The sequence below is a fragment of the Cibotium barometz genome, chromosome 56 (assembly GCF_041138505.1).
Source record: "Cibotium barometz isolate CiBa-2024 chromosome 56, ASM4113850v1, whole genome shotgun sequence".
Classification (NCBI taxonomy): domain Eukaryota; kingdom Viridiplantae; phylum Streptophyta; class Polypodiopsida; order Cyatheales; family Cibotiaceae; genus Cibotium; species Cibotium barometz.
Genome location: NC_141101.1, coordinates 25669049 through 25813227, shown reverse-complemented (window position 1 = coordinate 25813227; position 144179 = coordinate 25669049). Strand labels below are relative to the sequence as shown.

Genomic DNA, 144179 nt, shown 5'->3' with positions numbered 1-144179 from the left:
CAAGTGAGGCTCAAACTCAAGTTTGAGCATAAGCTCCAAATGATTGAAAACCCATAGATGCATGATTCCTCCTAATATTTTGTGATATCTATAGTAAGGGCGCTAACTTCTTACTTTGCAACTTTGCAGGCCTTTGTGGAGACCACGGAGCACACACTACATAAGAATTTTATAAAAAATGATTTACACTTGCTTCTATATGATGATGATGCATGGTAGAATCGGGAGGCTATATGCAAAAGGCTTGCTACCAAATACAAAGGGCAAAACTCAAACTAAAGGTCTTGATCAAAATCCTAAACTTCTAAGAGTGGGCAAATTCAACAGGCACCAAGAACAGTCACGCTAGGCCCAACATTGTTTAGGTTCATTTTAGACCTTCAAAAGAGTGAAGTTTTGGACATTCAAACAGCACGTCTTGACAATAGAATATTACTTAAGAAGGGAAAGCAAACCCATCAAAGAATGGATATGGAGGAGATGGCTTGGAAGCTAAAAATAGATCAAGTGCTCAAAGATGCAATAACCGCCTTCTATTTTGATATGACAAGGGAAAAGATGACTTGGGAATAGGTGTGTGAGATATATAAGCTAGGAGATTATGAGTATAATCAATTGAGGAACTACAACCAGTCCTTTGTTGGGGATGCTCTCAATTGTTCAAAAAAAAAATCCTTCACTTCCAAAAAGTGTAGTAACTTTACTGAATCACCTATATAGAGCATCTATGGGTATTGTATCTCAACAAGAGTCTATTCCTTAGATAATTAGGGGGGTGGGTTTTGATATGACAAAGATTATAGCCTTTCGTAGTGAAGAGCATGTACCATTTCAAATGGCAATCATGGACCTACATGGTACAAAGGAGCAGCTCTCGTCAGAATTTTTCTCCAAGTTGGCACTTGCTTTGAACACACTAAACTCACAATATGAATATATTCTTGTGTGTTTTGTTGATTTCATCACCATTGGAATGCTTATCGAAGGGATTTCTAGCCAGTCAACAAAGGTGCACTATGAATTTGGCGTGATCCACACAAAAAGATGATGCCTGGACATCTGGAATAGTTGAGATTGTAACTATTATTCTTTTCATCAGCAAGGTTGACAAGTTTGAGGCCATTGATAAGGTTCTCACAAAAAATGTATTCATCTCAGGCTCTAGTGGCCAAAATAGAGAATTCATCGACAAAGGCTTTATTGACGGTCTCATCACAGGGTTTTGTCCTGAACACAGCTATGTTGTAGAGATATATTGTGGTGGGGTTGTGCTAGAGGAGAGCTTGCTAAAGAAGAGACGATGTATTGCTTTATGCAAAGATGATTTGGAAGCGATGGCATTAGAGTCAAAGTGCTCTGCTCTTTTAGACAGTCACGCATCCTTTGCAAGAGTGGTGTGCTGCAAGTGGCGGCACAAAAAAGCAAACACTAGATGATGCAGAAAAAGAGAACCTTCAAAATCTTCATATTGACGACCCGCCAAGTACAGAGGAGGAAGACGAAGGTGATGATATTGACAACAAAAATGACACAGATGATGACAAAGAAGTTGGGGACGCTATAGACTTTGAAGATGCAGGGCAAAGGAATGAAGAGGACCAAGGGAATGATGCTCTATTCAATGAGGATGCCGAAGACAATTTTGAATATATTGGAAGGCATGAAAATGATGATGAAGGTGGGAATGGTGATGATATATTGGATACTGCAAAAGCCATGGAATCTTCAAATGTTGGGGTCACTATGGCCGTTGAGAAGATTGGGGATATAGATGTCAATAAGGCTTTCCATGCTCATAGCCCATCAAGCTCTCAACCAAAGAAAGGTAGAAAAGTGCATTGATAGTGCTTATGACTGTACAACGAATGGTGATCATTGAAAGGAGCTTATCAACAACTAATATTAACATAGGTCTTGTTCAAAGTGTGGATTTGTTGAAATAATTATTAGTCTTTTGATTAATACATTGGCTTTTTTGGATTCACTTTTAACATTTTTCTATTAAAGTGAATATTTCTATTCTAACTATCCTTTATTTCATGCCAACATCTGGTACAAATGATGATGCACACTTACTATTAAGAAATTACTCCATATCCTAGTGTAGCAGTGAGGCTCAAAATTAAGTTTGAGCCTAATACAAATGATGACGCACAATTACTATTAAGAAATTACACTTATTCCATATCCTAGTGTAGCGGTGAGGCTCAAACTTAAGTTTGAGCCATACCTCCACTTATGTCCAACCTTGGGGATGTCTTCTAACACAAGGCACAATCTCAAGTTGAGCGATCTTTACTTTGCCCTTGTAAGTGAGGCTCAAACTCAAGTTTGACCCTTATGTGAAAGTCTTGGCATGTAATATGGTTCCTAATTCATTATGGTACATCACTCAATGTTGAGTAATCTAAGTTTGGATACAAAGTATATGTGTAGATATAAAAATGACTAGTATTATCCTTGGTGTATTATTTGAATCCTAAAAGTAATAGCATTTTATTTTAATCTTACAGATATATACAAAGAAGGGAAAGACGAAGATAACATTGCTCAACTAGAACATCATCATGAAAGCCCTACTAGAGAGATCAACTCTCATGATTCAAATGCTAGAAATAATGAAGACAACATGGTGGAGGTAGATCACATCGATGATTCAGCTTTGCAAACATCTTCAAGGCCTTCAAGTGATAGGACTAAAGAGACTAAGGACATTCCTGATTTGCAAGTTAATATTGAGGTTAGTGAGAATAAAGATAAAGTTAATGAAGAGCTTCAAGAGACTTTTGCAACCAAGGAGAGACAAGAAGAGATTGTCGAACAAATTGATGAGGCTACATATGCTATGAATAAAGGGAAAATATTTGAAATCAAGGCCTCTGTGGCGGCAAAGGGTGTTGAAGAAATTAACGAGGCTACATATGCTACGAATAAAGAGACAATAGTTGAAATCAAGGACTCTGTGGGCAGAGGGTGCCAAGAAAACTAAAGGTAGATCTTTTTCAATAGGATGTTATTTAAGATGATTTATTCAGCAATTTTGTGTGTTAAAAAGTATGTTTCTCAGCAAGAGTTGTTTTTGCAGGTACAGCTGCTTCTAACAATCACAAGTTAAGTGCGCAAGAAATAGAGCAACGTGTTGAGGAGCTACCTTCCGATACACAAAAGAGTAGGCCTCTAGGAAGTTTATATTCTTTTGAGAGAGATGGAGATAGATTAGTATTTCAATCTTCACCAATCAATAGGGAAATGCAATCAAGTCTAGGATCCATCATCATAGATGAGTATGGGAGCATGAAACAAAAGTAAACTTGTGGATGTTTTGTTGTAATTAGCTCTCATTGATAATATAGGATCACTTGTTTTAACATTGTTAAGTATGTAAACACATTAAAGTGCTATCATTCTTTTGTATCGTATGCAGAAAATATTCCTCGTGCAATCACCATAAAGAAACATGCACTTATACTTGATCTTAATGGAGTTTTACTCAACAAGGAAGAGAAGAGGCATCCACAAACAAATTGTATTCGAATTGATATTGGTCGCACCACAGTTGTTATTCGCCCTAGGTGTTTTGAATTTTTGGATGAGATTTGCCAGTACTTTCATGTTGGTATTTGGTTCACCATGCTACACAAGAATGTTTGTGCCTATGTAAACACTCTTGAACAGTATGCACATAAGAAATATCATTTCTTTATGCTATGGGGACAAGAAGAATGTCATATCCATAATCTTCAAAAAGTGTATAGGCCAGATAAGCCTACTGTTGAGGCTATGTTTAAACCTTTACTCAAGGTTTGGAATCAGTGCCAAGATATTTGCAATAAGAAGAATACATTGCTTATTGATGATAGCCCTTTCAAGGGATGTGTTAATCCAAAAGACAACTGTCTCTTCCTTGAAAGTTTTCAAGGAGGGCACGACTACGTACTGTGCAATGACCTTCTACCCTACCTTTTAAATCTAAATAATACAAATGACATTAGGTCTATTATTTTGCTTAATCAGCTAGGTCAATCTCCTATCACACATGGTCATAATTTATTTATCGATTTTCAAGATGTACTGGAAGAATGGCTCCAATTCACCTCCCAATTTTTGCGAGAAGAGCTCAACGAATATTCAGATGAAGTGGAAAACTCATCTTCAAACTTACCATTGTATGGTGAGATAAGCTAAAGTATGTCCAATCAAGAGGGAAAAAAAGAGAAGTAGAATCCATAAGCAAGGATCTAGCAATGTTGGCATCCAAAGCTGGAGTACCATTACTATCCAAAGACCAGCTAAGCTTGTTAAAAGTGTGTTACAAAAGAAGGATTTTGAGTGATCAACACGCTATTTCTTATGCTACTCGCTTGGGATATGATCGTGGTCATCTCATAAGTGGAGTTGCAACAGCAAAAGCATACATATCAAGGCTACAAAAGGCTTACTTGAGCTTATGGATAGGCTAATGTCTGGTTTCATTAAACATTGAATGACAGTATAATCAGATTCCAACCTAACCCATACTAGTTGTTGCTGCAGGTCAAAGGAAACCATTTCTGAGGTCTAAACGTGCAATTTGAAGTATGGGATCTGTACAAATATCAAGACTTGGGTGGTGCAGAATGTTTGGAGCCATTTTGTACTAAAAGCCCATAAGATAGACTTAGTCTTTGGGCAAAACAATGTGCTTAGATGGGTATACTTTTTGGATTGTACGAGCCAAATCTTTACACTATTGTATCAAGCAATCAAATGCCTCCAAACTTACTGTCATTTGATTATCTCTTTTGTCAATATTTGCAATGAAGATGTGTTTGTTTTTTATTGAAGATATTGCCTTGTCAAGGTGTAAGGCTATGAATACTATAATTTAATTTGGATAGACTCAATTATCTCAACAGTGAAAATCTTTTATACATCATATTCAATAAATTTGATGAAATTTAGCATTGACAATATACTCGCTCTTTTATTTTTTTGGTTGAACTTCTGAGGTATTGGAGCGTTTATCTATGAAGGTTTAAGACCATCCATATCATGGATGAATTTATGTTGTTGTTGGCACATAATATATTTATTTAAAATTTTGAATGTCCATTAACCATACATTTTGTTTTCAACAGGATATGTTGAAGCATATAGCTTTGATTTCAAGTGTACAGAAAACTTACTATTGAGGTGGCACCAATCATTGGTGACTCATGTACCTAGAAGCACAATTTTGGACTCTCCATAGGCCTTGATTGTTATAATCCTTATCATCGATGTAAGTGGATTGATCTCATTATTATTCAATTTTTTATTTTTTGAGATTAGCTTATTAATCTTGTTACTGATAGTCATGCCACAACTAGCAAGGTTAGTTCATTTATCCCACAATTAAGGCTTTTGCGATACAAATGAAGTTAAGATTCTACCTCAATTAGGGATATCTTAGCCGTCAGAGTCCAGACTTTATGTAAGGTTATAGGTTTGACTCTCTATGTCATGGATTGTGCCACCTCTACCTTGATTGTTTGCAATAATGTATCCTATGTGAGTCGATGTAATGCATCCAAGGGATAAAGATAGTAGGTTTACCAACAAGTTGAAAGGGACTGGAGAACCACAAAAGGGAGTGTACTTGTTGATGTTGCTTAATGTTTCCTTCTTCTCCCCCGCTTGCCTAGTTGATGTTGCTTAATGTTTCCTTCTTCTCCCCTGCTTGCCTAGCCAAGTTGGTAGAGATGCAATCAAAAATATACCAGAGTTTGAGCACAAAGTCAATGCACTGCATCGACTTTGTGTGTAAAGATGACATAATCATTTTAAAGTATTAAAAAAAAAGTAATGCAACTTTACTTTACAAAAATTGTGTACCGCCGCTACATGGGTTTTGTGATGAAGAAGGAAAATCATATGTTGATATAGAAAAACTTCATAGGCTCAAGAAGTAGCCCATGGTGACTTCCTTCCCAAGACGTGCACACCATCTTATGTTGCCCTCATACGTAAAGTTCCTCTAGCAGTCCTACTCTGCAAACCTTCCCATGCACCTCAACCCCTCTTTCTTTCTATCTCTCTCTTATACACACATATCCACCTATTTTTCTTTCATGTTACTCTCTCTCTCTCTCTCTCTCTCTCTCTCTCTCTCTCTCTCTCTCTCTCTCTCTCTCTCTCTCTCTCTCTCTCTCTCATAAGCACACACACATAATCAGCAAATAGGATACTAGAAAATAGTATAGTAATAAAGAGAAAAATATAAATATTTAAAATAATTAAAAATTTAAAATAATTTAATAAGTAGGTACAATAAAAATTCTAAATTAATTAAGAAAGTCTTGAGAGACAAAATAAGGAAAAGATTGTGAGTAACAAATTTAATATTAAGAAATGTGTAATGCATGTAAATTACATTGGAAGAAAAAAATGTGTGTATGTATTTGAGTGTTTAAAGAGTGCATCAATAAATGCATGGAGTCAAAAAAATTCTTACCTCAAAGTAGAGTTTAATCAAATGAAATTGTGAAGAGGAGGCTTTTTCTATCTCATTAAGGGCACTCAATCCAAGTAATCATGGTGCTCGGTGAGATAATGACAATTATCAATTACTATAATTTTTTCCCCCTATGTTTGTTACATAGAATTTTTGGACTTTTAAAGCTTTGTGTTTTGAATTCCAAATAATGATTAAAATTTTGATTAACTGATATGGTTTTCTTCCCATGTTGTCTAGTCTTGCATCTCTAGCTCACCAATTTTTTATGGTGCCTCTTTTACTTCACAATGATGTTGGTTAAGTTAGTCAAGCAGGTGTTGGATTTATTCTCATTTCCCTTCAAGTAAAGTGCAGTCACCCTTCATCTTTTTGTTGAATTTTCCTTAAGAAATAGTGTTAAAGCTCTTGAAAACAATGTAAAGAAGAAGACCTGGATAAAAATTTGGATCACCCTTCATCTTTTAATTGAACTTCCCTTAAGAAATAGTGTTAAACCTGCTGAAAAGAAAAAGACCATAAAAATTTAGATCACCAAGTCATTCACACCATTCTAAAGAAAAAAAACATAAAATACTTTTCTTAATTTGATGCAAGAAAGTGAGATTATCGAATCTTGGTGAAAGTAGTGTAAGATTATTGCAATAGTTTGATACATATTGGGATTATGAGCTACAAACAGAGAATTCATTTAGGTCTAGTACCCTAACAACAACATTTGCATCTATCAACCCACTTGGCATTCAAATCCAACCTCTCTATGCAAGCAGCAGTGTACAATTTAAGAGAAATTGTAAAAACTTCAAGAAGATCGTGAAATATTGTAAATTTTAATGCAAGTTAAGCACAAATGTTGTATTCTTTCTTAATTTGATGCAAGAAAGTGAGATTATTAAATCTTGGTGGAAGTTGTGCAAGATTATTGCAATATTTTGATGCATACTGGGATCACAAACTACAAATAGAGAGTTCATTTCAGTTCTAGTACCCTAACAACAACATTTGCATTTGTCAATCCTGTTAGGATTCAAATCCAACCCCTTTGGTTCAAGCACGAGTTTAAACTCTGGTGCTACTCAAGGTTCCTAACCTACCACAAGTGTCATTATCAGTTTGAAGAAGAAAATAAAATCAAAGCAAGAAAGGAAAGATGATCTACTTACCTTACAACATATACCATTAGGTAGTACTAAGAAAAAATATTGCAATACTAGCAACACTGAGTGTTATAAGTTAGTGCTAAGCATTACTTAAAAAGTGCAACATAGTAGTGTGTCATCAGAACAAGGTGGTACATCAACAGAGGATTCAGACTCTTGGTTAATGCAATTAGATAGGCATTCATTAGTCTAACTATAGACATGCATCACTAATAATAAGAAAGACATAGAGCTAAAGAGATTCTTATCCCAAAGAAAGAAGTGATGGACCTCTCCTTAAATCAACTGCACAAATAGATATTATAGGCTGGGAAATTACAATAAATAATATAGATTGTGGATTGCTAGACCTCTCTTTATTATCATCTCAAGCACACATAATGCCTGTATTTTATGACAACACATGAGAAAGGAAATGTCTACTAAACTTTGAAGACGGGTACAGTAAATTATGTTGAATCAATTGCACTTGTGAGGACAGTGTCCAGACAATTGCAGCATTCACAAGAGGTGTAGAGCTACTAAAAACATAGAACACCAACACACTCAAAGTAGATAGAGTAAGACTAGTAGTAGCCAAACTATTTGTAAGTCGATGGAAAATCTTCTTTAGCTAGGGAAAGACTTAGTCAATTGTCTTGCTCCGAAGACTAGCAAGAGCCTCCTATAGCGGAGGGCTCAATAGAGTCTTAGACATTACTGGCTCCGAACATGGAGGATTACAATAACAATGTAGCGAGGGCCATAACTTCAGTTTTAGCGCAAGTCTTAAGGGAAATCTAAAGAAGAGTTTGTGTAGCTAGCCCATTTGATAGACCAAGTCAAAGCCTCCATACCAAGATGCATAGTCATGAGAATAGGGAATCGAATTCTCATTGGGAAAATCTTCAAAACCAAGTTTATCTAGTTCACCAAATGTGAGCATCTAGTTTATATAGTTTATCTTCAAACCCATGGACAATACCTCCAACCATGTTACCACACATGGCTGCTTTTGGTGGTCAAGGCATTGACGGCAAGCCAGCCAACTCACATATCTTCAAGCTTCTAACCTCACAAACAAGCACACATCACATGAGATTAGGTGATCAGTGACACTAGAGAGAGGGCATCATCACCTTTATTTAAGGCTCACCGACACAGACTTGATCATTTTAGGGTGCTTAAGTACCCGCTCAAAAGTAAATCACATCTCATCCCTTAGCACTTAGTAGTGCAATTGAGCTCTCAGCCCCTTAGCATAATGTGGCTAGCCATGCTAGCTAGAGAGAAGAAAAAGAAGGGAATAAATGTGAGAAAATGAAGAAAACATTTTTTTTTAATCACATTAGGCCTTAGGGTTTGAGCTTTAACCTTTTCACACCCCCTCCCTTGCCCTAAAGGTTTTTGACCTTTTCATACCCCACCCAACACTTCTTGTCCACGTGCTTTCGTATTTTTCTCATTCATACCTTGTCCCTTCAACCTAGAGCTTGGATGAAATTTTTTGGCGAGCTTCTTTCCAAAATGATGAGCTTTTTTCCAAATGACAAGTTTTTTTCAAAATGACATGACTTGCAAGGACACCAAGGTAATTACTACATATTTTTTAAGTGCCCAAATTTTTTTACATGTAGTAACCTTACTTTTGATTTTGTTTCTAGTCTAAAGAGGATGGTTCTACAAGCCAAAAAGGATACCTTGCATGGAGAAGGTGGCCTTGATAGTATATTGGAGCTGAAAAGGAAATGCATGTATGACGTTTTCCACACCAGCCAGTTCTAGGGCCAAGGATTTGAAGACGATCGATGTTTCATTTTTAAAATGTCAACAAAGGGTCTAGCCTCTAGGGTTGCCCTAGGGAACTGAATGAACCATGAGGGGAAGGGAAATTTAAGCACAAGTTGGGTGATGTTTGACCACACCAAGAGGGTTTTGGGGTGGACAACATTTGCATGCCATGTCTATGATCCAAGGCAGAGCTTTCATATGGTTTTTAGAGCTTTCATTTAGAGAATGAATTGTAAGCATGTATGTTTTTAATGTGGCCAATTTTTCTCTTAATTCCAGTCTACGTGAGATACTCATAATAGACACATGTGATATGAAAGAAAGAGGAAGATACACGGGCCCAAATATTTTTTTTGGAACACTTTAAATGAGGTAACAGTCCAACAGAAGTGACAACACCAGAAGAAGGAAGTAGCCATAGACTAGAGTATGACCATGTCAAGCAACCATGAAGAGGGAGAGGTCGCCCAAGGAAAATACTAATTGATGATGAAACATGACACCCCCCACCACTTGTGTATGTTGATGTTAATCCATCTAACACAACTCAAAGCAAATCACCTATGGAGGGAGGTCAATTTATGGTTGAAAGGAAGATTAATGAGGCATTGTGGGAAATTTGTAGGACAAATGCAAGGAGCCGTGTCAAATGTCTAAGATGGACATTGGATAGAAAGAAGTGAAACACTCCCCTCTCAAAAAATGGAACTCCAACCCTTGCTCCATTTTTCTTTGCCACAAGAAGACACCCTTATGGACAGCCTACTACACAAATGATGTGGTTTTGCAGCACCACACTTGGAATGTGGATGATAGTATCACCCCTATTCCTGAGAATGTACCTAAGGTATTTCTCTTATGCAAGAACAGGTTGACATGTTGACAAGTGCAGGGTTCAAGCTCGAGACAAGTACAACCATAACACCTAGAGGAGGGAGTTCTAGCCAGGACAATGTACACACACATGAAGAGGCAAATCAAAACTCCTCTTGGAAGCCATATTATAGGTCAAAGATATCTTGTGTTACTATGCAAGGGATCCAATGAGCTTTATCATTGAAGGCACATGTTATTGAGGGAAGGGTGGTGAAGGCAGGTGAGCATGAGACATTTATTTTGTGCAATGTGGGAGAAAGAGTTGAAGAAAATACTAGATATGAAGTGACAATCAAGGACACCCCTTGTTGCACTTGTCCAGACTTTCAACAAAGGGAACTCAACTCACAACCATACCTAGCTCGCAAGCACATATACTTTGTTTTTCTACGGGTTTTGAAGTTGGATGGTGACTTAAATATGCTTATGCACTAGCCTCTTCTAAAAAAATCAGAGTTGGAATTTGCCTTGGGTTGTACCAAAAGATCCTATTATTAGAAGAAAGGGGCCTCCTTTTAGCACATGGCTTGTAATTAGTGCCATGCCTACTAAACCTTTTTTCATTGTCCATCTAGATGGTGTCCATGATCCTTAACCATTTCAATAACCTCTTTTGTAACTTCCTTTAACTTCTTTGCTTTGATGAAACCATTCACTTATTTTGTAGTATTTTTTAACCTTTTGGTATTTTCTAGTGTGCTAGAATTTTATTTTGGCATCTTCTCTATAGTAGCTAGGTTTCCAAAACCTATCTCTATTTGAAAGTTGTTTTGTTGTTTACAAGTATCTTTTCATAAAAGTTTACCATCTTTAATGAATTGATAGTACATATTTCAACATATCTCTCTGTAAAATTCCTAGAAAAATCTTGCAAATTCTACTTCCTTTGTGATGTAAGAGGATCTTCTTGACTCATTACATTGTTAAAATACTCGCCTTAATGGACCTACAACAAATTAACTCTCTAACAAAAACCTACTTGGGGATAACTTGGCCATATACTTTGATGTATTTCGAGTTGGATTATAGAATCAAAGTGGAAGCCTTGACATTAAAATTGATGGCTGTCGAAAAGTTGCATTGGCGTTAGGTGTCACAGGGATTGTCGGGACTAGCTTGGCAAGGATACTTCCCAGATTCGATGGGCCTAGTGGAAACACTAGTTTTTCCTGAAGGCCTCAGCCAATGTGGTTTGTGGATGCTGAAGTGCTGGAATTGGGGGATGGACTAAGTGATGTCCATAGAAGAAGGGGAGGTTTTTGGTGCAGTAGACTCTGTCCTTGGCCTTTTCTATTTGGGAGTGGTAGTTTTCATTACCCAAAAATTAAAAATTTCTTTTATCTTGTTTTGGGGTAGCCATTGGCACGAGAGATGGGGTTGAAACTAATGGGAGATAACCAGGGAAATCAGATTTAGTGTGCATGCTTATTTGATTTGGTTGTGGCATGAAGTCCATTTTTGTTGCCATGACTTATTGATTTGGTGTATGATTTTTTCATAAGAGAGACGAAGGTAGAATCCATTTGTTGATTTTGCTAGCTTCAAACCATCCAATGTTATGTTCCAAAGTTCTAATACCATTGAAATGAAAATGGTTTAAAATTTCTTTGAAATGGCGTATGATCCCTAGTATGCGTGATGGAAGGCTTGACATGGTCTATGCATTGGCCAAAAATTGCAATACAAATGGGTGGTGGATTCCAAAGGTTTGATCATTATTGTTCCCAAATCCATAGTATTGGCCATTCTTACCTGCATGTGATTACAAGTATATTGACACCACTATCTCTTTCCAAACTAGCACTACAACACATTTCACTTTCATGAGTTAATGCCTTTCACCTCTGTACCACTTGGACATGTAGTAGTACTTCCTGTATTTCTTCAACACTTTTATGAAAAGCTCAACCTTTTTTGAAAGACATCCTAAAAGGCTCCAATTCATCTATCATGTTTAGTAACTCCACATCTCCAAGATTCTCACCACATTTCTTGGAGGAGTTCATCCCCATCTCAGCTACCAATTTGCATGAAACCTCCATTTGGGCTTGTTTTGGGCCAATTTTTTGGTTGTGATGAACAACGTCCTCCACTAGCTGCTTCACCTTCTCTAAGTTTTTCTTTGACGTGCCTTGTTGTACACTATGCATATGGTGTCCAAGGTGCACCATCAACCTACTATACTTATTGAGACAGGCTGGCATTACAAAGTAAGTAGAGCAGTCTTGTTGTACACTATGCATATGGTGTCCAAGGTGCACCATCAACCTACTATACTTATTGAGACAGGCTAGCATTACAAAGTAAGTAGAGAAGTCACATTGTGCAACACATAACCTCAACTTTACAGAAATGACACCTAACTCCTCTTGCAAGAGAGCCTGGCTAACAGTGCTTTATTAAGGAGCCTTTGAAAAGAGCAATATTTTTTATATTATTGTTCAGTAGATGTGGACAAGAAGGATTTTTACATTCAAATACTCCTGCACAATATGAAATTTGCACAATGCCTTCAAATGTTATTCTACTTGTAGTTGGTTTAGTCCAAATGTGTCCATCGTACTTTTGCTCCATCCCATGTGTAGTTTGTGATGGTGGCAGCTCAAAGATAGGATCTCCATTTTATTCTTGAGGTAGTTCATCCACTTTCCTAACCTTTCCCACTCATAACAAAAGCTATGCAAAAAAACTAGTGGGGTACCTTGTCTTATGATGGGAATAACTTCTGCATATGATTTCATCAACCTTGGAGTTTGACTTTATTGGACTTTGATCCATGGGGTACCTTGTCTTATGATGCGATAACTTCTACATATGATTTCATCAACCTTGGAGTTTGACTTTATTGGACTTTGATCTTCAATCTCAATAGGTGTCTTCTGAGATGACCCGGTGGTGTGAGAGATGGATGGAGTTGATTTACACCCATCCATAGGAACTCTTTAGCTCTTAAAATTCTTTTTTGGAGTGTCTTCTTTACTAGCAACACATAACACCTCATCACTACTGGTCATACTTAGCTAAGCACTATCTTCTGATGTTGATGACACGACTTGCCTTCATGAGGTAGAGGGCTACTCAATATTTATGCTACTTCTTTGTGATGGCCCTCCAATCCTTGACCCTACATGCATCTCATCAACTGGAATGCTAATTGGTTATTTTGAACAGTGTTGAGAAAGGCTTTCCATGTTGTTGCTACTATGAATATCACTCACTATAACAAGGTATGATCTTGACAAACCAATATCAAGGTTATAGTGACAAATATCCTCCACATCAAAACGCTCTTGCAATGAATTTCTACATCCTTTGCCAGAGGTGTCTTGAACAATTGCACTTAAACTGACCACTATTTTAGAGGGTGGAAGTTTGGAGGCCAAATCTATGTTGCTTACCAAACATTCTCCACCATGAAGAGGAACCTCCAGTGGGTCAAGTTGAATATCCTGAAACCGAAGTGTAACAAAGGCAGCCATAGTGAGTGTAGCTCTCTCTATTATTGTTGAAGAAAGCAAAGTAGATGGGTAGGAAGCTGTTTGAGGCAAAAATGAAATCCACGTTTTCACAGTTGTGGCATGAAATTCAAAATGGTCACACCACAGCCATGAAGATGTAGCTGTCATTCTGTAGCCATCATTCTTAAAGGTGCACATTTGTAAGTTTTAAAAGAAAAGTGGCCATTAACACACTAAGTCCATATGTGGACCAATAATGGTGCCCATCATTTTGTAATGGTGCTCTCGTTCTTAAAGGTGCACAGTTGTAAGTTTTAAAGAAAAGTGGCCATTAACACACTAAGTCCATATGTGGACCAATAATGGTGCCGATCATTTTTTGGGACTACCCCTTCTTTAAACCTTTACTATCTTCTCTTTTCCTCTTTCTTTCTCTTCCATTACAGCATTCTCCACCCTATTGTGAAGGTCGAGAAAATTTGTGGAGGTAAGCTCATCTTTCTTTCTCATTTCCATTGCAGCGTTCTCAACCTTGTCATTAAGATCGAGTGAAATTGTACCTCTTTGCTCTAATTTTCTAGTGCATAGAGAAATACAGGCCATGTCTTCGCTTTTTGCCCTAATTTCTTACGTATGGAGATAGATAGGCCAGGTCTTCATGGAACGAAGACTTGCCTTGTCTAGGCAGGTAAAAACTTGTGTGAGAGTACTCACCCTTCCGGTCCTTCGACGGTTCTCTAAACTCCGACACCCATAGACAGGCTAGGTCTTGGTAGCATAAAGACCTGCCTTGTCTACACTTTGTTTACTTTTGTGGGGCTGTTGTCCGTCTCAAGAAGATAGAGATGGTGCCTGATCATTGACAGAGATAGAACCATCACCATAGAGAAAATCGGGTCTATGGCTTCTGGTGTAGGCCTAGGGTTTATGGTCCCGAGACAACTAAGGGTAGGATTTCTTATACATAAAAAACCAGGCCTAGGGTTTCTGAGCTATGGCTAATGGCTATAGTTTGCTACATTTGTGAGGACTATGGTGGTGAGATTACAGCTATGGCGTGATCTCTATCACTTCCTTTCATATGTGAGTCTAAGCATTCAGGTCGGGTCTTCGTAGCACGAAGACTTGCCTTGTCTGTGCTTTGTTTACCTTTATGTGGCTGTTGTCCATCTCGAGAAGAGGATAGAGATGGTGCCTAATCTCACTAACAGAGATGGAACCGTCACCATAGAGAAAACCGAGTCTATGGCTTCTAGTGCAGATCTAGGGTTTCTGGTGCTGCCAAAACAACCAAGTGTAGGGTTTTTGATACAGTAAGATTTCTCCCTCCAGCTTTTGAGGTGTATAGGTGTAAGAACCTCCCCTTCTGATCTTGTAATTATTCCCCTCTTTGAAATAAAAGAAAGATTCTCTTTTACCCTGTTTTGACCTAGAGAGATAATATGTCTAGAGAGAGGTAATCCAAAATTGAGATATTTTTGGATATAAAAATCCTCCTAGTGTCTAAAACGGTTTTCCCTAAAACAAAAATTCAAAAAGAACTTTCCAATGTGCATTTGGAATTATTTGAAAATAAGTATAAAGACCTTAGCCTAAGGGTCTAGATTTTCAGAAATTTTTAGATTATGATCTAATTAAGGTTCCTATGGGCCAATAGGATCAATCCAAGTGTGGGGAGGAGATAAATCCAATTCATAAAAAAAAATACCCAAAAATGAGTAAATGCCCACTTAAGATGAAGAGTTGACTAAGTACAAGGTTTATTAGTAAAAAAACTATGAATATTACTTAAAAAAATGAGATATTTTGGGTATAATGATTCAATTTTGACACCTTCAAGGCACCTATCTCACATGTGTGGTGGAGTTTTAAACTCAAAAATATTATGATATTTTTATCTCTCCTCTCTCCTGGATCAAACCAAATCAAAAGGGAGCCAAACTAGGTCCAAACTAGGTCCAAATCTTGTCCAAATTCAGCCAGACTGAACCTAGAAAATTCTAGAAACTAGTTGGACTTGGTTAGAGGCCTCCCTCACCTATAAATAGATCCTTAGCCTTTTGTAAAATAATATGAGAACTATACCATGCCAGTATTATACTGAAATAATGATATTTTATATTATCCTCTAAAAAATCCTCTACAAATTGGAGAGATTAGAGTTTCTCTCTCTCTTCAATCTTCCTTGGAGTCTTCATCAACATACCAAACCAATTGATTGGTTGGGGGCCTCTACTTTGATTAAAGAATCAAGCAATCAAGGAGGTAAAGTGTGGTTTATGGTCCTTTTTTTTTAATCTCCAAATGTTTCTCTCTTCTCAACCCCTTAAGCTTGAGAAGCATTCAATTGAATGGCTTTTTAATACAATTGAAGTTCTTTAATGAATTGTAGTGATAAAACACATAAATTTTCATTTATGCTTAAATTAAATGTTTTTTTAAAGCATGTCTCTCTCTTCCCCAAAGAATGGTCATTCCTATAACCTATTCTATATTCAAATGATGCTTCTTATGAAGCAATTCTCTAATCTAAAAGTAATTTCTATGTTTGACAAATTAGAGGCCAAAGAAGTGGCTTTTTAATGCTTTTATGCTATTTAATTTATGGAAAAATTAGGAATCAAGTCCATAATTGGATAGTGATCCAATTAATGGTTATTCAAAATTATTGATAGCAGCGAAGCTATGGTAAAATTTTTGAAACATTAACACATAAATTATTTTCATTCATAATAAAAGAGGACTTCCTACCATATTCTAGGATTAATCATCCTAGTCTAATTGAATGATTCTCATTAATCATGGAAAATTTTATTTTATGTTTATGTATAAATAGTTAATTAGGAAAAAGAGAAATTTCTAGTAATTCATTTTTATGTTAAAAGAGTAATCCCCGCCGGTGACAATGGAAATCTATGTATTCCAATGAAGTAAGAGAAAAATTGGGATGCTAAAATGATGTATATTTTATTTCAAAATTAAAGAAGAATTTTAGTTAAATTTATCTTTTTGCATAGGTAAATTTAAATGATGAAAGAGGAATTCCCACCACATTGGAATTCAAATATTTAAATGAGAAAAGTGTAATTCCTAGCATATTGAAATTAATGGGTATTTTATTTAAATTCAAAGATAAATTTTAGATAAATTTATTTTATCTATGAGAAATATTTAAATGGTGAAAGAATAATTCCTATGACATTTGGAATTCCATCATTTAGCATATTGAAATTGATGGGTATTTTATTTGAATTCAAAGATGAATTTTAGATAAATTTATTTTACCTATGAGAAATATTTAAATGATAAAAGAGAAATTCCTATGACATTTGGAATTCTATCATTTAGATGGAAAAAGAGAAATTCCTGGCATATTGAATTAATGGGTATTTTATTATGAGAAATATTGATGATAAAAGAGAAATTCCCATTACATTGGAATGCAAATAATTAAATGCAAAAAAAGAAGAATTCCCATGGTATTTGAGATCCAAAAAATTAAATGGAAAGAAGAGAAATTTTTAGTATAATTCAATTTATGATTATTTGTCAAAAGTGGAAATATGGTTTCTGTAAATCCCATAAAGTCTTTTATTCCAAAGAGGAATATTGAATATAATTCAATTGAGGAATTGAGAAGGAATATAGAAATAAACATTCGAGAAAGGGAACCTTTAATTAGGCCAAGCAATTGGTAGAAATTTAGAAAAAGTCCCATTATCGGAATCAAACTAGAAAAAGCTACTAAATGGGAATAGCATGTGAAATGGATGTGATAAGATGTAAATAGGATGCGATAAGATGTAAATGGATGTGATAAGATGTAAATAGGATGCAATAAGATGTGAGTGGATGTAATAAGATGAAAATAGAATGTGATAAGATGTAAATGGGATGCGATAAGATGTGATAAGATGTGATGTAATGGAAATGGATGTGGATGTGTATGTGAAAGAATGGATGTGTATGAAAATGGATGTGGATGTGTATGAGATGTGATAGGATGTGAATGGATGTGATAAGATAAAAATAAGATGTGATAAGATGTGATGTAATGAAAATGGATGTGATGTAATGGAAATGGATGTGTATGAGATGTGATAGGATGTGAATGGATGTGATAAGATGAAAATAAGATGTGATAAGATGTGATGTAATGGAAATGGATGTGGATGTGTATGTGAAAGAATGGATGTGGATGTGTATGTGGAAGAATGGATGTGGATGTGGATGTGTATGTGGAAGAATGGATGTGGATGTGTATGTGAAAGAATGGATGTGGATGTGTATGTGAAAGGATGTGATGTCTATGTGAGTGAATGGATGAGATGTAATGTGATGTGAATCAGGATATGAATGAATGAGATGTGATGTCATGTGAATCGGATGTAAATGAATGATATGGGATGTGAATGGATGAGATGTGATTTGATGTGAATCGGAATAAGAATGAATGAGATGAGATGTGAAATGAATGTGATAAGATGTGATGTAAATTGAGATAGATGTGAATGAATGATATGTGATGTAAATGAATAAGGTGTGATGGGATGTGAATATGGATAGATGGGAGTGGATGAGATGTGATGAGGTTAAATGAGGAAAGATGTGATGAGATGAAAATGAATGATATGGGATGTGAATGGATGAGATGTGATGTGATGTGAATCGAGATAAGAATGAATGAGATGAGATGTGAAATGAATGTGATGAGATGTGATGTAAATTGAGATAGATGTGAATGAATGATATGTGATGTAAATGAATGAGGTGTGATGGGATGTGAATATGGGTAGATGGGAGTGGATGAGATGTGATGAGGTTAAATGAGAAAAGATGTGATGAGATGAAAAATGATGTGATTGGATGAGAATAGGAATGCATATGAATTGGATATGGATTAAGTAATGTGGACAGATGTGATGAGGTTAAATGAGGAAAGATGTCATGAGATGAAAAATGATGTGATTGAATGAGAATAGGGATACATATGAATTGTATATGGATTAAGTAATGTGGATAGATGTGGAACAATGTGAAAGACGAGAGTTCATTATAGAAACTATATTTATGACCTGTTTTTAAATGACTGTTTTATGTCAATAATACTGGGGAAGCATTTTGACCGTCTTGAGAATGAGGTCGTGGAGACCTAACTGATAAAGTTGCAAAATAGCTGACGGAGAGTCAATGGAGGACATCTCGCGTAGCAAGGTTGGCCGAGGTCTTGACCAGCCTCGGTTCAATTTAAATGGTGAGCTTTCGGTACGGTGGATGAGGGACCAAGGAAGCGGCCTATGAGTGAAGCACTAGGTGACCTGCGAAGGATCCTAGAGGGTGCTGACCATACGGTGCTTGGGCTCTAGGTTGCCAAAGATACCCACACGTGTGTCAGGGAAGATATTGGAACAAGGAGTAAGAGTTGTTTTCTGAAACCAGGCATGGATCTAGTTGATTGACCTTGCTGGTCCTCAATGGATGAGTCCATGGCTCTTTTGTATGGATCTATTGGTTGATCTTGCTGATCTTCAACGGAGATTCTATCTTGATTTTTATAAGTGAATATATTGTCGGGTACTATGAGCTAGGAACTATCGAAAAGGCTTGGACTAGATGGGGTTAGGCTGGACTGATGGATCCGTAAAATGAGACTCAATTCTGTTATAGTACGATAGATGAAGCAAATCTCGGATAGAAACTGTTCACCCCGGAATCCGTTGCGCGGTGGGGGCAGGGATCTTTCAAGTCCCAAATGATAGATCTTGCTTATTCAACTTGATGTGGATGTTGATGCAAGGGAAGTACAAATTCTAGGTGATGCAGTTAAGTACTTTAGGTCTCGACAGTTGCATTTCAATGAGGCATTTGTAAAACTTATGTGAGATGAAGAGCTCTGCTGCTCCGGAGAAGCAACCACAAATTCAAATGTCAGTATGTCGTCTTGTGTATAGGTAATCTCAAAGTATTGATGCTTTTTTGGTATGTCTCCATGTATTTGAAGCATGTTCTTACTTGGCATTACCATTTTTAAATGGTTGCATAAAATGCATGTTGAGGGAAACCTTCATGCACTACCACTTAAATGTAGCGACGACAAGACTGGCAACAAGAGGAGAAGGGTCCACATACCATGTTTCCAGACGCATGGTGGGAAGGAGGCCTCACACAATGGGAGGTCATGGTTACACTATGGTTGCTTGAGTATCCTTCTAGAAAGGTTCATCAAAGTGAAGAAGTCTTACATAAAGGTAGCTACTTAATTATACTTTTGTAACAAATGTAAGAACATCATTCAGTACTGAGAGTTATTTTTTTTATTTACATAAGACTTTCAAAGCTATACTTAAAAGCAAAAAGGAAAGCTAGAAGACCAGTCTACAACAAAGAAGATGAAATGAAGAGGAGCGATTGAGAAAGTCTTGGACAACCCAGCCACAAAAAGGGGCTTGAACCTTGAGAAAGACATTGAGACCTCACCAAGAGATGAACATATTGAAGATGAGGAGAACTTGGATTATGATCAAGGTGACATGTCCTACACAAAAGTAGTATTCATTTCATTTTATGTAATGTACACTGATGTGTCTTGTTAAGCAAGTCATGGGGGTGATAGTGGGGAGGAAGAAGAGAACTCACCCCAAGTTTATCATATTGCTATAAAAGCAAACATTTTAACAAAATCTGAGTTCATTTCTTCCCTTTCACCACATCAGTGAGTGTAGAAAAGAAAGAGGCTAAATATGTTAAAGAAACTATGATAAACCTATGGGATCTAATTTGATGTCCATGTGTGAGTTGTGCAGGGTGTTAAAGAAGCTAAAGAGGCTCTTTAAAAATGTGGAACACCCCTATGTGTACAAAGGACACAATACTATCTTTGCTACAAGCTTATTGTGGGCTGACTTTCCCACATCTACGGGAGTAGTCAAATGTGGGAGTTCTCATGTGATTCCCAAATGGAATGTCTTTACCCTTGAGCTTTCCATAGCAATAAAAACTTTTGCCGATTATGTAGTTACAGATGGGGGTAGGTTCATTTTTATACTTGCTTGCCACAACAAATGCATGGTGTGAAAAAGGTAGCAATGGAGAAAAAAATTTTCTTCTTTGCATTATGATGATGTATGTGGAGACTAGATACTTACAAAGTCGTCCATCAGAGGAGGTGAGGGAATTGGCTATATTGAGGTTGTTCATGGTAAAAGTAGACATGATCACACTATGTACTAACCTCCACTTTGAATGGGCAGGTGAATTGGTGTGCTCGGTATGTTTATACGTGATAGTTGTCAGCCATCTTGTTAAAAGAAATCAAGAGCATAGAGAGCCTTCAATTTTTGCGAAAGGGTCAAACTGGATTAGGGAGTGTGATTTTGGTGGCGGTCATCATTCAACTCATGAAGGAAAGCATGTACATGGTGGGTATGAACGTCAAATAGAACTAAGCAGGTTTGTTACACAAGTACTTTTTTTATAAAGATGGTTATAATCATACATCAAAAAAAAATATAACTGATTTTTGTTTTTGGGTTCTAGGTTCATGTTGCAAGCTTTTACACCGAAGAAGGAGATGTTGTTATCGATGTCTTTGCAGGGACAAGAAACATGACTCATGCATGCATAGAATTAGGAAGACATTGTGTGTCTATGGAACTTGACACAACATGCTTTTGGCATTATCTAAAGCCACTAGCATGTACTCCATTGGAATACCATCACAAAGAAGGGGATGTGTGAGACTGAGGCATTTTGCTGCTTTAGTTTTCTTGAAAGAAACTCTAGATTTTGTAAAACATGCTTGTCATGCTAACAATCATGTTTTTTGGAGAGTTTTATGCTCAAACTATTTACATGTTTTTTGGATAGTTTTATGCTCAAACTATTTAAATGATTCATGTTTTTTTATTATTTTATGTGTATATCTAATGCTTTGTGATTTCTTTGGCCATACTTTGTATGTATGTATGTGTCATATGTATGGAAAGGTGTAGCTGCTTTGAGAAGAAAATTTTAGTAGGTTATATTTAAATATAAGTGGGACTCATTTCTCACTTGGGGGAGCGCAATAAAACCAAGGCCCAAAGTCAACTTTACCCTTTCCCAGTAGTGGATTTGAGAGGACTAATTTCAATCAACTTACATATAATAGTAGCATACATGCATGACTTGTGCTTTGTGTATAGGATGCTCATTGTTGAAGGAGGGTTCTCGGTGCTAGAGTAGGAGCATGGGGTCTTCAAGATGAATTCTTCTTCTACACCTTTTGGCCTTTACCCATGCTTCATTTCTGGCATACTTATTCTAGCCAGCATTGATGGGTTCCTTTGTGATGGAGTCATGAAATCCTTTTTTAAGTGTGTTTTAGAGTTCCCACTTACAAGGGGATGGTAGTTAACATTATTGTTAAAAACCTAAAGATCTCTCTGGATAATAACCATGCATAAACATGCATGAACCATGCACATACTCATCCACCCAACCACCCCCCAGCCCAAGGGTGCACACATAAATACAATGAAATATCACATATCTTACCTTAGTGTCCCATACCGCCACAAGAGATATGAATTCACTCCAGCAGCACTTAGCTCTAGCTTGAAATGGCAAAAGAGTAGACACAATGCTCTACACTAGAGAACATCCATGTCCCCATTATATAGGAGGGCCCTCAAGGGACTCTTGACTTTCCATTTCCATGTGTGACCCTTGGTTGCCTGACCCTAACCTCAACCCAAGGTTATACCTAACCCTTGCCCCAATAGAGCACTCCCATGTTCATATGCTTAGGGTGGGTTAGCCTCCTAGTATATACACATAAAATCTGCACATAACATACTTCCCCTCTCTCAAAACATTGCACTCTTGCAATGAAAAGAAGGAAAACTGCGCTAAATGTTCTCAACTGACTTCCAAGTTGAATCCTCAATTTCCTTGTCTTTCCACTTAATTTTAACCTCAAGGATTAGGCAACTACAAATTTTTCTTTCCCTAAATTCAAGTACCTTTTTAGGTTCATGTGGAACATAAGACAAATCTTCAACTTCAACAAGTTCTTGAGGAGTAATTGTGTTATCCTCACCTCCCAACTTCTCTTTCAGTCTACTGACATGAAAGACTAGACAAACTCTAACATATGGAGGTATTTTTAATTCATACGCAACTGTGCCAATCTGACGTATAACTCGGAATGAACCACAATATCTAGGAGATAATTTTCAGCATTTTCATGTTGACAAAGTCTAAGAATCTTTAGGAACTTTCAAATAAACCAACACTCTTAGCTCAAAAGACCGAGGTGAGTGTCCCCTATCAGCATAAAACCGTACTCTATCCTGAGCACTCTTGATAGAATCATGAGCTTGGGTCAGCATTTCCTGCATATCTCACAAGGAATCCCTCGATGCATAAAGCTCAATGTCCTTAAGACCGACATCAAGAGGTGCCCTGGTTAATACCCATACATAAGCATGAACAGACTATAACTAGTAGCCGAATGCTTGAACTGTTATAGATAAATTCCATCATTGGAATATATTTTTCCCAGCTCGATGGTTTTTCAGAGACATGTACACGAAGCATATCCTCTACAATCTGATTCACGTGCTCTATTTGCCCATCAGACTGCGGGTGATCACAGGAACTTATACTCAAAGTAATTTCCAATTTCTTGAAAACTTCTTGCCAAAAATGAGTCGTGAACTTAGAGTCCCAATCGCTCACAATGTCATAAGGTAGACCATACAATTTAAATAGTTGCTCGACAAATTGGTAAGCTAATTCTGAAGTTTTAACTATTATCTTTGTGGGTAAAAACCTAAACATCTATGTCAATCTATCCATGACGACCCAAATGGCATCGTGACCCCTACTGGTACGTGGAAGTCTCGTAATCCATGGAAATACTTTCCCACTTTCAAGATGGAATATCTAAAGGATGTAATAACCCAGCAGATTTACGGTGCTCTACCTTATTAATCTGACATTGATGACATTTGACCACATAATTTTGAACAAAATCCTTCATTTTTGGCCAATAAAAAGTACTTCTAACCAAAGCCAAGGTACGTTGTATGCCTGGATGTCCTGTCGTCGATGGTGCATAATGACACTCAAATAGGATCCTCATTTTAATTTCTGGAACATTCGGCATGCAAACCTTATCATTTCGGAATAAAAGACCATTTCGAATAAAAAATTGGTTGGCTTTTCCTTGATTCACCACATTTTGATCTACCTCAGAGTTGGACCCTCATTTTGCCAAATTCTGATATTTTCCAAAGAAAATATATGTACTGCATTTTTCCCTGAGTGAATCGTATAAGTTAGAAGGAATTTCTGTGAAGTTAAGTTCATTGAGCCAAGTATTGCTCCATGTATGCAATCTGCGTCTCATAATGTTGGGACACAAGGGCGAGTGACTTTTCAAAGTCGACTTCACGACGAGAGAATATGACAAAGAGCTCGCTCTTGCTAGCCCACGGGGTGGTGGAGAGGAACTCACAGAAGTTGTCAAAGTGGATAGCCATGTGAATGCAAAGAGATCGTGTGAGTTCCTGCTTGGTTTCTATCGCGTGAAAATGAGAAAGAAAGCACCTTTGGCTATTTATAGTTAAAATTTAAAGTTTCGTCTTTTCACACTAGACCGCTAGACATAAAAAATACAATTTGCAAAAATATTAAGGTTTGAATTAAATAAAGATTGGTTAAAAAAGAGCCTGCTACAAAATTACAAGCATGTCATCTAATCTAAAATTGTTATAATGTCTTCCACCAATTCGGCTCACGCATCAACAAAGTTATTCAAGCTACCTTTTTTATATTTAATCATAAAATCAAGGTCCTGCATCAATTCAGCCTATCTGGCCTTTCTACCTTTCAAGTCTAGTTGATCACAAATGAACTGCAAAGACTGATGTTCTGTCAAGACCATAAATTGAGACTTGTAGAGATATTGTCTCCATGCCTTTAAAGCATAAATAATTGCGTACAACTCTTTCTCTTGAACTGGGTACCTAGTCTATGCATCGTTGAGTTTCTTACTCTCAAAGGCCACGAGCTTCCCATCCTGGAACAAAGCTGTGCCTACCACAAAATCAGCATCAGTCTCTACAATGTAAGGCCTACTAGGATCTGGTAAGGCTAACACAGGAGCATCTCGAACTTTATATTTCAAAGTATCGAAAGTTTCCTGTAGCTTCTCATTCCACTCAATCAAAGAATTAGACTTCTTATTTTTACCCTTAAGAAGGTTGGTAAAAGGCACTGTCAACTTCAAATAATCCTTGATAGATTTTCGAAGAAATACTACGAAACCTAAGAAAGATCTTAACTACTTGACCATATGCAGAACTGGCCATTCCAAAACCTTTTGGATGTGATCCAAATATGTACTTAAGCCATCTCTCGAGAGATCTTATGACCCAAGTATAACAATTCCTTTTTAAAAAAATCATACTTAGATAATTTACAATACAGTTTCTCCTTCCTGAGCCTTCCTCGAACCTCTTTAAGATGATTCTCATGCTCAGCCAAAGTTTTACTGTATATCAAAATATCATCTAGAAAACCACCACGCATTTTCCTAACGGATCCCGAAATATATCAATCATCATCTGTTGGAAAGTTGTTGGTGCATTAGTGAGACCAAAGGGTAACACTAAAAATTCATAATGGCCATAACGTGTCATCCTAAAAGCAATTTTAGGAACATCTTTCTCTGCAATACGGATCTAATGATAACCGATTCGTAAATCAAGCTTTGTGAAATACTTAGCTCCTTGTAACCTATCAATAAGATCATCTGATCTAGGCAATGGGTATTTGTTCTTAATTATAGCCTTGTTAAGACTTTTGTAATCAATACACATCCACCAAGTATCTTCATCTTTTTTCTTAACCAAGAGAAATGGTGCACCCCAAGGAGACTTACTTGGTCTAATTTGACCTATCCTCAAGTATTCAGCTAGTTACATTAAAAATTTTGAAAGGTCCAAAAAAAATTGGACCCCAAAGGCCAAAGGTCATAAGAGAATTTTTTTTAATCTTGGAAAAGAATTTTTTTAATTCTCTTTTTTTATATTTTAAAGCTTATAAAGCTTTTTTTTTAATTATGTAACGTGGGAGGGCTTTGCACCGGCGGCCTAGACAGTGCATACATGCATCAAAGAAAATTAATTCTTTGATTTCCAGTAGGAAATTATATTTTCTAGCCCGCATGCTTACGGAAAAAACCCGTATAAAAACGCATTAAAAATGCCTAAAATTACCATTTTATGCCCAAACAATATCCTAAAAATTAGGAAAAATTTCCTAAATTTATTTAAGATGTAGGGGAATCCTTTTTTAGCAAAATATCCACATTATCATGTGCGGTATTTTGGTTTAAAAATTTCTTAAATGCTTATTTTAACCATAAAAATAAAGAAAATAGCATTTCCACTCACAAAATTTCCCCGCAACATCGATACGTCCATCCAAGTCGAGAAGCATCGCGTTCCAACCACCATATTGACGTTCCCAATGCATAGACCACCAAAACAAACCAAAAAATAATATTTTTTACTTAGTAAATGTTTAAAATTTACTTAAAAATGCTTTAAAAATTTTGGAATAATGAGAGAAAAATAAGAGGAGAAAAACATCAAAAATTAACTAGAGACCACTCTGATACCATTGTTAAAACCCTAAAGATCTCTTTAGCTAATAACCATGTATAAACATGCATGAACCAGGCATATACCCATCCACCCAACCACCCATACACCCCAAGGGTGCACACATAAATACAATGAAGTATCACATACCTTAGTGTCCCATACCACCAAGAGATATGACTTCACTCCAGTAGCACTTAGCTCTAGCTGGAAATGGCAAGAGAGTAGACATAATGCTCTACACCAAAGAACATCCCTTAAGTGTGTCCCATGCCCCTATTATATAGGAGGGCCCTCAAGTGACTCCTGACTCTCCATTTCCATGGAACCCTTGGTTGCCTGACCCTAACCTCAACCCAAGGTTAGACCAAATCCTTGCCCCACTAGAGCATGTTCCAATGCTCCCATGTTCACATGCCTGGGGTGGGTTAGCCTCCTAGTATGTGGACATATAATGTGCACATAACAATTATGATCACATGGACAAATGTGAGATTTGCACCCAAGTACTAGTAGTTAGCTAGGATAATAAGTTTTAATTTTGTATAGATCACGGGAATGCACGGAATAGTACGGACAAAACAAGGGCTATGCAAGTGCATAACAATGGGCACGTGGCCAAGTATGGTAAGCATCCTCTTATGGATAGGTTGTAGTAGACCTCAATTAGTTGGCCATTAACATGAAGCTGTGGGTGCAGGCTCCTCCCCTCAGGGATGTTGAGGCAGGCTTAAGATCATCTATATGCAAAAAGTCTTCTATGGATTTAGTATGAGGAGCTATTTATACTATGAAAATGTTATTTGGTTTGAAATTGTTAAGAGGATTTGTATATGAGTGAGGATCTATGGTCTGTTGAACCAAGTTTGTGTCAGAAAGCTTAGTTTTTTGAGCCAGCAGGGTCTAACAGTCAGCTGGTGTCAGTAGCTAAGTGCTTGGTAGTGTTAGCTGGTGTTGGGAAAGGGTTTGTTTTGTCTTGTTCTAGATCTAGGTGGTCTGGGCTAACAATCAGGGGTCTGGAGTCATTCTAACAATCAGATAAGTTTGGGGTTGATTGTGGTCTGAGTCAACAGAGAGCTTTGCTAAATCAGCTACGTGTCAGCTAGTGTCAGGTCAGTTGAAGGTTTTGAGGACTAGATATGGTTGTTTTGGGTTGGAGAGGAACGATTTTGGTTTTTGGTCAGTCTGTCAGAACTTCAGCGAGTTAGCAGGTGTCAGATATTTCAAATTGAAGGTGGAAGGGTTCCAAAGTCAGCAAGTTATTAGCCGCTGTCAACCTAGGGCTTGGGAAGTTGAGTCTTGGTGTGATCTGTGTTTCTTGAAGGATTAGAAGTGCTAGAGGACTCTGGGCAGTCGGGTCGGACTCAAAACTGAGTCACCTGGATAGTCTAGTCAGAATCCAATCAGTAGAAGGTAAGCAACAAGGAGTCAGCTAAGGGGTGCCGATTGGTTCTTTGGGATTGTGAGGGAATATTTCTTAAGGTACTTGGTGCTACAGGACTTTCTGGACACCTGGAGGATAATTTTTTAACTGGAGTTAGCACGAAGCTTCCTGCTGTTAACTAGAGTCACAGACGGCAGGAGATCAGAATTGATCTGCTGGAGGTGTTTTTGGTCAGCTGGTTGTTAGCTGTGGTCAGAAAAGGGTTTAGAGAAGAGGCTTAAAGATTTTGGAACTTTGGGCTGACATGAGAGGACAACTTTGCCCAAGTTTACAATTCTGTCCTAGTTTACAAATTTTCCCTAGTTTACAAAAGTTAGCTGGAGCCATCTGAGGGGTTTTAAGTGTCAGCAAGTTAGAAGAGCTGAGGTCAGCTGAAGACCTAGGAGTGAAGATTCAAGCTGTGGAAGGTTAGAGCTGACCTTAGAGGACACTTAAGGTTATCATAATCAGGGTTGGTTTGAAGAGTTTGGAGAGTGCCCCAAGATCATATTGTGTCAGCTGGAGGTCAGGGGATGTCAGCTGAGTGGACAAGTGCAATGATTTAGTGTTTTGGGCTAGTGGTGTGGTGCTGGTGCTGCATAGTTTCCTCCTCACATTGGTGTGTTCGAATGAGCTATAGAGGCAGGTTCCCTCGACACATCGACGCTAAGCTGACCCACATGTTTGAGGAGATAGGGCCTCTTGTGCAAACAAAAAAGGTATGTTTTTATGTCCATTATTTTGAAAATATTCCAATAAGATAATTTTGGTTTTTAAAATAACTAAATTGAGTAGCATTATGTGATATTGTCTCTATAGTTTCCAATGGATGGTTGCAAAGGCTAAGAGGGAGAGCTTGTCAGGAAATGGTGGGTTAGACAATATATTGGAACTAAAGTGAAAATCAAGTTGTTGAATGAGATTTGGTGTTTAACATTCGAGTAGGATGCTCACTAAAACACAATTAGTGTTGCCATGTACTTGCAAAAAACAAATGTGGAATAGCCATCAAGCTCACTAAAACAGGCTTAGCATAGCCAAGAAGCTCGCTAAAATTGCCCAAGCTCGCCAAAAACACTTTCCCCTTCCACACTATTATAATTGTCCTACCCATTTACATTAAGGCCATTTAAGCTTCGGATATTTTGATGCATGTGACTTTTTGAGGTGCATATGTGAGCATTGTTGGGTTTGGTCGCACACATTGGTGCATCGCTTGGGCTTGTTCACACGTGGTGTGATTTTTTTTTTTCACACATGCTTGACGTATTGTGGGCTTGATTTGCACACTTTGGGTATTTTATAGAAATTTTTCACACGCAGGTTTGGTTATTCTACTATTTCTATCCTTCATTTGATCGCTATGGTACGAACTCACATCGTCATCGACATCACTTTGATACCATCTCAAACATTGATCTTAGGAGATCCACTTATGCATTATCAACGCTCGCTACATCGACTTGCCATTTCATGTCATGGTTCACATATCTTTTACCGAGTTTACACATACCTTTGGCACTTCAAGGCTCAGACATCTAGATCTTCATTCGTCAACTTCTTGCTATGAACGAGGCAGCATATGTATGCTATCGTTCGATGTTCGAGCTTACGGGTTTGATGGCTAGTCACTTGAGGCATTCTTTCGATAAGGTGGATATGTGTCAGATGATCTGCCACATGGCAACTTCATTGATACATTGCTTGGCTACCTCGACACGAATGGTTTGGCATTGTTCACATGGGATGAGGTGACTTGATTGAGTGTCCTATACTCATCATGATTATGTTCCTGAGGATGTACATCCCATCGACATAGATTCAGATAATATGATGGTGTATGTGATAGTGATGTGCGTTGTTGGATCATATGAGCATACAATGGACCATAAGGAGCATAGACTTGACTTTCTTGTGCTAGATGTGTTAGGCTACTCAAGAGTTTCCACATATGGAGGCATTCTTGATTTGACCACTACTCTATGGCTAACTCATGGCTTTCCATGTCTAGGTGCTACTCCCTATATGATGAGTGGATCTATGGTGGTACTTCCACCCTTGGCTTTCGAGTTGGCTCATGATCCCTTGTGTGTGAGTTATCACATGGCTTTTCGTGGATATGGCTTAGATCCATTCCCAAATCTCAGTTTGGTTACGTCCCTTCCTTACAGGTAATCGTTGTCTTTAGTTGCTTTGTACCGAAATATGGTTTATATAAATGATTGGCAGTTCGCTACTTTTGAGTGGATGATATCTTCCAAGGTGGTTTAGACACATGTTAAAAATAATGGAATTTCTAATTGCTAGAATAAATCCTTAGATTTGAGTAACATCTCATGAGAATCTCTTGTTAATTAAGGCCCATAAGGTTGTGAGAGTAAGTTTGGATCCTTTACCCTACATCAATGTAAATGAGATATAGTTATTTTTTATAAATGACTTAAATTACATTTGCTTTTTATCTTTTCACGAAAACAAGAGGTGACAAGAATTTCATTATTTGGAAGAATCACAAGTGGCTTAACAAGGATTCAAATGCTATTCTTTGCTTCCCTCAAGATGTTGGAACCATGAGTAAATGCCAAAATGCTAATTCTCGTCAATTGAATGTAATCCTCCTAAAAATAGTGGTTTCTAAGTTTCTAGTGGTTTTAAAAACATTTAGCAAATTTTCTCAAAACATTAGTCCAAAGCAAATTTAGTATTGTTTTTTTAATGTTTAAGGAAAGTATATTGTTTCAACTTCTACAGAACACAAGATATTGGTTGGAAAAAATTATCAAGTTTTAAAAACATAGTCTTCCATGGTCATTAATTATGCATTGTTTGCCAAAAGAAAAGTTTTGTTTTTTATTTCTACTTTGGAACAATTTCTAAGAAGATTACAATTGCAATACAAAAACTCTTCTATATGTACAACAATGGCATATATCTTAATACACATTTCCTAGCATTTTAACATTAATTTTAGTATTTTGTTTGATTATATATTTACTAGGAACATGATTTTGTCGAGAAAAATCACCATAAGTTGTTTCATGAAATTTCAAGTTTATTTGCCTTCCATTTACATAAATAAAGTTTTGTTGTTGAAGCCACTTTTGAAGCTGATTTACAAGACTAGTTAGTTTTGTCACATATGGTTATAAATACGGCACCAAAATGTTTTTTGCATTTCCATTAAATATATTATGTGAGATTTTCAAGAATAAGAGTGTTTTTCTAAGGTTTCATTTCAATATATATTGATTAATGCTTGAAAAAGTCAATGAAATGAAGACCCTCCATATCCTCTCTATCTAAGGCAATAAAATGATGAACCCCCATAACCTTTCTATTTGCATGCATTTACCCATATGCTTTCTATTTGCATATGCATTAACTCTTATCTTTTCTATTTAAGCCTTTAAGGTCTCACAATTCTCTATCAAAAGCCTCCAAGAGAGGAGAGAGGGGGTGGGGAAACTCATGTTTATGAGTTAAATGCCATGTCAGTGGCATTTAATTAATACACCAACGAAATGTGAATATGCACCCAAAATCTTTATGTGCATTTAATTAAATAAAAATGGAGCAGAAGTCTAAGGTTTATGAATACTTAGATTAATTATTTTAAACTTGTAAATTGTAAGGTTCAAAAATAGTATGTTCAAAAATGTAAATAGTATGTTTTAATTATAGTATATTTTCAAAACAGAAAAGATACCACAGTTAAACACATACTATAATTAGCTAGCATTAAAATATACACCATCAAAAAAAGAGTGAAATATATCCAAATGTTTTTAATAATTAACAAAAGCATGAGAGAACGAGTTCCAAAGGCCATTTTAAGGTGTAGTCTGAAAATAGTGTAAGCCTTAAATAGTATTTTCATATCTTTACGACCATTTAAAATCTAAAAATAGCATTGTTTGTTTTTTATCTTCCTCATTCACAGCGACCCTTCTCTCTCTCTCTCTCTCTCTCTCTCTCTCTCTGTCTCTCTCTACAGTCTGCACTCGCAGCTCTCTCTTCTCGCTCGCTCGCTCGCTCGCTCGCTCGCGGTCCCTCTCCATTTCTCACTGAGACGCTCTCTGTGCCTTTATCTGCAGTCCCTCTCCATTTCTCTCTGAGACGCTCTCTCTGCCTTTGTCTGGGCGCAGGGGTGGGAGACACTGGCATACTTACGACGCCCGGGTTCCTGGGTGTAGGCTTAAAGTCAAGGCTTCGTTTTGATGCAGGCGCATTGGGCGGGAAATACAGGCTTAGGGAGGACGTAGCTGCTGGAGTCCCTTGTTAATCATCGTCTATTGGAGATCCCACCTGGACATCAACAGATCAACATAGGACACGATCTTAATGGGAGAATATTGAAGCATGTACAGTATGTGTAGTGAAGTTTTTCTTGGCTAAAAAATTCACCTGATGTCTCAACAAAGCATGCAGTTCCTCTATAAAAGATAGTTTGGCTCATTAATTTCAGCCACAATTGGTTCCAAAATTATGACAAATGCTAGAAGAATTGCTTTACCGTCCAGGGAATTATCCCAAGAACCCTGGAGGGGTTAAGCCGAGGATTCAATGAGAAAAGATGCCACAAACTAGCTGACTCTAGTAGCAAGAATTTAAAAAAACTGCTGGAGCCTCCAAAAATCTCAATCAACACCACCAGCATTCTCTTGCTACTAGACACCCAAACCATACTCACGGAAGCTCTCTCTCACACACCGATTTCTATGATATGGAGATTTCCATAGTAACTGGCTAAGCTTCCATCTCTAGGTTGGAAAGCACATGACTGGACACTAGCATCACATGAAGCTAGGGCATAATGAATGCCATGGCTAACCGACGAATCTCATTGTTCAGACGGCCTTTGCTCTGCTGGCTTAAACCTTCTCTTCCGCTTCTAGAGCTTTGCATGGAACACGTTTGCAGTACACTGCTCATTCGGCGGTTGTTGCAACTTCTACAGGAGAGGCAACGGAGAGAGAGCCACAGGCTTGTTTAACAAGACTTACTTCATAGCTATCATGCAATTCGTTTTTATGAACATAGACCAAAGTTGATAAAAAGCAGATATAAAACAGCTGCACGGATCAAAGCAGAAAAACATTGAGAGCCATTAATGGACTGTCAAGCTGTTGGCACCCACAAGAAAATCTAGCACCAGAGATACAGCATCAAGTTTGGCTATAGTCCGGCTTCCAACAGGGGAAACTGAAAGTTAACTAGTAAACAAAGGTCAGCCAGTGAACTGACCTGATGATCAAATAGCCTTCTAGCACGAAGGCACCACTTCATACTCAAGGTGAAAACACTAAACCCACTGCTAAATAGTTCACAGGAGCACCTAGCTTTACCCAGTTACTCATGCCAAAGATCCTTCTTCGAGATAAAAACGCGGTTCATAGCAGCACTTGGCCCACCTGATAATAAAGACACTACATCCTCCTTTGCAATAGCACTTGGCAAACCTGATACTAAAACACCGAATCCTCCTTTGCAATAGCAACATAGTTCACAGGAGCACTTGGCCTTGCCTTCTCCTTCTTCCCATCCTTCCCCGAGCGTACAGGGGTGACCCCATTCTTCCTTGGCACATCTGTCTGTAGCAATGCCCCACCAAGGGAAAGACGCCTGTTGGGAGTGGCGGTTGCAGGCGCATTGCCATTGGCACGAAGGCTCAAGCCCTTCTTTGCACTCAGAGGCTTGTGAGGACTTGGCCTCGACCCGAACAAGGTCTCTTGCTCGGTCACCATCTGCTCTTGTAGCTTTTTCTGATCCTGGAAAGAAAACAGAAACACACCAATCCATGTCAGCAAAGCAAAATGGCCGTCCATACAAAGTACAACTCTGAACCGAACTCTGAACCGATACCCTTATTCTTCTTTTCTCCTGTTCTTTCTCTTTCCTCAGTAAGTTATGCTCTACTAGAACATCCAAGAGGCGCATCTGCACGACTTCACGTGTCAACTAAAGGAACATCAAAATTATTGTAAGACTTATGAATATGGCTAACCAAGTAGTGAACGTAAAATTCAAGCCACATACTGCAGAGTGTGGATTGATTAATTTGCAATTGCAACAAATTTTATTTTATTTTTGACAGACCCCATCATAGAAGAAAGTCGTGCCATGCTCCTCTTCCCATGCCTTCGTTTTCTGTATCAAACTCTCAACCATAGCTGTGACAAAACCTAGAACATTATTATCTGCAATCAGATCACATGGACAACAAAGGTCACTTGTTTTAACAGCCAAGTCTACCTGGCAACTTCTGTATAGTAATGCGAGCTTTTTCAGCACGCTTCAAGTTGACATGTGCTCCCCTGCTGGCATTGTACCTATTTTCATCCTGAAAAGTCCAGCTTTCTGTTCAGTTAACAGTTAGGCCAGTAAAGACTACAAAAGAAATTGCTGTGAGAGAATCCAACCAGATGTTATCCATAGGACATTACTAACTCAACAAATTATAACTTAATCCATGCTATGTATATGATCCTAAAATGATCACTATTTGAAGCATGCACCTGAACACCTTGCCAACTTTGGCAAAAAAACAGTAAACCATATGTGATCACGCGGGATAAAAGGCATCACAGGTACTCTACCCTATTATAATCTTCCAGCCAGCTTTCTTCCTCACAGGCTGATATCCATTTCTCCATTTTCTCCATTATATCTTTCCTACTCAGTGCCTCCTCTTTGGCAGCAGCAATCTGCTGATCCATACTTTCCAAAAGCTCCGAAGCATCAAACAAACCTTGAGATTTAGCAAGTACAGACAAGTTAGTTGGAACCCTACCGAACTTTAACTTGTTACCTAAGCGAAAAAAGGTAGCCAGATACAGACACTAACCGGAGTCAATGATAGCCATAATCTTTTCTTGCGAAGTATCTGGGTTTGGCTCCATGTGGGCTTCCGTGTGAATCTTGTTCAGTTCTGTTTGTTTTTTCATAACCAGCTCCTTCATCTTACTGGCTTTGAGCTTATCTAACCTCTGTACTTCTGCTTCTGCCTGCATAACGAGCTGGGATATACATATAGCCCAAGACAAACGATTATAATAGAAAAAACTGGAGAATTTATGGTGTACCTGATGCACGTTTTCAAGAGAAAGAACCCCACTGGCAGAAACCTCGTTTTCCTTGGCCCCTATAACACTTGTGATGTGTTGATAATCGCTCTGCTCTTCTTGAGGGGAATCCATTAGATTCCATAGTTCAATTAGGGAAGCACTCAGATCTTGGAGCTGCCAACAGAATAGCTTAATGAAGCCAATTAATATTGGACTTGCGTCAATTATTAACTTTCATATTGATCGTCTAAGACAGTAAAATCACAGAATAGATGATCAAATTCAACCTTATTTTAGACTAGACTCTTGACAATTTTATACTTATCTTCCTGGGTTGCTGCTTCAATGCTGCAGAAGTCACATTATTACTGAAAGCTGGGTTTTACCTTATGCAGTCGCTTCTTCTTCTCAAGCTGCAGAGATTGTATGGTCAACTTCAATCCCTCCAGGGTATTGTCACTGATGCAAGTAGAATTTCCTAAGGCAGCTTTAGCTAGGCTTGAATTCACTTCAGTCACAATCTTCATAGAGTCCATGGCCAAAACAGTGCACAGGTCATGTATCACACCAACATAATCCGTTACTTTCTGAAGTCGGTCTGCCTGACATACAGCAACATAAGTAGTTAACTCTTGTGCACATTCAATGTAATACATCAATTCGATTTCGTTACAGTGAATATTGATGCATGATGATGCAGAATACCTTCTCCCTCTCAAGGGCTTGCAAGTGAGCATGGTATTCTTCAAGCCTTCCCGGAGATAAGTCTTCCTCAGCTGCAGTTGCAAATACAGCAGCATCGCCAAGCTGAGCAGAACCTGCAATTTCAACCAGTATCTTCTGAATCTGCCCTTTCAGCTCTGCAAACTGCTTTAGGCGCTCTTCTTTCTTCTTCCGCAGCTCTTCCAGTTGAGGATGCACTGCCAGAAGCTGCTCTTTCAGAGTGGCACCTTGTTTCTCACTCTGGAGGTCACAAAAACACAACCTAGTTCACTAATTATAGCATGCAGGGAGATGTAGACCCAGCAAAACCCTAGGTGCTGAACATCACATGAAAAGCATTGTCAGGTTTACAAATTCTTAACTGAAATAAAAAGAGCCTCAATAGCTAACAAACCCACAGCTAAGTAGACAAAAAAATCCATAATGAACAGAAAAATCACGCGACCAAAACCAGAGCTCAATAAACAGTTAAAACTATAACCCTTGAGGCCACCACAGCCATGGCTGAATAAACAACAAAACCACAAGCCTTGAAATCCCAAATGGCCCTGAGGCCTCCAAAACCACATCTCTGAAACAACAAATGCAGAGCTCTGGAGGTACCGTAACCCTTGCTCACTATCACACAGAAGTTAGAAAAACCTGGCATGCCCACTGAAGATTTAAGTGTACAGATGTCGCAAAACCCTAGCTGGCTCAGTACAGAGGATCATAGCCTACACCTAAAAAATTACAGATGAAACGAGAACAATTGCTCACCCTTGCCACAAGGCTTCGGTCTCCCAGAGCTGAAATAAGGGAGGTAATCTCTGCTTCCCCATCAGCAATGGCTTGATGGAGACGAGCCCTGGCATGGCTGGCTTGGTCAACTTTCCGCCGGTAGACTTCCAGGCATTCCTGCTCAAGCTGCAGCAGCATCTTGTCCCTCTCTGCATCACTCTCCCCAACTTCGTCCCAGATGTGCTGTGATGAAAATAACCAAAAAACGCATGGTGAACCACGGCAACTGAAAGAGAACCTTGCCAAAAACGCATGGGTAAGCCCTGGCGACTTGAACGATAACCATGCCAAAAAGGTCATGGAGTAATCCATGGCAAAACATTGAAATTCACACCTGCAACTCACGCAGCAGAGAGCCACAGGTAGTATCGACTGGAATCTCCATCGAAGCCAGGCTTTCTTTAATTGTCGTGGCAGAGAAGCAACCGCTTATGTAAAGATATCCAGTACTTTCTGCAGGAATGAAGCCGAATCGCCGTTACTTCAAACTTTGACAGGAAGTGTAAAGACTCTTAAGCGAGCACTGCCATACCTTTGTCTGTAAACTCAAAGGAGACTTTCGAGAAGTAGAGGGGGGGTGGGAAACGCACCTAATGTGCCATAGCCGAACTCTGCACAGAGGAGTCAAAGACCTGAAAATTCCTTTACCTGTGATCTTGATCTGAAACTCTAGGATCTTATTTCCTGAAACCCTAGGATCTTATTATCTGAAATCCTAGGTTCTTCTTTGTCAAAACCTTTCGCCGTTCATTTTTTGCTTCTGTATATGAACTGAAAGGCTAGCTGACCTTCTGGCGCTGTTTCCTCAAGAAAGTTCCTGGTTTCAGCCTTAGCCTCTGTCTTTCGATTGCGAGCTGGAACGCTAGGGTTTCGATTTGACTCGGTTCTTGGCGTGCAGGAAGCTTTGAAACGGCAGGCGTTACGGTTAGTTTCTGCGGCTTCGAAACCCTAGGTTTTATCCTGTGTATGGTCGTGCTGTTGCGATGCTTGCAAAGAGGAAGCTGTGAAACCCTAGGTCTTGAACAAAGAGAGCTTCTTTCTCTGTATAACCTTCGCCCACAACACTCAAAATTCAAAACGAGACGCGGGACCGCAACTCGAGAGGAATTGACTATTTTTGGTTTTCAAATACCTAACGATCTAATGCCAACAAAGAAACAATGATGACCTGGCATCCACGCTGGCACGGTCTTTTTTTGAACCTATGGTTCCCGCCTTAGTTAAACTCCTTACTTGGCATTCCTTGTTTGGAGACTTATCGGTGGAAACTTATCGATGCACCCAAGGCTCCAGCGGTCAGTAAGGCTCCCCTCTTTACACATCTTAAACTTGGTGGAACTACTACAGCATCAAAAGATGTGACTCACTGAAAGTGTCGATTTTGATTGTTTATGGAAGTGTCGATTCTGATTGTCTATGGACAATTTCTGGTTCGGTCCATGGATGCCACAGAAATTTGGTTGCATGACATTATGTGCAGAGAATCTTAGATTTGCAAGTCGTTGGCGGATGTATGTTTATGTGGCTGTTTCTTCACATACAGTTTGTTTACAGTACCATTAGAGGTGATTGTGTTGGAGATTATTGGTTTGCTCTAAGTGCAAAAGTTTCTACAAGTATCGTTTGGTAAGTTGCTGTAAGTAATCATGCCTGACAGTTTATCCCAGATTTGAGCTAGAAGTTAGACAAGAACAACTTCCAAGCATGGAAGTTCAAGATGAGAAACTTCCTCATGGAAAAAGGATATTGGAAGTTTGTTTCAGGTGACAAGAAGGAGCTAGAGCTTCCAAAAGAAAATGTCACTCCTCAACAAGTGTAGGCCTTTATGAGAAAGCCAGCAAAGTGATATACTGGCTGTTGTTAGCATGTCGAATGATGCTACCTTGGTTAAGCTGTATAGCACAAGTACCAAGGTAATAAAGATGCAGTTAAAGCAAGAGCTACATAATGTGTAGAGGAATAAGATGAGTATCTGATTGCTCATTGAAACTGAAAGATCTTGTAGATGCCCTCGCCTCTATCGGAGCATTGAATGGGCTTGGCAAAGAGTATGATCAGTTTTGGACATCTATCAGAACTCATGAAAACTTCCCAAACTTTGAGGACCTTATAGCCCCTCTGACTGAGAGGATGAATGTTGGAAGTAAATCATCTTCCACCAGGCCCTCTACACAAACATAGGTAGAGGTAGAGGCAGATTTTCGTCTGGAGGCCGAGGTTCAAGTAGTTTTGGAAACAAAAATCATGGTCATGGTCAGCACAACAACATGAATCTAATACATGAACAAGTGGAAGAGGCCACTCTCTAAGGGGAGCCATAGAGGCTGAGGTGGATGGCAAAGAAATCATAGTAGAAATAGCATAGTGGAAATAGCATGGAGTATGGCAAACTAGGATGTTTAATGTCATTCTACTATAAAACACAAAATGACATTAAATGTGGGAAGTTGCCAAAATGAGGGAACTATTCATCTTCAAGCAAGCAAGCCGAAGATACACACCATGGACACCTTTCGGTCATGGTTGCATGCCCCCAATTCCTCCATTCCATTTGGCAACACCCTGGCTCCAAGTACGCATTCACATGTGGTCGTCACGCCACACATAATCGAGGGCGAAACGATTTTTGAGGAGCCCTCATCTAGTGGGGCCCCTCCATACCTGAACCCCAACGTGGATAAACGCCCCAAGCACACTCGCGTACCTTCTTCTCTATCCACGGATCTATTCCCATCCCTCACCCTTGCACCACCTCCCCTTGCGCCACAACTTGACGTTCCGAGCTTAGCATAAGCTCTAGGAAGGAGACTGTTCACAACACTTGCACCCACAAGCATCACATACAAAACCTATGTGGGAAAAAAATTTCAAACTTCTGCCGAAATTCCACGGAGTTGGAGACCCCGTCAGGCATTTGAAATTTTTGATGATGTAACCAAAGTCCATCTCCTTGGACTCAGCCTTGAAGGCAAGGTAGTGTAATAGTTCCAATCCTTGGAACCTCGGCACAAAGGCACTTTCAAAGCAGTGAGAGAGGCCTTCATACTTGGCTTTGCACCCTATGGGCCCAAATGGAGTACCATCATCCACCTGTTCCAATTGGAACAAAAACCTGAGGAAACATTGCCTTACTACATTGCACACATTAAGTACCTTAATTCGCGTTGCGAAGAGAGGGAAAAATTGAGTGACAAGCACTTAATGGATCGTTTCCTCTTGGGCTTTCACAATCCAATGTTACACGACCACATGTTGGTCAAGGACCCCTCCACATTTGATTAGGCCTGCAAATGGGCGATCTGTCTTGATGACAACCTGCGAGAAAGCTATTCCATGCAATTGGCCACCACGCCAATGACAACCCAAAGCTCATTTGTAACATTACCTTCCTCTCCTCCTGGGCCCCAAGGCTTACTGGTGGCACCACCCCAAACTAGCTACTCACACAAAGCGCCATCGCGACCTTCTTCAGTGCCAATCTTTCCATTCCAACCATTTCCTCTCCAGGAAAACCCTATTGCTAATGGAAAGATTTAAACCAGGTCCATTGCTAAACCAGCGGAGCCCATGCGCTCCGAGGCACCCCTACCACATCATCTCCCTTTCCCAGTGCCTCCCATGGACCCTATACCAATTGTGCACACTATAGGTGCACCCAGGGAAACCGCCTCTTCTGTGTTTCCTCTGCCAGAGACCCCATAGAGTGGTTGAATGCCCTCAAAAGAAACGCCTACCAGTGACACCACAATGTCATGGCTGTGGAATCGACCATTACTTCAAAGATTGCCCTTTGTAGTCAATCTCTCACTCCACAGTCAAAGGCATGCCATCCCTCAATGTGTTGAGTGTTCAACTATCCACTGTCCCATTGAATGTCGTCACATGGTTGCAGGCCAAGCTAAAGAAGGCCACATCCCAAAAGGAACAACGCTCTAAGCACATTGGCCATGGATAAGATCAGGTTAGCATCTGCATTTGACTCAACAAAGACCACATCCCCCTCCTTTGATAGTGAACGATCGGGCCGAACTACCACTCCCCCATGGAGCCCCTTAAAAACTCACCAAAAGGCAAAAACGACTGGTCGCATATCCTAATGCCATCCTTGAGAAGCAACGTCTTCAGGAGGCCCAAGCGCACTGGTTGAGCAATACCAGGCTCAACTTGAACCACCACCCAGTTTTGTAACCACTGCTTGAGTGCGCGCTGTCCCCCATTGAACTTGAACTTCCGCACCAGGTAAGGCAGGAGCCCCTGCTTACGCTCAAGGTCAAGGAAGAATTGTTTCCCAACATGATGTTGACAAACGAAGATTTTGCCCCACATGCACCTCCTAATCCTCTAGTGCCTATTCCACAAATGGCCAAACCCAAATCCCACATTCACATCGAGCAACTCGATGAGAATAGTGACACAGAGTCTCATAGAGACTCACATGGTGCCCACACAAGATTTACCGAGGTCTTTTACCCTCCTACGGCACCCAAATCTCGACCTCCACCCCTTGTCAAATAAGGACCACATTGAACTTCCATATACTCTTGCCGGTCCACCTTATGATCAAGGCCGTGCACCTGAGAAAGCTCCTCATCAACGCGACCTGGCCGGCCTCTCATCCTTCCTTTCCTGCCAAATAAGGACCACATTGAACTTCCATATACTCTTGCCGGTCCACCTTATGATCAAGGCCGTGCACCTAAGAAAGCTCCTCATCAACGCGACCTGGCCGGCCTCATCCTTCCTTTCCTACCAAATCCAAATGTCCATTGGAACCTTGTTAAAATGTAGTTCAAATTTATGGAATGACCTTCGGGATTGGATGAAACGCAAACTACAGGCTTCTGTGGAGGAGGAGGCTAACTCAAATTCCTAGGATGAATCTGAGCCCCATCATCCAGACTTTCTCCATCACCACAACCCACAGCCCAAAGGTGCACCAACAATTCGCATAAATGCGTTGGGCCACTACTTTGAAGGTGATGACACCAACACAGCCTTGCCCATTTCCCATGATAGACATGTGGTCAAAGGCATCCTTGGATGGAGGTGCCACCATGCCTTGATCCCACCACATTGGTGATCAAGCTTGCGAACGGGAAATCTGCAAAACCCCTAGGCCTAGTGCATGACCTCAAGGTAAAAGTCTATGACATGACATTCCACCTCACATTTGTAGTCATGGACTTTCATAATGCCGCATATGATAGCATCTTGGGTAGACCCTTCATGCGACAAACACAACTGATCCATGAATGGGACACACATCCTGTCTAACTCTGCAAAGGGTCTCAAACGCTCAAAGTTAATTTATATACCTGGCACTCACATCCCATGGCCAAAGCTCCCTTTTCCAAAGACTTTGTGACCACCACCATGAGCAATGATCTCTTTGTTTGCGATGCTTGTCATCAAGCCCTTGATGATACGCGGGTGCCATTCACGGTCGCTTTTGTCACAATAGTGACAAAGTCGACCATGACTGGCTGAAAATTCTTGCTACACTTGACACCCTCCCAGATCACAAACTCAACACACAATTTGTGCTTCCCAATAGCTAGACCCTTCATGAATCCTACAAAGCCATTGCCTCGCTTAACACCCTAAGTGTAAGTGTAGCTCCACAACTTGAATCAACCACCCTTAGGGTATGGATAGATTTTCTCTTTGGCAGAAATATGCAAAGAAAACGTGCCTTGTTATCTACCACAGCTAGCCACAATCTTTTCCCATGGAAAACGTGGGTCTTCCTAGGCAAACCATCTCTTAAAACTGCCCATGCCAAAAATTTAATTGCCTAGTGGAATTTGTATACAAAGTCTTGGGTCTTTTGTATAAATTGTACATACTGTCTCTAACCCATTGGCTTGTAAGTTTTACGTGGTTCCCATAGGTGAAACGAAAGAAGCAGTCATCCTTGGTGGAAGCTGGGTCCAAAACGCTACAAGTACAATCAACTCCATTAACAACACAGCTACAAGTACAATCAACTCCATTAACAACACAGCTACCCTCAAGCTTTCCAGGGCAAGGTAAAGATGATCCTTTGGGACAGGGAATGCATCGAATCCGAATCTCTACCCCCACCAAAACGCTACAAGTACAATCAACTCCATTAACAACACAGCTACCCTCAAGCTTTCCCCAGGGCAAGGTAAAGATGATCCTTTGGGACAAGGAATGCATCGAATCCGAATCTCTACCCCCACCAACTGCTTCCACAAAGGGAACTCTCTCACCCCCAACAATAACTAATAAGTCTTCCACTGCCCCCAAACTACCACCAAGAATATCGATTGGACTCCCGAATGAGAATAGTCTACAAAGGTGGCGAGCCCACATCTACCCCATGGTCCACACCAATCTCACATTCTTAGAGACATGGAAAACTCTTGGAAAAACCGCACTAACAAAAGAAAACACTTACATTCAAATATCACACAAAATGCATCTAATGAGTGTTGGGTATTTCCTTCCTAAAATTTCTATCCAAAATAACCAGTTGGAGTGCAAATTTCATGTCATAGATGCAGGAGCACTCTAAGGCCATATTATCATTGGAAAAGAGTGAATTGATGCAGGAGCACTCTAAGGTCATGACACTTAACAACAAAACAAGCCACCGTCCTTTTGTGCCCCCAAGAGGACATCATCCACACACCCTTACCCTCGACTGATGTTAGGACAAGGTTAGGACTAGGCGGGTCGAGCGGTTCAGGGGAGTCCGGACGGCCAGGGCTATAGTTAGCTGGCTAGGGTATATATCCAATTGCCCTATTATTTTCTAGGAGTCTTCATGGAGGGCTCATGGTGGCCTCTCATTGGTATCAGAGCTATGAGATCCACACGCTAGCAAACTGCGGCACCAACACCCCTCGCAACAACCCCTCAACATAGTCTGCACATCAACACATGGGAGAAAGACGGCGCATAGCCATTTGTGGTGTGAGACAATAGCCCAGCCATAGTGTACGGCTGTTCTTAGGCGCACAATAGCCATCGTATACGATTGTTCTCAACCATTGCATAGCCGGCTGCAAGCGCAACCACCACAGCCACATCCGGCCACAAGAGAGCCACCGACGCATATGATAAGCAAGAGAACCATCGGCGCATAACACAAGCCCCACACAATAGTTGGAACGACGCCATCAATAGTAGTCATCGCCAGGCATGAAAAAAAAGCACAAACCACAACACCACCATGATAGAGCATAGCTGTGAGGGAGCACATGCTCTCTCTCTCTCTCTCTCTCTCTCTCTCTCTCAACAGTGCAGAGAGTATCAAGGCCAAGGCAACAACAGCCACCAGCTTTTTGCCAACAGCAACACAGCCACCAGCTTTTTATCTCTCTCTCCAACAGCGTCAACATAACATAGAGGAGAACATACAACCGCCAGCTTTTTCTCTCTCGCTTTCAAGGAGGATTATTCTCTCTATTTCTCTACAACCTGCACACAACAAGGGATGAGAGTGGCCAAGCCCCACATAACACACAGTGGCACTGTAAACGGCAACAACAACAAGGCTGCTCTAGACAACAATAAGGAGCGTGTGCCGAGATGAGCCGCCTCACTTCAGAGAAAGCAGCAAAAGTCTGATTTTCGGTGAGCCGATTTTGGTCAGGTATTAGTCTTCATCTTGCACTTGAATTTGATTTGTTACTATTAAAACCTTAATATCTCTCTAGATAATTATCACGCATAAACATGCATAAACTAGGCATAAACTCATCCACCCAACCACCCCCAAGCCCAAGGGATGCACACATGAATACAATGAAGTACCTCATACCTTAACCTTGATGTCCGAGGTATGACTCCAATCCAGCAGCAGGTAGCTGTAGTGTGAAATGGCATGAGAGTAGATGTAATCCTCTATACAAGAGAACATAACATAACCCAGCCTAGCCTTGAGTGTACCCCATGCCCTATTATATAGGAGGGCCCTCAAGTGACTCTTGACTCTCCATTTCCCATGTGTGACCCTTGGATGCCTGACCCTAACCTCAACCCTTAAGGTTAGTCCTAACCCATGCTCCGCTCTAGAGCATGCTCCCATGCTCACAAGCCTAATGTGGGTTAGCCTCCTAGTATATGCACTTATAATGTGCATATAACATACTTCCCCTCTCTCAAAACATTGCACTCTTGCAATGGAAAAGAAAGAAATCTGTGCATTTTTAGTTCATACGCAACCGTGGCAATCCGACGTATAACTCGAAATGGACCACAATATCTAAGAGATAATTTCGAGCATTTTCCTGTTAAAAAAGTCTAAGAGTATTTAGAAACTTTTAAATAAAACAACGCTCTTGGCTCAAAAGACCAAAGTGAGTGTCCTCTATCAACATAAAACCGTGCCCTATCCTGAGCACTCCTGATAGAATCTCGAGCTTCGATCAGCATTTCCTACATATCACGCAAGAAATCCCTCGATGCATCAAGCTCAATGTCCTTAAGACCAACATCAATAGGTGCCCTGGGTTGATACCCATACACAAGCATGAATGGACTAAAACCATTAGCCGTATGTTTATAACTGTTATGGAAAAATTCCATCATTGGAAGATACTTTTTCCAATTTGATGATTTTCTAGAGACATATGCACGAAGCATATCCTCTATAATCTGATTCACATGCTCTGTTTGCCCATCAGACTGCGGATGATCAGAGGAACTCATACTCAAAGTAGTTTCCTCATTGTAAACCATTCAGTATAAAGTAGGAAGACATGCCATTATAACGGCAAGAACTAGGGATCCATTAACGGCCCGACGTACCCACATCTGCATAGGGAATTATCAGCATCTGGAGTTACCCATATCAACATAGGGAATTATCAGCGGCCCGACGTACCCACATCTGCATAGGGAATTATCAGCATCTGGAGTTACCCATATCAACATAGAGAGTCATCAACGTCTCGATGAGTCATATATGTACATCCATAAACCATCAGGTGGACTGTATAAATCACCTAAAGGATGGAACTAGAGAAAGAAATGCCAACAAAGGAAGAATCCAAAATTCCTTAATCTAAACACAAAAAGATAAACTCGTTGAACTCTAAAGAAAGAGATTTCAACAAGTGAAAATGTCGACGAGATTACACTCATCAAAACATGCAGGCTATAGATAAAAGAAGTTTATCTAGAGAATGTCTACACTACAACTTCAAGTGAATTCAAAAAATGAGATTGTCTTTGAATGTTGGGTTCAACATGCCAAGTTATGTAAGCAAGGCAACAATCCTGAGCCCAAATTATCCAATAAGATAATACATGCGAGGAATCGCTGGTGTCCCATACCACCATGATACCACCCATACATTCCTTACCAATTTAGAACTCCCTAGTATGCCGTCTAGGAAATATGAATAAAATCCTCCATAAAAGGAATGAGATGACCTTATTCTAGACTTTCACATACTAAAACATGTCTCTATATACCTGAGACCACATCAAGGAATAACTCTTTCCGAGTACATCATTAGAAAACAATTTGAATTATTGGCGCCTTTCTAATGATAACTACCCGATAAACACAATAAAGTTGGGGTAGAAAAATAATAATTCTCCTAGATATATAAGAAATTAGGTATCTAAGTTGGAATATGTACAAGAGTACAAGGAACATACTCTAAAATTATGTGCAAAAAACAAAGACAAATGCTACCTTCAAAGCACATGATATTATCCAAAAGATCAAAAGATCCTTATAAAACCATGGATAGAAGCATAGAAGCACCTTGAATCCATTGAAACCATAGTTGATCATAAAAATCAATGCATGCCATCTAATGGTCATTAATCATGCTAAAAGAAACATTAAAATTGGTGGCCAACTCATCAATCCCGAGTATATGAATGTGGTGTTGTTCAAGAAAAACTCCAAAGTAAGTAAGTGAAACACGTGTGTAGCACTCATTAAAAACCCCTAGATACAAGTGATCTAGGCAGAACCTAATGAGTCCATATAAAACTTAGAAAACATCCAATAAAATCCACCAAAACAAACAGATCAACTAACCCATAATAGAATTTGTCTTAGGCTTAAGAAATTAAGCATAGACCACACTTAAACAAGTGCAAAATAAATTATCATGGACAAGTGTCAAAAAGGCGAGACACACTTTGAATGCAAATTCTAGCAATCATTGAAGAAAGTAAGGAATATGTCCAAAAAGAATGGCTAAATAATGGTAAAAAATCATGAAAACATCGTTTAGAATTAATCCAAACAAAAATAACTACTAATAGGATGCATAATCACATTAATAATATGCGAATAACCTGCATTTATCTAATGTCAGCATGTGAAAATGTACTTTAATACTAAATAACCTTTGAAAATATTAAATTCTAGAGAAAAAAGAATTATCATGATTTTTTTATTTTTTTTCTAATTTTCTAGGGCCTCAAAATACGCTAATTTTGAATTCCATCAAACCTATCTTATGGCATTCCAACCTATATTTTTCCAAAAAAAAATTAGCTATTAGATTTGCCAAATACCATTAATATTTTAAAAAAGATCAATTTTTAGGATCTCAAAAAATAATATCTATAATATTCCTAATTTCTCATGAGAATCCCATTGTTCATGAAATTTTCAATTCCGCCTGACAATTCTCAAATCCAATGCAAATTTACAATTTTAATGGATTTTCTAAATTTTTGGCAAAAATAGATTTTTAAAGGAATTTAAATGGTCACGAGCGCCCGAATGGACACACCACATGCCAATCACCAATCCCACATTTTTCAAAAATTTAAAATAACCTTTGTCTAATTTTTCACTAATTTTCAAGAATTTTTTAAAAATTTTAATTTATCCCAAATGCATTAGAATATGAACGGTCAAAAATTTCAAAATCCCAATGGTCTTCCCGGAATACGCAAAGTCAACAGTTTCGGGAAATTGAAAAGACAAAAAAAAAATCGGAATGTGAAAGGTCAAAAGTTTCTGGAATCCAAAAGGTCAAAAGATTTCCCAGAATTCGGAAAGTCAATCGGTTTCGGGAAAGCGGAAAGCCAAAAGGCTCCAAGAAAAAAATTTCAGATTTTTCTTCCAAATCTCTTATTTTCTCTTTTTTCCCCAAGCTTTTTTGAAAAGCTTTAAAATAGCTCTTTTTTAAAGAAAAAAAATCAAAAGTTTTAAATAAAAGCTTTTTAAAGCTTACAAATTTTTTTTAATGGGGGGTGGCGATTTTCGCCCTGCAGGCTGCAGCGCAGCCCCACCCCCCGCTCGTTTTCGATTCAAATGAGAGAGGAGGAGTCCTCTCTCCTCTCCTTCTTCTCCATTCCTTCTCTTTCTCCATCCCCTCCTTCTCTCTGTTAATAGAGAGGAGAATTAAGTTTTAATTAAGTTTCAATCATAATTAATACTTAATTATGATTAACATTAATCAAAATATGCCTAATAAGAGGTGTTCACACACGCAGGAGAGGAAAATAGAAGAAAAATTCAGTTTTGAGAGGAGAAAAGAATCCCATGCACACAGGAGAGCATTCAATGCATCAATTGGCTTCCCCATATTGCATTTCAGTAGAAAATTGGTAGAAAATCGATAGCATCTTCGCGGAAAACCCACCAAAATGCATAAAAATATATATATTTTTTCATAAAAATGCTCTAAAAATTTCTTAAAAATTAGGAAAAATTTCCAAAAATTATAGAAATTCATGGAATTCACTTTACCGTAAATATGTGCAATAAAATGTGTGGTATTTTGGTAAAAATTCCATAAATGCTTATTTTAAACCAAAAAATAGAAAAAATAGCATTGAACTCACGGAATTCCCCTGCAACGTCGATTCGTCTATAGAAGAAACATGCGTTCCAATCGCCATATCAATGATCCACGTGATAATCATAAAAACAAATCAACAAAATAACATTTTTATTTAGTAAACATTAAAATTTACTTTAAAAATGCTAAAATTTAGAATAAGAAAGAAAAAACAACAACAATTAACTAGAGATTGCTCTGATACCATTTCTAAAACCCTAAGATCTCTCTGGTTTATGCATAAACATGCATAAACCAAGCATAAACTCATCTACCCAACCACCCCCGAGCCCAAGAGATGCACACATGAATACAATGAAGTACCTCATATCTTAACCTTGATGTCCCATACCACCAAGAGGTATGACTCCAATCCAGCAGCATGTAGCTGTAGTGTGAAATGGCATGAGAGTAGATGTAATCCTCTATACAAGAGAACATAACATAACCTAGCCTAGCCTTGAGTGTGCCCCATGCCCCTATTATATATAGGAGGGCCCTCAAGTGACTCTTGACTCTCCATTTCCCATGTGTGACCCTTGGATGCCTGACCCTAACCTCAACCCTTAAGGTTAGTCCTAACCCATGCTCCACTAGAGCTTGTTCCCATGCTCCCAAGCCTACTAATGTGGGTTAGCCTCTTATTATATGCACATATAATGTGCACATAACAGTTACCATTCCCATGCTCCACTAGAGCTTGTTCCCATGCTCCCAAGCCTAATGTGGGTTAGCCTCTTATTATATGCACATATAATGTGCACATAACAGTTACCATTACCTCTAAAGTTTTTGAGCATCCCGAGGGTCAGCAGCATGGCGGTCATCCATCTCTGGATACTAATATGGCTGATTTGGATGCAGGTGATCACGGATTTGTGGATTTACATGCACATACTTTATTAGAATCACGCACACAACGTATTGAACAAACTTTACTTAAATTTTATAGACCATGCAAGCGACTCTCTAGCAGTTGGTCATTAATTCAAGGTTTCAGAGTGTCCTCGTTGATACTCCAGGGGAATCTACTCTTGGGGGGTCAACTTAAGACACCGAAACGCCCAAGAATCAGGAAGGGGCAGCTATGCTCAAGAGCATGAAGCCTCCAGGGAAGAGAAGGAGCGTAATAAAGATGCAATTTTTTACAAAAGTGGACGAACTTGCACCTTTTGAAGCGTTCTCTTAATGCTGTTCACGCTCTCGAGGCCATTCTCACGCTTGAGGGCAAGGCCTACAAGTGGTGGATGAGCCTAGGTGAGAATGATCAACCTACAACATGGGCTACTTTTGATGTACTTTTTCGGAAAGAATTCTTACCTGAGAACGAGAAGGATCGCAATTGGAATGCTTGGAACAACTATAAGATGGAAGGTTTTACGTTGAACCAATATATTTCAAAGTATTGTGAGATCATTCTCAAGCTTGAGGGTTTGGATGATTTTTAGAAAGTACGAGGTTTTTTGCGTGGTTTAGATAATGAACGTAAGACTAAGGTTAAAACTCAATACCCTAAAACTTTCTAGAAGAGGCCATAAAGAGTGTACGGATCTTCGATGATAATATTGAGAAGAATGCACGTCCAAGACACCTTGGGTTGGAGCATCCGACTTCCATAGTTCTAAGGGGAACAAACGAAAGGGGGCTAAACAAGGTAGTGACACAGTTAAGAAGGCTAAGGGGCCAAGGTGTCCCTTGCCTCCGCAAGATTATGAGCGAGCTAAAAAGGAAAAATTATGTTTTATTTGCATGGTTGTTGATCACAATAAACAGAATTGTCCAAAGAACTGTGGCAAAGATGTCGATAAGGGCGGTAGTAAGGCAATGAACACGGTGCCAATCTTGCCACTTGAGGCTTCTCAAAAGTTTTCTGAAGTTCAAGTATGCCATACCGATGCCACGCATGAGTGTTGTGTAACCTCTACGATGTGGGGTACCCTCTATGATTTGGTTTGAATGCATGGACACATCAATGGACAAAGAGTTCGTGTCATGATTGACGATGGGGCCACACATAACTTTTTGAATTATCACTTGGTTAAAAAATTAAAATTGCCACAAAGCCCTAGTGATCATAAATACATGGTATCTCTTGTAAATGGGCATGATAAGCATGTATGGGACACGGTGGTTAAGCAAGTACCACTCACTATTCAGGGACATGAAATGCATTTAGATTTTCACGTTATGCATATTACTAGAGCTAATGTTATTTTGGGTCGTGAATGGTTGTTTCATTTAGGACCATCTCTTTCTTGTAGTTATCTAGATAATACTTTTGATTTTGAGATTAATGGTAAACAAGTTCGTTTGCAAGATGAGCGCGATGTGCCCCCACCATCTCCACTCATTTGTTTTGTTGAAGTGGGTCACCTTCATGAAATAGAAAATCTCTTTTTGTGTTACATGTCTCCTTCAATTTTGTCTCATGATGATGCTAGTGGTGGTGATTTTAATTCCAGTTTGAGTATTAAATCTCTCAATTCTGTCATATGGGAACAACATGTTGGTGCTATGCATAATAATGAACAAAGTCAAACTTTTACTAAGCTCACTCAACAAGTTTCTAATTCTTTGCAAAGTCTTTTGCTTGAATTTCATGATGTGTTTCCAAGCAACTTGTCGTCTGATTTACCCCTGAGCGCAATATCCAACATGCCATTGAAGTGCTCAAGGATGCTAAACCAGTCTGTAAGCCTCCGTATTGGCTTAGCGCTAGTGAAGCCAGTGAGGTAGAGCGTCAGCTTGCTGACTACCTCACTAGGGGATTCATTAGGCCTGGCAATTTGTCGCGCCATGGGCATCACCAATTTTATTGTTGAAGAAGAAAGATAGGTCTATGCATTTATGCATAGAATATCATGGTTTAAATGTAATTATAATAAATAATAAGTATCCGTTATACCACAAGTTGAAGAAGAAAGATAGGTCTATGCATTTATGCATAGAATATCATGGTTTAAATGTAATTATAATAAATAATAAGTATCCGTTATACCACGAGTTGATGAGCTTTTTGATCAACTGTAAGGTGCACAATACTTTAGCAAGATTGAGTTAAGATCGGGCTATCATCAACTTTGCATCCGCCGCATGGAGGATGTGCCTAAGACAGCTTTTTGTACTAGATTTAGATAGCTTTTCGTACCAAATTTGGGCATTATGAGTTTTTAGTTATGCCGTTTGGTCTAACTAATGCTCTAACTACGTTTATGATGCTTATGGATAGCGTGTTACGCTCGTATCTTGGTCAATTCGTTGTAGTATTTCTTGATGATATTTTGATCTTTAGTTGCACCGAGGAAGAGCATTTGCAACAGTTACGATTAGTGTTTGACTTGCTAAGGCAAAATGCACTTTACGCTAAAGAGAGCAAGTGTGAGTTCTTTGCCTCAAAGATCTATTATTTGGGTCACATAATCTCCACAGAGGGAATTCAGATGGATCCTACTAAAGTAGAGGTAATTCTTAAGTTGCCTCATCCAACCAATCCAGAGGAATTACAAATATTCCTTGGGTTGGCATGGTTCTATCGTAAATTCATACGGGATTATGCTAAGTTAGCGTTTCCAATGATGGGCCAATTAAAATCTAAGGGTCACAATTTTGTTTGGGGTGTTGTGACCAACAACAAAGTTTTGATTGTCTTAAACTTACCATAGCTACTGCACCTGTGTTGGCAATAGTAGATCCTAATCAACCATTTGTGTTGAAATGGATGCTAGTGACCATGCAGTTGGTGTTGTGCTTCTTCAAGAAGGAAGACCAATAGCTTTTGAGAGCAAGAAGTTGGATAGAGCTCAGCATAATTATTCTGCATATGAATGTGAGCTTCACGCTGTCATTTATGCTCTAGGGAAGTGGAGACATTATCTCTACGGTGCTAAGTTTGAGATTGTCTACGATCATGAGAGAATCAAATGGTTGACAACTCAAACTGATTTGAAAGGTTGTAAAGATTGGTGGGCATCCTTAAGTCGCATCCCTCAAGTCAACTCATTGAGTTTCATGAAGTTGAAAAGTGAATTTTTAGATTCACTCAAAAGCAAGTGCGAACATTATCAATCATATGCAAAGGTGTGGAAATTTGTTAAAAGTAGGGATCCCTCCCACTCCTCCAGAGTAACAAGTGCATGTGATAGTGCCACACCCAGCTTTTCTCTTTCTAGGGACGTCGAGCTTAAGCGTTGGAAGCATTTTTCCATCAATAATGGGTACTTGTTACACAAAGGAAGAGTATGTGTACCCTCGGACTCTGACACTAGGCACCAAATACTTTATGAGTGTCATGATAGTCCAAGTGCAAGTCATGATAGTCCAAGTGCAAGTCATCCTAGAATTAGGAAGACCTATGCCTTAGTGAGAAGGAAATTCTATTGGCCTGGACTTCACAGGGACATCCAAGAATATGTTTTGCATTGTCAAAAATGCCAAGTCAATAAGGTTGAGCGTCTTATGATAGGTGAGCTGTTACAACCCTTAGAGATCCCTGATGGTAAGTGGGAAAGCATCTCTATGGATTTTATTATAGGTCTAGCTATAACTAGTAGAGGCCATGATGCCATTTGGGTTGTAGTAAACAGGTTAACCAAAATGTCTTGGTTTATTCCCGACTAAAACCACGGTGAAAATGCTAGAGTTAGCTTGGCTTTTCATTGAGAATATCTATCGACTCTGTGGGCTACCAAACCAATATAGTCAGTGATAGAGAACAAAAGTTTAATAGTCACTTCTGGCGAGCAGTGTTTAAAAGGTTGGACACCATGCTCAGTATGAGCACTGCTGACCACCCCCAGAGTGATGGTTAGGCAGAAAGGGTCAACCAAGTACTCGAGGATATACTAAGGGCATATGTGAGTAAACGATAAATGAATTCGGAAGATTACTTATTACCAATTCTAGAATTTGCCTATAATAGTGCGAAGCATGTCGTTACAAGCTTTAGTCCTTTCGTGCTTATGTATGGCTTTTAACCCCGATCTCTAGTAGCTATGGAGTTAGCTACTACTGAAAGAATTCAAAAGGTTAAAGATTTTCTGCACAATCATAACAATATGTTGAAGATCACTAAAGAAAATGTTAAATGGGGCCAAGATCGTTACAAGCATTATGCGGAGAAAGACCGCAGAGTGGTCACATTTGAAAAGGGTTTCTCAAGGTTCCCCCGAGTTTGGAAACTTTCAAGATGGGCAAAGTGCCAAAGTTTTCACCTTGGTATTGTGGACCTTTCACAATACTTAAGCGTGTAGGTGAAGTCGCCTACAAGTTAACTCTGCTAAAACATTCCAAGGTTCGCCTAGTTTTTCATGTTAGTCATCTGCGAAAACGACTAGGCAAAGATGCCAATGTGGTGGATACATGTGTTCTTGTAGATTTAATTGAACCTTTGGTTTTACCACATGAGCCAGAGTGCATCTTGGATTTTCAAGAGAAGCGAACTCGCACAAAATTAGACAACAATGTCTAGCTAAGTGGAAAGATAGATCGGAAGAAGGTTCAACTTGGGAGGATGTTAGTACTCTCAAGACCCGATATCCTACTTTTGTTTTCGAGGACGAAAACTCTTCCAAAAGAGGGGAGTACTGTCAAGACAAGGGTAGGAATAGGGGGAGTTGGGCGATTCAAGGGAGTCCGGACATGTGTGGATGGCTAGGGCTATAGTTAGCTGGCTAGGGTCTATATTCGGCGGTTGGTGGGTGGAGAGCTGCCCATTATCTTCTAGGAGTCTTCATGGAGGTCTCATGGTGGCCTCTCAACTGCCCTTCCCCCTCATGTCCCATCCTTATCACCGGTGGTGTCCCTTGTTCCCACACCCCATGTGTAAGATTCCTCCCCAGCCTCTCAGGATGTCCAGTATCTTCCCCTGTAGTCAAATTCCTCTTCAAAAATATAAAGGATCTTGTTTCTACCAGTTTTGGCCTAGAGAGAGAAAATCTTCTAGAGAGTGGTAACTCAGTTTTTAAATATTTTTGGATGGAAAAATATCTCTTCTTATTAAAATAAGTTCCCCCGAAACAGAAGTTCAAAAAGATTTTCAGAAGGTGCATTAGAAATAAAGTATAATCTGTTCAAGAGGCCTTATCCCAAGGGTCAAGATTTTCTTGAAATTTTAAATTAAGGTTCCTATGGGCCAGTAAGATCAATCCATGTGTGGGGAGGAGATAAATCCAATTTGTAAAAGAAAAATACCCAAAAATGAGTAAATGCTTACATAAGATGAAGAGTTGACTATGTACAAGGGTTATTAGTAAAAAACTATGAGTATTACTAAAAAAATGAGATATTTTGGGTATAATGATTCCATTTTGACACATGTGTAAGGAAGGGGAGTCCCTTCAAGGAGGCACCTACTTCACATGCTTAAATGAGTTTTAAACTAAAAAATAATGTGATATTTTTATCCCTCCTCTCTCTTGGATCAAACCGAATAAAAAAGGAACCAAACTAGGTCCAAATCTGGTCCAAATTCAACCAAACTGAATCTGGAAAATTCTAGAAATCAGTTGGTCTTGGTTAGAGCCTCCCTCTCCTATAAATAGAACCTGAGCTCTTTGTAAAAAAAATAGGAGAATTATACTATGTTAGAATTATGCTGAAATAATGATAATTTTTACTATTCTCTAAAATTCTCTCCAAATTGAAGAAATTGGAGCTTCCCTCCTTCTTTAATCTTCATTGGTGGCTCCATCAACATACTAAACTAATTGATTGGTTGGGGGCCTCTACCGTGATCAAAGAATCAAGTAATTTGTAAGGTAAAGGGTGAATTTTGATCTTTTTCTATAATTTCTCAATGTTTCTCTCTTCTCAACCCCTCTCAAGCTTGAGAAGCTTAATTGAAATGGATTTTTAATGCTATTGAAGTTAATTGATGAATGGTAGTGAGGAAATACCTAAATTTCCATTTATGCTTAATTTTAATGATTTTTATGATTTTTGTCTTCTCTAAATTGAATGCCTCATTGAAAAAAAGGCATTCCCCTCTCTTCTTTAGTAAATCCAACCATTCTTTATCCTAGATGAATGATTAATGGATAAAATCAAGTTTTTCCTAATGTTTCTCTTAAATAAGTAGAAAATGTTTACATTAGAATGATTTAAATACTCTTGGTGAATTTCTAATTAATTTTAGAGAGTTAAAAATTGAAAAATGGTCAGCCATACAAAGGAGGTTATGGCGAAATTTTCTAAAATTTTCTAAAATAAGTTTTACTTTTTTTTTATTCAAAAAGAGCAATTCCCATCGTATATGTATTCTTAAAGTGTTATTTTTCATCCTAGGTATAGAAAAATGCATACTAACAATATCTTATTAAACAAGTGCTACTTTCTTTAAAATTAAATTCTATGCATAGAAGGAAGCATATTGAAATAGTTATTTTGATTATAAAAGTGTTATTTTCATCATAAATGGATTTTATGCATAAATTAGATACATAAAAGAAATTCTTTTATATTAAAAGAGTGATTTTTATCATAAATGATTTGTATGCATAAACATATGCATAAAAGATAATTTTTATATTAAAAGTGTGATTTTCATCATAAATGATTTTTATGCATAAATTAGATCCATAAAAGAAATTCTTTTATATTAAAAGAGTGATTTTCATCATAAATGATTTGTATGCATAAACATATGCATAAAATGTAGATGTGGAAATGGATGTATGGATGTAGATGTGGATGTAGATGTATGGATGTGGATGTGGATGTGGATGTGGATGTAGATATGGATGTGGATGTATGAATGTGGATGTGGATATGGATGTGGATGTGGATATATGAATGTGGATGTGGATATGGATGTATGGATGCAGATGTAGATGTGGATGTGGATGTGGATGTGGATGTATGAATGTGGATGTGGATATGGATGTATGGATGTAGATGTGGATGTGGATGTATGAATGTGAATTCCTTGTCCCTTTGGAATTTTCCCATTGCCACTTGCTTACTAACACCATTGTTTTACTAACTCCTCTTTAATAATACCACCTCTACCACTTGGATATCGGTCATTAAGTATTCCGTGCTAGTCTACTCATTCAAGTACTTTGACTCCTCTAATGAGGATGTCCCGCCCGCAACAACGATAAAAAAGAAAAACACCAAAAACAAAATAAAGAGTACTATTGGGCCCATAACAAAAAGCAAACTCATAAAAGCCCATCAGACTAGCTGGATACTTAATCGCCAGTTCTCCAGACTAACTTCTTTCCATCTTACTAACTCCACCACTCCCTCTAATTTTCATAGAGACAGGAGAACCAACTAAGTGCAACACTTCCTTGCGTGCCTCGACAACCTCTTCTCAATCATGAGGACGCGATCAACTTTAGGAAGGGGAGTATGTTAACCACATATTGGTTAACACATTCCTACGACAACTATATCTGCACGCTTATGTAATGGGTGTCGGTACTATATTGTAAATCCCATCATTTTATAAGGGAAACGCCCTAAAAACTCTCCCAAGTATTGAGCTTTGAAGGATAGACAAGAGGATCTTGGTTAGTTGGCCAAACTATAGAGAAAAGCCTTGTAACTATATTTTGGGCACCTAGGTCACTTACTCATGGGGGCAGCCTAGTGGGAAAAGGCTTCGAACTATAAAAGCCAATTTCTCTTGTTTGTAACTCATTCTCCCATTTGTGTAATAATAGAAGTGGAGTGTTCTCTCTCTCCCTCTCTCTTGCAACTCTAATCTAGCATGTGTAGTGTGCTTAGGGTTAGAGTTTGGGAGTGATTAGTGCTAATCACTTGTTCTCTCTTGCTTCCCTCTCGCTTTCTCTCTCCACCTTGCTTGAGTGATTAGCCTTGTAACTATGTTTTGGGCACCTTGGGTCACTTACTCCCGGGCGGCCTAGTGGGAAAAGGCCTTGAACTATAAAAGCCAATTTCTCTTGTTTGTAACTCATTCTCCCCTTTGTGCAATAGAAGTGGAGTGTTCTCTCTCTCCCTTTCTCTTGCAACTCTAATCTAGCATGTGTGGTGTGCTTAGGATTAGGGTTTGGGAGTGATTAGTGCTAATCACTTGTCCTCTCTTACTTCCCTCTTCCTCTCTCCCTCTTGATTGAGTGATAAGGCTACCAACATGATGGTCTTCCACGGAGATCCCACACGATCTTTGCCAGAGCAGTTGCATCATGCGTTGGATTAGAGCAATCGCCTCGGGGTGACAACGAGTGCGGGATGATGGCATTGACGAGAGCGGCTACGATGGAGCTCTTGAGCCTAGCTCGAGCGCGATGGATAGGCAACTTCCACGGCACATTAGGGTAGGTTTTCCTTAATATCTAGGTTATATGTACACAAATATAAGAAAACGAGGTGATGGGCTTCAACTCCTTGAGTAGTTCTGCAACTTTCATGAAGAAAGCTCAGTGATATTCGCCCTAGAATAGGCGGTGGAAGCCCTCCAAGTTAGCAGTGTTCTAATGTAGGATATGTATTTAACTTATTAATTAGATACTAATTATGCTATATTGAGGCCTAATGGACCTAATAGCTCTGATACCATGTTAGAATCATAGGGGACTACTAATGAGCCATTCAGAATATGAAAAACAACTTGATTGCATTACTTAAAATTAACTAGTTACAAAGGCTTATATAGCCTTTGTTATACTCTAGCTTAGTTACATTTTATCCTATGCACATTTGATTTATCGCTTAGGGACAAGTTGGGCTTATATTTTTAACAAGAAAGACATGTGAGACATGTTTATGACATACACTAGAGAGGAAGACATGCGAGACATAATTTGATAGTGTGAGACATTGATTGTGTGAGAGATAATATTATGTTCACATTCTTGTGACAACGAGAGAAAGTTTTCAACCACAAGTAGATGATGGAATACACAAGGAAAACAAGAAGAAGGAATGCCTTCTCCCTACCTCAGTGGTGTTGTAGCGTTGGGGTTGACTATCAAAGGTGTGGCAGAGCACAAGAGTTAAAAGTGATGAAGCAAGAAGCGATGAAGTAGTGGGAGAAAAACAAAAATCAAGCAAATAAGAAGGAGAAAAATAGCTTACATAATGTACACAATAAGTGTATGGAGCGGTTGACTTATTAATTGGGTGGGTGACAAATGTCATCACTTTTTATTGGGCCAGATATTCATGTGCAAATAAGTGATTCATGTCAAAAAAAGTTTATTTTTTGTTATTTTGATTAGATGTAAGCCCTTCTCACACCTTGTGGAAGCTTGTTGTCACCTTAGTTAACAGGATTGAAGCACTTTTTTAGGCATGAAAAACTTGAGATACTCACAGTTGTTGTTAGCTTAGGAAATGATCCTTAGTCTTATTAGTCACTTATACCTTATTCATTTATACCTTAGCTTAGGGTTAGCTTAGCAATAAGACTCAAATACTCATGAAAAATCAAAGGTGATTATTTTTCCTCGATTATATTGTTATGTAATATGTTAAGTGTTGATGGTGGAAGAGATCATAAATTCATAAGATAAGAAGATCAATAGAGAAGGAAGGAATATATAACAACAAAGCTATATGTTATGGCATTTAAAGAAGTGGTCACATTTGGTCGGTGTTCCTCTTTGGGTCTCTTAGAATGATTTCCATTTTGCGTGTCCAAACCTTTTATTTTTCTCCTTTGTGGCTATTTTTGTTGGCTTTTCTAATCAGTGCTCTGTGGAGGACTTGCTTCTTCTAGAGGTGGAAGTGGCTATCCGGTGGCTTTTTTAGTCAGCACTCAATTTGATGATGTGGAGGACTTGCTTCTTTTGGAGGTGGAGCATATCAATGATTCTTCGTAGGCCGTCATTAGTTATTTCATTATTCCCCTAAGATAGATTGGGAATGGCATTATGATGCTTGCCAGGAGCATTGCAATCGTGTTGCATTAGTGGTTGACGATTCATGTCGGGAGCCGTGCCATTAGTGTGGCAGATGATTCACATCGGGAGGTGGGTCAAAAGAATCTATGGGAGGATGGTGGTTGATGACTCACATTGAGAAGTGGGTCCAAAGAATCTATGGGAGGATGTGCCCATGGAAGAAGAATATGTGGCTACCAAAGAAGACTATGAGCGATAGAAGAGGAGAATAAGCCCTCAGAAGATAATGTAATGGAAGATACATTCAGTCACCCATTTAAAGGATGGCCATTTTTAGTCATGGAGCTGCCTCAATTGACTCACATGTGGCCATGAATCTTTTGATTTTTGGACTTGTGCTTGCCAGATCAGGTGTGGATCTTTCTTTGACATGTATGGTCTTTCAACTATTTCAGGCTTTGTTGGATTTCCGAGACGGCTTCAAATCCATTTGGTCTTATGGGAGCAATAATTACTGGTCATAGCTTCACATGTATCCCTTAAATACCTAATGTTTCTGTTGGATAGGTGTCATCTCCAGATGGTGTCACGCTAGCGGCACACTCTTTAGCCTCTAGGCATTTTTGGGATTTATAGCATTCATTTCTATTTTTTTCCTATTTACACATTTTTGGGTGGAGGAAAGTGTGGAGGAACTTTTCTAGAGATCCGTTCATCTTGTGCCTATATATATGAGGCATTGTAGTTCATTTCTATTGAAGTTGGCTAGTGGTTCATTGATGAGTTCTTGAGTACATTGTCTCTTCTCTCATCTCTTCTTTCTCACATGGTATCAGAGCAAGGTGGTGGCGCACATAGAGCCTCCTTATCCTTCTTCCTCTCTACCTCTAGTCCTCTTCAACAACCCCGCTTTCAATGGCATTTTTTTCATTTTTTGATTTTCTACTAAACGAATGTGTTTTTGAGGATTGTGCCCACTTCACCTATTGGAATCATCGTGGTCTACATCTTAGTAGAAGAAAGTTTTCGAAAATTCCTCACCGTTTTTGAGTTATTCTTCACAGATTGCCTGCATGCAAAATTTCTGCTTGCATTTTTGCAGAAGCCCTTACTCATCATCCTTGCACTCATTTAATGATGCAAAAGGGTTCAAACTAGCCCCTTACCATCCTCTACAAGTGTGTTTTTAAAGCACTTCAATCCGAATCCTACAACTCTACTTGCGGTGAAAACATTGCCAACTAGTTTTCCCTACATGTAGTAGCGTTTTTTTGGAGGCTTCTTGTGGAGAGATTTGTAGCCATTTCTTGGCTGCGTTTTCATCATCAACTTCAGCCCTCTTCATGGTGTTTTGAGGTACATATTCATCCTCTTTTCTACACCTTTCTACCAGCTAAAAATTCCACTTTGCTACACACTTTGTGTTTGCATTTTTGTGGACAATCAACTCCTCCATACTCCTTCTACCTAAGGCTACATTCTCAGCCCTCTTTTGGTGGTTTCTATAGAGTCTATTGGTTTATATATCGGCTGCGTTTTGTGGCTGCATTTTTGCACTATCTTTGTGCATATTTTGGAGATACTTCCTTGGTGGACAGCCCATCTATTGGCTGCATTTTTGGAGGTACGATACTTCTTCTCTTGTGTTTTCCCACCCTCCTCTCCCTATGGGATCTCGGAAGTCCTCTACTCCAAAAGACAAAGGCAAACTTGAAGATACTATGGATCCTACATCTCCTACGACGGTTGGACCGGCAACTATGGACCGACAACTACTACAACGGAAGTTGATGCAATTCCTTCTTCGTCGGTAGGTGCTTCTACTTTCTCTTTTCCGTCATATCCATTACCTTCTACGGATCCTTTCTCTCTTTCTTCTTTGTCCTTTATGCCTTCCTATCCACATACTTCTATGCCCTCTATGGTATATCCCCCTACATCATCTATGCCTTTTATGGCAACTTCATCTACTATGATTCCTCCTTCTTCTACTACTCCTCTCCCCACTCAATCATATCAACCCTTTAACCCATTCACTCAATCTTTGAGCCTTCTAAGTCTTTCCGATTCACAAAAGCTTACTCCAAACAACTACCACACTTGGTCCTTATTTATGCAACTTCTTTTGGAAAGCCCCGGGGTGTGGTCTATAATCACTTCTCCTCATATGGTGCCTTCTCAATATCAAACCTATATGGATGCACGGGCCAAAGCTTTACTTGTGCATGGCATGTCTACATCGGTTGTGTCTCAATTTCTTTCTACAAGGAGTACGGCTCAACAATTATGGCACGCTATATAAATGCAATATGGAAGACTTTCAACGGTTAAGATGGCTAAGTTAGAAGAAGATTTGGATAAGCTTTCTATCTCCGAATCCGACAACATAGTGGAGAAGCTTGGAGAATTTAATCGAATCAAGCGGCAACTTGAAGAGTTTGGTACATTGGTAAGCAATCCGGTCCACAAGCTACTTGGTAAATTGCCTTCTTCTTTTGAATCGTTCAAAGATAACATCTTTCTTCGAGTTTCTTTCCCTTCCTTTGAAGAGACTATGGGTCTTCTTCATGATAAGTGCCTTACTCGCAAGCAAAACAAAAAGGACTCGACTTTTGTAAGCCAAGGCAAGGGCAAAGGCAAAGGCAAGGGGAATGATCAACGCAAAGGCTCTAATTCCAATGCTAAAGATTCTTCAACCAAAGGTGACAACAAGGACAAATCAAAGGATTCTTCCAAGGAGTGCACTTTCTGTGGTCGTAGTGGCCATACGGAGGATCGTTGTTTTGCTAAGAAGGCGGCATCCAAGAAGATAAAAGCTGAACTTGAATCCAAATCTAAGGGTTCTTCTACATCAACGTCTTCTCACGACAAAGACAAAGACAAGAAGGAAGACGGTAACGCCAAGGTTGCATATGTTGCTATGTCTTCTACTTCTTCATGTGACACATCACTTGTGGTAATCAAAGATCTTGATACGCATACTACGGATGAGTGGATTGCCGACAGTGGTGCTACCTCTCACATGACGAATAGTTCTTCCTTATTGGAAAACCATAAGTCTATCTCTTCATTAGTACACATTGGTGATGCTTCGTCTCTCCCTGTGATTGGTATTGGTGATGTTTCTTTTGGAGATGCTATCTTACATGATGTTTTGCATGTGCCTAAGATGCCTGCCAACTTATTTTCTATCTCTAAGGCTACTTCTAAAGGTCTTGGGGTTTACTTTGATGATGAAGTGATTGAAATCATTGATAGACAGTCACTTTCTTGTGTGGCACATGGTTATCAAAATGCTGGGCTTTATTATATAACAGTTGCCACCACATGAGTCTCATCTTCATCAATTATTTGCTTCTCCTAAAGCACTTGTTTCTAATGAAGATAGTGATCTATGGCATTTCCGCTTTGGCCATGTTCCTCTTGCTACTTTGCAACATCTTGTCTCACATGACATGGTTACAGGTCTACCAAAGCTTCAGAAACCTCGCCATCACATTTGTTCTTCTTGTGCTCACGGAAAGCAACATCGGGCTTCTTTTCTAGAGGAGGCTACTCATAGGGCCACACGCATACTTGAGCTTATTCATGCTGATCTTGCAGGACCTATGGAAGTACAATCGCTTGGTGGATCCAAGTATTATATGCTTCTTGTGGATGACTTCTCTCGCAAATCATGGGTTTATTTCTTACCTAAGAAGTCTGATGCTCTTTCTCATTTCAAGGTTTGGCTTGCCCAAATGGAGAATCAAGCAAGTCAAAAGGTATCTTTTTTCAGGACTGACAATGGAGGTGAGTTTACAACATTTGAAGATTTTCTAGCTTCAAAAGGCATACAACGACAAACCACCATACCCTACACTCCTCAGCAGAATGGTGTGGTTGAAAGAAAGAATAGAATGGTGAAGGAAATGGCCTGCTCCCTCTTACATCATGCGAAGCTACCTTCCTCCTTTTGGGGTGAGGCTATAGCTACTTCAATTTTTCTTCTCAATCGCTCTCTTACGAAAGCAGTGGACGGCATGACTCCAGAGGAGGCTTTCATAGGCCACAAGCCTACTGTTTCTCATTTTCATGTCTTTGGTTGTGTTGCTCATGTGCATGTGCCTTCTTCTAAGAGGAGGACTCTTGATGCAAAGTCCAAACCTATGATATTCACAGGATATGCTTCTCGCTCCAAAGGGTTCCGTTTTTGGGATCCTTCTCGTGAGGATATTGTTCTTTCACGTGATGCCATCTTTGATGAGCATGTTTTTGGTCTTGATGAGTTACCACCTTCTACATCTCTCTCTGATCCATTTCCATCTCTTGAGATTGAGCCTCTCTCATTCCCTACAATCTCATCCTCATCTACACCATCAGTTCCTACTTCATCCCCTTCATCCATTTTGATTGCGACACCTACTACTTCATTGGATTCTACACGGACTTTTGGTCCTCCAAAATGGGTTCGCTCTCTACTTCAAGATTCATGTATATCACTTTCAGATGCTCAACAATCTACTACACGTGTCTTATGTACACGCCCTTCAGTAAATATTACCTTGATGTCTCATATTGGTGATGTGTTTGAGCCTGAAATGGTTAAGGAAGCTCTTTCCTTACCGCATTGGTGTGAAGCAATGCAAGCAGAGATTTCTTCTATTGAATCTAATAACACATGGCAGTTAGTTCCACGACCTTCACATAAAAAGGTCATTGGTGTTAAGTGGATTTTCAAAGTCAAGTTTCATTCTGATGGTACTCTTGATAAGTACAAGGCACGACTTGTTGCTAAAGGTTATGCAAAAAGAAGGTGAAGACTTCCTACTGCCAGATATTCTACTATTCGTGTTGTTTTTGCTCTTGCTTCACACTATGCCTGGCCTATATATCAAATGGATGTTAAATCTGCCTTCTTGAATGGAGATTTAGAGGAGGAAGTTTATGTGACACAACCTGAAGGTTTTATTGCACAGGGTCATGAACATGATGTGTATTTATTATAGAAAGCTCTTTATGGATGTCATTGGCACAGAAGCGCACACTACATGATATTCCTCAATTTGACACTATGCACCACCCTTGGGGAGAATTGACAAGGAGATTATGACCAACATCACTTCCTAGCATACTTGGAAAGCCAAATGCACAAAGGCATTAAGATTTATGGCACCTAGGGATCTATACTATTTGGGGAGATAACTAGGTGAATGTCCTTTTTAAAAAAACATGTTTCTCTATAGTTCTTATAACGTTTACCTCAATTTTTTAGCTAGATTATGCATTAAAATGTACTATTTTAAAAAATATACACAAGTATTCAAATCGTAGAACAGTCGGGTTCCACAATGGGGACCCGGGTTCGATGCCTAGGGACTACACCACGGTGGCATTGTTGAGCCGATGGTATGTATCCACCTTCCCAGCAAGAAAAAAATATACCGAGTACAGAACATATCTGTATATAGATCTTAAAGCTCTCACATAATTTAAAGGTGGATTAAAACTTTTAGAGATGGATGAAAAATTGGATATGGTTTGTAAATTTTCCGTGAACACTACTCTAAGGATGCGATGTGCATGTGAGGAGTCCAGCTAGCAAGGCATGTCACACACAATGGCAGCACGTACGGAAACCGAAAGTGTGTCTTGTCTCGATAGCTTTTGTGTGTGTACTTGTGTAGATGGCGTTCCCATGGGGGGCCGTGGGACCCGGCCCCACGACGCACACTTTTTGGATAAGCTGACACGTGAGAGGGACGATAACGTGCTCAGCAAGACTGCGAAATGCGAACGGCTCCATCAGAACGGCGGGCGGGCGGGCGGGCGGGCGGTTCTTGGCCTTTGCACGGTGGACCAAATCGTTGTGGCCACACAATTGACGCAACACCAAGATATAAGCCCCAAAAATAAGACTATCCATCTACAAAATTTATTATTATTATTAAATTACAAGAGTGGGGACGAGCCCCTAGAGTTGATTTGATTCCCCACCTTGAGGTGGTCTGGGTGCTCCCACTAGACTATAGCCCAAAAGAAGATCAATCTAATGATTCCAATATAATTCATATACTTCAATTTTTAATGAATGGGTTCCTTAATCTCCCTTCTCTCTTTTTTTTTCGAATATATATATATATATATATCAAAATAAAACTGAGTACATCACAAACTCCTCTAGTTCAACCCCTCAAGTATACAAGCTGTTACCAGTACAATTTTTAATGAATGGGTTCCTTAATCTCCCTTCTCTTTTTTTTTCCGAATATATATATATATATATCAAAATAAAACTGAGTACATCACAAACTCCTCTAGTTCAACCCCTCAAGTATACAAGCTGTTACCAGCACGAAAGCTAACATCCCCCTCCCCTCCTCCTCTCTCTTTTTAATTAATATGTGGTAAAAGTGTTCCTTAAATCTCCCTTCTCCTCCTCCTCCCCCTCACCTCTCCTCGTAAGTTTCCCCTTAACCCAGCCCAATTTCGAAAAACACTTAAATATCACATCTTTAAATGTTCACTACTGCGATAACATTGGGGAATGCTAGCTTGTGTATTCACATGTGCCCTCACAATTTTGAAAAGATAGGTGTCACAAAGAGAAACATGATATGAAAAGGCAAAGAAATTGCATTCCATAAGGAAGGATAAGATTAAATCTAGAATACAAGCTCTAGGTGTCTATATGAATGACCCATTTATAATGAAAAATGTTCTAGAATCTTACCTTTTCTAAAAGCACCTACTCTTCTACCAAATGGCTACCTTATTTATTTCTCTCATTGAAAGAAAAGTTATCAGTATGTTGCTAGTAGAGTTTCCTTTTAGTGGCACATCATGAAACCACCCAAAGCAAGAACAATCAAATAAGTGTTTAAGATCAATATATACATACCTAACCCCTATCACCAACACATTCAAGTAAACATAACGAAGGTTGGAGTGGATCTCTTTGAAAAGAGAAGTTTATATAGGGTCCTTTTGCATTAATATGTCCTCTCTGTGTATTCATCATTTTGTTTCTCCATAGCAAGGTTCACCTTTTCATCAAAAAAACATTTGCCTAAAGTTTTGTGTCCAAAGACTCTCTCTCTCTCTCTCTCAAAACACACGCACACACAAGTGTCTGATCTCACATACTAGATACAACCATGAACTTATGCCAAGAGCAAGCACGCCATTGTCTAATAACAAGACCAACTCTTCAAAGATCAAGATGTAAGCAAGTGGTCAAATGATAGGTTTCTTGTCCTTACCTGGGAGAAAAGAGATTTCATGATACATAATGAAAGTCATTAGAAAGATAACAATTGAATGGCACATGCAATTGCGATCATCTTAGCAATTCTGAAACGACATCATATTTTCTTCTAAAGTGTATGCATTTTTAATAGTACCATGGGCATTATGGCCAATAGATGTTAAGATAGTAAGTTAAAACTTTTGACTACTTATTTAGAAATTGTTGCAAGGCTCTCATAATTATACACATTAGGTGTGTCTTTTGAGTCCCTTTACATGAAACACATCAACCAAAGAGTTGCAAAAAAAAGTCCTCCTTGCATTAAAAACTATTGCTTTTTATAAAACTAATCCAAAGACAAATTAGAACTTTAAGGTCACCAAGTATTCTTGGTTACATATTAAGATAAGACAATTCTTGCAGTCTTACTTAACTTTTAGTACCTTACTTAACTCTTAGTACCAAGATAACAAAAAACGCTAAAGTACCAATGGTGGCATTTTAATTCTAAGTAATAAGGGGGCTTCTAATATTCCTTCTCCTTGCCTTTGCCTTTTGGATGTGCAACCTCCCAATTCTCTTGCCATTTTATTGTATCCCAAACAATTGAGCCTACAATGGTAATAAAATCTCCACTTCTAATTAAATTATGTCTTTATCTTCTAGCAAGCATAACTTCCCATGTCTTGCGCTAGGAGTCCTCTGATTGCTTGTGATAATTACATTTTTTAGTCTACTTACACCATATACAATTATCCTTAGTCCATGGCATACTTAACTCAGGGTAGGGGTGCTTTAATTTTCTTAACAATCATGCATACCTAAGAGAGATGACATCTGAAAATGGCATACTTAACTCATGGTAGGGGTGCTTTAAATTTTTTATTAGTCCATGGTGTACTTAACTCATGGTAGGGGTGCTTTAATTTTTTTTTGACAATCCTATATACCTGAAAGAGATGATATCTACAAATACATGTGTGTTAGATCTAATTCTCCTCAACACATCAATGATATAGGAAATCTAATCTATTAGGAGTTACATATGTAGGGTCTATATATTAAGAGTTACATCAATGATATATGAAATCTATTAGGAGTTACATCTATAGGGTCTATCTCCATGACTAGTTGGGTGAATATTTGGTGTTTAGCTCCATACAAGTTGGCACATGTCCCTAGTTTGTGAGCTTCTAAACTTGTTTGCATCCCACCTCTAGGCGGTGTATAAGAAATGCTTCAAAGAAATCTAGGGTAAAGATGATCAAAAAGAGGATAACATTGCATAACTTGATTTGTGTGTGTGTGTGTGTGTGCGCGCGCGCGCGCGTGCGCATGCGCATACATGCACACTTGTTTGTGTGGCCTAATCTTACCACTAAATACTATTATTTGTGTGTAATGAATATATTAAGGGGAAGGTGTAATCTAGACATGTAATATTTCTTACAAATCAAGTAATATTCTATTCCTTATTCTTGTGTAATGTTTGAGAGTACTTAACCTTCATACACACGTCATATGTAGTTGGTAGAATTCAAATCTGACAAGAGACATTTCTCATGTCACCTCAAACGGACTATGGAGAAACAATGAGTCCTATTGGAGAACCAATGAGTATTGTGTACGTAGAACGTTATTTAATGTGGCCTATAATGTGTAACTACTTTGTTACTTGTGTAATTCCAAACGGTACAACGTATTTGTGCGCATGGATAGCTTGCCATGTCATATTAAATGGCTAACAAAGGATTTGTTTCTCAAATAAGATAACATGAACCTTCTTTATCATCTACACTCTCATGGAAAATCAAAGTTGATAGAATGTCTTTTGTATTCCAATTGTTAAACAAGAGATACTTTTTTTAATGGTAAGGGGAATCATGATAAAGTCCCATCATCATAGTGGAAAGAATCACCTTCAATCATTATGATTAAGGTTCCCCCCATTTTTTCGATCCCCTTCCAAAGCTTAGGACATCATAAACCTTGATTCTTCTAGCTAACTTCATCTAACTTTAAGTATTTTAAAAAAAAATTATTTTGATCACTAAAGTGACTCACCCATTTCTTTTACATCTCAGTGCATCTCAAATGCTATTGTAACATATTAAATGGGCTAGTTAATCTTCTCAGTGCATCTCAAATGCTATTGTAGCATATTAAATGGGCTAGTTAATCTTCTCACTAATTAAGGGCTAAATAAATTTTTTGAAGCACACCATAAGTAACCAAAATATGCCTTAGATTAAGTTACATTATTTACATTAAAAATTTCGTACCCATAAAGAGTATACATACTACCTTACAAAGGATCCTTAAAAATACACCTTAAAATGTACCTGACTAAGGTACATTATTTATTCTAAAATTCCATACCAATATACCTAAGACGGGAAGAGAATATTCTTAAATACTATATAAAACTCCCCTAGCAACTTGAAGAAGCTAATACTCTTGACATATTTAAGGAAAAAGACAACTTGAAGTTTGCAAGGATGTATGAATATTTGGTAAGGTTTTGATCTTTAAAAAAAAACCATCAAAACTAAGGACACACAATTCTTATTTAATTAAATGTAAATTTTTTTATAAGTTGATCTACACATTCAAAATTTATCTTTCTATTATAAATGGCTAGTTCACTAGAGTATATTTTGAGTTGTACATTTATGGTAATTAATTATCTTATTATTCAAGTTTGTACTTGTTTTCTTTAATAACATTCAAAATAACAAAGAAGTATTAATTTTCTTTTATGTTTATATTTAACAAAAATCTTATAATCAAGCCTATTCACAAATGAGAGCATGAATGATGATAATATTATTTATGAGAGATTATTTTGAGTTGTACATTTACTATAATTAACTATCTTATTATTTAAGTTTGTACTTGTTTTCTTGAATAACATTCAAAATAACGTAGAAGTATTATTTTATGTTTATATTTAACAAAAAACTTATGATTAGGACTATTCAGAAATGAGAGCATGAATGATGATGACATTATTTGATATGTGTTGAATGGTGCACAAAGTAGCCATTTTATAAAACACCCTTGAGGATATTCTCCATAACTTTTGCATAATTAGGCTTATTCATAGACTAAAGCATGAATGACACTAACATTATTTGTTGTATGTTGTGTGGTGCACAATTCAAGGTAGGTATTTTATAAACATCCTTAAGGGCATGTTCCTTAAACTTTCTCTAGTTTTTACCAAATAAAAAAGAGCTTTGCATACGAGCTTGCACTTTGGGTAATTGGAAAGATGAAATGGCATACATAATGATTCTTAAAGGTGCCAATTTTAGGTGGCCAAGTGATAATTTTAAAACTCTACACTTAATTATTTTAAGCCATCCAGATTAGTTAGCCAAGTTATAATTTCTAAAAGTTTACAGTTAATTTTAAGATGTCCAAATTATTCACTGCTGGTTGTTGGCCAAGTTATAATTTCTAAAAGTCTACACTTAATTTTAAGATGTCCATATTATTAACTCCTGTTTGGCCAAGTTATAATTTCTAAAAGTCTACACTTAATTTTAAGATGTCCATATTATTAACTCCTGTTTGGCCAAGTTATAATTTCTAAATGTCTACACTTAATTTTAAGTTGTCCAGATTATTAGCTCTTGGTTGGCCAAGTTATACTTTCTAAAAGTCTACACTTAATTTTAAGCTATCCAAATTATTAACTCCTAGTTGGCTAAGTTATAATTTCTAAAAATCTACACTTAATTTTAAGCTATTCAAATTATTAAAACTGCTAGTCTCGTTCTTTAAAAAAATTTGAAATCTACACTCAATTTTAAGTTGCCTACATTATTAACTGCTAGTCTTGTCCTTTGTTTTTTTCAAAGTCTACACTTAATTTTAAGCCATGTAGATTATTAGACGCAAGTCTTGTCCTTCAATTTTTTTTAAAGTCTACACTTAATTTTTTTGGCGTCTGGATTATTAATTGCTAGTCTCGTGCTTCAAAATTCTCTCTCTCTCTCTCTCTCTCTCTCTCTCTCTCTCTCTCTCTCTCTATATATATATATATATATATATATATATATATATATATATGAGATCAGTGGGATCTCTACCTCTTCCAAGACGGGTTTGGACCAATCTCGAGGATCATGGGCTTCCAAGATCAAAGATGCCCAGGTCTCTTCCTTCTAGAGCTTCGCAGACATAGGAAGTCACTATTGCGACTGAGACCATCAGCACCTACTCGAGGCCTAGCACTGAGAGCTCTCATTGATTTCTTCCAAACCTGAGCTCCAAGGGCAGACTCACCCACCCTACTCGAGGCCTAGCACTGAGAGCTCTCATTGATTTCTTCCAAACCTGAGCTCCAAGGGCAGACCCACCCACCCTACCTAGATCCCAGGCTAATGTAGGAGCTCGACCCAAAGGAGTGACACTAGACAGAGCCACCGAGCTAGGTAGAAGTCAGAAACCTCGACCCAAAGGTCCGCGCGCCATGCCTGCGCAACCATAGGAGGTCAGGACCATCATCATCTTCCTCACATCGGCGGCTTAGCTTTACCACTCTAAGTGCCATGTTGCGATGCCGTATCCGGGATATCATAGGATGATATGTGAGCCTTATGCTCTTTGTACATGGATCAACCCTAGCATCTCAGCTTTAGTAATTTAGCTTTGGCATTTTCTTTCATTTTAGTACCCACCATGATGATGTATTCCATGGACATAATGTAATCCTTTTGGTCTCCGTTTGTCGCTAATTTCCCTATCAACGGAATGGCAAGACATCAGTCTAGTGTGACAAACTAGTCAGGCAATGTTGTGGGAGACGTGAAGACTCCCGCGCCAGAGGTTCTAGGTTCAAACACCAACTCTCAAGTGATCGTGGGGAAATTACTGGACTTCTCTCTTGTGGGCAAGCTTAAGCACAGTGAATCCACCTCACTCACTTCTCACTTAGAACGTACCCATGAGTAGGAACACAACATGTTCATTCACTACAGAGCAACAGATGACACAGAAGGGAAGAGCAACAGCAAGTGTTCCTTTTGTTCCATTCTAGAAGCATTACAAAGTGACACCCAATACAATTACCATTTGCTAGACTCTAACATATTAACAAGATCCATGACATACCAGTCAATTAACATTGTGAGCTTACAAGACTACATTGCAGGACACAGACCACGAGTTATCACACACACACCCTATCACTCTCTCCTTATTCATCTCTCTTCTCTACAGTAGTTGATTGCTCTTTTTAAGTTGTGCCTTCTTGATCTTGGCAACGGCTCCATGGTGGTTATAGACCGCTGCCTTTACACGTGCTGACATCGTGCGTTATAATGAGCTCTGTCCGCCTGCAGGCATCTTCTCCTTTCGGGCTACTTCTTGCCTCTTTTTTTGTTGTTCCCCTTCTCTCCTCTTCTTCTCTACTTCCTCCTTCCTTTTCCTTTCCTCTTCCTTCTTTCTTTTATCTGCTTCTTCAGCTTTTTTCTTTCTTTCGACTTCAGCAACAACTTCATGTTTCTTCTTCTCTTCTGGTTCCTTTTTCCTTTCTTCTTCTTCTGATTTCTGTTTCTTGACCTCTTCCGGGTCAGGCAACAATTCTTCATCAACTTTGTTCTTCCTCTTTTTTCTCGCTTTTTGGGCAATCTTTTGCCACTTCTCCTCATCTTCCACATCGTCCTCGAATGAGCTAAAAGTTACCTTGGGGGCTTTTGAAGATCCTGCAGCTTCTTTGTGCTTCTGCTTGTCGAGACATCTCCTGTCTGACGGTCTATTGATCTCGCCACTTAGGCAATTGCCCTTAGGTGTGCATGCACTACAGTGGGTTGTTTCTCCTTTACCTAGGTGCCTGCTCTCTTGGCCAAATTCTCCTTATAAATTACCACCCAGTTTATCTTTTCTCCCGCTTTCGTTGCTTTGAGCAATTTGTAATTCTTGTTGGACATGTCCTCCAGCTTTCCCATAAACATGATGTTTTGTAAGAAGAAGATTAACTACTCCTACCGAGTCTCGTCTACTATGTCCTTCACTTAGTGCATGTTATCTGTCTTGGGAATCTCTTCTTCTACTCTTGGCTTCATGTTGGTGTCTAGAGCACCATCCATAGGCAGACCCATCGCATGGTGCACTGCGTTTTTTGATATTTTTATTGGCTCCTTCCCCTCCACATACACCGTGTTTGTTTCTAGAAATTGATTAATGAGTTTTCCTCCATCTTTTGGGTCCTACAACTCCTCACATTGTCGGTCGTCGAGAAGTTTTTCGAATCTGCATCTTTTTGCCCATTCTTGATGCTCTTGCTTCCTCATGTCTAGTATGCACATGGACATGCATAGGCCCTTCTCAGTTTTTTGTTGGACCTAAGCATCTTGTTAATTTTCGTCATGGTGCTATCGTCTGAAAGAATGCTGCATATGGGTGAGATTGTCTCAAGCGAGAGCGCAGAATGAGAACGCGAGTGTTTGTGCTCTTTTTGCTGATGTTTCCTCTTCTTGACTTCCTTTTATGGGTTGTCATTTTTGGCTTCCCTATTTTCGATGTGATGTGACCTTTGATTTACATCATGGCCGCCACCTCAATTTAATGGAATTAAGGTGTTTTTGCCATTCTCGCCTTACCATTGTGAGTGGAGATTTAATGATGCTATGACACTTGTCATTCATGTAGTTATCCACGTGGCTCGGGCTGGCACATGTTTGGTCACTTGCTCTTTGGTCATTCAGGTTGTGATTTGTTGTAGTAAATAACCAGGGATTTTGTGGTCTGATCATTTTTGCCCCCATTGGCCACTCTTCCGCAGTCTTGTGATTTGTGGGATCTGTCGCATTGACCTCTATAACTAAAATCATGCTGCAGTAGATGCTCTTAACTGTCTCTTGGTCTTTCGCTTCTTCTTTTTCCAATAGAACCTCCATCAGATGACCTTTGTATTTCCTCATCCTGTAGTAATAACCAGGGATTTTGTGGTCTGATCATTTTTGCCCCCACTGGCCACTCTTCCGCAGTCTTGTGATTTGTGGGATCTGTCGCATTGACCTCTATAACTAAAATCATGCTGCAATAGATGCTCTTAATTGTCTCTTGGTCTTCCGCTTCTTCTTTTTCCAATAGAACCTCCATCAGATGACCTTTGTATTTCCTCATCCTGAAGCCATTAACCATTTTTGGGAAGGATGTACCATCCAAGTTCTCTAGGGAAAAGGCATTTTGGCTGACCATGTCTTTCACTATGAATGGTCCTATCCACTTGATCTTGAATTTCCCCGGATGAGGTCCCAGTTTGGCCTAGTAAACTAACACAAGGTATTATGTGCTTGAGATTTCTATATGTCTAAGCCTTCCTTCTTCGTTGCACTATTTCTACTTTCATAGAGTTGATTTGTCTTTCTACTAAGGCTAGAAGTTCTTATATTCTATGCTCTCGGGATTATTCCATTGTAAGCTTATCTTGGATGGCTACTCTTAGACTGGGCACCACATACTCCATTGGCATGACTGCTTCCAAACCATAAACCAGTTTGAATGGTGTTTGCCAGTCGCGACCTTGAATGATGTTCGGAACGCCCATAGGGCAGCATCTAACTTTTGGTATCAATAATTTTTGTTTACATTTATGTTTTTCTTCAAAATCTTGGTAAGCACCTTGTTGGTAGACTCCACTTGGTTGTTGCACTGTGGATAGTAAGGTGAGGACTTCCTGTGAGTGATCAGGTATTTCTCCATTAATCCCTTCATTACCTTGTTCATGAAATGTGACCCTTGATCACTGACTATTTCTACTGGCAACCCATGCCTTACAATAATGTCTTTGAAAAGGAACTTCACCACCTCTTCTGTGGAATTGCTTCTCACAGCCTTGGCTTCTAGCCACTTGGTGAAGTAATCTGTTGCTATAATAATGTACTCACATTTGTTGCCTTTTGTGGGTGGTTTGATAGGTCCAACAAAATCCAATCCCCACTTCATGAATAGTGCTAGCGATAGTATGGGTGTGATTGACAATCTATCGAAATTTCCAGGTTGACCCATCCATTAACAGACATCACAGTTCTTTGCTTCCATGTTAGCATCTCTCATGATAGTTGGCCACCATAAGCCTACCTGTAAAATTTTTTGGGTTGTTATTTCACCACCCATGTGTTCTCCGGTAATGTCGCGGTGTACTTCCCTTAGCACCACTAGCTATGCATGATCCGGAACACATCTTTGAAGAATCTGATCTATGCTTATTTTGTAGAGTTGCCTGATAATCATGGTGAAATTTCTGCTTCTCATGGCGATTCTCTTCTTTATGTCCGTAGTATATCCCTCCGGAAAAGACCCATCTTCCAAAAACTGCATCATGTCATAATACTAGTCTTCTTCTACTCCGGATGATGCAATTGTGAACAAGTTAGCATTTGGAAACTGGTCCTCTACACCCTCCAAAGCAAGTTCTCTAGAATCTAGTCTGGACAGAAAGTTTGCCATTACATTTTCTTTTCCAGGTGTGTGTTGAATGGTGAACTCAAATTCCTGAAGTAAGAGCATCCATCTTGCCATTTTCCCTACTAGGAAGGCTTTGTTCACCAGGTAGATGAGAGCTTGATGATCCACATGGAAAACAAATTTGTTTCCCAAAAGGTAGTGCCGGAACTTGTTCATAATAAAGATCATGGAGAGGGATTCTCGCTTTGTTGTACTATAGTTTCTTTCCGCTCTTATGAGAGCCTTGCTGGCATAATGTATAGGTTGCATGTAACCTTTCTGTTTCTCATGCATGAGTGCACTGCCTACTTCTCTATTTGAAGCATCTAGCACTTTAGCCAGTGGAATGCCTTTGTAAGCGCATATAATGGATATGCTACATGAGCCAAGTATTTCAAAAACCTTGTATGCCACTTCACTTTGCCAAGAAATCTTTCAAGCTGCTTTATGTTCTAGGGAGTAGACATTTTGGATATGGCCTCCACCTTAGCCGAATCTATGGCCAATCCTTGGGCTGACACAATGTGACCTAACAGTGTTCCGGATTTTATTGCAAATGCACATTTAGCCAAATTCAACTTTAGCCTTGTATCTCTACATCTCTGCAAGCATAACCTTAAGTGATAGATGTGTTTAGCCTTATCCCCGAACACACTAAAATTATCCACAAAACCTTAAGTGATAGATGTGTTTAGCCTTATCCCCGAACACACTAAAATTATCCACAAAAGCTTTCAGAAATTTATCGTAATCATAAAAGATTTCCTGCACCATTCTTTTTTGAAAGTTGCTAGTGCATTCTTCAAGCCAAACATCATGACAGTTGCTGCAAAGACCCCCCATTCGTCGCGGTGATGAAAGTAGTTTTTTCTTGGTCTTCCGGTGCCATCTTCACTTGGTTGTATCCCACTGAAACCATCTAAGAAGGAATACATCTCTTTTTCGGCTACCTCATCTAGCAGGGAATTTGTGAAAGGGAGAGGAAAAGGATTTGAATTGGTTGCTGCATTCGGTTTGCAATGGTAATCCACACATATTCCGATCTTCCTGTTCTTTTTGGGCACTACTACAATAGGAGATATCAGTGCAGCTTTTTCTATTGGTACAATGAAACCTACCCTCAATAATATGTCAATTTCTTCTTTTACTTGTTTGGCATAATTTGGCTTCATTTTGTACCTCTGTTGTCTAACAGGTATAGCTCCTTCTTTTAAATTGATGATGTGCTGGAAGAACTTAGGGTCGATGCTCTCCATGTCTTCATATGACCAAGCGAAGACATCGTGGTATTCCTTTAGCAGTGATACTAACTCCTGTTTGAATTCATCTTCCAGTTCTAGGTGGATCTTTACATTTCTTTCTTCTTTTCCATCCCCTAGATTTACTTCTGCAGTTTGTCTGGGCTCACCTTAGATGCATTGTTTTCCAGGTTCTCTTTTTTTCTTTTTCACCCAATCCCGGATCTCTTCTTCTTGCTCCAAATTCCGAGCCCACTTAATTTCTTCCATTGCTTTCTTCTCCATGGCTTTGCTTAGCTTCAAGCCTTCCGCTTTCCCAGAATTTTCTTTCGATTGCTTTGAATGATCATTAACTACCTCTATGTTTTTGGCCTTTGTTTTTGTGTGTTGCCTTATTGCCTCATCCACATTTACCACATGTACAACGGTATCAAGTCTGGGTGCTCGCAGAGTATTTTGGTTTCTTCATCATCATCATCAAATCCTTCTGATATGTTGTATGTTTCAGCATGGACTGGCCTCTGAGCAGATGTTAGTGGTTTCTTAGTATCCGTGTGAGATCCACATACACCTTTCACTTACCTTTCCGATTGTAATTCTGTTTCTACCCCAGTCTTGTTTTACCTTACCATGTCTCAGCTAGGGTCTTCCTAGTAATACTTGGTAGGACCCAGTGTGATTTTCTGTAGTGATAACCACTAGATTGACCTTGAAGTTTGATTCTCATTGAGACATTTTTGATAATTCCCTTTGGCACCACTATTATGTTGTCAGCCATTCTTAACTAAATGGGCTCCCACTTAAGTCTTAAACCTAATGCAGTTTCTTCTGTGACCACATTCACTCTAGATCCTCCATCCAGTATTGCATCATTAATAAGAACATTGTTGAGTTGAATCATAACTTTAGCCACTTCGACGTCTCTGGATGCTGGTGGTTCTTCTACTTACATATTGCTACATTCCGGGGTCTCTTCCTCCACCATGTGCTTTAATTCTTTGCTAAGTCCGGGGTCTCTTCCTCCACCATGTGCTTTAATTCTTTGCTAAGTCCTTCGATGCCTACTAACAAGATTTTGACCTTGAACCTTGGGCATAAATCCAGTACTTGTTTCAGCCAAACTTGTCTATCCAGAAGCAATGACATCACATTTGATTGCAACCAGTTAGCATCTTTGTGGGTTTTCTTCTAGGCATTCCTTGTTGAAGTGCTCCTTAGGCTTGCTTCCACTTGCTTCCGGAATATCTACAGGGATTTCTCTTGTCATCATCCTTTTTCTTACCTTTTCTTCTTTCTATTTCCTTTGCAGTTTGGATTCTCACCTTTTCCTGTTGTTCCCAATCCACAACTGCCTTTTTGTGGCTTTTGGGTGAGTCTTGACCACCAATCGGGGTTATCTCTGCCTTAGATTCGCTTGCCTTAACCCTTGTTACTACTAGGATGTCATGCATCTCCATTTGCATGTCTTCTACTTACATCATGTTGGCACTTGGCAGATTTTCCTTGAGCTGCATCAATTCTGCTTGCCTTTCTTCATCATGATTTTTCTTCATGGTACATTCTGCTTTAGTATGTCTGGGCTATTAGTGGTTCCTCCGGAACGTCCTTGGCCTCTTCTTGTAGAAACATTTCCGCGACCTCTGTTCCCAAACCTTCCCAATCCAGGTCTTCTTTCTGCTCCCTCTATGTTGTTCACCATAGGAGCTCTATTTTTCATGTTGTACTTGTAGTTCCATGTATTGTGGTTGTACATGTTACAAATTGAACAAGTTGGAGGTACAGTGCATTCCTCTTTGAGGTGGCCTTCTTGTTTGCATTGTGAGCAAAACACATTTTTTCAAAAATTTGCTCCCCTTCCCTTTTTTATTTCTTGTACGAGCTGCTTTACCTGCTGCATCAATTCTCTGGAACTTGCTTTTACCTTTCCAGACTTTTTCTTGTTGTCTTTCTTTCTTAGTACTGCCACCCGGAGTGTCTTGCGAGAAGAGTCGCTCTTGAATCGTCCTCTTTGGTGGTGATGCTCTTCTTGGGCTTCCTCTTTTGTCTCCTTTCTCGGCTTCTTTTTTCTGCCCTTTTGGCTAATTCCACCAATTTCTCAAACTCTTCTTTAGTTTCCACTTGCTTTGTGCTGACCACTACATGAATATCTAGCTTAAGCCCTTGGACAAACCAATTAACAACAATTTGCATCAAGGGTCGAGTTTTCTCTGCCACTCTCTGCCTCAAGCTTAATAGCGTTGTTGCATAAGCTTCCAGATCCATGTCCTCTTGACAGAGCTCTCTCATTTGATCACATAGTTGTGTTGCAGATTTGATCTTGCGGAATCTTCCCAGAAAGGCGATCATGACTTCTTGATAGGTCTCGAAGTGGTTGTCCTAATATCTTGACACCCACTCCATTGTTTTGTCCTTAAAGGTATTCATGAAGCCATCTCTGTGAATTTCACTCAGCTCTCGCTCTTCTAAATCCTGAGGTATGACCACTTTCTAGTATTGCTCAAACCTCCTTACATGCAAGACTGCATCTTCCCCTTTATCGTCTGAGAACACTGGGAAATTTTTGGCTAGTGATGCCATGGCTCCCTTGGACCTTCTCTGGGGGTTTACTTGTGGTTGTCCTTCTTGGTTTGGTTGCTCCACCCCTTTTGGATTTTCCAGACCTGGATTGTGTGCTGCTTCTCTTTCTTGGCACTCCTTTTCTTAGTTTGGATTTTATCTGAGTTTTGAAGCTTCCTCTTGCTCGTGCGAGTTAGCAAATATTTCCACACTGTCTTCTTGACGATGTGAAGTACTCCCAACTGAGAGGGTCTCTTGAGAGGCACTACTTTTCACCTCTTCTAGCTTCTTACATATAAGAGCGGTATGCTTGAATGTGGCTGGGTTGTGCAATGAGCAGCTCTTCCTGTTGAGTTTTCCATAAAATTCCTTCCATAGTGCAGTTTCACCATGTGTCTAATCCAAATGGGTTCCCTCTTACCCTTGCCTATTGATGCGGATTGCTAACTAGAGTGATTGTTGTAGTTCCCAGACTCTCTAGTAGTTCCCCAACAGGATTGCCAAGTGTTTCTTGCTAATTTCCCTATGAGCGGAATGGCAAGACAGCAATCTAGTGTGACAAACTAGTTAGGCAATACCGTGGGAGACGTGAAGACTTCCACCAAAGGTTCTGGGTTCAAACACCAACTCTCAAGTGGTCGTGGGAAAAGTACCGGACTTCTCTCTTGTGGGCAAGCTTAAGCACAGTGAATCCACCTCACTCTCTTTCTCACTCACTTCTCACTTAGAACATACACATGAGTAGGCACACAACATGTTCATTCACTACGTAGCAACAGATGACACAGAAGGGAAGAGCAACAGCAAGTGTGCCTTTTGTTCCATTCTAGAAGCATTACAAAGTGACACAGAAGAGACACCCAATACAATTACCATTTTCCAGACTCTAACATATTAACAAGCTCCATGACATACCAGTCAATTAACATTGTGAGCTTACAAGACTACATTGCAATACACATACCGCGAGTTATCACACACACACCTCCCAGCACTCTCTCCTTATCCATCTCTCTTCTTTATAGTAGCTGATTGCTCTTTTAAGTTGTGCCTTCTTGATCTTGGCAATGGCTCCATGGTGGTTATAGACCGCCGCCTTTACACATGTGACATCGAGGTGGTGCTCACATCGTGTGTTGTGGGTTGACTGCTCTGTCAACAACTGCCATTGACCCTTCCACCTACCATTGCACCGCCAGGTGCAACAGTCTCATAGGTCATTTTAGCCTCTTGTAGATGTTAATATAACTCTCTCTCTCTCTCTCTCTCTCTCTCTCTCTCTCTCTCTCTCTCTCTCTCTCTCTCTCTCTCTCTCTCCTCCCCCAAAAAAAATAATTCATTATTCCTGGTGAAATCATTTCTTGCAAACTCTTGTTACTTCACATTTTGGAACAAACTTGGATTACTTTTGGTGGTGGACACATTTTACGTTTAGCACTCTAGTTTAACATAGGCTAAGAAATTGCTCACCTTTTTAGTCCTTGTTGATCACTTGCCTCCATAATCCTTCATGAGCATCTTGCTACAATACAATATTTTGCCATGGGTTACAAAATGATCTCGATAGAGACTATGGGGTTTGGTTATCATAAAAATGATATTTTGTGGTGGAGCCATTATTACACTCACGTTCTTATACATCTATTTTAGTCTATTAAAGGGTGTAGTTACCAAATAAACAATGTGCACAATTGCAAAATTATGTTTTGAATTTGGATTGTTGAATCTTGCACTTGTTTAAAATTCCCTAGATGCACATGCAATGTTTTTAGGCTTGATCTGCAAATGCTAAGAGCTTATACAAGATGTTCCTCTGAATCCCCTTTGCAATGACCTTGACAAGAATGACTACCCCATTCTTGTCAAAGTGAACCTATAATTCATGGTTCTTTTGATGGCCGAGAGAGAAAAGAGGTTTCTCTTTATATCTAGAACCCAAAAAACATTTGAAAGACTTTTTTCATAACCTTATTTATGCATGACTTAGCTTGAAGAGCTTTCCATGTCAATGTACTCCTCTTGCTACAAATTTATAGTTGTTCTTTATGTCAATGTACTCCTCTTGCTACAAATTTATAGTTTTTCTTTATGTCTCTAATCAAACCATGTTGTCCCTCAAATTTGAACCTTTGTGTCTCTTTGAACCATTTCACTAATTGAAAGTAGATTTTTTGTGAGACATGATAAAGCATCACTAATAGTCTTCTTTTAGCCTAAATTCAAGATTATTATATATCCAAAATTCATTATATGCTGTAATGTTGTGCGGATAAGTATGGTGAGGGCCCCAAGAAAAGATTAAATATATGGAAGCAAAAAAGAAAACAAAAACAAAGGTCCCAAACATTCTGGATGACATTTTTTGCATTTTAAACTCGAAAAAAGAAAATTCCTTTTAGACTCAACTATGTCTACCATATTGATGCATTCTTTTAATAAGGATATGGGTTTTGAAGTTGTAACAGAGTCTCATTGGCAACTTGGTTCAAGATGGGGTATTCATTGGGATTATCCATCTTACAATTTTCATGATCGAGATAGTTGGTTCCGATGTGCGTCAATTATTTAAAATACAACATAATTTTGTGATTAAAGAGCCTAAGCCAACGCATAGTTAGGGTAACATGATGTTTTGGAAAAACCTTACAATTAAAGGCTTCGAAATATATTTCTTGATTTTTTTAAAAGTATACTTTTGGGATCAATATGACATTTTGTCTTTTCCTATTTGTTTATTTAAAGTCATAGCATTTTAATTGTTTATACACCTTATAGTGCGTGGCCCAAACCCTACTTACTTACTAGACCCACTTTTTGACATGGCATGCATATCCCACAGATAGATACAGCCTAGCAAACTTTGAGACACATCCCTATAATATTTGTTAACTCACATGAGGGTGTCAAAAACAAAATCCATAATAGGAGATGTTCTATGACACCAAAATATTACAATTTCCATGACATGGAGCTCTTTATTCAGGTGGGGCTCCAGTTCTCCTATCCTTCTTTTGTCTAAAATTGCCTTTACTTTCTAAAAGCCTTTCCACATGTCCATACATGATCCTTAGCATAGTAAGTCGAGCATGAAAAATGCACCTTCATGGGATCTTTTATGGCTACCTTCTTGAGGTTAGTAATCTTACCAATGCTAGCACAATCACTTACACAATGAGCATCAAGTTGTCCTTGGGATTTAACTCATAGTATGAAAAATTATGAGCATAAATTATTGCTTGACCATCTCAAAGGTAGACTTTGTGTTTGTTGTGTTATTTACCCCTTGTTTTTTCAAGTTAACAATGTTAACCACAATAGTTGAGTCTCAATAAATTAAGCTATAGAGTTTCATGTGTAGCATTGTCCCCAACCCTTTTTTCTTCAAACATTGTTCAAATTTTAAACTTTATAGAGTGGTGTTCTTTCAAAGTTATTCACAAAACGATATCATAAACACATCTTGCAATCTTTTGGTCTTTGTGCTCCTTATTGTTTTTTCTTTAAACATTGTTGGAATTTTAAAATTTATGGAGTGGTGTTCTTTCAAAGTTATTCACAAAACTATATAGTAAACACATTTTGCAATCTTTTGGTCTTTGTGCTCCTTATTTGATAACAAAAATTTACAAGTTATCTAGAATATCCACACATGATAGCTTGATAGTATGTGGCTTTTCTTGCCTAGACTTGTCAATCCAAAAGTTTTGTCATGAATGTAGGGGCGATGAATTGTGTGATATCAAAGGTGTTAAAGATGGGACTCAAGGGGTTATGCAACGGGAATTGGAAAAGAAAGATGAAAGCTCTATCTATCCAACATTTAATCGACACATTAAAAAAGAAAGATGGAAACTTTGCCTTGTGTGATCCAGTGACAATTTCGTGTAAACATGCTCAGGCCCGTTACATAAAAAGTGGCTCACCATACACGAAGTAGGAATTGATGATGAGTGGACAAGGCTCTTGAACCTTTGGGTGGTGTTACGAATTCGTTTGCCATGATTTTTAAATTTTTTTGGTATTGCTAGAGGGAGCAGGTTCTAAAATTACATGCCACTAAGGTAGATTCGAACCTAGTATTTCCACTTTAGTAAGCATGGGAGCTCACTAAGGTAGATTCAAACCTAGTATTTCCACTTTAGGAGGCATGGGAGCTATCGATGGGCTATAGCCAGGAAGGCATGCTATGTCGGTCGGGCACCACTATGTTTAAGGGCATTGTGTGTGTCCTTGTTTGTGAAGGTGGATGGGGGAGCCATGTGACCTACCTCTTTGAGTTGGCAAGGATGTGCCAAAAAGACACAATGGCAATGCATAGGAACGTGTGCTGAGGCACGCTATGTCGGCCGGGCACCACTATGTTTAAGGGCATTGTGTGAAGGTGGATGGGGGAGCCATGTGACCCACCTCTATGAGGTGGCAAGGATGTGGGTTGAGTGTCAGAAAGAAGGAATGGCGATGCATAGGAATGTGTGCTGAGGCACGCTATGTCGGCCGAGGTGGCAAGGATGTGGGTTGAGTGCCAGAAAGAAGGAATGGCGATGCATAGGAATGTGTGCTGAGGCACGCTATGTCGGCCGGGCATCGCTATGTGCATCATTGTGTGTGTCCGGGTGAAGGTGGATGGGGGAGCCATGTGACCTACCTCTATGAGGTGGCCAAGTATGTGGGTTGGGTGCCAAATGGACGGAACGGCGATGCATAGAAACGTGTGCTGAGTGTACACTCTTTTTAAGTCCACGGCAACAAGCCCACTTTCTTCTTCTTTTTCGTCTTGTGCATGACTGACTGATGAGATGCAAAGGCGGGACAGGGTGGAGATGGTGTTGTGGTAGATGCGAGGTTCTGCAAGTGTCTCAGGTATTCATTTCACCTTGTGGGTTGCTCTGTGAATGAAAAATGGCAGCACAACCCCAGCATCAGAGCTCCGATCGTCGTCAAGATCAACATCAGCAGGACACTACTTACACGAAGGTGTTTGTGGGCGGTCTGGCTTGGGAGACGCAGCGCGACGCCATGCGCCGCCACTTCGAGCAGTACGGCGAGATCGTCGAAGCTGTGGTGATCGCAGACAAGATCACTGGGCGCTCCAAAGGCTACGGATTTGTGAGTGTTCTTTAATCCGATTAACAGCTCCGCCCCACGCCCCGCCCCGCCCCGCTCCGCTCTACACCGCCCTCCTCCTTCCTTCTTCCCTTTCGGATTTGTGGGTCTTCTTCAATTTGATCTGTCTGATCGATCGCCCCTCCGCCCCATCATCTCTTGTCTGTACGACATGCTCCACCTCACCTGTACGGCACACACATAATCATCTGGAGCGTGCTAATCAGTAGGGTTATCGCATAATTATGCGGCACATTTAATCACTTGCCTTTTCTTTGGGTCTAATCATCCATCTTAATCATGCTTTTATAAGTATGCACATTAAGCTAATCATATAGTATAGCACAGGCTACTGAGGCAGCATACATTTTCTTTTCAGCCTAATTATCCATCTAGACTATGTATGAGAGTACTGGAGTAGCATTTCCATTTGGGGTGAATCATTCGTCTAGAGCATGTATGATAGTATGTGTGTAAATTATGTTTGCATGACATTGAGAGCATGCACTAGAGTGTATCTCACAGTTGATCACCATCTTCCTCTAGAGAGAGCATGTGCAAGAGTACATCAAGTACTACGGAAATTTGGCTTTGGTAACAATCCAGCATGTAAACTCTGGAAAAATTGTGGTTGCAGGTCACTTTCCGAGAACCTGAAGCTGCAAGAAGAGCCTGTGCAGATGCAACACCCATCATTGACGGACGGCGTGCAAACTGCAACTTGGCATCACTGGGTGCGCACCATCGAGCTCGCCCTTCATTCTCTTTCATGCATGGTAAGGCTCAAAAAGAGAGGGAAATGCTCGTTGTGGTGTGTGCATAGCTTGGCTCAAGTGGGTCATTGTGTTCTTGATAATAACTAAACTTGTAAAAAGTATATGTGATTATACATGCTTTTACACGTGGTTAGCGTGTGTGCACGGCCACTGATGATATGATTAGCTGTTATATCCATAACATGCACTGAGGATGTTGATAGAACTACCTCTAGTAGTAGTAGTAGTAGCCCTTGGTAGGTGTGGTTATGCACTTGAAGAGAGCCAGATCAGTACTTCTGTTCATATACCCGTCTCTTTCCTCAAAGTCATATACTCCTGCCTTTTTCCTCAAAGTCATGCAGTCTGTGGATGCCCGATAGGCACCTTGCGGAGGGCCCTGCTTCCATCTAGAGTGCTTGAACTCATTTTATTGCAGCTCTTTCCAGAGAACTGTCTTGGAATTGAACTACGTGTTTTGTGTGTTGCCTTGGTGCTGATTGTGCTTCATCCTGCAGAAATGCACAGCTGGTTGTCTTGTGCGTGAGGATATTTTTGTGATCTACTACTACTGATTGAGATGCCCCCCTCTAATTATCCGGCTCAGGCAACCGCTTTCGAGTCATGGCTCCCATCCAGGCAACAAGCTCACATCCTGGAGGATCCGTGTACATGGGTGCTCCGGCCTATTTTCAACAAGGAAACTATGCTTTACAGTATGGCTTCCCATATCAAAGCAATGGGTGAGTTCAAGATTGCAACCTTTGTGATAATGAAAAGCAAGGTTGGATGAGACGCAGTATATCATATATTGGCTCCATTACTTAGATTTTTGGTCATTACTAAAGTGCTCTTCTGGTTCTCTCATGATTTCTTTCTGTGCAGCTACCCATATTCTCAGGAACTAGTATACCAGCCGGTGCGTATAGCATGTGTTGCCTACCAATATTTTATTTCTTGGCTGCTTGAGATTGTCCAAGATGCTTTGTGGCATAAGCCTCGTGTCATGTTTATTGAACTAGGCTTGCCGTGCAGGGTATGTACAACCCATATGGCGGTCTGCAATATCCACAAATTTACTCAGGGTCTACAGCCATCGCGAGTTCTGCTTTGTATCCTTACATGCAATTCTTTCAACCACCTTCGCAGAGCTTCTCTATGCAGCTCCCCCAAGTAGTGCAATATGGTGCTGCGACGACAATGACAACTCTTCCTCAACAACCATATGCAATCGTACCCCTCCCAGCTCCTGTTACATCTACTGGTAATTTCTTTTTTGGCATGCCTTTTTAGTAAAGAATGTCAGGTTCATATTGTGCCGGGCTGTACATAATGTTGAATTCTGTTTTTGGGATAAGCAGGAGCCACATTGGGATACTCTTCAGCTAGTACAGTGGGAAGTCCCGGACTGAGCCCCCCTCCACAGCTCTTTGCAGTTCAGCAGCAACAGTTTTCTCAAGTACCCAAATTGGATCAGCCGTCAGCTTGAGTTTTACGAGCTCCGTCACAGAAACACTACTCTTTAGTCATGCATTCATTGGACACCAGTAATTACAAAAAGCTTAATATACAAACCCATATACAGATAGGTTCGATGTAAACAGCACACATAGAGTCAGCCCACCACACCCCACATGCAGATATTATTATTAATTCATGAACCTTGCCCATCTTGATGGGTCAACAGGCCGGAATCACCTTAGAGTTTCTTCAGGTAAGCCCCTTAGTCACGGGTCGTGAACACATTTGTCGTGAACACATTTAGAATTCTTTTACTTCACCCCTTAATCAACCAAGCAGCTCAAAAGTGGTTTTTGAGCTTCACTCACATAGAATTCATTATCAGGCACATATACACTTGACCGAACATGGAGCTGGACAGCTCCATGCTCACATTCCTTGCACTTTGATCCAAGTTACCCATGACTTGAATCATTGTTTTTGTTTTCATTAAAAAGAAAATAAAAAAGATAAAATTGTAGGTTGAAACTCTCTTGCTCTCTCTGCATGTGGCTTATTTCTTTTATGTCATTTTCATGTTCATGACTAGAATGAGCCTTTTATAGGTTTTGTGTTGTATTTAGAACCATGGGTTATATTCAGGCCAAACAGGCTCTCTCTCTCTCTCTCTCTCTCTCTCTCTCTCTTTATATATGTGTGCATTGTATTCAATGCTCAAAGACAATCATATGATAAACAATTGCAAGGTTTAGAGTAGATTTCTAATGATGGTATGGAAGTGAGATAAGGAAAAGAATGTTGAGAGAAACAAATGAGGAGGGAGTTGATGATGAAAAACCAACATCAAAGCACTACATGCTGATTTAAGTTCGATAAAAGAGGATCTGAGCATTGGCATGAAATGAATCATTGTACTTGTGTAAAAAAGGAATATATGGATGCATTACATCATGTGATGATGATAATGGTGGAGATTTAGTATACTAAGAGCTGGATTGGGATGCTCACATAATATCATTCCAGCACAATGTTATGCCTATTTTTGGTAATGCTGAAGCACTTAAGCCAAAGGTGTTGAATGACAACTTGGGCATTGAGAAGCTTCATAAATGTTAATATAACTTGCTTCATATCCAAAGCATAGACTAAGGATATAAGTAGCTTATGGATGACATATTTGTATGAGTTTTTTTTTAAATATCTAGTGTAATAACTTTAGATAAAGTTGCCTTTGTAGCACAATCTTTAAGAGCTTTTTAATATTTTCTTTGACTTGCTTGGTATAACTTGGATTCAGTCTTTATCTTTTTTGTTTCATAGGTACTATATCATCTTTAAGAATGATTTTGCATTGGTATAGATCTATTTTGCCCAACACATCTCAACAATGTTCAAAATAGTAAGTCATTTTTTCCTTGAGATTCCAAACCTTTTTTTATCTTTTTCGTTAAAAGCACAAGTTTAGCTTTCCTCTTACTACACTTTATGGGAGGTATTGTTGGGAATGGTCCTCGCACCAAGGCTCTTGCTATACCATTACCTGAGTACTTGGTATTTAGTCTCCACAATTGTGAAAAAATGGTCTACAATTCCTTTGACCAAGTTAAATAAAAAAAGAAAGATCCAAATATGCTATTTATGTGGTGGAAGGATAGGCCTTTTCATGAACTTGCTTAGCCAGAGGACACTCACAACCTTGAGGTTATGGAATCTCAATGGATAGGCCAAATCATAGAATCTCCTAGCTAAGCATTCTCATGGGCAAACATAATTGGGATGGGTGACCTCCTAGAAAGAGGGACTCACCAAAGTCCCAACACTTACATACCTTGGTTACAAATTTCTTGAATTGGCTTTTGATTGTGATTGACTACAAACTTTGAGGCAAGTCACAATAATGTTGATTACCTACATAAAAACAAAGTTGGTGACCTTGAGACAAGCATAAAACACATTATAAAAAGAATGCAATTAGCTATAGTGTAGTATTGCATGTCTCATATTTAGAGATAAGTAGCTCATGGACAATGCATAATATGTAGGCCATGCTACTAGAACACACTAGTCTAGCTTTCCTTTGAATATCCTTTCTCGGAAACTTATATACATTGGTTATGATCCATTGCATTGATTTGTGGTTTTGATTGGTTGTGAGGTTTGGAGCAATGTTGTTCTTGATTGTGGGTTTTATAGGAGAAGGCCAAAAACAAAGACCTTGCATAATAAGACAAGAACGATTTTAACAACAAAGCAATTAGATAGAGAACTCATGAAAGAATGCAAGTATTATGTACTTTAAATAAAAGAGAAGTGAAAAAAGAACCTCTTGGGTTGAGAATAGTGCTACAATTTTTTTTTCCATCACACCATTTTGTTTACATATGCAATAAGCCCATAAATAAATATCCTTAAAACCTCTCAAAGGTGGAAGTGAAGAAATGGTTAAACGAGGGATTCTATCTGACATGACCTCTCCTTTTTGCCTTCCTCATACTTCAGATAACAAGAAAGATTGCTTGTTTTTAAAGAATTTTAGCTATCATGATTTGAAGAAGGCCATCATCAAAAATCTTAATTGCTATTCCTAGGATTGATACATTTTGCTTTTCTAGGATAGATAATCGTTAGATGAGAAAAAAAATTCCCAAAACTCCTCAAATATGGTTTAAAGGGTATCAAAATGAATAAGGGGATGTTGGACAATCATCATCCTAGAAATGGGAGATAATCATCCTAGAGAAATAGGAGAGCAATCATCCTAGAGAAATGGGAGATAATCCCTTAAATTTTGACATGAATATGCAAGTTAACTTTGATCAAGTGGATACAAGGAAAATAAAATAATCTGGATAAATTTAAAACAAACAAGCCCACAATATATAATGATATACTTCATAGGGGAGACTCAAATATCAACAAGGATATAGTTTTATAGGAAGGTGAAGAAGACAAAAGAGAAAAACAATATTCTAAAAGCAAGATAGAAAGAGGACATCAAAGGTTGGGGAATAGAATAAGCCACACCCAACTCTTATATTTTATGTTTGGGTGGAGCCATGATAGACCCTTGATATTATATTGTTTCACAACAAAGTGTAGACCTAAGGGAGTAATGTGATGAGTCATTACCTAGAGCTTGTAATATACTTTAGATATACGCATAGTATAATTCACATCAACACTTACTGGCACTCCTACTAGGGCGACTCTTATATTTTATGTTTGGGTGGAGCCTTGATATTATATTGTTTCACAACAAATTGCACAAATAAGGGAGTAATGTGACATGTCATTACCTAAAGCTTCCAATCTACTTAAATATAAGCATGGTATAATTCACATCAACACTTATTGGTACTTCTACTAGGGAGACTCTTATATTTTATGTTTGGAGCCTTGACAGATCCTTGATATTATATTTTTTCATAGCAAAGTGCACATGTGAGGGAGGAATGTGACGTGTCATTACCCAGAGCTTGTAATCCACTTAGATATAAGCATAGGATAATTCACACCTACTTAGATATAAGCATGGCATAATTCACTCAACACTTATTGTTGGCACTCCTACTAGGGAGACCCTTATATTTTATGTTTGGGTGGAGCCTTGATAGACCCTTGATATCATATATTCCTATGTTATTATGGAGCCTTGATAGACCCTTGATATTATATTACTATAAATAATAAAATCGAGTGAGGATTTGCTTTGATTAGATGGGTAACCTTTACCATCCATAAAGATTTGTTGGTCTACATTACTTTAATATAATGTCAAGGACAGTGAAAGTACTTATATTAAATTAATAGAGGAGCTTAAGAAGAAGAAATAAATAATTGAAGGCCAGACGACCACAAAATCTAGCAATATATGAGAAACAAATTACAAAAAACAATGAAAGATTAATCATTAAGGTATCCAATTAGCAACGTATTAAAGAGTAATGGATGAGATTAATTTAATAAATTTAGCATTATACATGTTTTCAACACGAAGAAAGTTGTAAAACTTGGTAGGATTTCGATGAAATTAGCACATGCCAACTTAGTATACAAATGCACCTACAAGAATTTTGGGAAAAAAATATTTACCGATTTATAGCCTTTACAACTAAAACCCATTTTCAAGTGGTATTATTAGAACTTGGAGAGAAATAAACTTTTAGAAATAACATTAAAAGTTGGCTAGAAGAGTAAGAAGAGCAGGTTAAGAGAGCCAAGAGAGAAACATTAAAATGGTTAAAGACCAAGAAGAAACACGAAATCAGATGAAAATTTTCCTCCTATCTTCCACAATTATTTCAAAATAAAAAATAAATCAACCTGCATGATTTTTTGTGTCAATCATCATTGCACCTTAATTTAGCTACACATTGGATGGTACAATTATCATAGGCCAAAATCTTTTCCAAGATTAACCTCAGATCTAAATTCATCAAGAAAAATACAACTTTAAAATAGCTTTTTATACTTGTTATGTATAGTAGGAGTTTATTATCTTACCTTTGGTTTAACAAATGCATGCACAACTTTCTATACTTGTTATGGATAATAGGAGTTCATTATCTTACCTCTGGTTTAACAAATGCATGCACAACTTTCAAGTGTCTGATGCATAATATTTATCATGAGTGCTTATATGACGTCATACTCGTATTCCTATATGATAACTTTGTTTATTCCAAGAATGAGGAAGGGCATGAATTACATCTTTAGAAAACATTATGACAAAAGCCAAGGGACAATAAGTTTTATGTGAAAATGTCCAAATGATTCGTTTTGCTAGAGGCAATCTTCTTGGGGAGCTCGAGTGCTTTTGAAGCACAAGAAGGACAGTACTTGACGGATTTGTGAATTACAAGAAGTTGAAGATTAATTTAGGACATCGACAATATACACCTAGATCTTGTAAGCAATCTTAGAATGGTAAACTCCAAATGTGTTGAAGACATGAGAAGTTTGTTTGAGTGGAAACAAAACAAGGACTTTTAAAAAAAATCCAACCCTTTAACAAATTTAAGTAAAAAGAAAGCATGATTTGCTTGGGATGAAAAATGTCACATGACATTTGAAACCATTAAGGAGGAAACAACTGAGAACTGTATACCCCATGAGATGGTTCTGATTTGTTTGTTTATATTTATAAGTTTATTTTACACTAATGTAAGAATTTTCTTTTTTCACAAGTTTATGCAAGTTATAATTGTTAATCTAAGGAATTTTACTTCACAACTTTCCAAGAATCAGAGGTAAGAAGCATTTTTCATTCTATTGTTCATTTAAAGTTTATCAAAGTTTAAGTTATTATTTGTATATTATATTACTAAGTTTGAATCTTTGGTTGCTCTGCAGGTTTTGAAACTCTTTATTTTGTTGGTATTGAGGATAGTTCGGAAAGGCAAAAGGTAATAAGAAAATTTTATTCTGTTGTTAACTCACATTTTTCTCATCTTTAATTATTAATGTGGGAATTTTCATTTTGTGATTTAGGTTAAAAAGTTCATTAGGCTCATGGTCATTTGGTTTAGCTTTGTAAAATTGTTAATTTTGAGTTTTTTTATGTTCTTTCAATGTTGGTTATTATCGAGTAACTTATATTGATGTATCATTTGGTAAATATTTATTTACTTTATTTGTTTCACTGTAGATGTGCCAAAGAAGGAAGACCAAAAGTAGTATACACACTGTGGATGTTTTCAACACTAAGAGATGAAGAGGGAAGGGCATGGTATTAGAGTTTAGCTATTGGTGCAACTATGACAATGGAGGTTCTTATTCAGCATGTGTATATGCATAAAGAAATATTCTTTTTAGTTGCATAAATGATTACTAAAATATGTTTTATGTGCAGCATGTTATAAAGATGGATGCTTGAGCACATCGCAAATAAGGATAGCTTAAGGGACCCCCTTTGAGAACAATTTGGCATTGTCCCAATACATGGGGCGTATTCCAACTAAAAATTATGGTTATTCATAATGCATTTAGCGCAATGGAAAGATTTCAACTCCTTGCCCTTAAAGCACTATGCAAAGTCTTGTGCATCTCCTGCATCTCCAAAAATGCGGACAATATAATTTTCTTAGCAAGACGACGGTCTATGGCATATCCAAGGGGGCTATACTTCCAATTTCCTTGTCAATAACAAGCATTTGCAAAAAGTGTAGGGGAGAGAGATGCAACATGCATCGTTGGTGCCATCATGTCTGGCACTCTACCCCTCAACAAAAGAAGGTGCAAGGCTACAAAAGATAGCATTAAAAGGCTAAAATAGAGCAGTGTAGTTGCAATTTTCAATCCACACCAATGTTGTAATGACTTCTTTATAGAAACATATCTATAATTGTTTTGTTTTAATTCATGTTCTGATGTCTTAATCTTGCAATGGTGAAATCAACAAGTGTTGTAAAGAAATTTCAAGAAAATTTTCACATATTTGAGGCCTTGGCATGCACCCTAGAGCCCCACTCCCCTTCCTTGCCTTTGCCCTAAATGGCCCTGGTTGGGTACAAAATAAAGGGTGGATTGCCCTCCTGTTTGAGCCTAGGTGCCTTGTGCTAGCCTCCCTTGCTATTTAGGGAAAGGGGGAGGGGGGTTGGGGTGCATTCCAAGACCCAAAAAAATTTGATTTATGTGTTAAGATCATCATATTCTTTTCTCTTTTAAACACACACACACACACACACACACACACACACACACACACACACACACACACATTTCAAACCCATTAACTTCAAAGTGGCTCACATCATGATTATTCAAGTGCAAATAGACATAAGAATAAAAAGATTGAAAATTTTATTAAATCAAGCGCAAACTTAACACATCGAGAACACTTGCTATGATTATTACAAGTCGTCGTGACACAAAGGTCATACTAATTTGAAATCCTTCATCATTATTGTGACTATCTTTGCATGGATAGCACAAATATTTACATCCTCAAGAAGGCCTCGAATAAGGATACCAAAAATGCATCCTCTGAAGCTTCTTATAGAGATCTGAAAGCAAGATTTTGCAAATGCAACTTTGAGAATAACTCTCCAAGATCTCTCTAATGAGGCATGAGAAAGGCACCTTGTGGGAGTAATGAGATCAATCATCTTCTGAAGTTTGATGTATCTCATGGAGTGCCTTTACCCTTTATTCACTCCTCATTGGCACACGTGCCAAGTGCTAGGCCTAGGGGGATGAGGTTTTTACCTGTAGTCAAGTCCCTGATTCAATGAATGATGAGGTTATGGTGGAGGTGGAGGTGTATTCTCCTCAACTGTAGATCCCCCAGGTCCTCCTATCCCCTATTGGCATTCCTCAAGGGTTGGAAGGGGACCCATATCACTAGTGAGGGTATTCATTCCACATTGTCCTAGAAGAGGTGGAATATTATGTCCTATCTATTAACCACTCCATAGATTAACATGGTTTCACTTGCCCAACCTACCATAAGGCACTTTGCCTTCTTACCTATGCTTGAATGGGCACTTATCTTTTGTAAGACGGTGCTGGAACATATAAAGCAGCCTTATCATGTGCCTAATATCAAAAATGGAAAATCTTGGACTCCTCCGTGTACATAGTTACTTAAGACTAGTAATAGAGACTATTCCATTTTTAAGTTTGGCCAGTATAGTATAAAAACTAGTCATTTGTATTTAAGTCATTTTTTATAATAAGCAAGGCACAATCATTCCCTTGTAATAGTTTAGTTGTGAGCTCTCCTCTTCCCTCTTCTAGCTTGCTTATATGCCATTGAATCTTGCTTGCTTAATGTATGCATGCTAGATAGGTGTGATTTGTAGGTTATCTTCTCGCATTAGCTTCCATTCATTCCTAGCCTATTATGAGAGAGAACAATCGTAGAAGAGAGCTATCTATTTTATAGAGAGCTTTACTTTCACCCCATTGACAAAGGAGCATTTTGGTGTGATAATGGAGTGAGGACGTGACAGATGAGCTAATGCACACACATTGGGAAGTTACGTTTGTAGCTCTAGTTAAGACCCAATGACACATGCTTCAACAAGGTTAAGGTAAGGCTAAGGTAAGATCTTGACTTGAACATATTTGGCACATGCCAAGGGGACTAGCCTAGGGCTTAGTAACGCCTTAACCACAAAACCAAGTTATAGTTCTTCTCCATTTGGATGAGGAACATAGAACGTTGGGAAGGGTAAAGAGCTAGGATCAAGGACTACCTCATATGAGCTAATGCACACACATTGGGAAGTTACGTTTGTAGATCTAAGTTAAGACCCAATGACACATGTTTTAACAAGATTAAGGTAAGGCTAAGGTAAGATCTTGACTTGAACATATTTGGCACATGCCAAGGGGACTAGCCTAGGGCTTAGTAATGCCTTAACCACAAAACCAAGTTATAGTTCTTCTCCATTTGGATGAGGAACATAGAACGTTGGGAAGGGTAAAGAGCTAGGATCAAGGACTACCTCATCACAAAGAAACCCACAAGGACATTCACAGAATGTGTCCTCGGCCCATAGAGTGAGCCTACACAAACTCAAGGCTAGGCTAGCAGTAGAGGACAAGCACCATTAGAAAATGCATAGCTCAACCCCATATGGCAAGCACCATTAGAAAATGCATAGCCCAATCCCATAGGACAAGAGATCACATACCCTAAAACATAGGGTTTTACGTAACCTTATCCTTATGTTCGCATGCCACTCCACGAGAATATGTAGAAGACATGTTGAGGATGGCATTTAAAATAGGAAGGGGCACTCATAGTTGGGTAAAACCAAGATAATCCACATCTCAAGGATGATGACTAAATTTGATGGAACTTGAGATCCCATTTAGTACACCTAGAGAAGTTAGATGAAATTTGCAAGGCCATGGGATGGATTGAAAATCTCACCAAGATATGCTCATTCGGACTCTTCCTTAAAGGCAAAGCATGCCAATGGTTTAGATCTCTAAAACCACTTGAAAAGGCCAGCTATGAGATCTTGACACACACTTTCACTGTGGTATTTTCACCTGGTGGAGCTATATGGAGCCCCATTTCACAAATCTATGATCCCTATAGGAGGAATGTGGCATTACATTGCTAGAACCAAGTATCTCCATATGAGATGCACAATACCCATGAAAGTATGGGATGATTTATCTCTTACTGATTGATTTATGAATGGTCTTAAGAGCAAGAGGCTTCACGGCCACATCTCTATAGGTCTAAACATTACATCTTTGATCAATGTTATCATGAGACAATAAACTTAGTGGATGCATTGCAAGACAAGGATGTAGAAGTCGTCCACCTAAACCAAGAGATAGGAGACTAAGATAATCAAAAGAGCAGCTTAAGAAGAAGAAGCCAAGGGGGTGAGAGATAAAAGAACCTACTCTAATCATCCAAAGTTTCATTGGCCAAGGGTTCCCAACCAGCACACTAGCTAAAGTCCTAGTCAAGGACATGGGGGGGGGGTTGTCAATGAGGGAGCTTGGTGGAGGGAGCTTTTCTTGGCTACTACTCTCTCTCTCTCTCTCTCTATACTTTAAACACTTCTCTCTAACTCTCCCCACCACTGTCTCCTCCCACCACCTCCCAGCCTAGCCTAGGCTATCCCAACCTAGCTCCTCCCTTCCTCTCTCTCTCTCTCTCTCTCTCTCTCCTACCATCTCTTTCTCTATATCCCTTCTCTCTCTCTCTCTCTCTCTCTCTCTCTCCTACCATCTCTTTCTCTATATCCCTTCTCTCTCTTCTCTCCCCCCTCTCTCTCTCTCTTCCCCCCTCCTACCATTTCTTTATCTCTCTTCCTTCTCTATACCTCTCTTCTCTTCTCTCTCTCTCTCTCTCTCTCTCTCTCTCTCTCTCTCTCTTGTCTCACTATCTTTTCACTCTTTTTTCTCTCTTTGTCTCTCTCTCTTCGAAGACTCCCTTATTTTTCCTTCTAGCACACTCTCTTATCTCCCTCTCTTCTCTCGCTCATACCATTTTTGTCTCTCTCTCGTCTTAATGTCCCTTCTCTCTTTTCTCTCTATATGTCTCTCTATTCACTCAATGTCACATCTCTCTCTTCTCTTTCTCCCCTACCATATCTCTCTCTCCTACCATCTCTCTTATATTTCTATATCTCTTTCTTTTTCTCTCTCTTTGACATTACATTCGTTTATGCAGACAAGTTATGTATGACATTTGTTCTTGTTGCAATTTTTCTTTTTACCCTCATGTCAAGTGACACACATTATTTTGGCAAAGAAAATTCATTTAAATGATTTTCACATTTAAGATCACAAAGACAAAGTGAGCGTCCAAGAGTGATTAATACCATCATTACAAAAACCACATGAATTGACAACAATACAAGATAGACAGAGGGATAGTGTTTATGATACCACTGAATTTGAGAGAGATCAAGACAAAGAAAAGGAATTTCATTAAATAAAAAACATGAAACTTTTGATTGCTTCCAAATTTTAATTAAGTAAAAATTATCTTACAAACTCAATTAATCTAGAGTAAATTTAACTACTTCTTCATCTAGATCTACACAAACTACACACAATCATCTTAAATGAGCTTCTTGTGCAAAATCTATACCAGCATGTAGGTCGAGGACTAATTTACAAACTCAATTAATCTAGAGTAAATTTAACTACTTCTTCATCTAGATCTACACAAACTACACACAATCATCTTAAATGAGCTTCTTGTGCAAAATCTCTACCAGCATGTAGGTCGAGGACTAATTTGATTCTCTTATGAAGGTATTTAGAATCAATGTCCACCTTCAATTCGTACAATGCAAAACCCCTTCATCTATTGATTTCTTCCAAAGGGTAGGATAGATAGTATCATACACAAAATCTAGCTGACATGCTCAAATTTGTGCTCTCCTAGGAGTCTTGTAAAATGGATACACATGCAACTATAGACCTGCTCAAGTGACATAATTATAGTGATTACAAATGCGATCAAGCACATATTATTAAAGCATGCAAACAACATGAAAATATTATGGCTCACCATAAATCCAAAAATTCTACCAAAGTGTTTGCTAATTTAAATTAGGAGGATCACAACAACGATGACAATATTCTCCATAATCCTTCTAATAAACGTCTAAAAAACATCATTTTCACCTATAACAATGAGATTCTCAAGAAAAATGCAGCACCTAATGGATGCAAAATAACCAAGAAACTTGTCTTGAAAAATAGGTTTGAGTATATCTTGTGTTCTAGACCTAATCTTGCAAATCCAAATGGTGAGCATGTAGAACACATTGAAATTTACATTTCATTATTTTATTTCATCTCAATCCAACGGTTCAATTTTAATTGAACTATTTGTGTTAAGCCTATAAATGCATTAGTAAGCATTATACATTGAAAAACTAATGACCATGTTTACCATTCAATCTAATCATGTGAATGAACATATAATATAAAGACCAAGCCCACTAATGAATTCCATTTTGTTACAAAAAGAAATTATTCAATTTCATAACAGTTGTAGAAATTGCATAGCCACATCATGCACCATGGCCAATTTCTAAGTAATAGTTCCTATGAGCATGTTAGAGGCACACATTTCCTATCCTCCATGCTCCTCAGATAACCCCTGTTTGAACAAAAAAGGTAGCACCCTTTGATAAGAAAACATTATCCTTTTGTCTTACATCAATAAAAGTCCTTTTTTGAACATGCGGTTGGTCTTGCAAATGTGCAACTATAGGGAAAGGCATGAATGTCGGATCACATTGATATGGTTATCAAAGTTTCTTTGCAATATTAAGTGGTTTTGCAACTCCTTTGTCTCTAAAAGGGAGGCACAACCGTTGGATCGCGTTGACGCTAGATACAAATGAAGAGGTTTGATCTCCCTATTTGAGTGGAACTCTATTGGGTAGTCCTGTCTGGATTGCTGCATGTCTTGAAGCCTTCTAGGGTGTGATAACATCACAAAGACAACACATCAATCGAGAAGTTAATAAGCTTCAAACAGATTCATGAACCTTTGTTTAAAGCTATTAATATATCATCCAAACAATATTTATATGGGCAGCACCTATGGTACATATGTATAGGTTCAAGACATCATTTTTGAGCTAAGGTTGAAAACAGGCAGCTTTTTCATACTATCTGGAGAATCGAAGAACAATGGATAAGTACCTAATAACTTTAAAAAAATCTCTCTCTCTTTTCTTTTCTTTCTAAAATGACTAAGGCTGCATGCCCAGTAACATGGTAAATGCTTCATGGCAAGACGAGATCAGCAGCTTGAAGGAAACAAGAAACAGGTGCACTTCCAGCTTTTCTAAGATAAGTAAAAGGCTCCTTGCCCTTCATGTATAGCATACAGCAATCGTTCCAACATAACCTCCTGCGAAACAGCCACCCAAAGCCTTAATAATAAGAATGCAGAGCTAGAGAAAAACAAGCCATCCAAAAAGACCCTCAAACAAGGTTGTGTAGCTAACCTTGCAAGAATATGGAGGCAGCTTCAGGTAATTAGCACAGGTCATGACACTTGGCAGATCTCCATCCACAAGCGTAGCATATGTTCTGGGTGACGTTCCTCCGCTTGCTCCACTTGGATGCTGCCAAGCAATATACTTGCAAGCTTCAGAATCTAGTTAGAGAAAATTCTCTCACTGCACAAGCAAACACGAGCACTCCAATTTACCTTACGGACAATAGTCAGTTTCGGGCGTAGTGCTGAAAGCCCCCCACAAGGAAGTTGTGGGGAACCAGTCACAAACCGCAGGAATGCTCTTTGCTGCTCTGGACTGAATTCTCCCATGATCTCAAGAAGCTGAGATGAAGTTACAAAAACAGAAGAAGCGCCTGAGTGGTGGCGAAAAAAAAACCCAGTAGCTTGTCTTAAACCATGTGCAAGACTTACATTTCTGATTGGTGGACTAGAGGCGTTGTAGCCATGGTCAAACCTCATATGCTCCACAAGTGTGTCAGGCTGTAACAGCACATCAACCCTTATTAGTCAAAAGGAACCCCAAAAAAAAAACAGAACAAGTGGCCTTGAAGCTCTAAAGAAAACATTTCCCAAAAACTGACCCGCCACATCTCACAGTGACCACAAAGCATGTAAGAAAGCTCCTCCTCGTTGAAAATGCGCAGTGATGATATCGGGAAAATCTGCAGCAAAGAGGAAACATATCCAGAAGCCTGCTTAGAAGCTTTTTGAATGAGGGAGGGCTGGGGGAAGAGGAGGAAATCGCGCAGGGGCGCGGGGGGGGGGGGGGGGGGGGGGGGGGGGGGTTGGGGCGGGGGGGTGGTTTTAGGCTGAATTAAAAAATAAAAGGCTTTTATGTAGATGCATGTGTACTCACCTGATTGAATCCTGCTCGAAAAGCCTCCATTTGGGGAGCGATCCCTGTCTTCACGGAGGCATCTACTGTAAGTGCTATGTACTCTTCAAGGTTTTCCATATCCACCTGCAAAAAATCCATTACAAAAGACATCAACAGTGCAGTGGATAGTGCTGGTGGGCGCTCTCGCAAGAGTGGCTAACACACCAAAAGGGGAAGAGTCCAACATCTAAATATAAAATACAGAACCCTCAACAAAACAAAAGGCCTTTTGTTTAAAAGCATATATATACCATGATGTTCTCTCCTCCTGGCTTTAAAGGATACCCTGGGTATCCTGGAAGGGTAAACTCCAGGCAAAGATCTTCAATCCTGGTGTTACGGAAACACAAGCCTTGTCTGCTTTCTTTCGCCGACCGCTTCAAAGACTTGAAATGCTGCTGCTTACGAACGAGATTCTGCATTTCCTCTAGAGTGCTTCCAAGCTCCAAATCAATAGACTTGATGTCATAAAGATCAAGCTCCTGCAAAAATGCTTTTCCATATCAGTCCCACCCTCACATAACCTCTCATAGCCCTCTCTCTCTGTGAACAAGCTGTCCCCAAAAGCATACTCAAACGTACTTGCTCAAGCATAAGCTTGTAGAACAGAGCTGACAATGGAAAATCCAAAAGGCGCCCATCTTGAAGCGCTTTTCCCATCACTTGACCTAGCAGTCGAAAATAATTAATCACTGTCACATACTTTTCTGAACCAGGCTTCCATGGCCGTGGAAACAACCCATATGGAGTGTGTACAAAGTCTTCAGGTCCACTAGATGACTTGTTGCTTTTAGAACCTTGTACGACAGCATCACCTGACATATTATCATCATCCATCCTCTCTGTAATTGAAGAGGTCCGCCACATACCCAGTGAAGCCTTCTGCAGCTCATGGCTCAGTAAAGTGTAGAACTCGAGAGTTGGCCCCAGCCCAGTACCCACCTCACCAAAGTATTCCACTTCAAGAACACCTTTATCACCAGAGAAAAGCTCCATGACTTTAATGGCAGAGTCCAAAATGCGGTCTCTCAAAATCCGGACCTTCCTGCGCCGCAATCTACCGACTCGTGGCTCCTTGTCGTTTGAGGATATCGTATTATCTGCAACTTGTTGCTGCTGTAGACGGTGAAATGCTCGTGGTAAGCCAAAAGCAGTCAAATAAAAGTATTGCCTTTTGGTCTCGAAAGGGAACAGAAATGGACAAGCTCGGGTCAGCTGGTGGCACCAGGTGGGCAGGTTGCCACTGCACAAGGCCACTGCATCCTGCATCTGGCGGACAATCTTCGGTATAAGCTTACTGCTCAAGAACTCTTCTTGAGGGACAAGAGGTCCCAATACCGTCCTCTCGTGCCCAACTTTTCCTTCAACAAAAGCATCCGAATCTGCTTGCACTTGCAAGTGCGGGGCAAGGCGATTTAGGCCATCCAAAATATAAAGCAAAAGAAGAATATTGTAGGTTGGGCTGGACTCGTCCATATCACAAGGCAGCCGTTTGTGCACAACACTGTCAAGCAGAGAAGTTTGTTGTGATACGATGTCTGTTGTAGCGGGCTTATTTCCAGGTTCTGTTGGAGTTAAGTCGCTAACGGAAGGCTGGGTGCAACCTATCTCCATTACAGAATCAGCCTGTTGATAGCTTAGAATATGCACTTCATCCCAAAGCCTCCTGCTTTCATGGTTAGGACCTGCCTCATCCGCCTCACATACAACCGTCTGGTGCTGAATGGCTTTGAGTATTGTCCAACTCGTATCAAGTCGCTTTCCACCTGAAAAAAAACAAAGCCTTGCCGGTGCAGAAAGGGATGAAGCTCTTGGCACCACAACCTGATACTCCCTACCAGCTTCTGAAGCTCCTCTTCCATTTGCTGACGTGGACCCTGCTGTGGCTCTCTTGACTGATCTTTCACCAGTGGCCGAAGTCCCTTGTCCCGCGTCCATATCATCTCCCAACCAAACTTCATAAACACCATCACATAAAGTAGGCTCTTCCTCAAAAGCCTTGGAGTCACAAACAGCACAAAGTTATATGCACTCCTGCCTGCTAAGGCACAGAAACAGCAGCAACTACAAAAAAATGTTTGTTGGTACTTACCAGTCGGACCTGCCCATGCTCATCTACATCTTCATCCAAATAATAATCATCCTCGTCTGAGGCATATGTCTCCTCCTCTTCAACAAAAGAAAGATCGGCCTCCTCATCCTACAATGTGCAATCAAAAGAGCAACTGTCAGCAAGAGCAACTACAAAATTCATTCCATCCCCTCACTACTCTTTGCAGCAGGGCTATGAGCAGATACCTTGATCCCATTGGGACCTTCAGACTGCTTTAGAGTCACAGTAGCTGCTGCAGCATTGCGTCTCCTTGCTGCTGTGTTCCTTGTCTCAGGACCCCTTCGCTCTTCAATTTGATCCTGGGATCCTACCTTACCTTTTCCTTTTGGTTTGCTGGCCTCGTTGGTACCACTGTCAAGAATCTTGCTAGTTCCAACAGGCTTCTCCGAGGCCACAGGTGCAGTTAAATTTGATCTTGTTGATGGCCTGTGATCCACCACAGCAGGTGCTAAAGTCGACAGTGATGGTGGGGTCAACAGCGCATCTGACCGTTGCACACGAGGCCACAAAAACTCTTCAACAGAGGATAACGTTGTCAGTGGGCTCATAAGCACAACAGTGGATGGAAAATCCCGTAAACCTCTTTCTGAAAGTATCTTAGAGATCTGCACCTTTAAAGGTTGGGCTAGGGCACTCAATCCTGCAGCGCGACCTGCTTTACCAGTTCCTGAAGGCAAATGGGTCAAGTTGACTGGAAAGCGTTCAAGAGATGCCAAAGCACTTTGAAGCTTCCTGACAATCATGGTCAAGAGTGGCTCCGTCGGCTTGTCATTACAAGACGTTGCAATTGCAAAGAACTGATGCAATCTTTTCAATGCTTTCTGCCTGAGTTTGGCACGGGACAATCTTTCTTTCGAAAGGTTCCCACAAGAAAAGTAGTTTAACAAAGCCTCAACTATTCCACAACCCACAAACTCAAAGGTAGAAACACTATCTTCCTTGCCTAGTTCGGTAAGTATTTCCGTTATCGCTTGAGCCATTATCCAATCAGGTGCTGCACCACTCTTCCCTTTGCATTTTGTGTCACCACTCAGCTTCGAGCAAAGCTTCTTCAGCTTCTTAAGATTCTCTGTCGTTGCGCTACCTGAATTCATGGGAAAGTAGGTCTCCTTGAACATTTTGGCAGTTGAGATAGCCAAAGACCGCAGGTCATTTCTTGATTCTTCTGAAGGTGCAACTGCATTAACACTCTTTATTAAAGGCCCATCTGGAGAAAAGCTTGCTGCCATTACACCTTCGGATACTATATCTTTCTTTGATTCACTAGAGCCCCTTCTCGATCTGCGTCTAGACCTATCTGCTGATGAAGATTCAACAACCATCCCTCTTTGGAAGGATGATGAGTCGTCAAGATCCAAATGGAACTGACTATTTATTGCATGAAGCACTCCTTCTTTGACAAACATCTTGGCAAAGTAATCCCGAAGCTTGTGCATCAACAAGTCTGCTATCTGCAAAGCAGTTATTTGTATTATAGGATCTTTAGAAGCGAACACTCCAGCCAAGAAGCTGCAACCAAAAGAAAAAGAACAGAAGTCAGTCCCATAGCTCTTTATTTGGACTGTGACTACCCATTTTGAAAGCTACTTGTCTGAAAAAAGCCAAGAAAATCCACCTTGATATGTTCAGTTCTTGGAATATGGAACGCAGCATCTCTGCTGTGCTGAAGTGGACAAGCTTATGTATGGCATCAAGGCATGTATATCGAACTGTGGGATTTACACTGGTTCCATACACCTACACAAAAGAGGAAAGTTTAGAAGCACAACTTAGAGAAGAACATTGAAATATTGGTGTATGCAGAAAAGAAGCAATCATTACATGTACGAGGACTGGAAACAAGTCAGCTCCAAACTGGATCAACAGATTAGGCTGATCGCACAATGGTTGCTTGCGAGCAACAACATTGCTGCCACGAAGCCTTGCACTTTGTGGGTACATGATATAGCTTGCCGGGACTAGAGACTGTGGCATAGGAGGAAGTAAGTAATTGACAAGATTGACAATCTCGCGGAGCTGTCAAAAGGTAAAATATTGATGTCAGCTACCAAACAAATGTCAAAATATGCAGCTGAAATGATAACCAAATCTGAGACCACGAGAGCAAGTAGAGTGCAGAAAATAGACAACACAAGAGAAGGAGAGAGATAGGCGTATAACTCTTCTCTATACACAAGATTCCGAGGTAAAAGTGAATAAATACAATGTGGGGCAATGGGGCCTATTTATATGGCCCCATCCTGCAGTCGGCCAGCGCTAGCATGCGCTGCCAGCCCTCACGACTGGGCACATCCAGTCGGCCAGAAGAAAAAAACACCACGACTACTTCTGATCAGGTCGGCCAGCCCACGTGTGCAAGAGTGCAGTGGGCCAGCATCTGAAGCTCCTGCCAGCCTGTGGCGCCACCCACATCATGGAAAAATGGGGAAAAAATACGGGGAGTGAGGAAAAATGATAAAACACCTATACAGGGCAGGCACACCCACAACAAAGGCCCTGGTGTCTGATAAAGACAGGAGATGACTTCTAACACCCCCTCTCAACTCCTGGCTGTGAAATCGACCCAATGGAGCTGGAGTGCCACCTGAGCGTAGCGTGAGGTAGAGACTTCGTGAAGAGGTCCGCCGCATTGTCCTCCGTCGAACAATAAAGTAGCAAGATGTCACCAGCCAAGATCTTCTCACGTACAAAGTGAGACAAAAAACCCCCTCTGAGTCTGCCAGATCTCCAATCCCAAGAAGAAGTGGAGTAAGCCTAAGTCGGTCATCTCAAACTCCTTTGACAAGGCAGCCTTCGTCACGGCAATGTGCTCCACATGACCGCCGGTGAGAATGAGGTCATCCACATAAAGGATGATAATCGTAACCATGCCGCGTTCCCGAAAGAGATACAGGTTAGGATCTGCAACCCAGCTCTGAAATCCAGTCCGAAAGAAGGAATCAATCTTCTGATTCCAAGCCCTGGGAGCCTGCTTAAGACCATACAAGGCCTTACGTAACCTGTAAACCATCCCTTCTAATCCTGGAACAACAAAGCCTGGAGGCTGCTCAACATACACCTCCTCCTACAGGTCACCATTAAGGAACGCAGATTTTACATCCATTTGATACACAGGTGAAACGGGAGGCGGACGCGTGTATTGGAATCGTATAAATGTGAACAAGATTCTGAGCACTTAATACTTGAGCATTACAACCACAAAGCTGAAAATGACAGTACACCACATAAAGGGGCCGATGATAGGCTGACCCCCCCCCTTTAGGTTATATTACCAAAAGAGTCTGCAAAGTACAAGATTACGGGTGCCTGGGGATTCACCACCAGCCTGCACCTGATTCTTCCAAATACATCATGAATGAATACATTTCAAACAAGAGAATCTGTAGGTACATCCGCCCTACACACAGGTACATCCGCCCTGCACAAGAGTACCACAATCCTCACAGGTACTCCGCCCTGCACAGGATGTAAATGGATCTTTAGGCCCTGTTTCCACGCGAGAAACTGATCCAAAAACCTGTGTTCTCCGCGAGCAAGTGTCCCCAATGCTTGTCCTAAGCACCTGTTATACCAGGAATCCTTGAGACACATTCATGCTCACATATTCCATTGCTGTCCGGCCTGTTTTGTGCAATAACCAGTCCAAAACAGCAACTTACTATCGCGAGAAATCCACCTGTAAGGGGTCCTACAGCCCTGTGGAGGTCCCTAGAGCTATCCTGTACTGTCCAAGTTGACTTTGGACACCTGTAACCAGCCCAAAACTCGCAATAACCAGAAATTACAGGTCTGAAAACCAGCCCTTTAGAAGAGTGTGGGGATCGTTATCCAAGCTTGTGTGAGTCCGGGAAGCAAGCAACCAGCCCTGTAGCAACTCCCAAAGCTTCAACCAGCTCTCCAATGTGTTAAGTAATGAATAAAACAGCCCAAAAGGCCTCTTGAAGGAGGCGCCTTTCTCCAGTGCCACCTAAGGGGCTTGGTGGGTGCACAAACTGGCTGACATGTGTCCCCATAAGGTGTCCAGGTAGGTGTCCAGCCCATAGTGCTCCATTTGTCCTGTTTGTATAAGTTTAGGTCCAACCAAATGGGAAATGGCCATAAGCTGTCCAGACTTCATTAATTTTGGTCCAACCAAATGCGAACGCATTATAAGTTGTCCGGCCACTTATTAATGAGTGTGGACCTGCAAACCAATAAACTTTAGTAGTAAATGAAATAAGCTGTAAATTGAGTGTGGACGCACTTACCACCTGCAAAACCCATAAGCCCACAGTTTTAGGCCCAAACAGGAGTGCACACACGCGTCCACAAGGTGCCCGGGCGTCCCCGGTCCCTCGGACTTCACAAGCCAAAATAACAAGTATTGTCCAGGCAGCAAGACAATGTCACACAAAGTAAAATAAAGTTATGGCATGCATCATTTATGCATTGTGCACATGTAAACTTGGAGAACCACCTATCATCATTCTTGTACTTGAAAATATTCCGCTTGCCATCATAACACACCATGTGTGCATGGCCGGAATCCACACGGGCACCGCTCGAAAGTCCACAAATGTCCTGCCATGTCCTTGGACTCATATGCATCCACTCATATAATCCATACACATGCCCAGGTATAATACATACATGCATTCGCATGTTTCTAGGCCTGACACGCATCCGCATGTCCCTAGAATATAGGGATTTGTGACATCCCCCGGCTTCTAATCAGTTGACCGCAACTGAAAAGCCTCCAGATAGGCCTTCAAAAGATCTGGGTAATCCTCGAAGTAGGCCTCATCCATCCATTTCGCATCCAAAGCTGAATAATTCTTGAACTTAACAAGGTACCTACGAACAAGTTTGCCTCCCGCAAGCTTTCGTTCCTTGTGAAAAACAATCTGTTCAGGTTGAAGAATCTCTTCCAGCTCATCCACCTCGGGTGGGTCTTCCAAAACCGGCTCAAACGGTGTCGGTCCCACATAAGGCCTTAATAGGCTCACATGAAAAGCATTATGCATGTTCCAATGATCTGGGAGTACAAGCCGAAATGCAACATCATTGATCTTCTCCAAGATCTGAAAAGGTCCATAATACCTGTTGGAAAGTTTAGGGTACTTTCCCTCTTTCCCTGGCCTCTTCCGAAGGCGTGCCTTTTCAAATTTCAGCAAGACCCAATCACCTTGTTTGAATTGTACATCCCTTCTATGCTTATCAGCTGCCTTTTTAATCTTGGTTTGAGACCTCTCTATGGCTGTCCGTACCTGTGCAAATGCAGTATCCAAGTCTCTGACATACTCATCTGCTGCAAAAATCTCATCCTTTGTACGAAGGATGGGTGGTAGCACCACCTTGCCATAGATAATCTCAAAGGGCGCCTTGCCCGTAGAAGTATGTACCGTATTGTTGTAGGCAAACTCCACAAGTGGTAAATACTTCTCCCAATCCGATTTGCGGTCGGATACATAAGATTTCAGCAAGTCGAGGACGGCTGAATTTGCTATTTCACTTTGCCCATCTGTCTGTGGATGGTAAGCTGATGAGAAGTTCAGCTTTGTACCCATATTGTCAAACAATGCGCGCCAAAATAAGCTTGTGGTTCTAGGATCTCTATCCCCCACAATAGATTTAGGCATGCCATGGTGTTTGAATATCTGTGCCAAAAACATCCTAGCCATATGATCTGGCTTTATTGTCTTGCGCACGGGAATGAAATGTGCCTGCTTGCTAAACCTGTCAATGATGGTCCAAATAGCATCATTTCCCTGTGGCGTCCTTGGCAAATCCATAATGAAATCCATAGCAATGCTTTCCCATGGTTCATTTGGTATAGGCAAAGGCTGAAGCAATCTAGGTGCTTTATGTCTGTCAAACTTGACCTTTTGACACACCATACATTCACGTACATATGCTTCAATATCCTTGCGAATATGTGGCCAAAAGAAATACCTCTCCAAAGCTTGTGCTGTGGCCAAAATGCCTCTATGACCTGCATATGGAGGAGCATGACACTCATCCATAACCTTATGGCGAAGGTTCTTTACCACACACATACGATTTCGCATCATGAGATATCCATCTATGTGCAAAATCCTCATCCAAATGATAAGTATTACGCATATCCGATAAGTCCTCATGGTATGCAACTGTAATAGCATGAACCTGTGGTCGTCTAGATAAGGCATCTGCCACCACATTCTTTTTCCCTGGAGTATGTAAAATCTGAAAATGAAACATTGAGAGGAAATTTGCCCATCTCATATGCTTCTCTGAGAGCTTACTTTGAGTCAAAAAGTATCTCAAACTTTGATGATCAGTTTTGACCATTAAATCAGCCCCTAAAAGATAGTGTTTCCAAATAGTAAGGGCATGAATTGCAGCCAACAACTCCTTCTCATAAACCTGTAAGTGAAGCTCTGCATGTTGCAAGCGTCTGCTCTCATAGGCAATGGCATGTCCTTCTTGGTTCAAAACAGCCCCTATGCAGTCCCCACTTGCATCACATTCCACCACAAAAGGTTTTGTGCAAATCCGGAATAATGAGTACCGGTCCCGAGATGATTGCACTCTTCAACTTTTGAAAGGCATCTCTCTCTTCTTGTGTCCATTTAAAGATTGCTTTCTTCTTGGTTAGGTCATGTAAACGGAGCGGCAATGAAAGCAAAATGCTTGACGAACCTCCTGTAGTAAGCACATAAACCAAGGAAGCTCCTCACTTCATGGACTGATTTCAGCTCTGGCCCATTCTTGCATGGCTTGTATCTTTGCGGGATCCATGCGCACACCATCCTTTGATACAATGTGACCAAGATAGTGAATCTCTGGGAGGAAGAATTCACTCTTTTTTGCATTTATGTAAAGCTGATTTTCCTTAAGCTCTTTAAACACAATAGCCAGGTGCTCACGATGTTGGGCTTCATTCTTTGAGAATACAATAATGTCATCAAAGAATATACCTGTGAACTTTCTATGTTTTCTGAACACCCTGTCCATCATCCTGTTGAAGGTAGCGGGTGCATTTGTAAGGCCAAAAGGCACCACCAAAAACTCATAAAGACCAAAGGCTGTCCTGAATGCAGTCTTGTGTACATCTTGAGGTGCGACTCTCACTTGATGATACCACTCTTGAGGTCTATTTGGCTGAAACATGCTGAACCTTCAAGCTTGTCCAGGGATGTCATCAATGCGCGGAATGGGAAACCGATTTTGATGGTTATCTTATTGAGGGCACGGTAATCAACACACATCCTGTAAGTACCATCCTTCTTTTGAACAAGAAGTACCGGCGAGCAATATGGCGAGGAACTAGGCCGAATCAAACCCTTTTCCAAAAGTTCATTCACCTGTGCCATAATCTCTTCTTGTTGACTAGCGCTCACCCTATATGGTGGCCTATTAGGTGGAGAGCTACCGGGAATTAGATCTATGCAATGATCTTCCGGCCTCTCTGGTGGCAACCTTGCTGGCAAAGCATTTGCAAAACAATCTTTGAACTCATTCAAAAAGTTAAGCTTGCCTTGATCTAATGCACTAACATCAACACTAGAATGTTCAATGGTCTCACGTACAAAAACCAAGTAAGAACAAGCTGATTTCTTTATTGCCTTATTAATTTGTACATGGCTTACAAGAGGTATGGTACTTCCAGTAGTACCAGCATCTATAGAGTGCTCACGACCTCTATGTACAAAGCTGATTTTCTTCTCTTTGTAAGCCTTAATAGGCTCTAAACGGTGATGCCAGGGCATCACCAACAAAACATCACAACCTGTAAGAGGAGCCACCAGAAAGCTCTCATAGTCGAGGTAGTCCTGTATTTGTACACGGAGCTTACCAATGACCGGAGCTACATCAACCTGATTGCCCTCAAAGGCGGCATCTGCATTCATTTGCATTCCCATGTCATCCACATTGAGACCTATGGCGGCAGCCATCTGTAAGCCTTGCATATGACTCTACTCTTGGGCTCATGCCCTGTATTACCCTGCACATCGGGTACAACATTCACAAGAGGCTTTTCCACATTAGGCTCAGCATTCTTAGGATTCTGTGGGCATTTAGGATATATATGATCTTTATTGCCACACTTAAAGCATTTTCCAGCCTTCCTGTACTCTTCCAATTGCTGTTTTGAGAGCCCAAAATTGTGGCGTTTACCCCCGGCTTCTTTTCGGAGTCATCCTTTGCCATCTCGGCCATCTTTGGGAGCATTCTTAGGTGGCTGTCCACCCTTTTTCTGGTCATAACCAGCCCTGAATTTGCTCTTGTTTTGACCTGCCAAATGGCTTATTTGTGGGTGCTTTTATGTGCAAGTTCTCCGCAATCATGGCTGAGTGTATAAGCTCTTGTATGGTCTTATTTGGGTACACTCCCAAGCTTTGTTGGATGATGTGATGGAGCCCCGATTCAAACTTTCTCTTCTTCTCGTCCTCTCCAATCTTCATGAAGGGAGTAACCTTGAGAAGGACTTTCCAAAACTTTGCTATGTAAGAAGCAACGGACTCTCCCTCATCTTGGGACAGCCAATCCCACTCCTTGCGTACATCCTTTGCAAAGTACAGGCTGGCCCTGGACCGTCTGGAGGCTTTCAGAGAGCAGGAGAGGAGCCTGCGGAGGAGTCTAGCTTCCCTTCAGAGACTTCAGGAGAGGGATCCTACGAGCCCTTGGATCTCAGAGCAGATGGAGTCAGCTCGCACAGAGATCAGATCCATCGAGGAGAGGAGGGTGGAGTTCCGATTCCATGCTCGGGCATCTTTTTGGACACAGGCTGGAGACAGAGTGACTCGGGATTTCTTTGAGGTGACAGGGCCTCGCTTCAGACGAGAGGGTCTCAGGCGTCTTCGGCAGGCTGATGGCCAAGTAGTGGTGGATCCCCCCAGGGTTCGGGCGATCGCCACAGATTTTTACAGGGGATCTGCTCTCTGCTGAGCCAGCAGATGACAGGGTGAGAGAGGGCTCAGTCTGGAGCTTCACGAGACCGGTCGTGCCGGCCCATTTGCAGCACTCCCTTCTCTCCCCCTTCGCGGATGCGGAACTGGAGGCGGCTCTTCAGGCACTTCCTCGGGGCAAATGCCCAGGAGAGGACGGTCTCTCAGTGGCTTTCTTCCAGAGGTACTGGGGTCTCTTGCATAGGGGTTTCAAATTGGCATTCCAGGAGATCATGGAGTCGGGAGACATGCCGGACAGCATGGCAGAGGGGTTGATTCACTTGATCCCCAAAGAGGGAGGAGACAGACTGGAGATTAGACAGTGGAGACCGATTACCTTGCTAGGCACGGCCTACAAGGTCCTAGCTAAGGCGATCAGCAGGCGGCTTCAGCCTCACCTTCCGGACATCATCCACTCCACGCAGACAGGCTTCATCCAGGATAGGAGCATCCTGGATAACATCTTCTCTTTCTGGGAGGCTACGGCTTTGGCTAGATTTCGGCAGGAGGATCTGGCAGTGCTCCTTCTCAACTTCGAGAAGGCATATGATCGGGTGGACTGGGCCTTCTTGAAGGCACTATGGAGAGGATGGGCTTCCCCCCCTCAGTGGATCCGTGGGGTTCTCTGCACTCTACACATCGGCTCATAGCCAGGTGCTGACACAAGGCGTGCGCGGAGAGAGGTTTCCCGCTCTCGCGCTCGGTGCGACAGGGGTCTCTGCACTCTACACATCGGCTCATAGCCAGGTGCTGATACAGGGCGTGCGCGGAGAGAGGTTCCAGCTCTCGCGCTCGGTGCGACAGGGGTGCCCCTTGGCGGCCTTTCTTTTTCTTTTTGTGGCGGAGGCCATGAGCACTTTCTTGACGGCATAGGATACAGGTTTGCGGGGCCTCCAACTCCCCATCCGCACCTCGGAGGAGCTCCTAGACTCGGAGTTTGCGGATGACACTGCTGTCTATCTTCAGGGAGGGGAGGAGAACCTCCGCCGCTTCGCCTCAGCCATGGACAGGTTTTGCAGAGCTTCGGGCGCTTTGATCAACTGGCACAAGTCGTGTGGGTTGTGGGTCAGTTCTGTGCCCCCCCGACTTGGAGGCCAGTTGATGGGTTTCAGTTTGGCTGGCCCCCGGCACTACAGTGCGCTATTTGGGATGCTATGTGGGCATTGACATATCTCTGGAGCAGCAGATAGCCCCCCTTCTTCTGAGCATTCGGAAGAAGCTTCTGTATTGGAGTACCGCTCGTTTATCTCTGGCTGGCCGAGTGTTGTACCAGGTTCTGCTTGCTACCATGTGGTACATCACTTCTTGCTGGGCCTTCTCTCGGGCGTGCATTGGCCAGGTGCAGAGGCTCATCAGGAACTTTCTTTGGTCCGGTGGCGACGGGCGGCCCGCCAGGGCCAAGGTGGCATGGGCTGTGATCACTCAGCCGAGGGAGAGAGGCGGCCTGGGCATAGTTGATCCTATTTGTCAGAGCCAAGCTTTGCTTGGCAAGTTGGTGGTTCGTGGCCTCCTACCAGGCGCTGAGCCGTGGAAGGAGTTTCTTGTTTCCAGGATTCTCAGCCGCACTCCTTCTCTTAGCGGCCCCTGGACCCCCAGCATCAGGTGGATCTTTACAGAGCAGCGATCCAGAGGAGTGGGCCTTGGTTTCGAGGAGCGTTTTGCAGCTAGCCTTCTGAGGGCTTGGGAGCATCTGAGGCCGTCACTCTTCCAGACTCCCCCGGGGCACCGATGAGGAGCGCCTGAGGCAGCCATTGATCTGGAACCCCTTGATTCGACTTCCCAGTGGTCATATGGTTGGATCGCGATCTCATGTGTCGTGGGGCCCGTTGAGCTCCGGCCCAACCCAGTCCTTAGACGACTGGATATGTTTTCAGCAACTGCCTCTAGAGGTTCAGGAGAGGAGACTCAACGGGATGAGGGGCAGAGAGTTGCTGAGGCAGGACATTGAGGCCGGCCATCCCCCGGGAGTGGCGGACTCCAGTACGGGACCCTCCACCTCCACAGTGGATGGGCGTCTTTACTCCGCATGAGATCCTTCTAGTAGTCTGCGGCTCAGCAGAGAGAGTCGCCCCACTCACCTTCGAGGTGGGAGAGGGAGGCCAGCTTCAGAGGACCCGACTAGATTTGGATGAGTTCCAGGGTTGTATCTTTCAGAGGGTGCGGGTGGTCGGCTTTCATCAGAGACAAAGGCATGTAGACCCCTCACCGGCCTCGATAGGGGAGGACTATTCTTGGAGATTATGGGCTTGGGACAGCAGGCCTCTTATTCACCTTCAGTGGGATCCAGGCGAGTGGCTTTGGCGCTATTTGGCCCCTACCAGCCCAGGCACCCCCTTTTTTCAGTACACAGCGAGGCTGGGGCGGCGGATCCAGAGGCACATGATAGAGGGCACCCCAGCGGCGGCCGAGCATTGGCGGCGACAGGGGCTCTCCCCTGCCTTCCTTAGGGACTTCTGGCAGCGCCTTTGGGAAAGCTTCCGGCCCCGGAAGGTGACGCTTTTTCTCTGGCTTACAGCGCATAGAGGACTGGCTGTGGGGGCTTGGCTAGCTTTTGGCAGACACCCAGCATCCTGCCCTCAGTGCGGCTATGCACAGGAGTCGCAGCGGCACTGCTTATGGGATTGCCCACAGGCACAGCAGGTCTGGCAGCGTGCTCTCAGGATGGTTTTTGCAGGCTCACCAGGTGAGATGATGGTGACGTGGGGTGCGGTGGCTTGGGCCACGGACAGCGGCCCGTCCCTTGGATACGAGGACGTCCCTGGCAGTGTGACCATCCAGGTCTCTGACAGGGCGATGGCGGTGGTTCCGACGCCAGACTTCTCTTCGGCAGTCTCCCAGGAGGGGGACGGGCACAGATGGGAGATGATCAGCAGCATGACGGCTTGGCACATATGGAGAGCCCGATGTAGGGAGGCCATAGACCGCCAGGCGATTCCACCGGCTGAGGTCATACAGGCTCTCTGGGTGGACATCATTCACACCTTGAGAGGACACTGGGGGAAACTTCAGGGCGACTCGGATCGCATGAGAGATCGCCGCAAGGCATTCCTCCGCACTTGGCAGCCTGGCCCTTTCCTCACCGCGAGGGGCAAGGATGTCACTTGGCACTACAGGCCTCCAGTTTGGCTCTTCTCACCTCCCGCATGTACTACTAGGTAGCCCCCCCCAGAGAGCGGCCAGCCACGGGGGTGGAGCTTCAGTGTTCACTCTATATATTATCCCTCCTTGTGAGGTGAGCTTTGTAGCCTTATGGCGTCTTCTCATTAACTAATAGAAGGATCGTTTTTCCCCCCCCCCCCAAAAAAAAAAAAGAAGAAGTTATTAAAGTCCCTTTACATAATCCCATGTGGGGACAAATGTTTGGAGGGGAAAAAGGTTTTTAAAAAGCTTTAAAATAAAAGAACCCCTTTTGGGAGCATCGTGGCCCTTTTTGGAAGGCTCCACGTTATTTTTGGAGGAATCTTTTTCTTTGGGAAAAAACAGCTGCAGCTACACGTGGAGAGGGCTTATCGTGGGAAGAAGGTTGGCACACAGGCGGCTGCAGCAAAGAGGTGTGCTTCTCTCTTTTAGAGGGGCTGGCCGCTGGACTAGAGTTATGTCATGTGCAAGAATTGCCCATGGACATTCTCAAAAGCTAATCCAAAAGGGGCTGCCAGAAAAAGAGCATTAGAACCAAAAGTTGGAGCATAAGGTGCTGAAGTGGCAGGAGGACTTGGGTGCTGTCGGCTACTTACAGGAGGCGTCGGCTGTACCAAAGGGCAAGGCGGCTGAAAGAGCATCATTACATGGCAAGAAGACCAGACGGCGCTGCTTTATGGAGAAGACAAGCCAGTCGGCTGGCCGACCAGCAGTCGGCCAGCACGCCAAGGGGTTCAAGAGCCTATAAATAGCACATGTGCTCAAGGATAGATTCATTCAACTCCTTATGAGTTGGGTCCAAGTTTAGGACAGATTTTGGTGTATTCCATCTTTTTAAGAAAGGCAGCCTATGGCTGCAGATTAGGGTACCTTTTTGTACCATATGAATATACTGAATTTCCAGCATCTCTCTCTCTCTCTCTCTACTCTCCCTTCTGTCTACGTTTTTGCATCAACATGTTCTAGACAGTGTTTAGGGCTGAAAGAAGACCCCCAGAGCTTCCGCGTGTTACAAGTTACACACAGGCGCTGGGGATTGTGGAAAAGCAGGCGGGCTAGTCAAGCAACAACGCTGGCTGGTTTTCCTCTCTCTAAGCACACAGTTGGGCAGCAACGCTTGCTTGGTCTTTACTTATGCACAGGCGGTTGCAACAGAAACACACAGTGGACAGAGAACAGGGCTGGCCTGTACGTTGGTTAGGCATGCAGTGCACAAGGGCTGCACAGCAGGTGTTTTTTCTCCTTGCAACAAGCCGGCGCACAGGGGCTGCAGCTGCACGTTTTCCTTCTCTCTCTAGGTGATTGGCTGGCTATAGAGAAGACAATTTTGGACTACACGTGGCCAGGACTGTCTTTCTCTCTCTCTCGTGGAGGGTGACAGGTTGCAGGAGAAACAGGGGGATCAACATTGCTGGACAGAGACAACTGACTGTTGATTTCTCTCTCTTTTACAGGCTTGTGGGCGGTGTCAAATGCACACAGGTTAAATGTCACATGCACTCTGCGCTGTAGTGCATGGTGACAAACTGGCTCATCATCACCAGTGCAACATTTGTAGAGTATTAGCTCCATTTAGGATGATATTTGTCGTACGCCATGACCCCATTGTAATCCTCAGTCCAGGATAAGTTAAAGCACGAGCTAAGTAGGTCATTCTCAGCCATAGCAAGTCAAAGTCTCTTAACCCACTTAAAGAGACGCATTCATGCATATACAATCATTAGAAACCTTAGGGTTTGCATCAGAAAGCATTATGCACATTGCACATCATTCATCCATTGCATCTAGACCATGGCAAACAACCCAGATATCATCCAGTATTTATCAAGATATTTACTGGAGTTATCAGGCATGAACCCTTTATCTGCCAGGCAGGAGTTATCGCAGAGGATTTTTCTGGTATTTTTCCCAACATTTTACACATCATTTAGGCATTTATGTTGGACATGAGCAGTCCGCCAGCCCAGTAGCTAGCCGACTGGCTCCTCGTGTCCATATAAATAGAGTCCTTGCATAATCATTCATTCATTCATCATATTCAGCAAGAGAGCAATCAAGCGCTTGTCATCCTCTGTCAGAATATGCAGCGGAGATGATGACCAAATCTGGGAACACACGAGCAAAAACGCAGGCAGAAAAACAGCACAAGAGAGAGAGAGATGTAGGCGTGTAACTCTGCTCTGATATACACAAGAAGATCCCGAATATGATACAAATAAGGTATGGGGGCTGGGGTCCTATATATAACTCCCTGGGAGGGCAGTCGGCCAGCAGATAAAGTGCCCACGACTGCTGAATAGGTCCCACGACTGCATAAATGCAGTCGGCCAGCAAACAGATGCCCACGACTGATGAAATCCAGTCGGCCAGCAGCCCTGTAGCCCACGACTGATGAACATCCAGTCGGCCAGCACTGGAGTGCACCTGGCATCATCTGGCAACCCTCCCAAACCTCAGAAAAATGGAAAAAAATAGGGGAAAAATACGGGGAGTGAGGAAAAATGATAAAACACCTGATAAGGGCGGGCACACCCACAACAAAGACCCTGGTGTATAAAACTGGACAGGAGATGACTTCTAACACCCCCTCTCAAGTCCTGGCTGTGAATCCAACAACTGGGAGCTGGGGTGCCGCCTGAGCAGATCCTGAGAGAGCGACTTCGTGAAGAGGTCCATCATACTGTCCTCCGTCGAACAGAACTCTAGCAAGAGGTTATCAGCAACGATCTGTTCACGAACAAAGTGCCTCTGGATGACCATGGGTTCCTCCAGTGGAAGCCCAAACCTGCAATGTAACCTCCTGCTCCGTAAAACTGCTCCTGGGCCATAAGTAGATCTCCTCGTGTCCGGATCTCCTCCCCAAACTGAGTCACTCCAACCGTGGAGTCGGACTCCATCCAACAATCCCCCTCTTGTGTACAAGAGTCCCTGATCCTTCGCATGCCACAGAAACCACAGGAAACGCAATCGTGCCTCCCAAAGAGTCATCTGCAACCACGAGCTCAACCGCCTCATCAGGAAGCTCTCGTCCAATCTGGTGTCCATCAACCAGATCAATGAACCATACAGCTTCTGAGTCACAGAGACATCACACTGCTCACAAGGATCAACACCTGTTACGGTGCACAAACAAGTCCTAGAAACCTGATGAAACCTGTCAATCACCCCCTCTGAATCCGGAACCACAAAGCCTGGAGAAACCACCTCCTTCTGCAAGTAAGCACCTGCCACCTGCCTAGCTTTCCAAAAGGTCGCCGTGGAAAGAACATCCTCATCTATTGGAGGTTCTATGTCCCGAACACGACGAGACATCAGAGCATAAGTGACCTGTTCAGCTTCCTCTGACTGACGAACACAAGAACTACCAACATCAGTACTGGATAGTTCCTGCCAACTGCTGCCATCTACTGGCAAGCTATCCACCATCTGGTCCCGGAAAGCCCGCACCTGCAGCGTATCCACACACAAGTGGCCATCACCAGACTGCCACTCATCACAAACCTGAGGACCTGGGAGAGAGAGTGCTGAAAGCCTGTAAACTCCATTCTCCACCCCGCCTTCCCAAACCACTTGGCCTGTTGCTTTGTCCCGGAGAGCAACAAAATGCTCATCAAACTCCACCCGTATGCCAGTCTTGCAAACCTGATGCACTGACAACAAATGAAAACCAAGTGCCGAAACATACAACACCTGGGAGGAATGCTTCCCCCCTCTGCCCATCGGGAACTATCTCCATCCTGCCCTCACTGTGAACTGGGATAGTGGACGTATCCCCAGTAAGAATATGACCAGAAAGCCTGCAGAGATTCTGTAAACCGGAACGGAAGGAGTCATGTGCCTGGAAGCACCACTATCGAGAATCCACTCCCGAGTATCCGTTGCGGAGTCCTCCAATCTCCTCCCTGCCTGAAGAAAATGAAACATCGGTGTCCATCACCTCCAGGTGCACAAAAGCCGGAGTCTTCATGATTGCTGCTGAGGAGTCTTCACCCTTCTCGGTCTTCCGCTTGGGACACTGCCTGTGGCCTTTCTCGCCACAATCATTACAGGTCCTCTCTGCCTTCAATTTCTCGCGATGAAGCCTTCCCTTTGCCCGAGTTACGGCCTTTTGACCGTTGGCCAGTTAAGGCCTCCGAACCTCCACCCTGAGGAGGGTTCGTGAATCGTTCCTCCTGGTCCAAGACCATGGGTACAAGCTCCTCCCACGTGATGGTGCTGAGCCTGCCACTGGTAATCAGAGACGAGTAAAATGCTGAGTACGAAGAGGGCAATGTGACAGCAACGTGATGGCCATGTCCTCTGACGATATCTCCTTCCCAGCCTGAAGAACTTCCTGCTGAAGAGCCTGCAGCTTGTTAATATGCTCCCGCATCGTCGACGACTTTGCAGGGCTCATAACCCGCATCTGTACTTCCAAGGAAATCCTCTTCATGGGCGATACCCTGTTGTAAAGTGAGGCCAAATGCTGCCATATACCTCTGGCCAGCGTCATATGCTTTACATGATTGATTACCTGTGGTGTGCAGTTGAGGAAAATAAATGAATGGACCCTGGCGTTGACACGATCCCACATCTGTGTCTGGGCCTCCCGGTCCTTTCGAATCGACGGTAACTCCCCTTCCTCTACTTCCGGCCGTGGAACACCAACAACGATGAAATCGGTGAGGTCGTAAGACTCCAAAACAGATTCCATCATCACCTTCCATATGCCGTAGTTGCTCCCGTCCAACTGACGGTCCACCGGGAACGTGGGGAGTGTCGGGATCTTTACATGTCTCTCGGCCATCTCAAACAGATCTGCCATAGCGGGGATGTACTCTGAAAAGGGTGGGTGGGTGGGAACAAACAGCAATTCAGCCCGCCTTCCTCTTGCTTCTCCTCTTCCCGATCAGCCCAAAACAATCCACCAATCAGCCACAAAACAATCCCCCTCTTGCTTACACAAATCCCAAGACCTATCTAGAGCCTAGGCTTTGATACCATGTCAGAATACGCAGCGGAGATGATGACCAAATCTGGGAACACAAGAGCAAAAACGCAGGCAGAAAAACAGCACAAGAGAGAGAGAGATGTAGGCGTGTAACTCTGCTCTGATATACACAAGAAGATCCCGAATATGATACAAATAAGGTATGGGGGCTGGGATCCTATATATACCTCCCTGGGAGGGCAGTTGGCCAGCAGATAAAGTGCCCACGACTGCTGAATAGGTCCCACGATGTCACGTGCATCCCGCACTTGGATGCCACGTAGACATTCTGTACAGAAGGTGCAGGACCTGGGATGGTGAACTGGTCCCATGTGAGCCCAGTCCGGGACGAGTCAGCCAGGGATCCATCTCAGTCGTCCGAGGTCAGGTGTGCATTGTCCTGCACATGAGTCCAAGGTCAGGTGTGCAATGTCCTGCACAAGAAGCAGTGCCAGTCCGCGCTGTGAGTCTCCCTCTGGAATGATGTCAGATGTGCTGAGTATCTGGTTTGCAACTGGATGCCAGGCCTCTGTAGGCATGTAGGTTGCATGAAGAGATGGGGCCAGCCCATAGGGCTACCCCAGTGTAGGTTTTGCATTGGCATAATTAGTATGGGCATGGGGGAGGCATAGAACCACCCCCAAGGGGCCAGGAGGGCCCAAGACTTTGCCCACCAGCCAAGGCAAGGGCTGGAGGGGCAGTCGGCCAGCTCCAGACCCTCTGGACAGGCAGCCGACAGAGGGTAGAACCCCTAACAGTAGGCGGCCAGGTGTGGGGGGGCAGCCCTACACCTCTACGCATGGTGCCCAGCAGCAGGCTGCTGTCCCAGATCATATGCGCAGGCTGGACAGTACTTGTCAAGTGTGAAAACACTTTTATAAAAGTGTGAACCCAATTTATTATTAAATTCAGTCGTGGAGCTTCATGAGAGCCAGCCGACTGCATGATTTGGGAGGTATAAAAGCCCAAGTCATATTTCATTCATAGCATCTCACAATTCACCAAGAGCTCCAAGCAACCAAGGGCCAGGACAGCCAAGAACATTGCTAAAGCTAAGGGGTGAAGGACTGAAGGTCAAGGGCAGGTTTTCCAGCCAAGAAAAGGTCAAGTACTTTGTATTTGTTTCAGATTTACATCATTCTAATAAAGCAAATACACCATCCGTGGTGGGGGCCCTACAGAGGGTAATTGGGACCCAATACTGTGTCCTCTCCATCTTCCCCTTCTCTCTCTATTTTCAGCACATCGTCTTTCAGTTTGTGCGTTAATTCCGTCGCGAAAAGACTGCTGTTTTCTGAGTTTTGAAGTACCGATTCCTTCTCCGAAGCTTCCGCATATTACAGTGGTATCAGAGCCTACTTCAAGGACGAAGATTCAGCAAAGAAAACCAGAAAATTTTTTCGCTCGTGTGGTTGGTTTTTAGACGCCGGTGGACTACCCCTTTCGGAGTGACTCCTGTCCCTCGAAGGACGGTTGGTTTTTAGCCTCCGGAAGCCTCCGGAAGTCTCCCACACAGACAGTGGATGGTCAGATTGCGTTCCGGAAAGGAATTGCAGATTCCCGCTATGGCGAGCTTTGGCGACGAGAGAGAACCAGAACCATGGGACCAGAGTGCACCAGGCAGCCCAGCTAGGGCACCCGGCTTGAGTGTACAAGACATGTTCCAGCAGATGATGCGAGCAATCGCAGACCAGACAACCAAGTTGGATGAGCAGAAGGCGCGGATTTTGGCTCTGGAGGAGCGTTCTCGCTCTCCAGCGTCGCGTTTTCCATCTCCTCCTCCCTCTCCTTCCGTACCTCAGATACCAGATCCTCGTCACAGGGACCCTCTCGAGGGGTCACAGCAGCAGTCAAGCTCCTTGCTTGAGATGCAGATACGGGCATTGGAGATTCGACAACGAGAAGACGAAGCCATGCGACGAGTGGAACACGAGCGTTACCTCCGAGCTTTGGACGCCAGATTGACACCGGCGGCGCCCTCGAATCATTTTCCCGAGAAAATGAACTTCAGTAAGTATAATGGTAAACTCGATCCCACTACTCTGTATTCATGGTTACATCAATTTGAAGCTTACTTTGCCGCAGTTAGGAAAACAGATATTGACAAAGTGATCTTAGCCAGTTGGTATTTGGAAGGTGAGGCCATTCCTTGGTGGACTCAGTGGGCTCATGCCCACACCAGATCAGGTATGGCAGCTTATGGGTGGGACGAGTTCGTCCGTGACCTTAAGCAGCGGTTTTTACCGCCCCACTACCTTGAGCGACTCGAAGACGAGTTCAGGGGTGCGCGTCAGAATGCGCAACCAGTCCTTCAGTTTGCCAATAGAATTTCGACCTTGTGTCTACAATTAGGCTTATCTGATGCGGACAAGAAAGGGCAGTTTTTGTATGGCCTGGACACGCACATCCAATGGGAGGTGCGTATGTTTAGACCAGCCACCTTTGAGGACGCACTCTCGCTTGCGCAGAGTGCAGAAATGAAACACAATGGTGGCAAGCCCAAGACTTCCCAGACGGCTTCTCCTAAGGCTAACGCCTCGGGGGGCAAAAGCCAGAACCAGACGGGGTCTTCCCCAGGACAGAGCCCGGGAGCCTCTGGCTCCAAGAACTCGAACAATGCGTCTAAGCTTACTCCAGACCAGAAAGCGGAGGCAGGCAAGACAGGTGGCAAGTTGAGTGCTGAGGAGCTTGCTCAGTACAGGAAGGAGGGTAGATGTTACTTTTGTCACACAAAAGGACATACTTCTCGGGATTGTCCGAAGAAGCCTCCAAAGGCCGCCGCCGCCTCCACAGCTTCCGTGGTGAGCACAGCTCCGCCACAGATCCCAGCGGCTACCCCTAGTTCTTCAACCCCCGGTGCTTCAGTTGGAGCAATTATTAGCCGGGAGCTCGAAGATAAGCAGAAGGGCGCCCATGACCAGGAGTATGAGCGCAACGAATTGCTCAAGTCCTTTGGCTACATAGGTGGCCAGAGAGTCGTTGTCTTGTTTGACAGCGGCAGCACGGAGGATGTGATCACGGAAGAGGCCGCTAGGCGTGCCCGCTTCGAGCTCACTCCGGTGGACAAACAAGTTGAGGGATTTAGCACAGGTATGACTACGAGCGTCAAGTATGAAGCTCTAGGTGCTAAATTAGTCATTCAGGGCATAGAGTTTGTGCGTGATTTTATGGTTGCCCCTCTTGTAGGAGCAGACATAATTTTGGGTATCCAGTGGTTTCACAAGTTCCTTCCTGATGTCAAGTGGGACAAGCACACGTTCCAGATTGATCGGAATGTGTCAAACACCCCTGTGACCATTAAGTGTGAGCCAGGTATTCCAAACTTTCCGCTCATAAGCCACTTGCAGGCTAAGCGAGCAGTCAGGAAAGGCGCACAGTGTGCGATGATTTACATCCAGACAGCCCAGACGGTGGCCAGTGCTTCCGAGAAGTACTCGGTTCTCCATGAAAAGTTCCAGAAGATTTTTCTTCGGGACAGTCTCCCTCCCCAGCTTCCCCCGTCCAAACCGGAGGATCACAAGATTGACCTCCTCCCAGGCTCGGAACCCCCGAGCAAGTTTCCGTATCGCCTTTCTAAGGCAATGGAATCGGAGTTGGACCGCCAACTCCAAGAATTGTTGCAAGCTGGCTTCATCCGCCCCAGCGTGTCGCCGTTTGCAGCACCGATCTTATTTGTCAAGAAGAAAGATGGGTCTTCTCGGTTGTGTGTCGATTATCGTGCACTCAACAAGCTGACTATCAAGAGCAGATTCCCGATGCCTCGAATTGACTATATTCTGGAGAGGCTGAATGGAGCTAAGGTGTTCTCTAAATTGGATTTAAAGAGTGGGTACCACCAGGTTCGGATTGTTGAGGGGGACATCCCCAAGACAGCTTTCCGTACAGAACGGGCCCACTATGAATTTGTGGTCATGCCATTTGGTTTGACGAACGCCCCAGCTACATTTAACCGCATGATGATGCGTATTTTTCGGGAGTTGATCGGAGTGTGTGTGTTCATATTTTTGGACGACATACTCATATTTTCAGCTACAGTTGAGCAGCATGACATTGATGTGGAGAAAGTCCTTAGGTTGCTGGAAAGCAACGAGCTCTATATCAATGAAAAGAAGTCAGAATTTTATCTGTTCCAGGTACATTACTTGGGATATATAATCAGTGCCGAAGGCATTCGACTTGATCCGGCTAAAGTGGCCGAGATTGTTAACTGGGAAGTACCTCAGACTGCTTATGACATTAGATCATTTGTGGGTATATGCCAGGCATATTCCACCCACATTGACAAGTTTTCCGATCTCTCGGCAGACCTCACCGATCTGCTAAAGGGAGTGAAAACAAGGAGGCAAAAGATTCGAATGACTCCACGAGCGTTGGAGGCATTCCAGAACCTCAAGGTGGCTTTGTCAGAAGCGCCTTGTTTAGCCCTTGCCTCGTGGGACGAACCATTTCAGGTGATCACCGATGCGAGTAACATCGCAATTGGCGGTGTATTGCAACAGAATGGTCATCCAGTAGCTTACATGTCTCGTAAGTTACTGCCTGCCGAAAAGAATTACTCCGTCTACGATCGTGAACTCCTAGCAGTCATTCAGGCCTTGAAACATTGGAAACATTTCTTGTATGGCCGTGACTTCGAGGTTCGCACTGACCATCAGGCATTGCGCTGGATTCAGACAATGCCCAGTGCACAGTGGAGTGATCGACAGCACCGCTGGAGTCAGATATTCCAGCAGTTTGGTGGCATGATTGAGTACCTTCCAGGAAAGGCCAATCCAGTGGCCGATGCTTTGAGCAGGAAGGGACAAGTATCTGCGATTCAGACCACTAGACTGGACCTTGTTGGTACAGGACTAGAAGACATGAAGCACACGTACGCGGATTCCGAGGAATTCGGTACGCAGTGGGAACAGGCATTGGATGCCACAGGACCATGCCATTTTCTGATACGCGATGGTTGGCTTTACTACAAAGGCCGACTGTGTGTCATGAAATCATTCCGGGCAGCTCTTCTCCATGATGCCCATGACGCCATTACAGGTGGTCATAGGGGCATGAATTCGACTCTGGAGAAATTAGAACGGCAATACTATTGGCCAAAGATGAGGCGTGATGTGTTTACCTATGTACAACGCTGTGACATTTGTCAAAAGGTGAAAGCTCCTCGTGGAAAGAAGATAGGGTTGTTACAGCCTTTGCCAATTCCTGAGGGTCCTTTCCAAGACATTTCGATGGACTTTGTCACAAATCTGCCTCCCAGTCCGAGTAAGCGTAATACACAGTGTTTGACTATTGTTGACAGGTTCAGCAAATTTGTGATGCTTATTCCTTGCAGGGCCAATGTGACCGCCGAGGATGTTGCCCAGCTTTTCATTCGGCATTGGTACCCGATTGGTGGGATTCCTAGAACCATAGTGTCAGACCGAGATGCCAAGTTTACCAGTCATTTTTGGAGGGCATTGTTTGATAATTTTGGTACTAAGTTGAATTTTTCCAGTGCATTCCACCCACAGACAGATGGCCAGACAGAGATATACAACCAGTTGGCCTTTGATGTGCTGAAGTGTTATGTCCACGATCAGCAAGGTAAGTGGGAATCGTTTTTGCCTTTAGTTCAAGCTGTTCTGAATGACTCTTTTTCTTCAGCTATTGGCAGGACTCCATATGAGGCAGCGTTTGGAAGGCCTTTCCAGTCGTTGTTAACCAGGACCTCGTCTTCAGTACCGGAGGCGAACAGAGTGACGGAGTCTTACCAGGAGATCCTAGAGTCCGTTAAAGACAGATTGGCTAAAGCGCAAGAGGCCTACACTCGACAGGCCAATAAAGACCGAAGGGACATGAAGTTTTCGGAAGGAGATTGGGTATATCTTCGGATTATGAAGCAAAGATTAAAGCAGGTGGGCAAGCGATGCCCAAAGTTGTCTTTCAGGAGCTTCGGACCATTCCCCATCCGGAAAAAGATTAATGAGGTGTCTATGCAGTTAAAGCTACCTCCGAGTTGGACTATGCACGATGTATTTCATGTCAGTTGGTTGAAGCCATATGCAAGTCCACCCCCTTCAGAGGTCAAAGACGAAGCGGAACCAGACATCATTGATGAAGCAGAAGTAATGGTTCCAGAACAGATCCTTCTGCACCGTTTCAAGCATGGCTCAGGCCGAAGACTACGACAGTTCCTCACGAAGTTTCAGGACCGAGGAACTCATGAAGCGGTATGGCTCGACAAAGAATTTTTCGAAGATTATCCGGCTTTATTGACGGATTATTTGGAGGCTATGCAGCTTCCGTCAAGTTAAGCAGAAGGGGATGTCACGTGCATCCCGCACTTGGATGCCACGTAGACATTCTGTACAGAAGGTACAGGACCTGGGATGGTGAACTGGTCCCATGTGAGCCCAGTCCGGGACGAGTCAGCCAGGGATCCATCTCAGTCGTCCGAGGTCAGGTGTGCATTGTCCTGCACATGAGTCCAAGGTCAGGTGTGCAATGTCCTGCACAAGAAGCAGTGCCAGTCCGCGCTGTGAGTCTCCCTCTGGAATGATGTCAGATGTGCTGAGTATCTGGTTTGCAACTGGATGCCAGGCCTCTGTAGGCATGTAGGTTGCATGAAGAGATGGGGCCAGCCCATAGGGCTACCCCAGTGTAGGTTTTGCATTGGCATAATTAGTATGGGCATGGGGGAGGCATAGAACCACCCCCAAGGGGCCAGGAGGGCCCAAGACTTTGCCCACCAGCCAAGGCAAGGGCTGGAGGGGCAGTCGGCCAGCTCCAGACCCTCTGGACAGGCAGCCGACAGAGGGTAGAACCCCTAACAGTAGGCGGCCAGGTGTGGGGGGGCAGCCCTACACCTCTACGCATGGTGCCCAGCAGCAGGCTGCTGTCCCAGATCATATGCGCAGGCTGGACAGTACTTGTCAAGTGTGAAAACACTTTTATAAAAGTGTGAACCCAATTTATTATTAAATTCAGTCGTGGAGCTTCATGAGAGCCAGCCGACTGCATGATTTGGGAGGTATAAAAGCCCAAGTCATATTTCATTCATAGCATCTCACAATTCACCAAGAGCTCCAAGCAACCAAGGGCCAGGACAGCCAAGAACATTGCTAAAGCTAAGGGGTGAAGGACTGAAGGTCAAGGGCAGGTTTTCCAGCCAAGAAAAGGTCAAGTACTTTGTATTTGTTTCAGATTTACATCATTCTAATAAAGCAAATACACCATCCGTGGTGGGGGCCCTACAGAGGGTAATTGGGACCCAATACTGTGTCCTCTCCATCTTCCCCTTCTCTCTCTATTTTCAGCACATCGTCTTTCAGTTTGTGCGTTAATTCCGTCGCGAAAAGACTGCTGTTTTCTGAGTTTTGAAGTACCGATTCCTTCTCCGAAGCTTCCGCATACGACTGCATAAATACAGTCGGCCAGCAAACAGATGCCCACGACTGATGAAATCCAGTCGGCCAGCAGCCCTGTAGCCCACAACTGATGAACATCCAGTCGGCCAGCACTGGAGTGCACCTGGCATTATCTGGCAACCCTCCCAAACCTCAAAAAAATGGGAAAAAATAGGGGAAAAATACGGGGAGTGAGGAAAAATGATAAAACACCTGATAAGGGCGGGCACACCCACAACAAAGGCCCTGGTGTATAAAACTGGACAGGAGATGACTTCTAACATCCTCAGCCTCAGGAGCATAAGCGATTGCAGTTTCAGCCATCTCTCTTCAGCGTTTGTCTCCTACAGCCCTAGGCGCCTCAAACGCATGAGCATTCAACCATCTACATCAGTAAAACGCATCAGTCAGCATTCAGCCTTGCGTTTTCTGCATCCATACAGTTTTCAGCATTCATCCATTCATCGTTTTGCTCTAGCCTCTTGGTGAAAGTAAAATGCAACATTTACATTCATTTACAGCATTCATATACCGTCTAGAACAGTCCCAAACAGCCCCTCTCTCAGCCCTAGCTTTGCATCCCTCCCTCATACCATTGGGAAGAGTGCATAGGCTCGAGATTGAACATCTTTTGTGCTTCTACAACAGTGCACAGTTCACCCCAACACTTGGTCTTCAGAGGTCTTGCGTTTGACTTATCGTCAGTCACACCGTCGGTCTCTTTAAAGATAATAAAGCAAATACTATCTCGGTAACGGGATAGGGGGCCCTTCAGTGGGTAATTCGGAACCCCATACGGTGTATGGTTCTCATCTCTCTCTCATATCTCTCTAAAGTTTGAAGTATTAAAGTGGATTGCTAAACTTGCAAAACTCAGGATACAGAAGACGGTGTGAGCATTTGTGTGACAGGATCCTCCAATACGAAGATTTCCGCTGCATGTTACATTAAAACTCCTCTTCCTTCTGGCTCGTGGGTTGTTCGGGAGTGTCTTTCCTGGTCCCTTGTGAGAGGAGGGATTTACAGCCTAAGAGGGCAGAAACAAGAGTAAACTTAGCATGTTTTTGGAAGAGTTTACGGGCTGATGTATGGCTGTGTTTTTGGCTATGTGCATGTGCCAATTGGATGCATAATCAGGGCCTCGTCGATGTATTATCTTGGCAGATTAGAGGTGAATAACAGTGTGGTGTTTTGGGCACAAGGTTGTGTGAAACCTCTATGCTAAGAGGTCCAGGGGACTGGCAGTTTGGACATGCATATGTATAAGCCATGTATGGCCATGATGTATTTAGTTGAACTTTTCCATTGGAAGGGGCGCCAAGCTTTGGGGCCAATAGGTGTCGTTCTTTTTGTGTAGGAGCACTCTAGCTCCCCTTTATCTGTCTTATTTGCTAGATTACAACTGTGTTTGGGTGACTGCTAGTCTACCGCACTTTGGTTTCTACCAGAGGCTAGTTTCAAGGTTCCATTGTCGGGACCATTAGCAACTTTCCTAAGGGGGTGAGCTCATGGTTGTCTCGAGGAAAGTCGTCATTGAAAATTTCAGCAAGATGCCAAACTATGAGGATGACTATGACTATGATGAGGAGGAAGAGCAGGAGACCACTCCTGAGAGGACTGAATCTGAGGATGTACTTGCAGGAGAACAGGCTGCAGAAGATGCACGTTCTGAGGAGAACAGGCTGCAGAAGATGCACGTTATGAGGATGTAATGCAACCAGAAGATATGCCATGTAAAGAGGAAGATGATGCCCAATTCAAAGCCCGTTTGGCAAGGGCAGTGGATGTGCTCATGTAGCTCAGAAGTTTGCTGAATTTATGAGGGCCCCTTCTAAGCCTAAGAAGAAGAAGAAGAAGAAGAAGAAGGTGTGTTCTAGGAACCCACCTCAATGCAACACTGGTGCCTTCCCACAAGATCCTCCTTTTGGACAATTTTCCAACATGCAGAACACTTATGGTGCAAACCCACAGAGTTCCTTTTTCGGGAAGCCACCTATTCCGCAGATCGATGCATCCATGCTATTTTGGCGGTGGTTCTGTGTTCCAATCTATGACTGGGGGTTACCCTCAAGGAGGCATGGGAATGCAAGGGAATTTTGAAGCTAGTTTTCAGCCTGGTATGCAAGGGATGCAGTCCGGAATGGTGGTATGCAGCCCGGAATGCAAGGGAATATGTATGGGGGTATGCAACCCGGAATGCAAGGAAACATGTATGGAGGCATGCAGTCTAGTGGTATGTTTGGAAACATGGGAGGATCAGCAGGATTGCATGGTATGCAAGGTGTGGGAACTTGCAATGTTGACGCTAGTATAGAATCTTGTGAAGCCACTTCCTTACAATAATCTAATGCCTATGGGTAAGGCGAAGGATTATAAGGAAGGGGAAGCTGCGGTAAAATTTGACACATTTAGTGGGGCCAAAGACATGCTCAAGACTCTTACCATTTTACAGCAATTTGATGTTGCTTTTTCTGGTGGAAATTACACGGAGTCCTCGAAAGTGAGAAAAGCCACGACTTTTCTCAAGGGCAATGCATTGCAGTGGTGGTCCACTCTTCTTTTGCAGGGCATAGCACCATCTACGTGGGTAGAGTTTAAACACGTGTTCTCTTCCGTGTGGTTCACATCTACATTTGAGGTGGATGTTGGCATACGTTGGATGCATCGAAGTGTGAAAATCTAGAAGACTATAACAAGAAGTTTTGGGAAGCTCTACTCCCAATTACTTCTTATCGTGCAGTGCCACTGTCTAAGCAGGTTGAGAAATATTGTTGTGAAGGAAGTGCGTGACTATTGCATTAAGACCCAATTAACAAATATGTTGCAGATGATAGATTTCAACTGGATTTAAGGGCAGCAAAAGCACTAGCAAGAAAACTGAGAAGTCAGGGCATGCATCTCGAGATGCAACAGCGCTTGCAGAGAAGCGGTGTAAGATGTTACCAATGCCCAAGAGAACTCCTGAGGAGAAGCATACTTTTTTGGATGCCAAGAAATGTTTTTTCATAAGGGAATGTACTGTGTGCCCGTTGACCTACGTCATGAGAGTTTCTCCGAGATGAGAGAGTTGGGTCAGGTGCTTAGCGTACTCCTCGAAGCGGCCACCTGTTGTTGCGGGTTACTTTCTCCGGATAGAGGTGTGACAGAGAACCTCTGCGGAGGAATCAGAAGGGTCAGGCATGGTGCTGGATTGTGATTGAGTGTGAAAGGTCGAGAGAAAAATTTGCAATAGTTCAACTAGGGAAAGAGCTGAAAGGAAGGAAATGAGAGGGTGGGGCCCTTATTTATAGGTTTAGCATAAGGGTATGACTGTGGTGGCAAATCCAGGGAACGACCGTGGCACTTGCATGGAACGGACATGGAGGTTGAACTGGGGAAGAAAACGGGCGTGGCAAGGCCAGTGAACAGCCGTGGGCTTCAGAAAACAAAAAGGAACGGGCATTCACTCATGAAATAAAAAAGGAACGGTTGGGGGAATTGAATCAGATTTGGAACGGCCGTGGCAAACTTCGAACGATCATGGCAAGTTCTAGGATGGCCGTGGCACTTTAGAACCTGGGACATATGTCTTTCAATTGTCCCAAGTGTAAGTCCAAGGACTCTTACACTAAAGGGGAGCCCAAGTCTAAGAAAGCAAAGCCTTCTGGAGGGGTAGTTCCTGATCTTGTTGGGAAACAGCCAAGTGGTGAGGAGACTGAGTTGTGCAAAGCATGGGGGAAAGTTAGAGATCAGAATGCTTTGATTTTCTTTGACACAGGTGCTAGAGTCAACTTTCTCTCACTAGATTTGGCTGGCAGATTGGGGATCCGTGCAGAGGAGATGGGGCCTTTGTATGAGGCTAATATGGCTTGTCCTGGGTATGCAGAACCCGTTACTCCTATAATTGGAAAGCTGAGGCTTCATGCAGGGTTGTGTAGACAGTGAGAAATTCTATATCATGCCACTTGATGGGTGTGATGTTTTGTTGGGTATGCCATGGTGCCACAGAGTACATGCAGTGGTGGATACGTACAACAGGAAGATTACTTTGACTCATAGAGGGAAAGAGCACATTTTGGATGTAAAGCTTAAAGGAGAATCTGTTCCTATTGTATCAGCTTCGACCATTTCATTAGTAATGAAAAAGCATCTTTTCACATACTTGGTTTTTGTTAAGGATGCAAAAGATGATGAATCTCAATCTAATTTGTCTGTGTTAGATAAAGACAAGACCGATTTCCTACATGAGTACCAAGATTGCTTTTCCAAGTCATTGCCAAGAGAACTTCCTCCGGAAAGGCCAAAAGATCATGCTATTGATCTAATTCCAAGCACCAAATAGACCGCCATACCGTGTTAGTGCGCTAAACAAGAACACCATCAAGAATCGATTTCCTATTCCAAGGATCGATGAAATTTTGGACCGCTTACAGTCTTTAGTCGGATAGACTTGAAAAGCGGGTATCACTTGATAAAATTAGACCCGAGGATGTGTATAAGACAGCATTTCGGACCACCTTTGGGTTATATGAGTTCTTGGTCATGTCCTTTGGCTTGACCAATGCTCCCACCACCTTTAACAGGATGATGGACAAGCCTCATAGAGCGTTTGTGGGCACATTCTTTGATGACATGATTGTGCATTCACACTCAGAGGAGGAGCATACGGAGCATTTGGCCACAATGTTTGAAGAATTCCAGAAGCATAGATTGGTCATAAATGGCAAGAAGAGTGAGTTCTTCTTGGAAGAAATACACTGCTTGGGGCACATTGTGTCTAAAGATGGAGTCTGTATGGATCCTTCGAAGTAGAAGCAATTCTCAATTGGCTAGATTTGAGGACCGTGCATGATATACATAGCTTTTTGGGATTGTGTTCCTATTACAAGCGGTACATACCATAGTTTTTTTCATACGCGTATGTTTCAGGAAACATACGTTTGCAAACGTTGGAAAAAAAAAGCGTATGGTATTCATAACATACTTTGCCCAGCGTATGTAAAAAAATTGACGACTAGGTTTAGGTGGAGAAATATTTGCCGTCGCTTCCGAGTCCCAACTCGTCGCTGCAGCCCGTCGCGCCCGAGTCCCAACTGGTCGCTTGGTGCCACACTGCCAAAACGTGCAGGGCTGACTCCTGAGGGCCCAATGCCCATGCTGCAGCGGCCAACCTGCTATTGTTTTTGTCAAACATGCTGATGTCGTGACAGTGTGATTGCCGCGCCCACGCCGCCCAGCGTTCTTAGTGCTCACTGTTCAGTGCTCTGTGGTTAAACTCAGGAGTCAGGAGTCAACAGTGAGCAAAGTTGCAAACAACACTCTCAGAGCCAGAACTTGTGTGCTTTGTGCACTGCACTGCAGTGAGTCAGACTTCAGTGACAGCTCTGCATTGTGCAGTGACCACTGACACTTGTATTGCAAGACTCAAGTCATGGGGAGAAGAAAGAGATGCGAGTGGGACTATGTGACTGTGGTGAATAAACTCCCACGCGGTATGTGCACGATGAGGTGCAATTATTGTGCACATGAATGGGATGGCGGTCCTTCCCGCATTAGAGCACACATTTTGGGCTTGAAAGGTTATGGTGTTGACAGATGCAAATGTCCTCCTCCCGATGTACGAGAAGCTGTCCAGCGGTTGCATGTTGGAATGGATGCAAATCCACGAGGTGCAAATGTGGACACTGAGGTTGCTGACTTAAATGAGTCTGTTGAGGCTTCAACAGGTGCAAATGATGCAGGTGTGTCTAATGTGGGCTCTTCTTCCAAGAAGAGAAGAGTTAGTGGCACTGGCACTAGCACTGGCACTCTTACCCAAGCTTGGGCTTTGCAGGCAAGAAAGAATGCAGACATGGCTGTACGTAGATTCTTTTATGCAGAGGATATCCCGCATTTCAAAGTGAAATCTATCTATTTCCAGGACATGTGCAGAGCAGTGGGGGAGGTGGGGCCTAGCTATAAGCCCCCGAGTTATCATGCATTGCGGGGAAGGCAGTTGGTTGCAGAAGTACAGTGCATTGATAAGGATCTTTATGGTGTGCGAGAGAAATGGAAGAAGTATGGATGTACAATTGCATGCGATGGTTGGTCAGATAATAGGCGAAGACCTATTATCAATGTCATGGCTACTTCCATACATGGCACTGTGTTTTTGAAATCTGTTGACACTAGTGGCCAATATAAATCAGGAGAGTACATTTTTGGTATTTTGAAAGATGTTATTTTGGATGTGGGACCAGAAAATGTGGTTCAAGTATGCATGGATAATGCGGCTAATTGCATTGCTGCTGGCCAAAGAATTGAGCAAGAATGGCCTTCTATTTTCTTCACTAGATGCACATGCCATTGTTTAGACTTGCTCTTTGAAGACATTGGCAAAATAGGCTGGATTGCACCCATTTTGGAGAAAGGCATAAAGATTGTGAGCTTTATCACAAAGAGACCGACTATCCTGGCTCTGTTTAGAAAGTACAGTCAAAAGGAGTTGTTGAAGCCTGCTACCACTAGATTTGCATACATGTATATTGTGTTGGCTAATCTATTGGATGATAGAGTGTACAATGGTTTGCGGAGATTGGTTGTTGGTCCTGAATGGCAAAGACTTAAGGCTACTCGTACAAATGTGGGTCAAGAGATTGCTAACATAATTTTGGGTCCTATGTTTTGGGAGAATGCCAAGTTAATTGTCAAGATTTGTGGTCCTATCTTGAAGATATTGCGATTAGCTGATAGAGAAGGTGCAACAATGGGGCTGATTTACGAGCTTACTGATCGCATGGTGGAGAAGATCGAAGCCCTTGAAAATGTGGAGGAAGCAAGACTTAATGACATTAAGAGTCTGTGCATTGATCGATGGGATATGATGCATTCACCGTTGCATGCCACAGGTTTTGTTTTGCATCCTCTTTGGCGTGGCAAGAACCAAGAGAGTGATGAAGAAGTGAATAATGGATGGATGGAGGTAGTGCTACGGTATGCAAAGTATGATTTGGATATGCAAGGGGTGATCATTGATGAGCTTGATATTTATAAATCAGAGGGTGGCTCTTTTTCCCATGCCATTGCAAAGGATGAAAAGCGCATGCATTATCCTGTGAAATGGTGGGAAACCTTTGGTGCTAGCACCCCCAAATTGCAACAGCTTGCTATTCGAGTTCTTTCCCAAGGGAGTTGTGCATCCCCATGTGAAAGAAATTGGAGTACTTTTTCTCTTATACACACAAAGAGAAGGAATAGGTTGAAGCCCTCACATACAGAAAAGCTAGTATACATTCATACTAACTTAAGACTTGTGTCAAAGATAAAGGAGAGGGGCTATGAGAAGATGGAGGTGACCTTGGCAATGATTAATAAAGAAAAGGATGATGAAAGGCTGATTACTTTTCAAGAGCAACAAGAGGAAGAGGAAGAGATACATGCTAATGATGCCATTGTTGATAGTGGGGATCATGCAGGCACTAGCTCTATTGATGATGATGAGCATGATGACCAGCTTTGTGATTCTTCTCAGGAAGAAGGGCAAGATGATGAAGATGAAGATGCTGAGCTAGAGACTTAACTTTTGACATACTAATAAGTTAATAACTATGGTCCTATGATGATTGATCTATTGCTAGGCTTTTTCATGTACTTATTGGCAGCGAGTCTTGGCCCTTCAACATTCGAGTTTACTTTTCTATAATCTAGATCAATATAACGAGTCCTGAGTCTCTTTTGTGTATTTTTTGTCTTGAGAGTAAGATTTCCACAACATACTTCAAATGTGGAATGGATGTTTTAAAATATCTTTGAATTATGTGCAAAAAAGTTAGTTAATTTTTTAGGTCACGTATGGTTCATACAGTATCGGTGAAACATACTTTTTTCATACTTTCATACCCGTATGCGTATGCGTATGAAAAACGTATGAAAAAACTATGGTACATACAGATTTTGCTAAGATTGCTTCGCTCCTTCATGCTTTGACAAAGAAGGGAACTATGTTTCGATGGGTTGATCGAGAAATTGCAACCTTTAAGAAGCTTAAAGAAGAGCTTACTTCAGATCTCGTATTGGTATTACCGGATCTCCGAAAGGCTTTTATTGTCCAGTGTGATGCATGTGGGAACAACATTGGGGCAGTTCTCATGCAGGAAGGACATGTGATAACCTATGAGAGTCGTATATTACAGAATGCCGAGAAGCATTTACATGTCTATGAGAAAGAAATGTTGGCTATAATTCATGCTCTTTCTACATGGAAACACTATTTGCTTGGGGTTGATTTCACTGTGCAGACAGATCATCAGACCTTGCGTTATTTCCTCATGCAAACTAGCTTTCTGAGAAGCATATGAGATGGGCCAACTTTTTGTTCATGTTCCACTTTCAGATTGTACATGTGGAAGGCAAAAAGAATGTTGTGGCAGATGCTTTGTCACACAAGCCATAGGTCTCAACAATTTCACTTGTTTATCATCATGAGCTTGATGAGATGAAAGAGCAGTATGCGTAGGATGAGGATTTTGGCAAGGTCTATGATCAGATATCTAAGGGTCAGCAGCATGATCATTATACTCTCAGGGATGGCTTCTTGTTGATGCATGGTAGACTGTGTGTTACTAGGCAGTTACTGTTTGAAGTCATCTCCTGTCTTTATCAGACACCAGGGTCTCTGTTGTGGGTGTGCCCGCCCTTTGTAGGTGTTTTCTCATTTTTCCCCACTCCATATTTTTTCTCTATTTTTCCATGGTGTGGGAGGCAGTATTGGACCTGTCGGCTGTACCAGATGCTGGCCGACTGGTCACTGGCAGTCCCAGATTCTGTCTGCTGCTGGCCGACTCCACGCGTGTGAGAACCGACCCTTAGAAGCTGGCCGACTGGTGATATTTACTGGTCATGGACATTTTTGTCCTGTCGGCTGTCCCTACTGCAGGCCAACTGCATATATGGGGCCATATAAAATGGCCCCATGGCTCCCCACTTCATTGTATCTTGTTTTCATCTTCGGGATCTTGTGTATAGAGAAGAGTTACACACCTCTCTCTCTCCTTCTCTTGTGCTGTCTATTTTCTACACTCTACTTGCTCTTGTGGTCTCAGATTTGGTTATCATCTCCGCTGCGCATTTTGACAGTTACGGCTCAAGGTTATGATTGAAAGTCATGCTCCACCGTATGCAGGTCATAGGGACATTGAGGCCACGGTCAAGGCAGTTGAGGCTTTCTTTTATTGGCCAACCTTGAGAAGGGATGTTGATGCTTTTGTTAGGCAATTCATCGTATGTCAGAAGGTGAAGTTTGATTGTCAGAAGACACCAGGGTTACTTCAGCCTTTACCTATTCTAGATAGACCATGGGAGAGCATTGCCATGGATTTTATATTTGATCTTCCGAGGACACAAACGGCGAATGATGGCATTTGGACTATCATATGCAGGTTCAGTAAGCAGGCTCAGTTCATTCCCGTGCATAAGAAGATCAAAGTTGATCACATGGTGAAGTTGTTCATGGCGAACATCTTCAAGTATCATGAACTATCATTAGTGACCGTGATCCACGGATGACGAGTTTATTTTGGAGAGGGTTGTTTGACAATATAGGTACAACTCTCAAGTTTTCATCATCGTTTCATCCACAAACAGAAGGGCAGTCCGAAGAGGCTAATTCCACAGTGTTAGATCTTCTCTAGTGCTATGTGTCAGAGCACAAGCAACAATGGGAAAAGTATCTTCCTTTGGTGAAGTTCGCTTATAACAACACCATCCATACCTCGACGAGCAAGGCGCCTTTTGAGATTATGGAAGAAGGGAAAAAGGTACCGCCCATTTTGCACACAAAGGATAAGATCTTTCAAGCTAACCAGTATGTCAAGAACATGGAAGCTTATAGGAGAGTTAAGTTGGCACTCCAAAAAACTCAACAAAAGCAAAAGAAGGCAGCAGACCGTCACAAGCGTGCATTAGAGTTTGCATTGGGTGACTGGGCTCTTTTGCGATTTGAGAAAGCCGTAATGATCGTGCAAAAGTATAGGGCCATGGTTATGTGCTCACCTTCCTTCAAAGACAACCCTTCACAGTGGCACTGAATGAATTAATTTTTTCTTTTTGAATTGGATGGAATTAAAAAGTACAACACAACACACCCATGCGTGCCTCGAAAGAGGAGATTGAGCCGGACTAAGCCACTTGCTCCATGGCCAAAAAGCAAGTCCTTGAAGTAGAAAAGCAAAGCTAAAGAACTTTTGACTAAAGTTGAGGAATATTTTACTGTTAAAAAAACCAAAATCAATGTAAAAGGCAAAAGCATCACTTTTTGGCAAAAAGCAAGGCTTCCCCAATATTGAGAGGCTTGAGCATCAAGTCGAAGAAGAACCTCTTCATCGCGTTGCCATCTTCGTTGAAGCATGAAGATCATCTTCTCCATCATCATTTACTTGATCATGAGCCAAATCATGGAGTTTTTCATCGTTGCCCGCTAATTCATAGCACCTTCATCAATTGTAGTGCCACGTCATCATCTGTCCGCACGGTTGTACGGATCCGTACAGTAGTGTGGAACTCTACGGACATGTGCGGAGCTGTTCGGACTGAAAATTTCAGAAACCCTAAAACTCTTCCAAAAACCCTTAAAACTGCTTTTTGAAGGTTTTTATCACCTGAAAACCATTAAAATAGGTTTTATATCAATTTTCGTGCCAGAAAGAGCTTTTCCATGGTTTTCTTCATCGACAAGGCTGTAGGAGTTGTGGAGATTACTCATGGGATGAGTGAGTGATTCTTGGATCTAGATTTGGACTTGATCATTGGATTGGAACTAGAACTTGGACTTGATCATTAGATTGGAACTATCACTTGGACTTGGACTTGGATTGGAACTAGAACTTGGATTGGAACTTGGACTTGGATTTGGATTGGAACTAGAACTTGGATTTGGATCTAGACTTGGACATGAACTTGGAGCGGCATAAGAATGTCCAAGTTTTGGATGCTCCTAGATAGCTTTGTTGTTTCCCCAGTGGAACAAGAACAAGTATTTTACAAGAAAGATCCAACGTTGTTGACGGCTTGTCCGTAGGCACTGATAAATCCGTCAACAAATTAAGTAAGAGAAGATGCCAGGTGTGGACAGCCAGACTAGAGTCTTTAGGTTAAGGTTTTAAGTTGAATCCAAAAATAATTTTGGTACTAACAACTCCTCAAAAAAGGGGCCATGGATGTATGGGTAGTGTACAGCCCATACACAGCTTGTCCAGGCAGCCAGAAAAATGGGAAAAGGGGATGATGGAGAGGGCGCCCAGATCTGGACACACCTTTTCATGCAAGCCCATGTCCAACCCTAATGCTCAGTCGGGCCTATAGGCCAAGTTGGCCAGCCTTGTATCCTTTATAAAGGGGGCCAGGGATCAGTCTAAGGCATCTAAACCTCCCACAAGTGTGTGCATCCTCCAGTCAGCCCCATGGGCAAAACAAGGGAGAGAAACACAACCAAGTCCAGGGTGGTGCAGGGCAGCCAAGTTAAATACAGCCTAAAGAAGCACCTGAAGGCTGACACAGGTCCTTTTCCTGTCCAAGAGAAAGGCAATCTACCTAACGTCAGTGTACTCTGCAGGTTCCACCCCATTCTTTGTACTCATTACAGTTGCAGCAATACAAGAAAATAGATCAGCAATGTTAGGGGGCCAGGCCCCCGTTAAGTGGGTAGATGGGGACCAGTACTGTGTTCTGTGAAAAGCTCTCATTCTCTTCTCTCTCTCCTTCTCTATTCGTTTCCAAATCAGTAATTAACGCATGCCTTAATTCACCATTAAGGGCCTCCGCTACTACTCTTGTAACATACAATATGGACTTTCTCAGGTCTCAGGTTCAAACTTCAAAGACTACATCTCTCTCGGACGTGTGCGTACCTGCTCTAGGGGCATGCTCATCGCCATAGGGGAAACAGATTTACTTGATGTCGGCGGTCCAGAGCCAGCCAGGATATCTTTCAAAATGCTGCTGATATTCATATGCAGAAGAGTTTCTGCTGCGACTGCTGAACCACCAGCACATATCGACAACAGTCGAACTAAGCCCTGCAATGTTGTGGCCACATCCATCAATTGATCCAGTAACAAGTGTAATTGGAGATATTGACAACAAGACCTATCGATTTGCAATGGTATAACCTATTTCCAAATCACGCACCGTGTAGGTTGAATTGCTGAGAGATGTTTGAGAAACCATGTCTACCCCAATATTGTCAACAGAAATGAGACGTGCAGCTTCAAGAACCAAGCCATGTGAGCAAAGCATATCTAATTTCTCAGATGATGATGCAAAAGACTCAGCTATACGTGTCAAACAAACAGAAGCATGCTCCACAACCTGATACCACAAAAAGCAAATCTATAAATTGCCAAATCACAATTAGGATGAACATTCTAAAGATTACCAAAACAAATCTTTGAACTACCTTTGTGTCTGGGTATTGAAGTAGGTTAGTCAGGATGGGGACTGCCTCGGTTACAAAGTCAGAGGCATCTGACGGCATGTGTCGGCACATGTTTGCAGCTGTGGAAACAGCAACTCTCTATCAAAAGGGCAAAGCGTGACATGGTATTAAGACTTTGTAACATAAGAAGCAAAGATAAAAAGCAAGCCCGCACTTGCGTGCACTGGTGTGCAGGGAAATTTTTTACCTGGACTCCTGTAGAGTAGAATTCAAAGTTCGACAAAACTGCAGTGAGCGCTCCTGCTCGCAAGCAGGGAGCCGGATGTTCGCGAGATATTTTTGATAGGGCTTGCAAGGACTGCAAAAATAATTATTCGCATTAGAACAAGAGGTAAACCTACCCGCCCCCCCTCCCAGGCAGGCTCTCTCTCTCTCTCTCTCTCTCTCTCTCTCTCTCTCTCTCTTCCATGCTAGGACTAAGTAAAATCATCCAATGCTTTGAGTTTAAAAGCACATAATAAGAGACAGTAGGGCAAAAATTTGGCAAAGATTGTTGGGCATCCTTACCTGCTCAGCGAGATCAATATACTGGATGGATAGCAGAAACCCACAGAAGTGAGAGATTGCGCCCTGATTAACTACAAGGCTGCAAGATGATGGAAGGGCATCACATAGATGTGTGAGAGCTCTCGCTGCTAAAAGCATTAACTCTGGGTTGTATTCATGATTAAGAAGGCCCACCAACTCCATCACAAAGGAGTGTGTGGGGAATTCGGCAAGTGAATCCTCAGTCCCCATAGAAAGCACTTCACACAGCTGTGTGAGACCATCCAATTGCCACAGTTCATCACCTGATGTTAAACTTGACAGAATTTGCATGAGGATGCCACGTGAGGGTGCATTGTATGCTCCCTTAATGATGCCGTGATAAAGCTTTGCATGATAATTATCATCATAATTATTGTTAATCTTATTGTTAACTTGGGAATTTTGAAGGTTTGCATCATCTCTTTGTGATTCCTTCTCTTTTTCTTTGCCCCTGTTTATAACCTCTGGTTGCTTTTCTTTTTCTTTACCCTTATCCACATACTGGCCCTCTTTGCCCCGATGGGTGGTGGTACGTTGCTGCTCTTCTTTATCAAGTTCTGGGATGCTCTGGAGGGCTTGTTGATGCCGTTTGGATATGCGTTGTTGGGCCTCCACATTGGTCTCTTTGCTGGGTGGCTTGCTGGTGCCGCGATTCTTCTCTGGCCGTGTTGGCGTGATCATGGGTGGCACCGCAGAGGCAGTGGCAGTGCTGGGAGCCATGCTGTTTTTGTCTGTGTTATGCCTTTTTCTGGTTGTGTGATGAGATGCTCTGCGATTGGAGGACCGGGTGGTAACTGTGGTTGAGGCCACGGGTGATACTGATGGTGAGGAGATGTTAGGCCTCTTCTTTGCTCGAGTGGGCGATGGACGCTGCTCTGCGGCCTGCGCCCTCTTGCGGCTACGCGTTTCCATAAAAGGAAACAAACACGCCCACGCCCCCACTTTGATCGAATACGTGCTGCTTTTGATTGCTTGTTCCTGGTTCCGGGAGCTTTCTTCTGCGCGCTCTCCTCAAAGAGAGTAATCTGTTGAAATAATTCTGCTCTCTTTTATCCGCTGATCGCTCGTTAGGGCTCAATTTGCTTGGTTTTCTGTGCGTTTGCTTGCATTGGTGCTGCTTGCGATTGTTTTCTCCTGCGTTATGGCTACCTTCTGCGGGCTATGGCGAAGGGAATCACAAGCTTTAGCACCTGCTTTGCGTTCTGATACGCGATGGCGAGTGAGGTCTTCGACTCCCCAACGTCCTCTCTTCTGCTTCAGAAAAAGCGCCAGTGAAGAATAAACGCAAACTTTTTATAGCCCAAAGAGCTTTTTATAAATAATAAAGACATTAAAAGTCTAGTCTAGGATATTTATAGCAAACCCCTCAACCCAAGCGTCGGTCCTTTTTTTCTTTTCGCCGAATAATTATTAATATACAAGATTTTCCATTCTAAAATTTATTTTCTTAATTTTAAAATAAATTTAAAGCACTTTTAATATCATTTTATCTCAAAGTTCTGATACAAATTTTCCAAGCTGCTACTCCAGGTTTTCGCCGGTTATATACAAGAATTTCGATTCTAAATTTTCCCTTTCTCCCAGCTATAAACAAGAATTTCCATTCTAAATTTTATTTTCCTAATTTTAAAATAATGTGCAAAAATTGAAAGCACTTTCAATATAATTTTATCTCAAAATTCTGATAGAAATTTTTCAAGCTGTACTAAAACTTGTCAATGGAGAGAGAATTCTTAACATCATAGCCAAGCCAACTGGCCACATGCGATTCATATGATTGAAAAAAATAAAAAGGCTTTAGATCTTGTCAATAGACATAAAATTCCTACACAACCTACTTCAACTTGTCATGGCCACATCACAATAAGAAGTTTATAGGAGTGCTTTGAAGTATAGAGCACACATTGATCTAATTTGTTAAAAACAGTATCTGCTCCGTGTTTGAATTGGTCATGTCATGCAAGCAATTTTGGCGAAAGTTGTCTGCTAAGTAGTAAGAAAAGCAAGGACACCTTTGACAAGGTTCAACTGACCAAATTTACAACATATAGTGCTACATCCACACAACCACACATACACGTATTGCTTGAAAATTGATGTGCGAGCTCTTCATGCACCTCCATGTGCGGTCGAATGCAAGAGGATCCGTGGTTAAAAGGTATTTTGTTGGTTCTTAAACAAGCCCAAGTTTAAGTTATTTTTTGGTGGAAGGGGAGAAGGGTTAGAGCACATAGAAGAACACTTACATAAAAGTTCAATCCTTTTACATCATGTAAGTTTTATAGTGTTGAACCTTTCAAAGCAAAGCTCTTTGCTTTTATGAGAGAATAATAAATTTTTATCTTGCTATTTTAAATTTATTTTTCATCTTTTCACACAATAGTTTCAATGTTATATTTTCCTAATGTTAAGCTAGAGTATCAGTTTCCATGTTTTTGTTTCCTAATGTCAATTTTGAGATACTTCATACATATATATTACATGTGCATGTGTGTGCGTGTGTGTGTATGTGTGTGTGTGTGCATGTGTGTGCATGCATGTGTACGCGTACAGGCATGCGTGGGTGTGTGAGGGGTGTGAAAGAGAGGGAGAGAGAGAGAGAGAGAGAGAGACCCTTGAATAAATTCTAGAAAGAGATGGTATGATCTTTGTTTATGATTGTTGGGTCTATATTTTGGGATAGGCTTTAAAAATTGGCATTCGTGGCATGCATGCGCGCGCACTTGCATTCGTGTGTGCATGCATGCATGTGTGTGTGTGTGTACACTCGTACACAAGCACTTTCGTTCATGCATGCGTGTATGCATGTGTGGATTTGTATTGGTGCGTGTATGCATGTGTGCATTTGTATTCGTGCGTGCATGCACACGTGTGTGCATTTGTATTCGTGCGTGCATGCATGCATGTGTGTGTGTGCATGCGTGTGCACGTGCACTTGCGTTCGTGCATGTGTGTGTGTGTGTGTGTGTGTGTGTGTGTGTGTGTGAGAGAGAGAGAGAGAGAGAGAGAGAGAGATTTGTTTTTTACACTTAAGATCACAAGTAGGTAAATGCTTATGGAGTCCACTTGTAGTTGCAACTCAATTATAGCTTATGAACTTACGAGCTTATATCTCATAAATCCATACTTGCCATTTTGTTGTGTAGTTGTGTTTTATGTGATACACAATGAAAGCCATTAATAAATTTAATGCAAATAAGGTCTCTTTGTAATGATGGATATGTTTAATTAGAAAGTTCAATTTTAAATTGCCCAACTATGTAGGTGTTTGTTGTTACTTATGTGGAATGTGCTAAAACTCCTATTTTAACATTATAGATTAGTCAATGACTATATAACATTATTATTTTGAACTAGTTTAACCATTTTAGAACACCTCCAAAGCTCTTCAATAAACCAAATGAGTTTGAGTACAATTATAAAATGCTAGGTTGGTGGAACCAGCATAGTGTTTCTTAAACATTTATGGAAATAAAATTCTTGTTTTGGAGAGAAGATAGCTATTTGAAATTTTGATTAATGAATTAGTGTTATGGCAAGTAATTAAGAGGGAGGTGGACCAAGGCAAAAAGGAAAATGAATGCAATAAAGTTTTCAGCACTAGGATGAAAAAGAGCCATTTCTTTTGTTTAATAGGTTTGAAGTTGTGGAAAGCTTGTAAAAGAGGCACAAAGAGGCACCTACTAAAGGTTTACACTTTTTCTTATTGAGTATAAAACCATTGATACAATGATTATGTATTTGTACATTATTGCACTGACCAAAGGTGTTGTGAATAGCATACACAATGTGTGGCTAGAAATTGCATTCTCAAAACCTTAACAACTATGGTAGATGAATAGGAAATGAGAGCTACATATGGATGTATCAAGCTCATTCTCATAATGCAAAAATGTGATTTCTTCATTAGCACTGATTTCATTCATAATATTTGTGATTAGGTTAGCATTATGCACTAAACTATGCCTTATGTCACATTCCACCCACCATAGCTCTCTTGTGCAATCCTCTCACACCTTATAACATTCTCTTACCATGGATTTTCTCATGGTATTAGAGCCAAGACACCTCATCTTCACTCCTAGCACTTAGCATTAGCAAGTTTCAACCCTGTCATTAGTGCTAATCACAAATATTAGTAATCTCATCTCTCTTTTTGACTTGACTAAAAACAAACAGTTAGTTTGGAGGCTTGGCATTATCAACACGGCACCATTGCTCATAAGCTTGGGAACTTCAATATTTCAAGGCGCAACCACTGCTTGAAGGAATTTTCAAAATCTGTTAGCAGCCACGCGAATTTGTCGATTGAAGGTGATGCTCATCAATTTGGGAAAAACTACAAATTCATAACTTTGGCTTCAAATTAGCTCAAAAGGACACACTCTTGAGGGGTTTTTGCATGTTTCAAATTTGCTGGAAGCATAAAAAAATGTGATTGGAGAAGTGTATGAAGAGATCTAGGCTTGGATGCTTTCTTTTATTGCCTTTCTATTATGATTGATTAGTTTATGATTAAGCTCACTAATCCTTATTATCAATGACAAAAAGTCTAAAGTCAACCCTATTTGCTATTGTTTCAAATCTTAAAGCTCCTTAAGTTAGATTCTCATCTCAATTAACCATTCAATATTGCTCACTATTTTTTAGGGTTAATTTATCATCATTAGTGATCTTTATGTTGATTAGCACACAAATTAAATTCAAATCTATGTAAGAGGATTAGACATTGCTACATTTTAAATCTTGGTAAGACCTTCCTCATTGAACCATGGCTACCGAAATCTTAGTGGATAAGTTTAGCAACGGAGGAGTCTATACATGGCAAACAAAAGCCATGTATCTACATGCTAAAGGAACTTTGGGGGGTAGTAAATGGATATGAGCTTAAGGAAGGGAGCGATGTTGAGGTCAAAGCATGGATAAATAAAGATAGAAAAGCCACGGCCATCATTGGTTTAAGACTTAGGCATAATATCATTCATCACATGAGCAACAAAGAGCATGCCAAAGAAGCTTGGGATGAGTTAGAGAAAGTGTTTGGAGCTAGGGTAAATTTTAGAAACAAATCTGAAAATTTAGTTCTATGGGCTTGATATGGAGTTCAAAGACTTATTTGTGGAGCATGTAGGTAAGATGAAGATTATTATGATGCAACTTGTAGGTATTAAGGCACCCATGGTGGGAAGCCCTTGCACCATAGAAAGAATGCAAGAACTAGCCAATGTTGTGGGGCTTTGCCTCACCACACTCGAGAGCATAAAGCAGCTCAAACCAAGAAGTTACTCTACTATAACCTATTCCACAATTGCATAAACAAGATGTGTCACTCACCTCATGTGGATGCTTGTGCTCGGATTCTTGTAGGAGATGATGTTGCCATGCTTCCACGCTCCAATCTCCACTCCAACACAGCCATTGCACTCCAATGGAAGCTCGACCCTCCTCCCTCACTCAATCACACACATTCAATAGAAGAGTAGAGAAGAAGAGCACTCTACTATAGAAAATTGATAGACTAGATACCTAACCATGCAAGCATGAACTAAAACAAACAGTAAATGGAGAA

The 144179-nt window shown here is 41.3% G+C and overlaps 4 protein-coding genes across 8 annotated transcripts; 2 read left to right on the top strand and 2 right to left on the bottom strand.

The window, feature by feature from the left end:
- Positions 1-32898: 32898 nt before the first annotated feature.
- LOC147607064 (65-kDa microtubule-associated protein 1-like) lies at positions 32899-37478 on the bottom strand. 4 transcript variants are annotated; one of them, XM_086790931.1, is made up of 12 exons: positions 36912-37475; positions 36714-36832; positions 36359-36562; positions 35582-35839; positions 35263-35478; positions 34895-35050; positions 34657-34816; positions 34409-34560; positions 34065-34152; positions 33909-33982; positions 33675-33749; positions 32899-33580 (listed from the first exon to the last, which is right to left on the bottom strand). In XM_086790931.1, exons 2-12 carry the CDS (start codon positions 36762-36764, stop codon positions 33278-33280), a joined length of 1737 nt encoding a protein of 578 aa, XP_086647057.1. In that variant the 5' UTR covers positions 36765-36832; positions 36912-37475; the 3' UTR covers positions 32899-33277. The 4 variants fall into 4 exon arrangements, with proteins under 4 accessions (XP_086647057.1, XP_086647059.1, XP_086647060.1 ...); XM_086790933.1 differs by having other exon boundaries at positions 36970-37403; XM_086790934.1 differs by having other exon boundaries at positions 37028-37163.
- A 45740-nt stretch (positions 37479-83218) lies between these two features.
- On the top strand, positions 83219-85893 carry LOC147607063 (putative RNA-binding protein ARP1). The gene is made up of 6 exons (XM_086791369.1): positions 83219-83567; positions 84202-84340; positions 84927-85062; positions 85205-85238; positions 85355-85583; positions 85681-85893. Exons 1-6 carry the CDS (start codon positions 83361-83363, stop codon positions 85806-85808), a joined length of 873 nt encoding a protein of 290 aa, XP_086647495.1. The 5' UTR covers positions 83219-83360; the 3' UTR covers positions 85809-85893.
- Positions 85894-97217: 11324 nt separating this feature from the next.
- On the bottom strand, positions 97218-139935 carry LOC147607061 (E3 ubiquitin-protein ligase UPL3-like). 2 transcript variants are annotated; one of them, XR_015264910.1, is made up of 18 exons: positions 138590-139935; positions 138270-138380; positions 138044-138160; positions 137776-137955; positions 137496-137663; positions 103055-103249; positions 102849-102970; positions 101419-102742; positions 101213-101320; positions 99703-101118; positions 99372-99602; positions 99100-99204; positions 98825-98905; positions 98655-98723; positions 98436-98564; positions 98230-98349; positions 97922-98132; positions 97218-97692 (listed from the first exon to the last, which is right to left on the bottom strand). XR_015264910.1 is itself a non-coding variant. In XM_086791577.1 (17 exons), exons 1-17 carry the CDS (start codon positions 139520-139522, stop codon positions 98067-98069), a joined length of 5475 nt encoding a protein of 1824 aa, XP_086647703.1. In that variant the 5' UTR covers positions 139523-139935; the 3' UTR covers positions 97756-98066. The 2 variants fall into 2 exon arrangements, 1 of the variants encoding a protein (XP_086647703.1); XM_086791577.1 differs by lacking the exon at positions 97218-97692 and having other exon boundaries at positions 97756-98132.
- LOC147607062 (uncharacterized) lies at positions 131528-133304 on the top strand. The gene has a single exon (XM_086791578.1). The coding sequence runs from the start codon at positions 131537-131539 to the stop codon at positions 133169-133171; it is 1635 nt and encodes a 544-aa protein (XP_086647704.1). The 5' UTR covers positions 131528-131536; the 3' UTR covers positions 133172-133304.
- Positions 139936-144179: the final 4244 nt, after the last annotated feature.

What these genes read in the sequence shown, in the direction of transcription:
- LOC147607061 (XM_086791577.1), bottom strand. Translation starts at nt 139,522, where the DNA reads ATGGAAACGCGTAGCCGCAAGAGGGCGCAGGCCGCAGAGCAGCGTCCA. An exon ending in TCAGCAATTCAACCTACACG is followed by an intron (nt 137,664 to 137,775) that starts GTGCGTGATTTG and finishes ACAACATTGCAG; the next exon opens with GGCTTAGTTCGACTGTTGTC. An exon ending in ACAAGCTTATGCTTGAGCAA is followed by an intron (nt 99,603 to 99,702) that starts GTACGTTTGAGT and finishes GCATTTTTGCAG; the next exon opens with GAGCTTGATCTTTATGACAT.
- LOC147607063 (XM_086791369.1), top strand. Translation starts at nt 83,361, where the DNA reads ATGGCAGCACAACCCCAGCATCAGAGCTCCGATCGTCGTCAAGATCAA. An exon ending in AGGAACTAGTATACCAGCCG is followed by an intron (nt 85,239 to 85,354) that starts GTGCGTATAGCA and finishes CTTGCCGTGCAG; the next exon opens with GGTATGTACAACCCATATGG. An exon ending in AGCTCCTGTTACATCTACTG is followed by an intron (nt 85,584 to 85,680) that starts GTAATTTCTTTT and finishes TGGGATAAGCAG; the next exon opens with GAGCCACATTGGGATACTCT.
- LOC147607064 (XM_086790932.1), bottom strand. Translation starts at nt 36,764, where the DNA reads ATGGAGATTCCAGTCGATACTACCTGTGGCTCTCTGCTGCGTGAGTTG. An exon ending in CTCTTGAAAACGTGCATCAG is followed by an intron (nt 34,817 to 34,894) that starts GTACACCATAAA and finishes CTCGTTATGCAG; the next exon opens with GCAGAAGCAGAAGTACAGAG. An exon ending in GGCTGGAAGATTATAATAGG is followed by an intron (nt 34,153 to 34,408) that starts GTAGAGTACCTG and finishes TGGACTTTTCAG; the next exon opens with GATGAAAATAGGTACAATGC.
- LOC147607062 (XM_086791578.1), top strand. Translation starts at nt 131,537, where the DNA reads ATGTGCAGAGCAGTGGGGGAGGTGGGGCCTAGCTATAAGCCCCCGAGT.